At 38.1% G+C, this 144,179-nt stretch overlaps 8 protein-coding genes across 10 annotated transcripts; 4 read left to right on the top strand and 4 right to left on the bottom strand.

Annotated features, from left to right (window-relative positions):
* Positions 1 to 46,947: 46,947 nt before the first annotated feature.
* Positions 46,948 to 55,428, bottom strand: ccdc86 (coiled-coil domain containing 86). The gene is made up of 4 exons (XM_036564773.1): positions 54,940 to 55,428; positions 53,245 to 53,374; positions 48,310 to 48,384; positions 46,948 to 47,760 (listed from the first exon to the last, which is right to left on the bottom strand). The coding sequence occupies exons 1-4, from the start codon at positions 55,296 to 55,298 to the stop codon at positions 47,635 to 47,637; spliced, it is 690 nt and encodes a 229-aa protein (XP_036420666.1). The 5' UTR covers positions 55,299 to 55,428; the 3' UTR covers positions 46,948 to 47,634.
* Positions 55,429 to 55,949: 521 nt separating this feature from the next.
* Positions 55,950 to 67,422, top strand: glb1 (galactosidase, beta 1). The gene is made up of 16 exons (XM_036564772.1): positions 55,950 to 56,082; positions 57,227 to 57,399; positions 57,500 to 57,650; positions 58,631 to 58,691; positions 58,798 to 58,892; positions 59,392 to 59,572; positions 61,216 to 61,274; positions 61,433 to 61,554; positions 61,640 to 61,680; positions 61,771 to 61,883; positions 62,044 to 62,118; positions 64,025 to 64,114; positions 64,274 to 64,387; positions 64,718 to 64,849; positions 65,155 to 65,397; positions 66,410 to 67,422. Exons 1-16 carry the CDS (start codon positions 56,026 to 56,028, stop codon positions 66,662 to 66,664), a joined length of 1,962 nt encoding a protein of 653 aa, XP_036420665.1. The 5' UTR covers positions 55,950 to 56,025; the 3' UTR covers positions 66,665 to 67,422.
* A 2,539-nt stretch (positions 67,423 to 69,961) lies between these two features.
* cldnd1b (claudin domain containing 1b) lies at positions 69,962 to 77,681 on the top strand. Its single transcript, XM_036564753.1, has 5 exons — positions 69,962 to 70,054; positions 72,048 to 72,636; positions 73,437 to 73,544; positions 74,412 to 74,549; positions 74,868 to 77,681. Exons 2-5 carry the CDS (start codon positions 72,342 to 72,344, stop codon positions 75,086 to 75,088), a joined length of 762 nt encoding a protein of 253 aa, XP_036420646.1. The 5' UTR covers positions 69,962 to 70,054; positions 72,048 to 72,341; the 3' UTR covers positions 75,089 to 77,681.
* LOC118804195 (N-acyl-aromatic-L-amino acid amidohydrolase (carboxylate-forming) A-like) lies at positions 77,344 to 86,689 on the bottom strand. Its single transcript, XM_036564752.1, is given in 9 exon segments — positions 77,344 to 78,825; positions 80,443 to 80,555; positions 80,692 to 80,799; positions 80,891 to 80,984; positions 82,714 to 82,909; positions 83,943 to 83,962; positions 83,964 to 84,179; positions 85,840 to 85,902; positions 86,112 to 86,689. Coding segments are annotated over 7 exon segments (945 nt in total). The 5' UTR covers positions 85,840 to 85,902; positions 86,112 to 86,689; the 3' UTR covers positions 77,344 to 78,627.
* A 10,092-nt stretch (positions 86,690 to 96,781) lies between these two features.
* Positions 96,782 to 114,471, top strand: tacr3l (tachykinin receptor 3-like). Its single transcript, XM_036564751.1, has 5 exons — positions 96,782 to 97,181; positions 102,086 to 102,274; positions 104,424 to 104,574; positions 112,401 to 112,597; positions 114,000 to 114,471. The coding sequence occupies exons 1-5, from the start codon at positions 96,814 to 96,816 to the stop codon at positions 114,289 to 114,291; spliced, it is 1,197 nt and encodes a 398-aa protein (XP_036420644.1). The 5' UTR covers positions 96,782 to 96,813; the 3' UTR covers positions 114,292 to 114,471.
* A 3,065-nt stretch (positions 114,472 to 117,536) lies between these two features.
* On the top strand, positions 117,537 to 127,901 carry LOC118804217 (butyrophilin-like protein 8). 3 transcript variants are annotated; one of them, XM_036564782.1, is made up of 13 exons: positions 117,537 to 117,876; positions 118,556 to 118,615; positions 119,100 to 119,447; positions 119,616 to 119,774; positions 120,611 to 120,748; positions 121,523 to 121,618; positions 121,780 to 121,821; positions 122,592 to 122,639; positions 122,762 to 122,851; positions 122,993 to 123,046; positions 124,575 to 124,670; positions 126,314 to 126,340; positions 126,431 to 127,901. In XM_036564782.1, exons 1-13 carry the CDS (start codon positions 117,867 to 117,869, stop codon positions 126,958 to 126,960), a joined length of 1,698 nt encoding a protein of 565 aa, XP_036420675.1. In that variant the 5' UTR covers positions 117,537 to 117,866; the 3' UTR covers positions 126,961 to 127,901. The 3 variants fall into 3 exon arrangements, with proteins under 3 accessions (XP_036420675.1, XP_036420674.1, XP_036420676.1); XM_036564781.1 differs by having other exon boundaries at positions 126,311 to 126,340; XM_036564783.1 differs by lacking the exon at positions 122,592 to 122,639 and having other exon boundaries at positions 126,311 to 126,340.
* Positions 127,902 to 131,598: 3,697 nt separating this feature from the next.
* On the bottom strand, positions 131,599 to 135,872 carry LOC118804222 (tripartite motif-containing protein 72-like). Its single transcript, XM_036564788.1, has 7 exons — positions 135,838 to 135,872; positions 135,520 to 135,618; positions 135,205 to 135,246; positions 135,022 to 135,111; positions 134,829 to 134,882; positions 132,417 to 132,446; positions 131,599 to 132,326 (listed from the first exon to the last, which is right to left on the bottom strand). Exons 6-7 carry the CDS (start codon positions 132,430 to 132,432, stop codon positions 131,797 to 131,799), a joined length of 546 nt encoding a protein of 181 aa, XP_036420681.1. The 5' UTR covers positions 132,433 to 132,446; positions 134,829 to 134,882; positions 135,022 to 135,111; positions 135,205 to 135,246; positions 135,520 to 135,618; positions 135,838 to 135,872; the 3' UTR covers positions 131,599 to 131,796.
* LOC118804221 (butyrophilin subfamily 1 member A1-like) lies at positions 135,642 to 140,601 on the bottom strand. Its single transcript, XM_036564786.1, has 5 exons — positions 140,496 to 140,601; positions 137,505 to 137,568; positions 137,068 to 137,418; positions 136,506 to 136,664; positions 135,642 to 135,976 (listed from the first exon to the last, which is right to left on the bottom strand). The coding sequence occupies exons 2-5, from the start codon at positions 137,557 to 137,559 to the stop codon at positions 135,888 to 135,890; spliced, it is 654 nt and encodes a 217-aa protein (XP_036420679.1). The 5' UTR covers positions 137,560 to 137,568; positions 140,496 to 140,601; the 3' UTR covers positions 135,642 to 135,887.
* Between the last annotated feature and the right edge of the window lie 3,578 nt (positions 140,602 to 144,179).

The following is a 144,179-nucleotide window of genomic DNA, read 5'->3' as shown; positions in this document are numbered from 1 at the left end:
TTACATTAACCAAGGATATACTAATACCAAATATACAATTCAAGAATAGCCTAGTAGTGCCAGCCTCTGCATTAAAAACTGCTGCAGTTAGAGTTCACTGATCATGCAAAAGGTAATAGCACCACCATGTGGCCGTAGTGACACACTTTCTGTGGTTTAGTCCTCATCTTTGTGGTAATTGTGTAATTTTTTTTCAATGCCCATGTGAATGTTTTTAAAAATGCATTCACATGGGCATCGAACAATACACTTAAAGAGTGGAGCAAATAAAGTTGTCATTAATGCTGATTACATTACATGAAGTACAAGAAAAAAACAATCTAGCAACTTTACAATGAGAAAATCACTTCCTCTTTACCTCAAAATCAAAAGAAAGGAGGAAAAGCACAGTCAAAATAGCTCAGGGCTAACATTTTAGCTCAAGGCTAGCACATTATTACAAAATACTGAACTTTGATTATGTTGAATGCTCTAATAAACTGAAACATTAACATGTTCACACAATGCACATTTTCAGCCACTCCTTATTTTTGCTGTATCAGAAAATGTATTGTATTGCAATTAATTCCATATTTTGATGACTTTAAAGGTCTGTTAACCAGGCTGCTTTAAAATTTAGATTCTGTTAAATTCTGCTCTGTTTTTATTTATTTATTTTTTGATCAGGCTGTAAATCAAGTTATCTTAATGTATGATTGTCTCTCTTCATCTCCCTGCTCCCCTTATAGCACTTGAAGCCCAAGTGTGTTTACAGTGCATTATGGTGTTACAACATTGTGGCGTCGGAGCAGAAGAAAACCCGGAGTCTGACATTTTCCCTTCAAGCAAAATCCTCTTTACTGAAACAGACAACAAAGGAAACTAACACACGCTTATCTGCTCTCCCCCTTACCTGCCAAACAGTCTTTCACAGAGTGGTGAACCTCTCCTCATCTTTATTTCTGAAAGACTCAGTCTCTCTGAAAGGCTCTTTTGTACCCAATCATGTTACTGAACTGCTTCCAGTAAACCTAATTAGTTAAGATATTCCACCAGGTGTTTTTTTTAGCATTACACAACTTTACCAGTCTTTTGTTGCCCCGTCCCAACTTTTTTGGAATGTGTTGCTGTCATCAAATTCAAAATGGGCAAATATTTTTCAAAAAACAATAAAATTTCGCAGTTTCAACATTTGATAAGTTTTGCTATTTTCAATTAAACATAAGGTTTAAATGCTTATCATATCATTGCATTCTGTGATTATTTACATTTTGTCCAGCGTCCCAACGTTTTTGGAAATAGGGCTGTATGACTTTGAAAATGAACATCCTCTGCTCTGACGGGGTGTCAGGTCTCTCTTTTACAGATCCCCCAGGAACATCTTTTATATATGTGGAACTTCAAAATCAAACTACATTCACAGAGAGCTTTGGCTTGACTGAGGTAATGGCAGATAGTGGAATGGTTGCTAAGCAGTGATTGGAGGTGAAACGAAGCTGAAATTTAGAAATGGCATAGAGATCACCAGAATTTTGACTGGGTGTGGTATAAGCTTGAAAGTAGTTCTTTTTTTGCAGTGCTGTTAGCAACCATCACAAGTCAAGACAGCTGTTTTTTGTCCTAATTGCTCTTAGGGGCCCTCTAGTGGCAAGGGCCCCTAGATGCACACCCATAAAACCCACTGGATAAGCCAGGCCGGTGTGTGGACCTCTGAAAGGCCTGTCCTTCATAGCACTAAACTTCCAAAATAGTGGAAACGTTAATTTAACCCCGTGCTGGAAACTTTTACAGTTTCTTCTCCACTGGCTATAAATAAACACATGAAGGAGAGACCAGATGATACACAGTCAGTTGGGAGACTGTATTTTTATCTCTACTTTTGCAGTTTTACTGTTGGTTTTAGGAGAGTTAGCCAGCTTCCTAACTGTGATGTTAGTTCCACGGCTAATGGAAGCTGCACAAAAGTCACCCCATTGTCACCAATGTTTTTTTTTTTTAAATGGTTCTTCTGTTGTTACGACATCAAGCTTGTAACAATAGAAGAATCCTTCTGGGTGCTACATAGAACATCTACAGCACATTCTCCGTCAATCTGAAGAACCATTTCATGATGTATATCATGCAAAGAATTCTTTGAACGTTCATGGTTCTATTTAGAACCAATTTCTTTACTAAAGAATCCTTAAAGAACCATCTTTTTTAAGAGTGTGGAATGTGGGCTGTTGTATGTAAATTTTGAGGATGTAAACATTGAGTCAAGACTGTTACATAACAGTTTAGGACTTTGTAATTGGCCCGTTTTACCACTTTCTTTTGCATATCTGAGATTTGTATTTGAAGGACAAGAATACAGTGTTTGAGGTTCAGAGTATTTCAGTTCCATGTACTGAACTCTCCTTATTCAACTGTGCCAATGTAAATACAGTTTTCATGTGATCACTATAGACTGAGTAAGACTGAACTTGTGTCCACTCCTGCTGTTGTCTTCAAATATGGAGAAAAGTGCATAGACTTGTCTGCTATTAGTGCTTTGGTTATTTCTTTTTAGATGGACTGGTGACGATAAGCTTTCATTACTTTCCTGCTAAAAAAAGAAAAAAATCTTAGACCAGCATGAATTCTATGCAGGTGTAAGGTGGTTTATGCTGGTTTATCCTGCTCTGGTGCTGGTCTGATTCTGGTTTAGCTCAGAACCCAGCATGGTCATACTGGTTGACCAGCACACCAGCATCCAAAACACAACATGTATCCCTGTATCTCCATTTATGTCCATTTAATTTTTTTTTTAACATAATTTGAAATTTCCATAGCTTCTGCCAGTTGAACTGTGTCAAAATTTCATGACGACAGAACCAAGAGAAATGCTACAAATTCATTCCAACTAAAATCTTACACTGAGTGCGTTTACATGAATTTAATAATCTGATAACTGCAGAAAATCAGATTTTGTCAGTAGTCCGATCAACGCGTTTACATGCACTTGAGTCATCAGATAATGTGAAAACTCTGAGTCTACATGAATCAGGCAGTAATCAGATTTCTGCTTTGAAACCAGACAATAAACTCACAGAAGAAGACGTGACGTAAACGTAAAGTAAAATTCAAACTTCATTCAATTTAACAAAATCTTCTTCTTCTGTAAAACGTCGCACCACCTTACCTGCAAATATGAACATACATCACCTAGAAGGTAAAGAATAATGTTTTACTGCATCGCGTGACCATGCTGCTTGCTTATTTCTGGTACCGTGGTCTGTTTCACACATGTGCAGACAGAGAGTTCACGTGCACTGAGAAATCTGAATACTGAGCTAAAGTTCAGCTCTCTTTATCAGATTTCTTAATCGGATTTGTAGACCTCACTCCGATCTAAGAAATCAGAGTGTGCTGTTTACATCATCATTTGAATAATCAGATAACTGCAGAAATATAATCGGATTATTTAGTGCAGGTAAACGCACTCACTGAAAGTTAAGAATGTTACTCTTTCGGAGATGCAGGGTTTTGTTCTGATGATATGCTGCTTTTGCAAAATAAAAGAAGCTCCAGCCACCGAAGATGTTTTACTTGTAAAATGAATAAGACTATCAGTCTGTAAAGGCCAGAGTACACTGACTGTACAAACAGAAACATTTTAATGTTTGCAGTTCTCCTTAGAAAGTTCAGAAAAAGAAAAATGAACTAGAGTGAATGAGAAGAGAACATTTTAGAGTCTTTCAACAATCAAACTCTGAGTATGGCACACCAACCAAACGTCTGTGTTTGTCCTGTCTGTGTACTCCGGCCTTAAATAGACTAGTCTGGCTGCTTATCTTCTTTCCTTGGAATCTGTGAAAAAATCTGTCAAGTCAGGGGGCGTAAATAATACCAGTTTCCTCATTGCTTCAATTGACGTCTTGTTAACCATAAGAAAAATATTCATAGCTGAGAATTAAAGTGTGTTGTTTTCTTTCAAGGAAAGTACAGGAAAGCATGTGACGCTCATCAAACAACAAACTGCTGTTCTACAGGCATAATACCCGTCTCTTCTTTCAGACCTGGTGAGTTCTTGGAGATCACATGTTTAATCACTGTCTACAAAAATTGACAAAACAAAAGGGCAGAAGACAGGTAAACAGCTCCACGCAGGTTATTGTCAAGAAATTTGTTTGACTGACGGCTGGAGAGCTGTGCCAAGACAGAGCGAAAGTTTGCAGTGACCGCAGACTATTCTCACCCACAGTGCTTTCAGAACATCTGAGTCCACTACCAGGAATAGATTTTGTTTTATAACTTACAATCATTTCCTTCAAAAACTACACCAAACACGATGGCATCTGTCAGGACAGTTACCAGTAATGGTAACATGACACTGTTTCCGGCAACTCACGACAGAATGTAACATCTGGCATTTTTTATGGCCTGCTTATGTCAATGTTGTGTAGCAGAGTTCAAGTGAACCATATTTTTCCCACACACTTTAAGTAGCCCTAACGCTGTAATTAAACCATGAATTATCTCTATTGAACAATAGCTTGTTAAATATTTTATGTATTATTTTACATGTTTCTAGTAGCTCCCTGGGCCTGAGACAGCAAAACCAGCCAGTCATTAAGCAAACAAAGATGTGTGAATATGCATGATTTTGCAAACTGAGAATGCCCACATGCTCAACACTGGGAACAACGTTTTTTCAAAGAGTTTCTTAGTGAAGACAAATGGCTCTACATAGAACCATGAACACTCAAAGGACCATTTGCATGCTTGAATGTTTTTTTTGCATGGTGAAACGGTTCTTCAGATTGATGGAAAATGTATTACGACCTCATACGTCTAGAGAAGGTCATACATAAATAAAGGCCAACCCAACCGCCAGACAAAAACATCATGAACCTAGATAAAATAGCACAAATGTCAACATTTATTCCTTTCATCAGTCCGAATTGCCATTCCTTAAAGGCAACATAGCAAGATAGCAGAAAAGAGATAAAGTTGTTTACGTTAGCCATCTACTAGATGCAGTGCGCGCACACACACACACACACACACATACATTCTGGGTCATGGGGGGGTGCTGGACCCTATCCCAGCAGTCACTGGGCGGAGGGCAGGATACACCCTGGACAGGTCGCCAGTCCATCTCAGGGCCGACAGACAGACACAGATGCAATATAGTAAGATATAATAAAAGGAGATAAATGTCTTCAGTGGAAAGCTAAGGCCCAGAACCAGCTAGAAACAAAATCAAATTAACCTACCTAGGATGAAAAGAAAGATACAAACAACTAACCTGTCTCCCTGAACCAAACCAGGAGAAAATGGTAGCAAACAAAACAGGGCACTCACCCCCTACTTTAGAGAGCAAGAGTTACATGATTCATAAGAAGAAATATCAAGGCTGATTAAGACAAGCCAAACTAAAGTTTGATCTGGTCCGTGGGAGGACTGACGGCACAGACACAACAACCAAGGCAGCCAACCCACCATCTTGCTTTCCCAGGCCCGTTTATAGCTTTATAGAGCGCCCCCTGCTGCAGCAAATCAGAAGTCTCTAAGTGCAGGTCCTAGTAAAAAGATGGAACATGAAAAAAAGAGAAAGACAAGAGGGCAAGGCAGCAAAAACATGTATATGCACCCTAAGGGTCATAACAATGGCTCTATATAAAACCTTTTTGAAAAAGGTTCTATGTAGCTCCAAAAAGGGTCCTGCTGTTGTTATGATGTCAAGCTTGTAACAGAAAACAAACCCTTTTTGGTGCTATAGAACCATTTGTCTTTACTAAAGAAGCCTTGAGGAACCATCTTTTCTGCCATTTAAACCTCACCACTCTTCCAGATACACTATGCTTTCAAAGAACTATGCTATAACAAAATGGCAAGACAACAATGGCCAATGCAACCCTGTATGTACAGCACAGCCAGCAGGCTAATAGTTCTACACACCTAATGAGCTGACAGAGCAATCAGCCCCCAATTATTTCAAATACCAGTTAGAAGATCAGCATGAAGCAGTGTTGGTGTTTCTTGTGATATTTTAAAGCTTGGAAGCTTTGAAACTGCTGCATTTCTTGTCATAACTTGGTGTCAGATTCACAAACATCCAGTTGTGAGGTTGTAGTTCAGTAAATGTTGTAGGTCAGTAAATATTGCCATCTACTGGCAACATATTTCCACTGCAACTTTTAAGGTGGGCCAAAAAATGCCAACTTTAACCTACAGCCTCTTAAGCTCCTTGGAACCAGTTCCAGGCAAATAGATGGGTAATGTAATTTTAAACCCTTATAATAGAAGAAGCTGAACTCTGAAAGCATTCGGCTTGGAGATCCCGTCAGGGCTGTCCTATTTCACCCTAGTTGTTCTTGCTTCCTACTCAGCTTTTAACAAACTACTTCAAAACCAGTAACCTAAAGCGTATTTCTGTTTCAGGCAGTTAAATAACCATTAGCTAATTAGCTGATGACACCATTTTGTTTTAAAGGACTCATCTCAGATCTCCATTAGCAAATGTGAACTTATGGCGGTAAAGGATTCTTCATTATCTGCCATATGTAGCATTCCAATGATGGACCTGGAGCCCTACTTAGGGATCTCGTTTATTAAAGATGAGTTAGCCAGGTGCCCCCTGAACCCCCCAGGGGATTCAGGGAATCAACCAGTGGCTCCAAAGAGATTTATCATTGCTCACTAAGGCTGAAGGTATCTCATGGCTCACATATGCTGCTTTATTTCTTCATGTGGATAATAAAATCCTTATTCTTAAAGGAAAAAACTGTACTGGTACCATAAAAATTTACATTACCAGGAAAAATCTGTTATTATGAACACTTAAGACAGTAGAAGTCTAACTGTCCTGGATTTCTAGACCTTATATACAATGTTTAAAGAGTTTCTTTTAGAACTTCACATGACTATGGAGTTTTATTCCACAATACATCTTTTCTAGTCTGGATGGCTTAAATTTCATTTTGATATGCAATTACAGTGTAAACAAAATCCCTGTCATTTCCACAGACAAGCCCTCCTAGACATCTACTTCAAATGGAATAATAAAGACATCCTTTACAAGAACAGAACATTATTTATGGCAAGCTGGTTGGACAACAATATTGTTTGGTGAATTATTTGCTGAACTCTGAGACTTTTATTACATTATAATGCATTTCTCTTATCTTATAATGTCCCTGTAACTCCAAAAGAATTTGCAATGGTTTTTGATGCAATTTCACCTGGAATTCTGATGCTAATTCATGGTGCTAGTTGGTCCGTATGGTTACCCAGGACTGATCCACTAGCTCCCCCTACTGGAAAAATCTGTTTTATTGAACTGTCAAAAACATAATAACAGAGAAATATGTTCTCTCTTCTCCTTCTGTTTGTTCTTATTAGAATGGCATAATAGGTTATATGAAATGAAAATGCAAAGTCATTTAATGTATAATATATATAGATCTTCTCTCCCCCAGCAAGTTGTTTTTTATTTCTCATTTATCACTTTCTCCTTGTGCTTCTCTGTGTTGTTATAAAAACACCAAACATTAATTATAAATGAATAAATAAAACATGCATCCTTTTGACAAGCACAATATTTAATTAGCAAAGGACTAAATAAATCTGACAGCTGAACTGTGCAGAGCTCTTAAGCTGACAAGGGAATTCATTTTTAATAAGACTCAAATGAATATTTTTAGGCCCCAAACCAATATATTGAGGGCATGAGTTAATATACCACAAATTATTATACTAAGGATATAAGTTAATATGGTGAGGACACAAATTAATATTTTGAGGATGCAAGTTAATTTATTGAGGGTACAAGTTAATATATTGAGGTCACAAATTAATATGTTGAGGATATAAGTTAATATATTGAGGCCACAAATGAATATATTAAAGATAAAAGTTAATATATTGAGGCCACAAATTAATGTATTAAAGATACAAGTTAATATATTGAGGCCACTAATTGATATATCGAGGATACAAGTTAATGTATTGAGGTCACATATTAATATATTGAGCATACAAGTTAATTTATTGAAGCCTCAAATTCATATATTGAGTATATGAGTTAATATATTGAGGCCACAAATTAATATATTGAGGATACATGTTAATATATTGAGGCCACAAATTAAGATGTTGAAGATATGAGTTAATATATTGAGGCCACAAATTAATATATTGAGGCCCCATGGCCTCAAGAAACTTAATTTGTGGCCTCAATTTATTAATTCATGGCCACACCTTATTAAAAAATATACAAACTTGCTAAGCTAACGCACACTGCTACACTGATGCTATATATCTCACCTCTGATGGGGTATATGCCCAATTAAACGTCAAGCCACATGGTGTCGCTATTGGTCAACTAAAATGGACATCCCTGTTTACTGATACAACAATCAGTTTAACCCCTCGCAACCTTCTTTAGAGTAAAAAGAGCACAAAAATATAATCTAAAACAGAAGTTTCAGATTTTAATGCTCCAGTGAAATGAACATTTCTATTTTATGCGCACCTGTACAGTTGTACTGAACAAACACTGAGCTTATGTAGCACATAAATGTTTTAAAGTGGCTGGGGATTGTGAGTGCACACTTATAGAGAGAGGAGAAGCTTCTAAAGCAGTAATATGCAGTAGTATGCAAGTGTATTGGTGCTCCCTGGTCAAATGACAAGTTTTGTTGATTTTCTATGTGGAAATAAATAAACATGTGCACATACTTTCCAGTAGGAGTTCCCAATCTAGCACACCTGATTGAATCATTAACCAATTAGCAGGCTCACTGTGGGCTAGACAGACACATTAGTCTTAAGACTAATTATTTTGTAATTACTGTAAATGATGTGGTAAGTACTATAAAAACTGATATCATCACTGCGATATTTTTACTGTTTTTCTCACTGTAATTTTTTCTTTTGTAAACACTTTTACACTAAGTGAACACTGTGTGATGGATCAACCAATGGCAGTGTAGCTGTGAGTGTTTTTTGTCTCCTGTAAAGTTACCAAAATAAAGCAGTTTCAGCTCCGGCCAGTAGGAGGTGTGCAGTGAGTAATCATCACCTATGGAAAGCATTCTATCAACTTAAATATAAGAAGAGGCATTGTTTTTATGTCACATTTTATTACCTCACATCTTACACAAGGATTTGTGCGAAGTGTTTGATCTTAAGACTTTTGTAAATACAGTGAAAGTTATGTGGTAGCTGCTATAAAGCTAAGAGTATTCTTTTTTTTTTACATCATTTGGAAAGATCTTGTTACATTAACGTACACTAAAGCTAGGAATGTTTTTCCTTCTCCATTAAATTTACCATTTTGGAGATACTGCTTTCTTATGACACCAGCAATATGTAAGTTATGTAGTTATGAGCAAGAGGAACTGAAGTGTGGGCCCACATATTGGCTTATTGGGGTTTAAAGGGTCAACACAATAAAGCAGTTACAGCTCCGGCCAGTAGGGGGTGCAGTGTGTAAATTAAATTTGCTGTATTTAAGTGAGCGCTGCCACCAGTGAGTATCCCCTTGGCCACTTCACTTGCGTCACTTGCTCTTTTCACCAGCTAGTGACCACAATGCATTGTTAATTGCCATTTTCTAGATTAACTTTTTAATATGGAAGCCTGCAGGTGGGCCTTCACTCTCATAACTATGTAACTTAACATAATTACACAATTACAAATTTCCCAAGCCTGTAACAATAATAATAACTGAATAAACTAGGATGGTGTGGTTAAGATATGATTTTACAAAGATCTCCCTAAGTCAATTTACTCTGGATAGAACAAATAGATTTAGATTTAGAAATAGACAGACATCCATTCTCATTTAACACCCCCCGATTCAGATCATTAGTTGATAAGCAAAGCCTTCGTGGGTTGAATTAAGAGCAGCGAAAGCCCTAATCTATGCAGGGCTGTGGTTCCTAAGGACAGCCCTAATTTAACCTGCCCTCTACCCTCCTACGCATCTCTGAAAGGTCATGAAGACACCTCCAGTCTTCACACCCAGTTCAGCCATCGTCTGCAGAGCTTCCACAGGCTCTCCGTTGTAAATGAGGTTGTCTCCCAGCTCGGGCTTCTGCTCTTTCAGCATTTTCTTCAGCCCCTGAACTGTATCAGTGCTGTTCAGAATCAGAGGAACCTTTGAAGTGAGGATAACAGTAGAGTGAACAGTCAATGCTTACAATAAATGGCAAACTGGAGTGATATAATATTGTCTTCCAGCTATGCTGCAGCATCGGCTGCATATTAATTACTTGTAAGCTACATTAAGGCATTTAGCGCACTTTGACACCTTGTATTTTTGTTTTTTGACAGTAACATTAAGTATTGTACATTATCCAGAATCAGGACAAGCTCAGCTAATGGCTCATCACTCATACTTACAAATATTTCTCTATATATTACATATTTCATTCAAAAGCCCTGAGAATCATACTGGTGGATAAACACTTTATAATAGTGGGCCCCTATAAATTATCTAATAGTTTGTTGATTATATGTAATAATTTTATATCCATTACTTATGTATTAATAAGCACTTTGAATCATTAACCATTTACTTATACAAATAAAAAGGCACTACAAAAGTTTTCAGAAATGTTTTGTATTTAAGTGCAACAAGTAGTACTTAATATAGCTTCATATATGCATTATAAAATCACCCAAAAGTATAATAGAGGCCCAAATAATGAACATTCAAGTTTGAAGATGTGTTTATTAACAACTTAATACTGATTAACTAAACATTAAAGAAATGTTTATGCATCAAACAAGATTCTAATTAACTATCATTTAAAACAGGATAAACAATTCAATCCCAATTTTTATGAATTGATTTTATGCAACCAAGTTATAGAATTTTTGGGTTATGAATCTATAATCGCTAAATAATTACAACAAGCTAAAAAAAAATGATTAGGTTTCTACAATTCAAAATAATGACTGATTATTCACACCACAGTAAATGATCAGTAATGCAAGGGTGTCATTTCTTAATGCATATCGCTGCTGTCAGAACAAAACCTCATCTGTCCAAAATGGTAACTTTACAGGAGAAGAAAAAAACACACTCTACTTTTAATGTAAGTCAATGGAATAGAATTTTTGAAAAAGTAATTCGGGGTCATTTCTTTTGGTCCATTCAATGTAAAAGGCAAGAGGCATTTTCAAATCAGGTCAAAAACTGAAAAATGACAAAAATGGAGATACAAGGTTTTGTTTCCGACAGCAGTGATATGTAGCTATTATATAATTCTTGACAGGCATTAAAAGCTGGTAGTCAATGATGAATTCACTGTTTATTCGGGTATGCTATCATAAAGTTTTACCAATACTGATCTACGCATAAAACAATACAGTTGACCCTGAAATGCCATAATATGACTCTTTCTTCTAGAATGATTTAATATTTGAAGCCAGAGCTCTGAATTCTAAACTTAATTACAGAATATCTCTGAAGTCTCTATTTGCTTCTACAGAGAAAGGTCACATCTGAAAGCTTCTAAAATGTACACTGTATTCTTAACATGGTCATTAGTTATCAATGCTTTTTGACATTGCATGATGTATGATAAACAGTGCACAGAATTGTCTGATTCTGGCTTTAAAAAATGCACAGAGCAGGCAAAAAATGCAGGCAGCAGGACAAATTATCAAGTGTTTGTACAAATTTATGTAACAATTTGATGAGAAAAATGGTCCACAGCAACAGTTTTCGACAACAATTTCTAATTTCATCGACAACATGAAATTTGTCCTGCTGTTAAAGTGAAAGAAGCGTATTAATCCATCATTCTAACACTTTAAAACAGTTTACAAGACCTCCTTTGTTAGTTTAAAGCTGTTCTACAGCTCACCATGTAAGCACAAAACCCTTAAGCCCACATTAAACAGATCTACATCTCAGTTTGTAGCCCTGGTAATCACCTGTAAGCCCCTCCAGCATGTTTTTATTAGGTGCCAACATAATATAACATAAAGAACCTGCTTTCCAAAGTTAGAATAACTAGATAAACCATTCAGGACAAAGAATGTCAGCTATATGTTCATAGCTCGGTCAGACATACCTTTTTGCCTGAAAAACCATCAAAAACGGTCACTTTGATAGTTTGGGGGGAAGGAGAATGAGCGTGCACATCGAGAAAAACATGAGAGCTGCTTCTCAGAGCCGGATAATACAGTGGAACAACGGGTACAGTGGGACACTGCCTGGGTTCACTTCTTGGGCTAGGCGTACAGGGCTGAGAGAAAGACAGAAGGAGAGAGTAAGACCCCTTCCTGACCAGTAAATCAAACTTCAGCAACTTTGAAAATAACAGTATTTAAATTGTACGAAGAAAACCTCCTTACCTTCCAGTCACATTGCAGGGCTTGAGTTGCCATTATGCAGCCTCAGTTGCAAATGGTGGGCTGAATGTTTGGCTGGCCGGTACAGCTCTAAAAGTGAAAGAGAAACTGCTCATTCGGTGGAACTGGAAATTACCAAACATGACCTGGTTTATGCTCAGCAGTGATAAGATCTACAAATACCACAGCCAAAAAGCACCAGAAGGAAAGAAGGAAATGTCTGCAAGTAAACTCTCCATCCTGTTTATAAGAAATGATACCTGCCCCCCGAAACCGTTCTAGCTAAAAAAAACTAAGCTGTCTAAAAGAAAATAGGTATTAGCTGGCTAACTGTGTGGTACAAACGCCAAAGTGTGGGGGTCCTGACCGTGTCAGAACAGGGTGAAAGGGCTTAACAAAGTATGCAGAGAAATAAATGGACTACGCTCTATAATTGTAGAGCTACAAAGTGCTCATAAATGCTAGGTGGAGCTGATAAACTGGACATCGGGCCTCATTCACTAATATCTTCCCAAGTTTTTTTCCTAAATTCGTTCTTGAGAAAGGTCCTAAGAAAGAGTCTACGTCAGATTCATGGCGTGTTCTTGAACTGCAGAACTGTTCCCAACTTTATGTTCTTGAATGTGCACCTAAGAACAAATCCCACATAAGAAAACACTGGTGAATGTTAGAATCTTTGTAACAAAATGGGTTTTAAAAAGAAGTTTCTTCTTAAGAATGGTTGGTGAATGAGGCTCAATAAGTGCAGAAACAAGGAGGTGTACTTCATGAAGTGGTGGGTTGGTGTAATTTAGTCTTAGTACTTAACCCTTTTTATCACGTTCATTACACAGTACTTTAGAGTTTGCACCTCATACTTACCAGTTAATACGTAGAACCAATTAGGCACTGCAATTTAGACCATCGTGGAGCTTATTGTCATGTTATTCAAAATAATTACCTAGTACTGTGTGTATAAGCCTGTCTGTTTCATTGCTACGTTGTGAAGTATTGCCCCTGTTCCATCATTGTTATCCTGTTTGTTGCTTATCCTGTTTATGATTTTTATCGTTTTTCGGATTCTCCCATTGCCTTTGTTTTACTTTGTTTGTTAGTTCTTTTGGTCTCAACCCTTGCTTGTTTAATGGCTACAGTTTCATCTGCTCCCATGCATTGAGTTTTGCTTTACTGGTTTTCGATCTGGTCTGGTGTTAACCCTGTTTTTCGTGTCAATCCTTTGTGCCAATAAACCTCCTGGTTTATTTTATATGCGCAAGTGTCTGATTCACCAGCCCAGCATTACATACTAAGCCTTTTTATGAAAAAATGACAGAACTTAAACAATTGGAATTAACAGCTACAACAACTGAACTGTTGTGAAAGTGTTAAATGATGTTACATTTTTCAGTACATCTTTCTGTTTCTAGTAAAACGCCTTGTATATAGATGTATTTCATTTTGTTATCATTTATGTATGTTTGCAAAAAAAGTACAGGCAGACAAACAGATAAAAAGACAGACCAGTCAGACCACTTTAATTCCACCAGCACATGTGACTGCATGCCATCATATGAGATACACTAAACACCAAATTAACCGTAGTGGAAAACTACCATGTGGAAATCACCGTAGATAATCTGGCAACACAAATTTGGTTTCGATTTCTGTTTACAGCTTCAGAAGAATTTATTATAAATCTATTATGGTTTCACACCTAAGGGAACAGTATAGTGTACATTAAGAAATTTAATACATTATACAGTTACAGTGATAGACTGTTAAAGTAGTGCAGTTTCATAATGGCCATTTGATTAAAGGTCTTGAAGGTGATTGAAGGTCTAAAAGTAAGAGGGAACATTAAAGGTGAAAAGGCTACACTCTTAAAAACAAAAGTTTCCCTGGTACACTTTAACTCCCAACCCTCACACACTCGCACATCTCATTTACAAAAATGGTTCTTTGACCCCTTAAATGGTCCAAAGTTTTATCACATACCTCTATGACCTAAGAATAGCTCAGCCAGTTTGCATTAAAGTCCCTGTAGTTACTGAATAATGAGTCTTAGTATATAATAAGCCTGCGATTTGAAGGGGGGGTTAAGGAACCATTTACTGAAAAGTTCTCCTTGGCATCACTCCAAAGAACCCTTTTTTGTCCTATTTGGCACCTTCATTATTAAGAGTGTAGATTCTTCACTTCTCAAAATTTGAAATGAGTGACAGGGTTCAGAAGAAGTATAGAAAAATAAAAATGTAAACTTCTATCTAACGTTTTACAAAGTCACAAAATCCAGTGTTTACCTGCGACTAAAGAGTTCCATCTTCCCTCTTAAGCATTTAAAAAAAAATAAAATAAAATAAAACAAGACAGACCATGAGGCCCATGAATGTGATACTTGATAATGAAGACAAAGTTCTGGCACCTCAGTAAGACAATAGAGACAAGGACATCTGACCAATCCCAGAACGTCTTTAAGGATTTGGGGCAGAATCGGTTTCATAAATTAATATCATAAAACTGATAGTAAGAGTGCACTACAAAGAACTACAGAATGTCCTACTGTATTTTCTGTACTTGAATCAAGATTACTGCCATTTTCTTTTGAAATCATTGCTAAACCACAATTTTACCTTGCATTGCTATATTTAAAGCATTTATGTGGATTAAACCTGTTAAACTGCCTGTGTGCATTTGAACAAGTGGTTACAGCAATAAACAAAAAAAGAATGTAGAAAAGTAGCACAAACAGAGTTTCTGTTTCTCTTTTTCTGATTCCTTATTTCTTGAGATTTTGAATTAGTAAGGTTTTGACTTGAGAAGCTGTGTGGTTAGTTTGATATATGTAATTATTTTGAGAAAATAATACACTGTTTTGACATAATTTGAGGAAATAAATTTGACTTATTCATACCTTCTATTGGAAAATGTTTATTTTCAGCTGTTGGGATGAACTGAGCTTGAGTCTATGATGAGTGCATTTGGAAATATTGGTGATGTAAAATACCTGTTTAGCTTCAATCATCATATTCTCGCCACTTAGGAACTGTATGATTTTAAACTTGTAGTGAGCGTAACCTTTTAGCTATTTGCAGTGCATCAGCACTTTGAGAGGGAATCTCCTATGAATATGTTAAGAGGAAAAAGAGCAAGAGGGCAGTGACCAAAAGTCATGAGCTCTAAGGGACTGTTGTTTTTATTACGTCATAACAGTCACTTTTTAACACCAAAACAGGATTTGAGACTGCATAGAACATTAATAAATCTGCCCAGAATTTGCGAAGACAGCGAGCTACTAAAAGAGAAAGTGCCGTCTCCTCAATCACCACAATTTGAAAGTGAAAATTACAAATTTATAACAGGATTTATGAATTCTTTTTTTTTTTCTTGGAAACTCCTGTCCCTTATCCGCCAATGCATCTCTGAAAAGTAATGAACGTGGCCCCAGTCTTCACTCCCAGCTCACCCAGGGTCGCCTCTGAGTGAACAGGTTTGCCGTTGAAGACCAGGTTCAGGCTTCCACTCATATGAGGCCTCTTCTTCATGTAAGCCTTCTTCAGTTTCCCGATGGTGTCGGTGCTCTTCAGGATGAATGGAATCTTGGTATTGTCAGAGCCGTTGTACACCGTCACCTCAAAGGTTCCATTGCTCGGCTGAGGAGATCCTAGAGGCTCACTGACCGTCAGAGTGCTGTGAATGACTTGAAGGAAGGGGTTGTAAGGTGTGTGCTGAGGGTCCCCCTTTACTGGCTCACAGGGCTCGTATGCCGGGGTGCCAAAACACTGATAGGCAACATGGCACTGCTACAGAGAGAGTTGGGAAAAGGTGCTTTAAAATCTTTGCCCCGAACACAAATACTGTTCTTCAACATCCTCTTTATAAGAGTGAAAGAATTGCGTCTCTGAGTGATATTGATAATATTCAGCATCACAATATTTTGAGCGTATGATATTTGTATGATATTTAAGTTTCATCAATAAAGTTAATGAACTCATGCTCGCTGAGTGCTGCTACTTTCTACTCACAAAGAACGTCTTACACACATGATCTAGCTTGATAGCTTTTTCTGCTCTGCTTCTCTTAAATGACAACAAATGGAAGATCACACAGTATTTTAAACTTTATCGCAAAACATTAAATAAGCATACATTTTGAACTATTCTTTCAAAATAATCAAGCACCTAAACAACATACACTGCCCTACAGTAGAATGTTACTCTTTCAACATCAAAAAAACAAGAATCAGTGTACTGATTCACATTATATCGCCCAGCACTGATCTCTGCCTATGCCTTATTTAAAATCCATGATAATAAAAACTGATATATTGCTGCGCCAACTTAAGCACACAACACTAACACTAACAGCTGAACCCACAAACCTCAGTCTAAGCATATTTTGACTGTCAAAAAAGCATAAAATGCATTACAATAAAGAAAGCATACCAGTACAGGATACACAGTTGTAGACATATCCAGGATGTATTTGCAAAGTCTCTTTCTCTTCAACAAGCACTCTCTCCGCTCTGCTGGCGTGTGCTTCCAGCTCAGTATTTATTGATATTTTGGGGAAAGTACCTGAATAAAACTGCAATGAGAGTCATGCTTCAGACTCAAGTCCCTCCCATCATCGCTTATTCTTTCCTCCTTTGCTGCATTTACTCTCCTTGTAGTGATTTCTGGGAAGGCCACTCCTACTTAACTGGACACTCGTGCAGTGGTCAAAGATTTAAAATATGTACATAAATTGCATATGTATATGGAACTTTCCATGAATAGTCTTGAAATAGTCAATGAAATGTCTTTTGTATGGCAGAGTATTAATGAAAGCAAATGCTTAACCTTCAGAAAATGTTATTTTCATGCATCAGACTGTCAAATATTATGAACTGAGTCAGGAGAGTGCCTCAGCACTCGGCAACCCGCTCTGTAACTTTAGGTGGTCTGACATTTCGTGGCTAAGTTGCTGTGGCTCTTAAACGCTTCCTCTTTTCAATAATTGAAGATTAGTTACAATGCTCAACTGTCTTTCCGTCAGCCTACTAAAATGCCTCTTTTTTCCTCTGTAGGTGTTAAGAGACCAGAGAGAGTGGAGCCACAAGACGGCAGAGGAAGAGGTGAATCAGAGAGATGACTGAACATTTGACAGTCTTTGACAATATGTGCTATAATAAAATGCCTCTTCTGCGTCTCCACGCCTGCCTCCACTGTGCTCTTTTACCACCTACCTCGCCAGGGTATCACACACCGGTTATAACGCTTGTTCTTTCTGTGGCCCCAGAGTGGAACAACTATGTAACTGCCTGATCACCCAGAGATCATTAGTTTCAATCCCGGTAATGCCACATGCCACCATGGTTGGGCGTCTGAGAGGTGGAAGCACTCATCCTCACCCTCCCGACTTTCTTGAGTAAGCTCAACTTAAGCCATATTGTTCATTTGAAATTCAGGCTAAGAAAGCTTCTGACTAAACCCAAGTGGAGCTAACTCAAAAAAGCTGCAAAGCAATAGCAAGATTGTACCACCTACCTTGCAGGTCATCTAAAACGGTCTTTTTAGTTGACCTGAATTTTTTTTTACAGGACTTGTAAGGTAAGTGGACTTGGATGGTGTAAAGTGGCCATGGATGGTGAGTGTTTGTTTACACTTGTGGTGTTGATTTTGCAGTCATGTATTACAAAGATGTTTGTATTCCAATGAGATGTAGCAATAATGCAAGGTCCAGATAATGAAAGTAAAACTGCATGCTTGTTGACAACTGCGGGTAGATTGGGGAATTTACACTCACAGAAAGTGAAAGAAAAGACTATCAGGCAGAATAAGGTCACCAAATCTAACCACAGCGCGGTGGCTGCCAGGTCTTGACAGGAAAGCACCATCATTTCCGATAAGCCACCTTTATGGGGTTTGTTTACAGAATCGACTGAAGGAGGACTTAAGTTTATCTGCACATGTGAAGACTAAACGCCTGCACATAAACAAATCTAAAAGGCTTTAAGAAAGATCATCAAGGTTGGGCATTTTATATGGAAATGTATCTTGGTAAATGTCAAACATGCTTGTAACAGATACCTTTCATGACAAAATGTTTACAGTTACAACAACAGGTATATTTTGTTGTCCTGTTTAAATTTCAACTGTATTCCAGTTAGTAATTAACCTTCAGCTTATTGATGAGGGGCACTTGTTTTACAATTCACTGACAGCCTAAAGCAATTGTACTGGATAGAAATATCAACAAATGTGTCTGGAAAACTTTCTGGCCTATTGTGTCAACAGTTACATTCTGTTTGCATAGTTTTGCAACAGAGAAGCCATGTTAGACCAATAGTACACTTGAGTTGACAGACATGTATGTGACTACTGTACAGAATAGGGGTGTCCGATCCGATCTGCAAAGTGGTTGCAGGTGATCACCTGATGAAATACCAACTGATTAAACAAGTAGAATCAGGTGCTCCAGCTTGTTTGGGGTGAAAACCTGTAGCCACACCAGCCCATTGCAGATAAGATTGGACACAACTGGTACAGAACTTGCACTGAAACAGATAACATGAATACAAACTCACTCCAACTGCTTTTGCTTTCAGCTGAACCATATTAGCAGCTCCACCTTCAGGTACATGTCAGGTGCATATCACATTTTTTAAGGAGACTTAACTATTCAGCCATTGTTATATCAAAACTTCATGATTCCATTTTTTCCATTTTAAGTGATCTAAAATACAATTTCTTCATATTAATGTGCATTAAGACATTAATTTTTTCCACCTCCCTTAAAACTTCCATTTCGGAAATACACTGTCTTGGTTAAGGATTTATTTGAAGGATATCTACATAAGGACTTCTCCTACACTGGGACATCAGGGAGCCTTCTTTTTTGAGGCGTTTTCTCTTTTTTTGGAAGGACGTGGTTATAAATTTGCCAGAATATTGATTTTTTTAGTGCTTTTGTGATGGGTAGATGTGTGTACTGGGCCTTTCTTTCACATATTCTACCTGGCACTTTCTGGTATCTTCCTTAAGATGCGGAATCTAAAGTACGTGGACGTAAATGGTACCTAGATAGGATATTAAACAGACTCTTTGCTTTGAAAAGAATCTTAAGAAAAAAAAAGTAACACATAAAGTGCATAGCGATGTCAGTCGGTGGCTCCATCTAAATTGAAACCTTTTGTACATGGAATTCCTAAAAAATCCACTTGAAAAGTGTAATGTCATTCTCAGGTTTGTGTAGTGAGGCACTGTACACTTTAAAATATGGTTCTTCAAGGGTTCTTTAGTAAAGACAATGATGCTATATAGAACCACAAACACTCAAAGAACCCATTTACAAGCTTAAATGGCTCTTTGCATGGTCCTTACCAAAATGGTTTCTTGTAATGTTGCAAGGTCAAGATTGTAACAATAGCAGAACCCTTTTTGGTGCTTTTTCAAAAAGTTTTAAATAGAACCATATACAGCACATTCTCCATCAATCTGAAGAACCTTTACATTTAGACATGTAAATGGTTCTTTGAGAGTTCATCTTTTTAAAGAGTGTATCGTACTTTAAGAAGAAAAGCCCTCTGTTTTTTAAGGGATAAAGGGAGTGGATGTCTATTTATCAGTCTATGCTCCAGAAGCTTAGCCTGGTTCTGCCTGCCCTCTAATGGCCACTCTGCCTGTGAAACTGACTTGGATATTTTAATCAATACACTCACACACACACACGCACACACACACACATACACACACACACATCATCTAAACTGCTTATCCCTCTGGGTTGCGGTGGGGTGCTGCAGCCTATCCCAGCTGTCATTGGGTGGAAGGCAGGACACACCCTGGACAGGTCGCCAGTCCATCGCAGGGCAGACAGACAGACATACACATTCACACACACACTCACACCTAGGGGCAATTTAGCATGTTCAATGGACCTGACTGCATGTCTTTGGACTGTGGGAGGAAACCGGAGTACCCGGAGGAAACCCACGCAGACACGGGGAGAACATGCAAACTCCACACAGAAACGACCCTGGTCACCCCGGCTGGGACTCTTAATCAATACAAATTAAATAAAATTATTTTCCCTCTAACTCTGTTCTCAGATTGTTGACTCTATGTTGAGCTAGCAAGCAATGAAGAGTGAAAGAGTGAGAAAAAATGCACAGGTCCTGCAAAACTGTCAGAAATTACATTTTGTGGCTATTGTGAAAAAGTGTTAAAGCAGTGGTCACTAACCTTGGCCCTGGAGATCTACCTTCCTGCAGAGCCTAGCTCCAACCACAACCTGCAAAACCTGCTTCAGCTACTTCTTTCAAAAGTCAGTGATTGTCTATATCAGAAGCATTAGTGCTAGGTATGAGGGGAGGGGCATTGCTAGATGTAAACTAAACTCTGCTGGAAGGCAGATCTCCAGGACCAGGGTTGGTGACCACTTGGTTAAAGGTTCCATGATGTGTAGATCAAGTAATGAGGAAGACCACTGATGTTTGTTGACTTCATATTAGAGTTCATAAAATGACTTATAATAACGTCTAATTGTTCTATCCCGCATGTAAACACAGTCACTAAAGTAGCTGTCTATCATTTGAGAAGCTAATGTTCAGCCTTATCTATCTCAGAGTGACGCAGAGACACTTCATGCATTTGTTACAGCAGAGTTGATCACTGTAATGCTCTTCTTACTGGACTTCCTAAGAAAACAATACATCCTTAACAACTCGTACAAAATGCAGCAGCACACATTCTCACAAAGACAAAACAGGGAGATCACACAGGGAGTGTCTGTCTCTTTATGTTCGAGTACTTGATCTTAGTTCTGCAGATACTGACCTTCTGTAAATACCTTCCGTAAAATCCAGAAAACGTGGAGAAACTCATTCAGTTATTATGCTACTAAACTGTGGAACTCAATTCTACCTTTTATTAGACAGTCAAGCTCAGTGCTCACTTTTAAGAAGCATCTACAAAAGTCTCTCTTTAACTTAGCATTTAATTAAAACTACATCTCGTGGTATTTATCTTTTAGTTTGATCTGTGTAATTTTCTTATATAATTCTAAATGAATACATATAATTTCTTGTATTACTGTTGAACTGTATCACCTGTCTGGAAAGCACTTTGAGCTGCCACCAGCACGAAACATGCTATACAAATTAAAAATATTGTTCTTCTTCTTTTTCTTCTTCTTCTTCTTATTATTATTATTATTAGTGTAAAAGATCACTTGGACAAAGGGAAGAATGTGAGGAAAACTGGTCACACCACTGATTCTATTAAATAACCTGATGGTGGTGATTTCACTGCGGTGGTGAAATTAGTGTGGATGTGGAACAACATAGATGTGCACATATAGTCATATGCAAAAGTTTAAACAACACTGGTCAAATGGCAAATTTATTGTTTACAATATGTCAAACTCAGTAAATAACCAGAAACGGTGCACTAAAATTAGCCGGAAATGCCATATTTAAGTTCTCTGCAAACAATGCCCCATTATTACCCAAAGAACTTATAATAATACGATTTGCTTTAGCAAAACAAGCATACGCTCATCTATTAAAAAAGTTCATGTAATGTGCTATCATCTGTAGTTGTACTAGTTTCAGTCATGAACAGACTATTAGAAAACACAGTTCCCTTCAATACTGCATAACCTCTCTTTGCCACTAGTAGTCAGTACTTCCCATTCTTCCCTCAAAATATATATGAACACCACCTCCAAAGTATGCAGAGGTGTGCACTCTTTCTCACGGCATGTTTCACTTCAAAAAAATCTTTTACAAAAAAAAAAAAATCTTCACGTAGATTGCTGCTCAGCATCATTTTTATGCATGCACACCCTTCATACATACAGCCCCAGGTGTCACACCTTCAATATATCAGGTGTACCGAACACTGAATATCAGCAGTCTCAGCCACTGAACATGCTTAAGTAGATCTCTAGGAGAGGGCTGCTTGCTTGGAATATGAAAGGATCCCCATTCTGACTCAGGTACAGACTTACATTTATGTTATAATTAATGACACTAACTTTGAGAGTCATTTATTGTGAGTTATGAGTTCATACAGCCTTAATTAACAGATGTTTTGTGATGCACTCCAAACACAGCACTGCAGCACTGATATATATATACATCACTGCTGTATCTCCAAGATGATAACTTTACAGGAGAAAGAAAAAACATACTTTACATTTAATGTAAGTCAATGTAACCAGGCTCTTTACCAAGTCATTTTTGCTCCATTCATCATGAAATTTATAAACAATGTAAAGGACAACGGGCACTTTCAAATTATGTCAAAAACTGAACAATGGTAACAATGGACATACGAGGTTTCTTATAGAGCCATCAAGTCAGTTCCAACTACTGGTGACCATAAACACAGTTTTCCTCCAGAACATCCAGTCTTCTGTTTGGATTGTTAGACTTCTTAATAGCTTCTTCATGAATTCTCTGATTGTTTTCATCAATCTTGTTGCTGCTTTGTTCACTTTTACTTTCACCTTCAACTTTTGCAGCATAATTGTCTTTTCCAGTGAACAACTGGAACAAATAAGTTCCAACAGTTTCAACGAATTAGTTCTTCACATATGTTGAAAACAGGAACTTCAGTTTGGTTATCTTGGCATCATGTGCGAGATGAGGCTAGATTTGGTCAAAGATCTATTTTTTGGTTTTCTTTGCCATCCGTGGTCCTCTCAAAAGTCTTCGACAACACCAAAGTTCAAAGGCATTTTTTATTGTCCAGCTTTCACATCCATAAAGATCCACAGAAAAGACCACAGCCTGGACAATTCTGATCTTTGTTCGTAGAGACCTAGCGTTATATATGACGATCTTTTCAAGCTCCTTTGTTCTTACTCTGCTGAGTGTGTTTCTTGATTGATGGTTCCTTTGTTGTTAATAATTGATAAAAGTAGGCAAAAGCTGCCCACCATTTCTAAATTTTTATGATCAGTGGTAAAGTTAGTGGTCTTTCCAGTTCTGAGCTGAAGTCCCATCTTTTCAGTCTGTTCTTTAACCTTCCTCCTAAGAGCCTTTGGATTTTCTGCCATGAGTTTCGTGTCATCTACATATAGAAGGTTATTAAAGTTTTTCCCCCAATCTTGAATGTTCAGTCAGTCTGCTTCTCTCATTATAGGTTTATCCTAACAGTTAGCACGTATTTGCTGTAAGAAAACATTAGAATAAATACAAATAAACATACAGTAAATATATAGTAAAAAATAGTTCATTTTAAAGAAAGTTATTTATGTCTTGTTTAGAAGAATACAGTTAGGTTCACAGAGGTTTGTCTTCTGACTCCTCTGTACACTCTACCCACTGTATAGATTTGCTAAATTTGTGAAATTTACATCTGATGTAATTAATGAAGGATTGATTAGATGAGGTATTGGATGGCAGGAAAAGGAAAGGCCTGGAAATAGTTAAGCTAAAATCACAATGTAAAATGGAGGACGTGTTCAATTATTTTCACTTAGAAAATCAACAAAATATGTCATTTGACAGGGGCGCCCAAACTTTTACATATGACTGTATGCTATTATGACAAAATTTCAGACTGATGTTACACTGATTATCTTTTCATTCCTTTGTAGGTACCAAACTAATAAGACAAAATGCAAAAAGCATGGATTGTAGTGCTGGTCTGCTTAACAGGTAAGCACAACTAACATACTCAAAATACTAAAAGCTTGATTATTATTGAACAGCAATGATGTTGAACTGCACTACAGGCCAAACATCCTGGGAACATGTCTTCAAATACAAAATTGAATTGTTATGTTATTATATTATTGTTATGTTATTATGTTATGTACACATAACAGTGAATGATAATTAAAAATGACATTGAATTCCTCACAAGTTTCCCACAACTAGGCTTGGGAGGTGTACTGGTGTAAAAGCGGGCATGTGCACGAATCAAGTCTATTTTTTACCACTTGCCACTTGCAGCACCACAAAAAGGTTCACTTTGGCGATTTTCTTTTTCACTGTTTCACTTTTCTTGTTGCATTTTGTTGAACAAAGCAGATATCACTGATGGAAAAGATTTAATAAAACATGCCCTGATTAATAATCAATAAACTAAAAGTTAGTTTATAAAAGTTATAAAGTTATAGCTGAAGTGAACTCCTGAACTTATGTGGAGAAGTTGTGTAAGATGGCCCTGTAGGGATGGAACAGCCTGGTACAGCTGGAGCAGAGTGTTTTTCTCTTTTAAAAAAGGACATCATATGCGTTTGGTTTTACCAAAAAAGTGTTACCAAAAAAGGTGTAAAGTTTGGATATGATGGGAACTAAAATGGTATGGAATTGTGTAAAAAGGGGTGGGGTGATTACCTCATCACCCCAAAGGGCAATAAAAAGGAATGTCTCGAGATGGTATTTGCATTGTGGTTGTCCAGGAACCATCTTGCCACTTGATTCTCAATAAAGAGAAGGCTTTTTCCTTCCTTCCACAAGAATTCAGCAGCTGAAGTCTTTTTTGTTCCTTTTTATCCTTTTTCATTTTTTGTTGATATTCTTTGATTCTTTTAATTCTTTTTAAAGAAGTTAGATTACAGACAGTTATTAGGGCAATAGCATAGAACATATTAGAAATGCTTATAAATGTCTAGGCAAAAGCGACAGCTCTTGGTTGCGACATGACGTTTACTGTTGACAAGAAAAAAAGGAGATAAATGAGCTCATAAATCTCATTCAACCGACAGGGTAAACTGTAGAATAGCAAGCCTTTATTAGGTACAGAAAACAGTGAAATATTATATTTGAAACAGGCTTAATAAGTGCAAACTAGAACTGAGAAAGTGGGATGGGGGGGGGGTTAAAAACAAACAGGAGAAGAGGTTGTAGAAAAATGAAAAGCAAACCATCTTACGGTGTTTGCTTTTATTAAGTTAAGAAGAAAATGTTTATCATTTATTAAAGCTACATTATGCATGTTTGGGGGATTAGGACCCCTTCCCTGAGTGGATGAATCTGTTGATTGTGGAAGGGTATTCAAAGAGAACTCAGTCAACCCTTGGTAAGGGATGTGTCTTTTGAGGATGTTAGTGAACGATGTACTGTCATCATATCCTCATCAGTATAATGCTGATTTTGCATTTGAGACTTAAATATTGAGCCATACCTTCTTTCTGAGCATGAGAGATTATCACATAAAGACATACGACTAATGCGAAAAAAACAAAAGAAATCCGACCGACACCTATTTCAGGTTTTACAGGGTGACTCACATATTTAGCATGTTTTTTTTCTTCTGACGAATTGTACTTTCAATTTTCCAGCCCTAGTATCAGTTACAATAGAATCATCATCAACATCCACAACATCAACCCCATATACAGCTCAGGAAGGAATCACTGCAGGAGCAATGATAAACAACACTGTAGTTCCAACATCAACTACAGAGCAAGTACCAACACTGTGTACAACTACCTCAACTGTCTCTACCATCACTAAGCAGCTTACTTCAGCTTCAACAACAAGCACACCTGTGTTCCTCATGAGGTCTATATTAAGTCCAACTAAATCCTCAACAACATCCATTTCAGCATCACCATTTGCACCACTCCAAGTGTATACCAATTCAACTACAACAGCAAATGTTGGACCCCCAACAGAAAATGAAGGCTACCTTTACCTACGCTTCAGGCTAGATCTCAGTTTCCTCCCAGCATATACTGATCCCAACTCATTTGAGTATCAAAGACTGGCAAGCAATGTGACAGCTGAGGTACTACTATCTAAAGTACTTCACAAATTCATTTACACATTTTTTTTTTTTATATTAAAATGCAACTATTCAATCTCACTGTAACTAAAGACTAATGATGTTATCTGGGGCTATGCTTCTTTTCAGTTAAACAAAGGATTCAAACAAACATACCCAGAGACCTTCCGACGATGTGTGATCACCAGGTTTTGGTAAGTACAATTAACAAAACACCTCAAACCACCAAAGACGTGTTAGATTTAATAAAATTTCTACCATCACCTATACTTTAAGAAGTTCAAAATCAAAACAAGCATTCTATGATGCATTTAACTGTATGTATCGTAATGTAATGTAATGTAATCGTAATTGTCTCCAATCTTTATAATTAATAGGCCTGGATCTGTTGGAGTGGACAGTGTGTTGTCTTTTCAAAATGACACAGTGGTGCCCAGCAATGAAGTTACAGTGCAATCACTAGAGCAAATTATAAATGAATCACAGTTCTTTTTAGACATCCTTCCAAACAGTACTGAAGTGGGTGAGTCTAGCCTCTTTAACCTAAAACCTGTGTACATTTTTGAATGCCAAATAACAAATAATCTACCAGAAGTAGTCAAATTTCAAAACTCAACCACCTCAAGTGATGGTTCCACAGCAAATAAGCAACAAGCGGCTTCTTTTTCTTCCACAGTCACAACTGAATTGCTCACAACCGCCTTAACTTTTATACAAAGGACTTCTGAGCAAAAATCCACTTCAGCTCCAGGTGAAAGCAGAAATGAATTTGGTGCTAATTCTATAAATATCATAACTCAATATCCAGCAACTCCATTTGAGACTATAGTACCAGAAACAACCACTGCACAATCAGAGAGAAGCACCACAGATGTTTCAACATCAGTTACAGAACAATCAACAACTCTGCATGCAATCATCTCAGATGACCATCCTACAACAACTGTTTACACAGTGAATGAGCAAAAATCATCACTTCATTCAGCAACGACAACTGACTTGCTCACAACCACCATAAGTACCACACAAAAAACATCTGAGCAACAGTCGACTCTAACTGTAGATGAATTACTTACTCATTCCATGAATATTTCCACTCAATATCCAACAACAACGTTTCAGACTACAGTACCAGAAACAGCAACTGCACAATCAGTAAGAAGCACCACGGATGTTCCAACATCAACTACAGAACAATCAATAACTCTGCATGCAATCATCTCAAATAACCATCCTACAACAACTGAGCAACAATCAGCTATACAAACAACTACACCTGAACTCTTCACAAGTTCTTTGACAACTTCTACTGAATCTGTACTAAATTCAACACCTACATTTGAGATTATAGTGCAAGAAATAACCACTAGAAAATCAGCAACTGGCAGCACTGAAACTCTCGCATCAAGTACAGAACAAGTACCACCATCTCTGTATACAACAGCCTCGACCTCAGCAAAGCAAATTTTAACTACTATGCCAGAAAAATCAACTGATGCCTTCACAACACAATCAGCATCAACCCCTATAAATACTACAACTGCATTCACTTCAACTAGAGAATCTATACCAACAGCTACTGGAACACTGTCTCATACTCCTTCTGCAACACTGGAACAACTGATCTCACCTGAAACATTAGGAACTACTTTTAAAGAAAGCACAAATCCACTGGTTCCAGCTACCAGTACTAGAAGTAGTACAGTTCCAAACACAACAGCTCTGTATATAAACCCCTTAAGTGACGTCTCCACCGCAAATGAGCAACAATTGACTTCATTTCATTCAGCAACCACAACTGAATTGCTCACAACTGTAAGTGACACACAAGGAACATCTGAGCAACAGTCGACTCCAACTCTAGATGAATTCTTTACTCATTCTATAAACATTTTGAGTCAATATCCAACAACACAGTTTGCGACTACAGTACCAGAAACAACCACTGCACAATCAGTGAGAAGCACCACAGATGTTCCACCATCAACAACTCTGCATTCAATCATCTCAAATAACCATCCTACCACAACTGAGCAACAATCAGCTATACAAACAACTACACCTGAACTCTTCACAAGTTCTTTGACAACTTCTACTGAATCTGTACTGAAATCAACCCCTCTATTTGAGACTATACTGCAAGAAATAACAACTAGAAAGTCACTAAATAACAGCACTGAAACTCTCACATCAAGTACAGAACATGTACCACCATTTCTGTATACAACAGCACCTCAGCAACTTTTAATTGGTACGCCAGCAATATCAACTAATGCCTTTACAACACTATCAGTATCTACCCCTATAAAAACTACAACTGCATTCACAACTAGAGAATCTACACCAACAGCTACTGGAACACTGTCTCATACTCCTTCTGCAACACTGGAACAACTGATCTCCCATGAAACATTAGAAACTACCATTAAAGAAAGCACAAATCCACTGGTTCCAGCTACCACTACTAGAAGTAGTACAGTCCCAAACACTACAGCTCTGTACATAACCCCCTTAAGTGATGCCTCCATAGCAAATAAGCAACAATCGACAACACTTTATTCAGTACCCACAACTGAATTGCTCACAACCATCTTAAATGACCCACAAAGAACATCTGAGCAAAAGTCCCCTCCAACTGTAGATGAATTACTTACTCATTCCATAAACATTTTCAGTCAATATTCAACAACAACGTTTCAGACTACAGTACCAGAAACATCCACTGCACAATCAGTAAGAAGCACCACGGATGTTCCAACATCAACTACAGAACAATCAACAACTCTGCATTCAATCATCTCAAATGACCATCCTACAACAACTGAGCAACAATCAGCTATACAAACAACTACACCTGAACTCTTCACAAGTTCTTTGACAACTTCTACTGAATCTGTACTAAATTTAACACTACCATTTGACACTACATTGCAAGAAATAACCACTAGAAAATCAGTAACAGGCAGCACTGAAACTCTAACATCAAGTACAGAACAAGTACCACCATCTCTGTATACAACAGCCTCAACAGCACCTCAGCAACTTTTAACTGGTACCTCAGCAATATCAACTAATGCCTTTACAACACTATCAGTGACAACACCTATAAAAACTACAACTGCATTCACTTCAACTAGAGAATCTACATCAACAGCTACTGGAACAGTGTCTCATACTCTTTCTGCAACACTGGAACCACTGATCTCACCTGAAACTACAGTTAAAGAAAGCACAAACCCACTGGTTCCAGCTACCACTACTAGACATAGTACAGTCCCAAACACTACAGCTCTGTACATAACCCCCTTAAGTGATGCCTCCATAGCCAATGAGCAAGAATTGACTTCACTTCATTCAGCAACCACAACTGAATCACTCACAACCGTAAGTGACATACAAGGAACATCTGAGCAACAGTCAACTCCAACTCTAAATGAAGTCGTTACTCATTCTATAAATATTTCCACTCAATATCCAACAACACCGTTTCAGACTACAGTACCAGAAACATCAACTGCACAATCGGTGAGAAACACCACAAATGTTCCAACATCAACGACTCTGCATTCAATCATCTCAAATAACCATCCTACAACAACTGAGCAACAATCAGCTGTCCAAACAACTACACCTGAACTCTTCACAAGTTCAGTAACAACTTCTACTGAATCTGTACTAAATTCAACCCCTCAATTTGAGACTATAGCACAAGAAATAATCACTAGAAAATCAGTAACAGGCAGCACTGAAACTCTAACATCAAGTACAGAACAAGTACCACCATCTCTGTATACAACAGCCTCAACAGCACCTCAGCAACTTTTAACTGGTACCCCAGCAATATCAACTAATGCCTTTACAACACTATCAGCATCAACCCCTATAAAAACTACAACTGCATTCACTTCAACTAGAGAATCTACATCAACAGCTACTGGAACAGTGTCTCATACTCCTTCTGCAACACTGGAACAACTGATCTCACCTGAAACATTAGAAACTACTATTTAAAGAAAGCACAAATCCACTGGTTCCAGCTACCACTACTAGAAGTAGCACAGTCCCAAACACTACAGCTCTGTACATAACCCCCTTAATTGATGCCTCCACAGTGAATGAGCAACAATCGTCATCACTTCATTCAGCAACCACAACTGAATTACTCACAAACACCATAAGTCATACACAAACAACATCTGAGCAACAATCTACTCTAACTGTAGATGAATTCTTTACTCATTCTATAAATATTTTGACTCAATATCCAACAACACCGTTTCAGACTACAATACCAGAAACATCTACTGCATCAGTAGGAAGCACCACAAATGTTCCAACATCAACTACAGAACAATCAACAACTCTGCATGCAATCATCTCAAATAACCATCCTACAACAACTGAGCAACAATCAGCTATACAAACAACTACACCTGAACTCTTCACAAGTTCAGTAACAACTTCTACTGAATCTGTACTAAATTCAACCCCTCAATTTGAGACTATAGCACAAGAAATAATCACTAGAAAATCAGTAACAGGCAGCACTGAAACTCTAACATCAAGTACAGAACAAGTACCACCATCTCTGTATACAACAGCCTCAACAGCACCTCAGCAACTTTTAACTGGTACCTCAGCAATATCAACTAATGCCTTTACAACACTATCAGTGACAACACCTATAAAAACTACACCTTCTGCAACACTGTTACTACTGATCTCTCCTGAAACATTAGGAACTAATATTAAAGAAAGCACAAATTCACTGGTTCCAGCTACCACTACTAGAAGTAGTACAGTCCCGAACACAACAGCTCTGTACATAACCCCCTTAAGTGATGTTTACACAGTGAATGAGCAAAAACCATCATCACTTCATTCAGCAACGACAACTGACTTGCTCACAACCACCGTTAGTAACACACAAAAAACATCTGAGCAACAGTCGACTCTAACTGTAGATGAAGTAGTTACTCGTTCCGTAAATATTTCCACTCAATATCCAACAACACCGTTTCAGACTACAGTACCAGAAACAGCTACACCTGAACTCTTCACAAGTTCAGTGACAACTTCAACAGAATCTGTACTGAAACCAACCCAACCTTTTAAGACCACATTACAAGAAATAACCTTTAAAAAATCAAGTATGAGCAGCAGTGAAGCTCTAATATCAACTAAGGAACAAGCACCAACAACTCTGTATACAACCTCGACTGGTGTTGCTATAACCACTGAGAAACAAACCCTGTCATCTCAAAAAACTGTAACTGAATCCCTCACAATTTCTGTACCAACTAAATTATCACCAACTCTGCAAAACACAACCATTGCACAATCATTTATAAGCACCAATGTAATTCCAACATTGACTATAAAACAAGTTTCATCTCTACATACAAATACATCATCACATGCCTCTACAAAAGCTGAGCAACAACCAACGTTGCCCAGAACAACCTCCATAATTGAATTCCACACAAGTGAGTCCACTGCAACACCAACTAAACTAATTGAGACAACAGGTCAGGAAATAACCACTGTTGAATCAGCGGTAAGCCCCACTAAAATTCCCACATCAGCTACAGAACTTGTAGTAACAAATCTGTATGCAACCTTAAATGATGCTAACAAAACTGAGCAACAATCCACAGCACTCCCAGCAACAGCCACAAGTTCTGCACCACCTACAAATGAATCAGCAACAACTGCAACACTTGCACCAGCTCCGCAAAACACAACCGCTGAACAGCCATCGTTAAGCACCACCAAAATGCTGACATCCACTACAGAACAAGAAACTACACTGCGTACATCTACATCAACTGTCCTACCAATAAATGTGCAACAATCATCTTCACTTCCAACAACCACAAGCGAATTCCTCACAAGTTGGGGTGCAACCACAACTAAATCTCTAATACCAACTACACCTGAATTCTTCACAAGTTCTGTAACAGATCAGTCTGTAAAATCAACACAAGCATTTGAGACTACAATGCATGAAACTAATGCAAATTTTGCAATAAGCAGCAGTGAAACTCAAACATCAAGTAAAGAACAGGTACCAACAACTCTTCAAACAACAACCTCAACTGTTGGAACAGTGTTTCATATGGCAGTGCCATCATCAAGTAAAGCCCCCTCGACAACACCGGAACAACCAATCTCTCCTGAAGCTTTAAGAACTACTATTAAAGCTGACACGAGTCATCTGGCTCCAACTACCACTGCTACAACAGCAATTACTGTCCCAACAACAACAGCATCTACTGATCCCCCTAGGGAAGATGAAGGATACCTTTATCTACACTTCAGGATGATCCGTGTTTTCTACCTGGCATATACTGATCCATCTTCAACTGAATATCAGATACTGGCAAAGAATGTGACAACTGAGGTATTTTGCTATTATTTAACATAAAAAAAAAATCATTTTAGAGTTTTATGTCGAAACTAAAATTCATATTGAAAAACCGCTACTGAAATTATTGCAAATTATTCTTTTCCTTTTTTCCAGCTGAACAGAGGATACACATTAATGTACCCTCTGACCTTCCGAAGATGTATTATAATCAGTTTTTGGCAAGTAGTGTTTTTGAATTTCTTGCTGTGTCAAAAATATGTATTTTTTATCAGTTTCATCTTTACAATCAGTCTGCTTAAACACAAGTAAACCTACTGTCATAACTTTTGCTGTACACATAGTTCTCAACAAACTCGCATGATTTTTAAATTCTCTACTCACAGAAATACACCATTTATTGCAATTTACAACCTCTCAACATTGTCTTTGATCTCTCAGGCCGGGTTCTGTAGGAGTGACCACCCAGTTGATTTTTGAAAACCAAACAGTGGTGCCCACCCTAACAGTCACAGAGGATTCCCTAAAGAAAGCCATTCAGACGTTCACTGTCTTCTTAGACATAATTCCATCCAGTATTCACGCTGGTGGGTTTTTCTTCTTTCCACTTAAATCTTTGTGCATTTTTAGTAGTGCAAACTTGAGAATGAAGAGAAACACATAAGCAAAAGTTTGGGTGCTCCTTGATTAAAGGTCTTTTTTTTTAAAAGTGAAAATAAGTGCACAGCCTCTACAGAGAATGCATTTCTGCACAGTTTAATTGACAAGTTCTGTTTTTTTGCTGAGTTTTATATATATAAAAATTTTGCCTGTGCAAAAGTTATGGCACATTTTATATTTTATGTTGTTTTCTTTTCAAATAAGTAAAAATTGTGCAATATAATTAGCTACAACAATACATATTTAAGTTTGACTGCGTATATATATATATTTTTTTTTCTTTTCAGTTATTTACAGTTTTCATCTCACACTCATATCATGTCTTATTATATTTTTAAATATAGATCAGAATATCACTGATATAACCATCAATACTGAAACCACAACACAAACAACCACAGTGATGACTAGTCAGTCTGCTGCTGTCAGCACTACTTCCAGCAGTGCAACCTCAAGGAAGCGAACCAATGAAGTGATCACTCTTCTCCTCTCTCTCTACCTGATCTACTTCCTTTTATCAGAGCAGGGACTTTTACTATATGAAGTACTTTAATCAGTCACTTTAAAATAGCATTAATCAATCAAAAATGGAAAGAATACCAATAAGTAATCACATCATTTAGGAACTGTACTCATGATACATGATAAACCTTGTAATGATACACAAGATAAAGTGGGGATGGGCATATAAATGTAAATCTATCCAAAGCTGTTGATTTTGATGTCCAGGAGGGATGAGATTGCATCTCAGACAAAAAGGGTTCTGCAGGGCCCAAAGATTCATTACACAAGTCTATAACAAAAGTATAGCTCAGCTAGTTTGCATTGAAGTCCTTGTAGTTACTGAATAATAAGCCTGAGAATGTAATAAGCCTGGGATTTTAAGGGGTTAAAGAACCATCTTTTTTAAGTGTGTAGAGGGTTGGGGCGTAACAGAAACAAGTATCTGTATTCGGATCAATTTATACTTTGGCAGCCAATGCAGCATTTGTTATACAGTTACTTTTCTCCTGCTAATGTTGAATACTTTTATATATTTTTCTTGCTTATTTACAGGTATACATTTTCTTAATACTAGGCCAAAAAATTAGCATTTTTCTGTTTATCTTGAAGACGGACTGTCTTCCTCTGTGCAAATAAAGTCATGTGTCATCTACTATCTGCAGTCTCAATATGGCTTTGATTTGAGGTGCTAATGGCAAGATGCGGAGTGACGTACTGAGAAACTGAACAGCTGCGTAGTTGAATGTTGGTGACAGTGATCATGTCTTCAGTAAAGCAGTGGTTTTGAATTTTTGAACACTGTGCAAGGCGAGGCGCTGCATCCAGTGTGCAGTGGCATCTATTCAACCTACAGCCGTTAGGTCCACCCATTACCGCTGCAGTTAAAAGGAGCATGTCAGGTTGAACTGCTTCTGAAATGAAGCACAATATACGACAAACAAATCAAAAAAGAACTCATTGATATATCAGTCTTGAAAGTGCAGTAACAAAAACAACCTGCTTCATTTTAGGGCATAAACAGAGGTCAGAAAATGGTTATGTAAAAAAGTATCATGGCTGGTTTTGGTACATAAAACCACATAAATCCCATAATTGGACCTCAGGGAAAACAATAAAAAGCAATCACCTGGGCCCAGATTTTAAAAAATATGGTAACAGCTTCAGGAGCTACATATTTCCCTCCTTTTGTCCAAAAACCATTAGAATCAAGACATTCACCCTTGTTTATCCAGGAATCAGACCTCATAGGCAGTGGCATACACTGAGAGACCAGACACTAAAACACAGGCATCAGTCAAGGCTACAAGCTCAGTGGCTTGGGCTAAAATATCATTTGGCAGGTGACCCTGAGCCACCACCAAGTGGGGTGAACAAACAGCCCATCCAACATCCTTTCAGCCATTATGACTGTGGTGAACCGTCAGCAAACGTAATCAAATCTGGATTTTCTGACAGGACCTCAAAAATATCTGAAGAGAGTGCATGGGATAACATCACACAATATTGGTCATCACCTTTACTCTCCTCACATGTATCAGACAATGCATGCATCATTAATGATGAGGGATTGGTGATTGGTGCCCTTTGGAAGCAAATATTAGAAGCTGTGAGATCAGCAAACTAGTTTGCCCATTTCAGGGCAATGAGCTGAATAACCACAGAGCAACAACAGTATGTGGGCAACGCACTAAGAAAGCCTCACTTAGGGGCATAAGCAGTAACAGCTAAGTATGTAGCTTGAGCAGCATGCAAGCACAGACCAAAACCACTAGAAGTGACGTCTTAGCTCAAAAGAACTGAGCTGGATGCAACTGACCACCGTGGTCCTGTGTAAAGCATGCAGTCATGAAACCATCATGTTCATGCACGTACAAAGGAAAGGGCAGTTCAGGTTGTACAAACCCCAGTGCAGGGGCAGTATGAATTTGAGCTTTCTAAATGCAGCTTCAGCTGTGTCAGAGAATTGTATATTATCAGTATCTCGTGGAGATCCTTTCAACATATCATACAACAGCTGGGCAATATGAGCAGATTTCTCAATCCAGGGTTGTCAATAACTTCACATGCCCAAAAATGATGGTTTATGGTACAGGTAATACAGCAGCAGCACAGACTGGGAGAATGGACCATTGTCCTCTGTTCACTAACTGAACACTGAAGTTAGAAAGAGGTTATTTGTGCTTTAACTTTATGGCCATGTGAACTTCAATGTGTAAAGCAATTCCACTAACTCTTTGTTAGTGTACCAGCAAATTTGGTGAAGTAAGCATAACATCATCAATGTACGGCACTAAGGCTGACTCTTTAACAGGACATGCTGGTTTTGCCAACTGCCACCTTAGTGCCTCATGATGGGACTGTTATGTAGACCCTGTGAGAGGCGTGACCACTGATACTGCTCCCCATCAAAGATGAATGCTAACCAAGGCTGTCTTATCTGGATGAAGAGGCACCAACCAAAAACCATTAGCCATATCAATTACTGAAAAAGCAGTATGCGTGTTTTGGAAAACCATCAAAAATGCTACTTGGATCTGCTACCAAAGGCGTAACTTTTCATTGTGGCTGTGGAGATGTTCCTGTAAGCCCTACATGTTGGATATCCAGCAGCCCATAGTCATCTCTATTTTTAGACCACATTGGGTGACCAGAAATCAGGGACTCTAACTCCTGTGCTGCCAAAACAGAAAGCTTGGGTTTCTCAGCCTCAAAATTCAGTTGCATATCCAGCTAAGAAATAGTGTCAACTCTTAAAATTAGTGTTTTAATACAAGCAATGAATAAAAAGGAGGACATAGATTTAGGGCCAAATTGCAAACACATAGGTTTTGTTTGATACATATTATAACTTGCCCCAGTCAGCCCAGTATCGACAATAGCAGTTTTATTGAAAGGAAGGTCAAAATATTTAGCCATTGCTATAGGCATTAAAGTAACTTGTGCACCCAATCAAAAAAAAAATCGCTCATATGTCATTGTCTGTACATGTGCTCTCACAGCTGACACTTCTAGTTTAAAGCTTCCACTGGTGTAGGAGAGAGAGAGTTGAGTTGCCTATTGAATAAGCTTTAACTACTGTCCAGCCACCAACAGATAAATATGCATGGTCACTGGGTCAGAGTGGATCTTTCCCTGGATTATTTTTAGCAACATATTTCTTCCTAAGTTCCCAATGGCCCAGTTTACTACAGTAATGGCACACAGTATCACATGCTTCTTGGGGCTGCATAACATTTGATCGCTGGGACACATTTTGTAAGACTGCAGCTATATGCAGGTATGTGTCCCTTTCATATGCTGTGAGACTTTCTGACAAGTCAGCCAGTGTACAAGTACGCCAGCTTATTTTTTAACAAAGGCAATTGTTTACGCTTGTCAGGAATTAGTCTCTCAATCCACTGGGTTCAACTGCCAGCCTCTCCTACACCAGTGACTCCTTTAAACCAGAAATATCGAGTGTGAGAGCGTGCTACATACGAGCATGACAAAAAACTCCATTAATGATCGTGAAAATGATTTGTTGATTGACATTAGTGCACAGGCTACTTTAAGGCCTACAGCACTGGTTACAGATTTTGGCCTTCCTTTGGTTAAAACATCTTCCACTGATGTGCAATCAGCATGATCCCCGTGCAACATGTATATCTGAGCAAACTGCTGGAAGAATGGAATAGGACGTGCTGTCCTACAGGTTCGCCCTTCTTCTGATGATATTCAATGAACTTTTACCAACACACTGCAGATCCTAAGGTATCACATGTAACAGTAAGCAATCATGCATTAGGGAACTGTACTGACTTAAGGGATTTCACTATATCCGCATTCCTTTCATAATAGGAATCCAGCTTCTCCATTTCATCTGGCAGCAGTGTTTCAGAGCACATTAACTTCCAAATGCTCATTTCCTTGGGGTGTTCAAATTCTTTTGCCAGACGATCTGTTTGCTCTGGGCTGGTTTATGTTAAATTGTTGCCTTGACTTCCTTGACTCTCTGTGTTTTTCCCTTCTTTACTACTACTGGAGCTGCTTCTAGGACAGTAAGATCATAATTAGCATCATCAATGTCACTAGAAGAGTCTGAAGAGTCAGATTGTTCTTCTGTTTTTCTCTAAACTCCTTAATGGAAGCATAGAGTCTTGTTTTTTGCTTGTCTCTAATAACTCAACCTTAGCCTGAAAGATACTGAGGGAACGCTGGGTTCACATGTTTAGAACAACACAACCGGAAACAAACAACCGAAAAACAAAAACTGACTCTGATCCTGTTTGGTAATACAATTCTTTGTCAGGAGGTCTTCACCCACTGGTTACCATAGTCGGAAAAGGAGGTACCATCTGGGTCATGGCACCAGAAACTGTAGAGAATCTTTCTTACCCCATGAGACAGGAAAGAAAGAGGCAGATGATGGAAAGGTCCCTATTTTGGAGTGCACTGAAACATCAACCCGGTGTGGTGCAGCCAAGATGCACCACATGCAGCTGTTAACTGGCTGTCAAACATACAGATAAGGTCTATGACACTAGGTGGCCAGTCAATTACATCAACGGTTCAATTAACTACGAGTAATAACAAAATCCAGGAACAGAAATTAGGACAAAGGTCCAGATTTGAAAACCTTTGTTCTAGTCTGAAAATTTGTTTTAGTTCTGCTTTTTGTAATGAACATTTTATTTTGTGCTTGGCTCATGAAATATAATTGGCTTACCTGATGATCTGGATATCAGTTACTTTACCAGTGCAGTGAAATCACTCACTTTATAAGCTCACCAGACCAAAAATAACCAAGTATTAGAGAAGAATGATGCATGCAATAAGTTAGTTTATTGTTTATAATGTCATGAATACACTGGTTTAAAACCATAAGTGATGTGTTCAGTACCAGAACATTTCTGTAATGGTTTGTTTTGAACTACTCATGACTTACAAGTGAAAAACACGGTGAGAGTGTGTTTTGTACATGCCGCCTCTGGTGGCATACCGCTCGTGGTATACAGTCGAAATTAGACTCACACATAGCTATTCATTCTCATTTTATATGTCAGACTAAATACAAACACAGTCGTAACATTCATGCTGCAGATCTTAGATAGTCACTATGAAATCCATTCAAATACGCTCAGAACTTGGAAGCACTCAGAAAATTCCCTGCTGACACCATGGCTAACATTCGAAGCAGGAAACTATTCTTTCAATATTTTAATTTGCTGGTTTAAATAAATATTGGTTGTCAAAAATGGGTATTTAATGGGTAACAGAAACCTGCTCTGCATCCACAATGACTGTCTACTATCTGGAGTGATGTATATTTCTGTCATGAAAAACATGCCACGTTACTGTCATTTCTTTACACAAACAACCCAAGTGAATGAAAACAATATACTAGGGAAGCATAAAGAAACTATAATTTCTTTGATCATTTCTTTGGGCTCTGATATTATTTTCAAATAAGCACTTAATCAATTCAGTGACATTCTAAAATGAAAAACAGAAAAAATACAACAGAAGAGGAAATGGTCGGCTGCCAATAAATGCAGGGTGTGACAGCACGTGTAAATGACAAGAAGCTGCATCTAATCTAAACACACCATCATTCTTTACAGCAAGATAAATGGCACTTGTCACTGAAGCAGTGAAAGCCTTATCTTAAATTCGAAAGCACAGGCATGGCTACAGACAAAGTCACAAATATTTCCTCATTAGATTGAAACTAATCGCTGTGGACGCAAACTCAAAAGACGGTTGTTGTAATTAAAATTTATGTTCTGAAGTTCGACATCAGACCATTCCTTCAATTTATAGAAGATGCAGTAAAAAGATCAGCATCTGAGGCATGTTTGAAAGCCTGAGGCTGGTTTTACGTTACAAAACTTTCTCACCTTGTAATGTCTGGAGGCTAAAGCCATGTATTGTTTACTGTATTCCCTAATGGTTTTGTTTGACACTGAAAAGCACAGAACAATACAGGAAATTCTTCGTCTGATGTTGAGACAATTATTTTATCCGTTTTGTATTTTTTGATAATGTTAAATATAACAAGAGAAGAGGAAAGAACTATACATTAACAGCATAAGTCAGGCAAATATGTGAAACAATCACACTTGGATATAAAAGGAGTAAAGATACATCACGTCTCACCTCGACACACTCTATCAATAAGATCATCAAAAGATTCAGGGAATCCAGAGAAATGTATGAGTGTATAAACACCATCTGTTGCTACATCTACAGCTGCATCCCCTTGGTATTATAAGGTTCTATCTGCATTCTGAGCAGTTCTGAGATATTGAGCTTCAAACATTTTGTATTCTAAATAGCAAAACTGACATGTGGAACAAGTCTGTCATACATGAACATGACAGACCTGTTAGAACCCTCTAATCCTAAGAACTCACTTTCTGCTTGGAATTATAAGGTTCCATCTGGCAAAATATTAAAAGAAGCACTGATTTTCAAGGAACACAATCTGTTTACTTGTAATTTATTTCCAAGCATAAAATTAGTGTTTAGTGTAGCAAAACAAATTAGTTTAGCAGAGTGTCTACATTATCAGAAAGTGACATTTTTATTGATTTACAAAATTTATTTCTTGTTTTAGGGCAAATAAATCTTTTTCTTATTCAAAAAAGCATTGTTGTTTAAGTATAACGGTCAGTGCTAAATATTTGTCCAGTGCAGAGGTCAATTTTATATAGGAATTATTAGTTTAAGTCTCTTTTAGGTTTCACAGCAAACAGCTACAGTATGAGGTTTTGTTTTATATCAGAAATGACTCTAATGAGCCAAAATGTTTTATTTCTGGTGAATACAGGAAAACAAAGCTGGATGAATGAATTAAATTAACGTTTATTTTGTAATTAAGACCCCATCAATTAAAATGTTCTCTATTTAAATACCTTTGGGCTTAATAGTTTTTTTTAAAAACTGCAAGGAGACAGGCAGAGTTTCAGGAACATTTTCATATTTTACAGTTTTATAAACTTATACATACAAGTATACAAACTTAGAAATACCGTTTCATTTTAAATAATTAAAAAAATCAAAAATGTCAGATAGAACCTTATAATTCCAAGGGGACGAAATGTCACCAATGTACAGAAACGCCACCAACTTTTTTGGGCTCAAGCTCATTGGAAATGGACTGATACACAGTCGATACAGTGGAAGTGGTTTGAAAAGTCAACCTTCGTTTCTGGAAATAATGAACGTGTCCTCCAGGCCAAAAAAAGGACCACCCAGATTGCTTCCAGCATAAAGTTCAAAAGCCAGAGTCTGTCATGGTATGTATGGTGTATTATTGCCCATTTCATGGGAAAGGGTACATCTACGTAGGTCCTGACGGAATTTTGTTGCTTGCATTAATAATGTCTCTAAGAGCAGGAATCCTCTTTTTTCATTGTTAAGTTTTAGTTGGAAACAAAGAGGCTAAATTTTTTAATCTTAAGCAAGTTTCGATACTTACGGCTCCTGCCGTTTCATTCCATTATAAGAAGAAATCAGTTGTGGCACAGATAGAACACTGAACGAAAGGGAGATGAGAAAGCAAGATCCATAAAAGTCACAGCATGCAACACACAATATGCTAAAGCAGAGGCAGCACAGTACAGCAGTACGACGATGCAAAAACAATATGAAAGTTCCAACGTGTTTTTGCTGCCAGTGGCAGAGACTAAGTACCTATTGTCAGCCAAGTAAATATAACATTAGGCTACATGTTGGAAAGCAAAAGTCTTATAGAGGATTCAAACATTTCTGTGATGTTAAGTACAGTGTAGTATATTCTAAGGGAGCAATATAGTAATAATGAAATAGCGAGACTCTAGTCTAATGCTGTCCAGTCATCTTGGGTATGACAAAACTGTAAACAGATAAATGATTAACTGAGAAAACTGTAAAGGTGGTAAGTAAATAAAAATAGTAAATTCATAGAGAATTAACAACACTTTCCACTTTATTAACCGTTTAATAAACAATTAAAAACTATGTAAATTAGAAACTGAAACAGGAACTTTGTAAGATTAGTCAAATAAGTGATGCCACAACTAGTCTTGATAAAAGGATACATGCACATGAAGTACCATTCAAAGAAGGTTTAAAGAACCTTCACATAATGCAAATGTTCTTTAAATTTTTTAAATTTTCACACTTACACATATCTTTCACCAAAACGCTTCTCCAAATAACAATTCATGCAGGGGCCCCATAGGTTGTTGGAATTCTAGATAATAATTATTAAAGACTATTATTAAAGACTAGTTTTAGATAGAGTGCCAGCAGCAATGCATCTTCTGTCAACCCTCCACTTTAAATCTACAACATTTTCACAAATTCCATTCAGAAAATCAATAGTAATAGCAGCATACATTCTCTCAAAAAATGTAAAAGAAAAACTGTGAAAAGAAAGGTGAGGTAGAAAGTGGTCCAGTGTTCGCTCTGTATACTAAGAACAATCTCTAGTCTCCCTTTCTTTTTTGTGCCTGGGTAATGTATGACTTTAAAGCAGAATAATTCCATTAGTCCATGACTGAATTGGATTAATTAGTATGTTTGTGGAAATTGAATAATTTATCCTCTACTAGTATCCATAAAATATAAAATAAAAAAACATTAAAATGAAATACAAGAACCAACTTAGATAGTAAGCAATAAGAAAACTAAACTTTGGAGTTAATTATTACTTTACTGATTATTTACTAGAGCAGCAAAATAATTAATATCAAATAAAATACTTGCAATAAAATATAAAAATAAAATATATGAATAATAATAACAATAAATAAAAAGGAGAAAGGAAAGGTTAAACTCAACTAAAACAGCTACAGGCTGTCTGAGGGTGGCTAGAGACTAAAAGTTTAAAATGACTTAGTGACACCAGCGAGCTGAGTTTTCACAGACTCCTGTAGTAAATTCAAACCCACTGGTGCGCTGTAGCTAAAAGCAGATTCTCTCAGTTCAGTAAAAACTTTCAGTACCTGACAGGTAATTCAGTCCTTAGAGCAGGTCTGATAATTACTGTTATTTATAGAGATATAAGCTGGCATATGGCCAGCAATTTATAAATAAAAAAGCCAGTGTGATTCCCTTCGTGCTGCTAGTAAGGTCCAACTAACTTTATCATACAGGCCGCAGTGATGAGTGTTATAAGGGTCGCCAGTAATGAAGCGCAAGGAAGAATGATAGATTGAGTCCAGTGGTTTGAGAGTACCCGTGAACTCATGTTTATAGGTTATATCACTGTAGTCCAGTATTGATAGTAAGGCTGCCTCCATGACTCTTTTTCTGTCATGTTATTTATGTTCGAATTCACAGCTTACTGTATACTAAGTCAGAGTTTGGCATGATATAAATGTTGTGACAGGCTCGGCCAGGGGAGGTAAGGGGCCTATGTATAAAGTTTTCAGTGGGCCTTAACACCAGTAATCCATTATAAGTCTAATTAAGACTGCTAGTCTTGTGGTTCAGGCCAATACTAGCCAGACTTTTCAAGATAGATTTGAACATGTAAATGTTTAGATGCTCCACTGACTCTCTTGCAGGGTTTTAGTAACATTTTGCAGTGTCATAAAGATGTCATGCACTATAATGTGTGATGACAGCTTAAAGGCATCAAATATGACAGCTGACTAAAAAAATCCCCTTTCGGGTGAACTTCCTGTACTAACTGTAATATTCAATGTGCCTCAGAACCTGCTGGTTCAGTTCTTCAGAATAATCACAGAACCTGTCATTTTCATTTCTAGTACAGTCTGCTGCAGCATGACATTCTCAAGTTACAGTGCATGATAAAGTCTGGAAAAAACACTGCAGGTGTCATTTCAACCCTGCAGGTGTTATTTCATGCAGAATTGTGTCTAGTACTGTTTCGGGCTTTCTACTGACTTTTCCTCTTTAGTTTTTACAGATGTTGTAGCGTAAATTTTCCATATTTTTTCTGTAAATTCTCTAAAATTACACACAAAATAATTCTATTTTCTGTGAATTTACAGAGAAATCCTGTTAAAGGAAAACATGATGCCAAAAATCAAGCAAAGTAGCAGCAAGTATATAAAGTTGATTTTGAACTTTGATACAAACCAATTAACGTCTTTACTCAATGCGACGTACTATTTTATTTACACTGATTGTTAGTGCTGAGTAAGTGTGCACTGTTGGTACAGCATACCATGATCCATATGGACTATTCACATTACATTAGCACATACTTACTGTGTTTTGGGGGTTTTATTTATCATTTTATATGCATGAAGATTAGAAGTGATTGACAGACTTATGGATTTGCTGATGTGCGTGAGACTACTGCATTTCTGCCTGAGCTTGTACTAAACTCGTGTCAGTTTTCAACATCAGGTGCAGACCAAATACTTTTCCTGCTGACACGTTAACAGTTGTGAAAAAAGAATAAAAGCAGTGGAGAGCAACCCATGCAACCTAGGTACCTATGTGTTATTGGTATTTATTTTTTTTAAGCACTCCATTTTTACCATTTAATACACAGGTGGTATTTTTACAACAGCTATGTCAACATTAATGTTCAGATGATTAAAATATAGATTACAAACAATTGTGACGTGTTTAATCTGTGATACCCTGTCACTACCCAAGCATCAAATAACCGAAATATCAATTCACTCAGACACTTCTTATGGTTGTATCAGCTTCATTTTGTTGGAAATTGAGGCGCATTATAAATATAGCACCATGTAAAATCATAGGTTTAAATAATCAGTTACATGCAGAAATGTCTGAGGATTACAACAAATATTTGAAATAGGTCGACTAATACGGAAGTTATGGCCGATTTTAATAACATGCATCATATCCCAATAAATGGGTATTTGTTTACAAGCGAATCTTGACTGCTCCAACATGGCAGACACACAGCCCCAGACCAAGAACAACAGACATCTAAGTATTTATCTGTAGTGCGAGATAAGACCCTAACAGAGAACGTGTCCTATCCTCATGCTAACTGGGAGATAAAACATAAGGCCCAAACTAAAGGGCTAACCAGGAACTAATGCACTAGCTAACTTGAACTAACATGCTGTAAGCAAACTAATACGCTAGCTAGTGAATAACCTTACAGTCTATGAAACTAACGTGCTAGTTAACATGCTAAGTCACACACAGTGACAATTTTACAGCAAGGAAGTTATTCTAACTCACTATTTTAACCACAATACTCTGCTTAGTGCTCTGTCAATTAAGCTACAGTACAATAAAATTGTAATTTTGCCTCTAATTCTGTAATTCCACCTTTAGGTTACCAGAGTGTCACTAATCTGAATTATAGTCCAATACCTTTCATTACCTCCCCTGTGTAAATCTTAATCCATTGTTTATAATTTGGATGGATGAATTCGATTAGCGAGAATTAAGAGAATTAAGCCTGCAGGTTGTTTTGGTCTTTGTAAGGAGACTCTGATTATCCTGTGCCTTTTATTTTGAATATAAAGGCGTAGAAAGACATTCAGCTGTGAAATAGTCAAGTGGCTAAATAAAGCATAATAAAGACAAAGGTCATAAGTGTCTTCTGAGCAATACAGCTCAGAAAAAAGGCATTAAAAAAGATGGCACTGCGCAGAGAAAGCCAACATTTTACTAACTTTACAGACTTTGTTGAATTCAATTTACATAAAATGTTTTTACAACATAATTGCAATTAATGAATCCATAGTTGAATTAAAATGTGATTTATACTGACTGACTTCATTTTCAGTTGCACACTGTAGACACGGAAATTTGCAACATCCATGGTAACCCCTATGTAATTCACATTACAATCATTTTGAGGCAAAGACTTACTGTCACTCTTGCCCATAGCGCACTGTAGCCCACCTTGGCCCCACTTTACAAAAGAATGAGTGGAAGTGTAAAAAAAGCATTGTAATATACAGAACATACCAGTCCAGGAATCTGTGAGATATAACATCTTTAGATTTTTAGATATTCTGTCTTCTTTTTGTCATTGACACGTTGCCTAGAGTGAATGTTGCACCTTCTTGACCAGAAGCTACAAGTCATCCAGTTTGATTCTCAGCTGCTCACTCTCATAAGCCAGTTTAATACACACCGATTCCAGGGAAGTTACTCTGGAAATAAGATACTTCAGGATTTACTCTGTTTCCTGTATGTTTTGGTCATAAATGGCGGATACCTGGGCAGTCGTCTCAATAGCTCATTCCTCCATGCTCATGAGCAGGCTCTCGATGTCATCCAGGGTCAGCGGGCTGCTGCTGTTAGCAGTGAAGGAGGAAGAGGCTAGCTTGCTGCCTGTATTCGTTGCTGGATGCAACTCTAAGCAATTTCTTGATCTTGCTCATGCTGAAAGTGACAGCCTACAATAATATACATAAACAAAAAGTAGTTCTTAATGGGATACTTACAAGCAAGTTGTTAAAGAGTCCTGATGCTAAACTCCTCTAGCTACTCCACTATGTTAAAAAGGTGCTGCTTTTACTTCAAGTTCTGCAAACAGATCAAATTATAATCCTGTTTACATGTATTTTGCATGAATTAGCAATAAAATCTAGATTTTAAACAGTAAAAGCATACTAATCTGACTTATGGTACAAAAATGTAAAAGGTGCATTGCAATATACACAGCATAAACTGTTCCTTATGTCTTCTTCAATGTGCTTCTTCTTATAAACAAGCCCATCAAGTCACTACTGGTGTGTATTTGGTGATTTTCGAATGTATTTAAACCTTCTGGAAAGAACCTTAATGACACTTTAATGACAGCTGTATTTCAGACCCAAGCCCATCCTACCATCCTATACCAAAACCCCCTTTTCATCTTTGCTGCATTTAGTAACTTTGCAAACCTTGTGGGTGAACTACTACATCTAACTAATGCAGAACAATATATATATTAATGAAAATAATACGGTACTGCACCATTTTCAGCTTAGCATTGCTATAAATGCAGAGATGCTTGTGATGGAACTACATTACATTCTCAGCAGCCACTTTGTTAGAAACAGCCTTCCATGTAGGTTCACCTTTCTGGTGTATAGACTGTCACTGTAGTCCATCTGTTTGTTTTCACAGTCCTCTGGCCCTTCAGCAATGGTCTGACCACAGAGCCACTCCTGGATTGACCACTCTCTACCTAGCACTGACACTGAAGTGTGTGAAAATCATTCAGATTTCAGATCAAGTGACATTACAACAACTGCAGTGAGAGGAAGGACAAAAAGTCTCAGGCAGTATATGGGCCACTAAGTCTAACCACAGCACTGCCATTCGTCAACAGGAAAGCACCGTGGTTTCTGACGAGTCTCCTTTATGGTGCTTATTTACAAAATAAACATCGGTTCCACTTCAATTTCTCTGCACATACGAAGACAAAAAGGCCTTTACATGCATGAAACTAAAGGACTACAATGAAAGATTCTTGAATTTGGTGTTTTATAAAGAAATTTATTTTGGAAAATGTCAAATGCCTAAATACACTCAACAAGATAATCCTACTGAAAAAAGTCAGGCAAAAAAATGAATATTAAACTATGTTTTGTTTGTCTTGCATTAACTTTGGCCTGATATCCCTTTACCTATATCTCATTAGACATTTAATTTCAGTTTATTGATGACTAAGGACACTTGCTGCACTATTCATACATACTTACAGCTTTAAGGTCACCAACCTGGCTTAAAAGGAGGAGTTTCTAGCCTACTGTGTCAACAGTTAAATCCTGTTTGCTTGGCTTTCTGTGGCCTCAGAGCAGGCATGTTAGTACAGTGATAGACGTTTTTTCCCATTTTTGGAAGCTAACCTCTGTACAAAATACAGACTGAAATGAAAGAATAATTACACACCCACTCCAACTGTCTTGGCTTACAGCTGAACCATATTAGCAATGCCACCTGAATGGAGCAACAGAAATGGTCCAACATCTTTTTCTTCTCTTGTAAAAATTACCATTTTGGAAATATGCAGTTCGCACAGTTATGATACACAAAATGTACATAACTACATGATGAGTTTTAGTTGTAGAACTTCTCTGCAGCATCATGGATAAGTAGTTGCCTCCATTAACCATGTAAAAAACTGAAATGGCTTCAGCAAGCATGTGCTCTATTCACATGCTACTCTCCTTTGCCTGCTTTCTTTACAGCTGGCGGGGTCTTCTGCAGCACTGAGAGTGTGTCCCTCTTCTCAATCTTCCTCAGCTGCTTCTTCTTCATCCTCTTGAGCTTTGCTGTGTTGCGAATCTGAGGGGAAATTGAAGTGGAGAAAAGAGAGCAATGTGAAAAATGTAACATTAATAAGAACATACACAGGTTACATTATCCATAAAACATATAATACAGCAGATCCTTCAATGCTCACTCACTCTAAGTAACACAGAATGACCACAATTGTAGACTAAAAATGCAAAGCACTGTATAGCTTCAATTTACAAAGTCAGTCTACTGATCTTTGTTTTTGAATAATCTCTTATTAAGGTTAATCATGTTCTTCATTTAAAGCTTTTTTAAAGTGAGAATTTAATTCGGAGGAATTTACAGAACTCTGAAGAACTGAATTCTGAAGAAACGCTATCAATATCATCGCCACATGTTAGAATCAACTTGACAGCACTTAATAACATAATAATAATAGTTTTGAAAACTTCCAACAAATTTGCTTGTATACATCAATGTAAAGTTCAGCCTGTAATGGTGTGTGTTTTTCTCATTATTCCAAGACTTGTAGAATTGGGTGTAGACCACTCATCCAAACAATGGTGGTGTTCTATCAGAAATGTGTATGCCTCTTACCACTTGAACAATCTCTGCTTTTCTCTGGTTTTCTTCACGCCTCTTCAGATTCTCCTCCCTTCTCTTCCTTTTCTCCTGCAGTGTAGAAAACAAAGCCATGTAAATTACCTGGCTTACTTTTATATTATGTTCAGCACTGTCTAAATATTCTAAACATCCTACAAGTTCAAAACATACTGTAGCGAGATAAAGTAACGTAAATGCCAGGCAATATCTGTTCACAATAAAGAGACCCCCTGTAATGTAAATGCCAGGCAATATCTGTTCACAATAAAGAGACCCCCTGTAATGTAAATGCCAGGCAATATCTGTTCACAATAAAGAGACCCCCTTTAGCCACTGTTTCTTGTTATAGACAAGAAATTAACAGGTGCATTAATTAAGCTTTTACCATCATGAAATTGTAACTGATGATAATAATAATAACAACAACTGCAATAACAGTTTTTTGCTCAAGCTCAAAAATAAACTTTACTCACCGCTGCCACCTAAGGCTACGTTTACACAGCAGGTAAAAGTGGCCCAAATCTGATTTTCTTACCAAATGCGATTTTTTTGTTTGTCTGTTCGCATTATCTTTTAAATGTGACCTGTATGCAACATTAGTCTGAAACAGATCAGCTCCTAAACTGACCTGCATGCGCAAAAGACACACAGAGCGGTTGTGGTAAGTCTAATTTATTGGGACAGAAATATCAGCCTAAATGTTTAAGAGTCTCAGCAGCACGACATAATGACAAATGTCGAGTTAGACTGACGTAAAAGTTGCATGAATTCCGATCTGGCTGTTCAGACTGAGTCACAATGCCGCAGATTGGATACGCATTGGATTTCAGTACCACTCATGAAAGCATCTCAAATCGGAATTGAAAGTGTCAGATTCAAAGCATTTTTTGTTGTTCACACTGCCACACAGATGACACATCTGTGTCACATATGGAGAAAAAGATTGGATTTGGGCCACTTTTACCTGCTGTGTGAACAAAGCCTAAGTCACAATTTTTTCTATTTTGCCAAGACCCATGTTGTGTCTCAATAAATGTTTTCTGCTTTCTTTTATTTACGTGTATTTGCCTCAACCCAACTGATGAAAATGCACCTGATTCACATTGTGTTTGTTCCGACATAAATATGACTGTGAAAGCTAACAAATGTGGAAAATAATTGTGGTCAGCTTTACCCTGTAAGACCAAATGCTCATTCATGACACACTTTACAATCAAACTTCAAACTAAATGAGAGAAGCTGAGCATTCCGACAATATGCCATATTCTATGTACACTACATCTGCAGATCTGTCTGTGTACTGCCTGCTCAGTAGATTACACTGTATACAGGCTAAGGGTGGGGGGGGGATGATTCTTAGACGCATCGCGATGTGGACGTGGACGATTCTGAAGTCAAAAATCGATTGTCTAAATTTTAATTGATAACGTAATGTTGACAGAACGCAAAAGGTGGAACTTTGCAAAGTGCGAAAGTGCAGCGCCTGGACAGTCCTGTGGCGGCACACGACATTAAAAGCTAGTGCTGGGTTTGGCAACCCAAATGTTAATAAGCGTCAGTTTGTCCTTTCAACAAAAAATCAAACCCTTTTGGGAACCACAACACTGAGTATATTTTACCATCTTGGCTGTACATGTGTCTCAGTATGTGCTAATGTCCTAGTGTAGGCTAAAAATATAATACAAACAAAAACCCAGACTTACTTTGCTCTGCATTAAGCTTTAGCTCAGCTGTAGCCGCTTTTCTTGCATCACCAGGTGGAAATTTTTCCACAAAAGTAGAACAGTTTATTGTAAAATATCTCTCAATGTTCTACTTTTTACAAGGCTGAAGTCAGTTTCTCGTTCGAATTTTCCTGTTCCACCTTAAATGGGGCCTGAGGTGCCAGAATGTAACTGCTGCACCATCTAAGGTGGAACAGGAAAATTCTAACGAGAAGCTGGGGAACAAGAAACTGACTTCAGTTTCACATTTTTTTTTGTGTTTGACAGTTTCTCGTTGCAGATTAAATGCATCAGGAAACCAGCTGGAGTGATTATAAATGCAAATAAATCTTTTCGTCTCAAATCTTTCTCATTGCCTTTTCGTTAACTACCAGCTAGGTGAACTAGCAGTTATAGGCTACATTGATTCCAGCATTTAAGATCATTTATTGTTGAAACTGTGTTAGAACGATCAGCAGAGCTTTATTGTACTGCAAAAGAGGATTATTTTATTTTTTCCTAGAAATCTTTACTGGCCACACCAGGCCAGTAAAAGAGCCACAGGTTGCCGACCCCTGAGGTAGCGTATGGAAGCACTTTGGCTTCTGTGGAGCATATTAAATGTTTCCATTTTCCGCCCGGTTGTAGTTGCTGCCAACCAGAGGACCATCGATCAAGCGATGTCAAAACTTCCACCCAAATCGAAAAGGGCGAAGCGAATTACAAACTCTACTGCAACTTTGATTGCCAAGGATTTGCATTCGTACTCAGTAGTTGAGAACCAGGGCTTCGACCCGTCTCTAAGACATTTTACTGACACAGCGACCCCCCCCCCACTCTCTACAACAAGACCAAAACCGAAGTTATGAAATCACTGAAGAAAATGGGTAGAATAGCTGTAATCTGCTGCGTGGAAACCCATCACCACAGGATGTTATTTCACCGTAACTACGCATTTTATCACAGATGAGTGGGAGCCTGTGTCTCATGTGCTCCAAACAAGAGCAGTGAATGAGAGCCTTCCAGTTCATTTACCTCATCACTTCCATTTGATTTATTAATAAAAGATATTGGAAGTAAATTCATTATGGATCATTACAGACACTTTGCTTTAAAAGTTCCAAGTCCTCACACAGTGAGAAAATAGAAATCCTGTATAGAAAAAAAGTCTCTCCACCATGTTTAACAGAAATACCCTTTGGCTTTCCCTAAATACAAAAGTATCTCCTTGTAGAAAACCATGTCAAAGACCTCTTTTATAGTTGATATAGTTGATACATACAGCTAATTGTCATTAAACAGTGTTAGTCATTAGCTGCCTTTGTTCTGATGGTTGCTTCAAAGTGCTTTGTGTGTTTCCACCATTTTGTCCAACCCTGTATGAAAGCTGCAACACTCAATTCTGACCAGAAGCACAATATGTAGGTCATAATGACAGTAAATGCCACACTAAAAAGTAGAATGACTGTAATCCAGTTCTGACCAACCTGGAATCCACCAGTTTGATGACTTCTCCGCTCACACACAACTGATTAAACTTATCAGTTAATGCCCATGTTTAGTAGGTAATTTCAAGCAGGGAAATCACCTGTGCTGGACTCCAGGAACAGACTTGTTCACGTTTTAGTCTTTAGCCACAAGCAATTATGTTAGTGTAGAACCAAATTCCCCTAACCAGTAAACTTCTGCCTAGAGGAGCTCCAGCTTGAGCCTTTGGCTCCACCTCATGGTGTACATCATTCATGACATGCAGATGTACAAACTTACATTTTACAGATAAAATAGTAGATATGATTTGCAGTTACTCTTTGAGACAGGTTCTAAGACAGCCTAGACCTGGCCTCACTGCAGTGCCAAAGTTAATGCTACATTGGAAATGATCATTAATCCAGGACTAGGCTTTTGATAGGTCTGAAAAACCAGCACGTTTTTAATTCAGAGGGCTTATACAATGTCTACCTTAGACATTTATATAAATCTTTATATGCTGTTTAAACATACCAATGCCAGTTAATCTCAGGATGTCTGTAATGTTCATGAGCAATTCAGGCAGGATAAGAAATCTTGGTCTAAATGACAGAGATATGAGTTGCTACTCGACTTACATGCCGTCTTAACTCCAGAAAAGAGCAGAAAAGTAAGTAAAACATTAATTTTAGTCATTTTTTCCATTTACCCTAACCATATACCTTTCTGTTTTAAGTGAATGTGTCATGAGCCTCAGCATTAGCTTGGGAATTCACAACAACAGTCAACTTTTTTCACATGCTCTGAGTTGTACACATGAGACAGGACAGTAATGTTACCTATAGGCTTGATTTTAGTCACAGAGAACAATCAGGCTGAAGTCAGCTTCCTATTCACATCTCGTTCCACCTTAAACGAAGCAGCAGCACTCAGGCCTTATAATAATAACTGCCACACCACTTTAGGTGGAACAGAAAAAATTCTAACAAGGAGCTGGTGAATAAGAAGCTGACTTCAGCTTTGTCAGAGAACACAAGTAAGCGCTTCTTCAATTGTCTCCATACTTAAAAACTCCCTTTCCACAAGATATAACATTGTTTTTATTGACGATGTTGATTTGGACAGGTTTAATACAACGTGGGTTTATTTCTGCAGCTTGTTTTATAGAAGGTAGAAGGCATTGTAATCTTAACAAGTAATGAATTTAGTTTTTCCCAGGAAAAAGCCACAAATAAGCACAGGAAACACAATGTACAAACATTGCAAACCACGCTAAAACTATCCTGTTTAGCTGAATGGCTAAACCAGAGGAGCTTCAAATGAAATGAAAATGCAGAAGTCCCTCAATCACTAGTCTAGTCTAATCGTATCTGAAGTAGTCCACTCAAGGCAACAGACATAAAGGAATGGCCGTAGCCAAACATGGACACTAGAGTGATCGCTGTGCTTCTGTTTCCTCTTGCACCACCTGTGAAGCTGCCCGACTCGGTCAGCCGCTTCAGACAATGCTATGGTCGTGGCCTTGTCTGCGCAACAAGTCGCGGAGCAGCTAGTACTGAAGGGTGAACGACTAATATTTTCCATATTCCAGCGGTGTCAGACAGTTGGAGGCACGAGTCTGGTTGTTAAAAATGGCTCTTGTTAAAAAGTGAAGGAACATCCCAGAATAATGAGGCACTGCTACCCTACAAAAATAGGCTTAAGCATCTAAAAGAGGGAGTAAACAGTATTAAACATGAAGCATGCAACACACACAAACCTCTTTCTCTCTGGCCTTCTGATCTTTAAGCTGCTGGTGATACTGCTTCACCAATTCCTTCTCCCTCTTAGCCTCCATCTTCTTTTGCCAGGAGCTGCGCAGAGGCTTATCCCTCAAAAGAGCCGAGAACCTTCAAAAACACAAAGAACCCCCAGATTAGGGTCAGACCAGCTCACGTAACACATTATCTAAAGATTCACCAGTGACTATCATACAGCTGGAGAAACTGCAAATCATATCTGAGCTTAAGGGCAGCTAAGTGTGGTTCAACAGACATTTTAACAGTCCTTTAGGGATGTAGATGATTGCATTTGTCTGGTTTGACACTGATATCCTGTGTTATTCTATGTGGCCTGTACATGGAACCAACTAAAGTACAACTTTAGACTGTCTCTCAATCATTATAACCACCATGTTGTAGAAGTTTGACAATAAATGAATGCAAGCTGAAAGGGTGTGTCACTATAAGTGGTTGCATTTACTCAGTTCCATGTACTTAAAAGTGCACTAATTAAGCTTATTTGGTCAAGTCAAAGAAATAAAAAAGATGCTGAAATATTGTGTGGGTGTTGTGTGGGTCACCCTGTAAAGCCTGAAATAATCATTAAAAAGTCAAAGGTGTGTGGTCAGAGTTTTTTACACCATGTCATATGTCTTCATGTCACACGCACAGTCAGGTCTTAAATGCAAAATCAACATTACACTGAAGATATGAGGTAGAGAATTCGCTCACATCCTTGAGTTTTCTCAAACATTTTATCTTTCCCAGCTCCATTTTAGCCCAAATCATTATTTTGAAAATTATTTATCTATTCCATTTGCTACTATATTTTTTCTTGCATTCTGTTTTTCCCCTGGGGTGCACCTCTGATAAGTGTGATTTTATCAGCAAAAAACTCCCAGAATTAATTTTTACCTAACCATTCTCCAACTTCACTCTTTACAACTAAACAAACTGTTTTTGTTACTGTGCCTTTAAAAAGACATATGTTATTGAGCTTTGCTGCTCTGTATTGTGCCTCATCCAAAAAGCAGTTAAGGCTGAAACACTGCTTATAACTTCAACATGAATGGGCGGAGCCAAACTGCTGTAGGCTGAATAAGTGGATATATGAAAGTATGTTGTTTTTTGTGAGATCACAAAAACAATTAATTCAAACCCAGCTGTTTTTGCAGCTTAGCTTCCATATATGGATAGTATGAAGTTAAGAATGAAACGTCATCATTGTTTGTTTACTTACTTACATCAAACTCAAAGAATTTGTTTCACTTATTTTTGAACTGCTCTCACTCATAGCTTTTGCAATGACATTTGTTCTTCTATCATATGTTGATAGTAACTGTTACTATCTTTTTTTTGAACATGTTGATTTCATAAAGATCTCCCCTATCATGGCAGATACACACTTTATAATCAATCTTATTTGATTGCTAGCTAAATTCCATATTCATAAATATAACTATTCAAATCACAAACGCTCTTCATTTCAAAAATTAAGTCGTAGCCACAACTTAGTAAGGCGTAGAAATGTCATAACTGACTTGACCACAGCTTAATAAGGCATGATCTCTTTCCCATGCCTTACTAAGTTGTGGCCATTAGGATCTCGTTCCCACGCGTTAATACGGCGTGGCCACGCATTATTTTTATTTATACCAGATGTCACCAGCAGGACTCCTTAGTCTCCTCCTCACCTCTGCTTGTTTCGGTCTTTCCACACTCGGCCAGACTTCGGTTTGCCTACTGGTACAGTCCGACCTGCTCGTTCACACGTCTGCGCATGCGCTGCGCCCATGCTGCGTTTACAAGGGTTTGTGTCCATCGTGTTTTTTTGGTTTTCCTTCTCCCCGCTGTGGTCCGAGTTTAGCGCTCCCGTTACTGTCACCTCCTCTACCGTTAGCGTGCTCTCCTCTCCCGTTACCGGGGTCCTGTCCTCTCGCTCTGGCTCCTCCTGACGGCTCTCCGTGTCCGGCTGAGCCTCCGGAGTCTCCTCGCCTTTCCTCTTCCGGCTGTTCCCGGCAGCTTTCGCCCCTCCTCGCTTGCGCGGCGGCATTAGACTGTTTCTTTTTCTGTCTGTTTGGTTCTTTGCTGCAAAAGCAAGTAAACTGCGGCTGTGGAAGAACGCACGTGTGCACTCGTGTGTTGACTACCGCTGTCCGACACGTGAATGAATCGTTCATATGAGTGGGGTTCTTTTAATGAATCAGTCGAACCGATTCAGTCCAAATGAATCGAATTGAGTGATCTGTGGGTGTTCTGGCAACTGTGCTCTTTTGGCCATCCAAATTAGTAGAAAATTCAACTGAAAGATCACAGTCTGTAGCACAAACAATGACCAATATAAGCATTTTTTTGTTTTACATTTTTTATTCTGAACTAAAGTTGTAATCTGTTATGTGATTAATCTTAACTGAATCTGTCTTTAAAGCCAATTTGAGTGTAAATGTTCTTTAAGGCAATCTAGGCTGCTGCTACAAACACATGTCGAAGTAAAGACATCTCACTGTTTTTGAGTATAAATGTTACACTGCATGGCTCATTCTGTTCATTTTGGCAAGTAATTTTAATGATTCTAACGGACTTGAATCTTTGAATCGAATCACCGATACAGTCAGGCCGAATGATCCGGTTCAGTAAAGTGAACCGAACCCAAAGAGGAGGAGACTGAGGACTGAAGCGCGAGACCGCCCCCTCTCGGCCGGGAGCGACATCACGTGACGAAGTTCCGAGTTTTCCAAACTGACTCAGTGTTGCTTCGCTTCGCGACCCGTACAGAAACGATGGGCTTCCCGAGAGCTGCGGCAGCTGTGCTCTTACTGGCAGTTATTCCAGTTTCAGTAAGTATTTACTGACAAAGTCCCGTCGTGTTTATTCATTTATTTGTCTGTTTGTTGCAGTGCTTGATATGTTCCTGTTATCCATCGAGTCTTCGCACACAACTTCTCACTGAGACGTGGACTCAGTTCTCAAAACCTGCAGTAAAAATGAACCGAAACCTTATTTATCCAGATGCAATTGTACTCAGTTTGCCTGCTTTAATGCTCTGTGAATGTGCCAAGTTAAAATGTTCAGTCTTGAGGGACTGAACTCCAAATCACTTTCTATCTAAAACATTACAGTTGTTAACATCCTTATCTTCCTCAGTAGATGTTTTGTGTTGAAGACAAGTGTGTAGATGGATATGAGTTGAAGTGTTTTGGCACAATAAAAGATTAGTAGAAGACACAGATCCACTTATCTGATGTGGGCTTTGTCATGTTGCTATGTCATGTGGGCTACGTCTTGTGACCTGTCACACTTCAAGGTGTTGTAAAGTAATACATGCTGGTTATGCTTAAGAGACACTCAGAAAGTGCAGGAACACCAGCAAGTTTAATTTATTTGAAATACATTACGTGACTAAAACTTTGAAAATGCACTGAACCTAAAAGTGCACCGTCCTAAATGTTGTTTCATTGTTTTCCCTGAGCTCTATTTATAACATTGGTTTGTATTGAAATACCAAAAAAAGTCAGAATTCAGTGTACATGACCAGTTTCCATCCTCTATTTATCCCTCAGAATTAAACAGGCTAGCTTTAGCCATGTCGTCGGGATATTGTGTGTTTGATCCTCTGTGATGCCATCCATGGCCGGGAGTCCAAGAGAACATAATTAGCCCTCCCTCAGCTCAGTCATTCAGCACGATGCTGACCAATGCAATTATCTGTTAGCTGACGTAACAGGACAGTGAGTTAGGCCAGAAACACACTTCATGCAAGTTCACAAACTACGCAAACGCTGTGTCTTCTATCTTCTTGTTTGCGCTCTTGTGTGGAGTATGTTTCTGACCTTGGTAGTCTCTTCTAAGCATGTTAAGTCGTCCATTCACATTGCTGCAGTTTGAAGAGATCCTGAAACTGACCTTAACAGTATATCTGAAGGTTTTAGGAGTGGCCATGACCACTTTAATACAATGGCAGTTGTGTTTTCTTTCCATTAGCTTGCCACAAGTTCTTCAAATTTTACTGTGGATTACAAAAACAACTGCTTCCTTAAAGATGGCCAGCCCTTCCGCTACATTTCTGGCAGCATCCACTACAGCAGGATTCCTCGGGTCTACTGGAAGGACCGGCTACTAAAGATGTACATGGCAGGACTCAATGCCATCCAAACGTAGGGAGACCACTCACTGTGATGACTTGTGCAGGGCAGAGGTAGCTCTGCCTCTCAACAAGCTTCACATCTCATGCACCATGTGTGGTTTCACCAACAGGTACATACCATGGAACTTCCACGAGCCCACACCCGGCCGCTACGACTTTTCAGGAGATCGAAACCTGACGCACTTTCTTCAGCTGTGCAAGGACCTCGACCTGCTGGTCATCCTCCGGCCAGGCCCGTATATCTGTGGCGAGTGGGACATGGTGAGAGAGGGGACGGGGTAGACGCAAGGGTGGGGGGTAGATGAAAAGATGTCTAATGTACTGTTCAGACAGGGTTAGCTTTACATGGGAAGGTGTGGAAAAGCATGTGCTGGCAGTGCCAGGTTGCCTTATTCCACTTTTGCTGCCTGAAGGGTTCGGATTAGTTGACAAAGTTGCATCATATAACAAACGGCACGCAAGAAATCGTGATAAACTGTAAGAAGGAATGGGAAAATTTAACTGTACTTTATGAATGGGGTCCCCCACCTGGCAGCTTTTACCTACTATTAAATGAACTATAGCAATTACCTCAGGTTCTATAAGTCCATTGCAAATTGAAAATCAAGGGTATTCATAGGGGGTTGGTCCTCGCTTCGCTGCTGCAACAGCCTCTTGTCTTCTAAGGAGGGTTTGCACTAGACATTGCTGTGAGGATTTGATTGCATTCAGTCATTCCAATCACTCCAACCTGTCCCCAATATTCTGTGGTGTTCCATTACTTCAGTTTCACCAGAATAGGATGCTACTCAAAGTGGCTGAATTCGCTGATCAGAAGGAAAGTCTGGATACTTTTAGGCATTGGAGTTTTCACAGGTTTTCTTAAGTATAAGAGTTCTTGAGAACTCGTTTACAGGGTAGTTTTGATGGGTGGCTGTAAACTCCCAGCTACTAGTGATGCTAATGGCATTGCTTTCACTATGAGAAATGTTGGTAGAAACTGAGTATTACGCAGCTTTTTTTGGTGATATGACAATACATAAATCAAGCGGACTCTCCAGTCTCTCTAATTCATAGAGATTTCTTATCTTATGCAAAGCACACATAGACACTGCAGACATCTTGTGGTAACACTGCTAGTATTTTGAAGACTGGCTTATAGTAAATGACTGTCAGTGGTAATTTGATTCAGATGCGATGCAGATCTACATCTAGATTTGACTGATTTCTTTTCTATCATGTCTTCTTGTTGGTTAATCCAGGGTGGTTTACCTTCCTGGTTGTTAAAAAAGAAGGACATCGTCCTCCGCTCATCTGATGCAGGTGGGACTTTTAGAGTTACTAATTAAACCTGATGCAGCATTTGAACGTGTTTTATAATGAGCTTGTCTGTATGACCAGTAGCACTTTAGAACTCTTTTTGATTTAGACTACATTGCGGCTGTGGATAGATGGATGGGGAAGTTGTTGCCTATGATTAAGCCTTACCTCTACCAGAATGGAGGACCCATCATTACAGTACAGGTCAGTCATTTCTGCAGTCTTACTGTCCACTTTATTAAAAGGCATCTACCTTGTACACAAATGCACTGGCCACTTTATAAGCTCGACCTGCCTTATAGGTCCACTATATAAGTGTAGAATTACATATTGTAACTCATCTGGTTCTCATTTTATCAGTTACCCTCTACCCCATTCATCAATGGCCAGTTTGGGCACTCCTGGTCAAATTACATTTTGTTGGTTTTCAAAGTGAAAATATGGTAACACATCTACAGAGAGCACAATTCTGCATATTTAAATACACAATTACTGTGTATTTGCTGAATTATCATATTATTATTGCATATTTTTCCAAGAACACGGTCCATCACTACACTTCTGTGCCTTGATATCTCCTGTAAAGATGTTATCTTTAAAGGAGATATAAGCCCCAGTCTGATCTGTTTCTCTTTCTCATCAGTCACGCTACTTGTACGTCTCACATGTGTATTTAAAGTGTTTCCCAACACTTGATTAACAGGTGGAAAATGAGTACGGGAGCTACTTTGCCTGTGACTTTGATTACCTGCGACACCTTGTCAAGCTGTATCGTTCTCACTTGGGTGAGGAGGTGGTGCTGTTCAGCACAGATGGAGCAGGCGTGGGCTACCTGAAGTGTGGGTCCCTGCAGGGCGTCTATGCTACTGTAGACTTTGGGCCAGGTGAGTGGGGGTGAGGATTGTTGTCCTTGATGTAATCAGCTGCTGACTGTTGGACTCCACTGTGGCGGAAAACAGTTGTTTTTTAGGACAGTTGCTCAGCACTTCCTGTTAATTCTTAGATACACTTTTAAAATCTGCTTTTGAAAAAAATAAGAAACTGTCCATCTCACTGTTTCTGACTGATTTTTGTAGATTTTTGGGGGGAACAGGGATCACACTGAGGATGTAAATGATTAACTGATCACCTGTTCACCAACAAATAATGCTGGCTGCATGTTGGTTAAAGAAAATTAAAATTTCATTTTATTTCATTTCTAATAAACAACAGTTGCTATCTGAATTGGTGGTTTTATCAAGTTGAGCAATGTTTTTGAATTCCCAAAATGCGAAGCTATGCGCAGCTGGTTTATAACTGATATTTTTATGGATTTCCTTCACTTCAGGTTTTCTAGTTTCCAGTTCATTTAATTAATGACAGTTGGTCGGTTATCGGTCAAAAGAATTTGCTAAAATTTGCATCCCTGCATCACACATAACCCAACTTTAGTAACTTCAGTAAGTTCAGTAACATGTTGCTGAACTGAACACACCAAACACTTCCACTGCCCCAAAATCTGTAGACCACAATCAATGCAGACTCACTGTGATTGGAATTTGTAGATGTATTGTGTGTATGTAAAAGAGCCCTGGATCAAAAGTTTGGAATAATTTTTGTCATCTAGGTAATTATTATGCAATAATATCTTATGGGGTAGATAGAAGTGTTAGAAACAAGACACAAAAATGAAAACCGAAGATTTACTTATAGTGTAAAATATTTTGGGAACAATCTCAAGTTGTAATGTTAAAAAAAGTAAAAAAGTTATTAAATATAAACTGTAATTATCTGTTTATAGAAATGTTTGTCTTGCTAAATTACTATGAATAGCTGTTTGTTTAGCGAGCAACATGGTCAAACATGAATCGATCTGCATATTAATTTTATTATAAGTTAATTCTTAATGCTGTACAGCTTTCTCAGTTACAGTGAAATCAATGGAATCATCCTATAAGCTCTGTCCATCATCAGAATTATTTTGTTATAGCTTTCTTCAAATGTTTTAAAATATCTAGAATATTAGCATCATATTAGAGTATATTTTTACACCTATCTGAATTAAATTGGCCTTATTGTTGAAAACAGTGAGTCCAGATATTTGAATGCTAGTTTATAACTGTTGTGAGCATTAAGGCAACATTTAATATTGTTCAATCTTGGTCAAGATTTTTGTGGCTGTGACCAGGTGGCTCATAGTTTGGCAGAGTGCTTCTTAGTTTTTTAAAATGGCACATACTTATTACAGAGTAATAATAATTTTTCTTTCTAACGATTGCTTTATGCACTTATGTCTTATCTGCTCTTAACCACTTGAAAATGTGAAGAGAGAGAGTACCAGGCATGAATATAGGCCACAAAAAATACAAATTACTCCTTCACTATGATTCATTATCATTTGCTCCCTGTAGAAGTAAATGATTCACATAGTTTGGTAAAAATATCCTTATCAGAGAGTCATACATGACTAACTCTACAGTTATGGAATATACTGTTTAAGGAAACATCTAATGGAGTTATATATTATTATTATATTTGTTTTGAACAGGTGGAAATGTGACTGCAGCTTTTCAAGCCCAGAGACATGCAGAACCTCATGGACCTCTGGTGAGGAACATTACAGAATAGGAAAAAGCTAAAGTTGCTAATAATTTGTAAAGGAAAAAAACTGCCCATTAGCATTATGGAAGTGGCTCGTGCTGTTAATTTGGCTCTACACAACTGGTGAGACATGTACTGTTTTAATTGTTCTTGATTACTTACAGGTGAATTCGGAGTTCTATACTGGGTGGCTGGATCATTGGGGTTCGCCTCATTCTGTAACCTCCACAGCAATTGTGGTCAAGTCCCTCAATGAGATACTGGAAATAGATGCCAACGTCAACCTGTGAGTGAAGAGCATCATTGTGGTGATTCTGTATAGCATCAGTTATGAATAAATTGTATTCATTCTTTTTTTCGTCCTTCTCAAGATACATGTTTATTGGTGGAACCAATTTTGGCTATTGGAATGGTAAGTCATGCAGTGTCCCTGAACAAACTAAATGTTGCCTAGTAAAAGTGAGCCACTGTATCCTAATTGATTCTTTTGTGGATATTTTAGGTGCCAACACACCCTATGCCCCCCAGCCTACCAGTTATGACTATGATGCCCCCTTGACCGAGGCTGGGGACCTCACTGAAAAATATTTTGCCATCCGCGATGTCATTAAAAAGGTAAAGATATTTACACAGGTTCTACTTAGTATAATTTTGCTTCTATTGAGGGCAAAAGTACCCAAAGTATATATATAAACACTATAAACTATAACTAACTGAAAGCTGAAGAAGATGGCCATTTTGAATTATGTTTGTGGTTTTTGTTGTTTGTAAATAGTACAGGAAAATACCAGAAGGCGTGGTGCCCCCATCTACACCTAAATTTGCATACGGACAAGTGCCAATGAAGAAGGTAAACATTGGTTTTCAGTTGATAGTGTAATAATAGCTTTCACTTAAAGTATTAGAGCTTCAACTGTTCGTAGAGCTTCAACAAAAGGTGAATCAAATTTCTTTTGTTGTCCATGCTCTAGTGGAACTCTTTTTAGTGCTATGAGGACCCCTGGGTCAACTTTGAAAAATGCTCAAAAATGGGAGGGGCACACTGGGATTGGCACTGCAGTGATGTATGGGTTTGGAAGTGGGGCTGCGAAGGAAACCGGGTGGGCTGGGTTGCTGTGTTTTTAGAGCTGGCATACATTAGCTACCAGAAAATATGGAGAGTGACAGAATCAAATGGCACTTTTTTTACTCTACTACCATCCCCATCTTCGACAAGGGAAGGTGTTTCTGATCAGGCAGTGTGTCTTGAGCCTTAACAGTATGAGCCACTGACTCAATCCGCTGAAGAGGTAACGTTACGGAATAGGAAAAAGCTAAAAGTTGCTAATAATCTGTAAAGGAAAAAAACTGCCCATTAGCATTATGGAAGTGGCTTGTGCTGTTAATTTGGCTAGAAAAGTGCTAGAAAATGATAAGCAGCGAGCGGCAGATGCGTCTGAATAGTAGAACATTCCCTAAAACCGTGATAGCAAGCTTCTAATTATCTGTTCAGCAAGTCCATATTTGATATGACCCGAGTCCTGATTTCTTAGATGCACTGAATTCTGAATGAATAAAGTGGACTTCTTTGAACGCTGTCTAAGTTTTATTCAGTTTGACACCAAGGTTGCAGACTGCATCACCGGTCAGCCAGGGTTTGCTGCAGTGGCCCTAAATCCTTACATTCTGCAAGTTGTTCATGGCACCTTGTGAGGTGGTGCTGGGGTATTTAGCTCAGCATGTGTGTGTGGTTATCTCCTCGCTTAGGCTCCTATGCTTTTATATTTATGTTTACATCATCCGCGCATATAGCAGAGGTGAACCAGAGGGGCGCTGCAGAGGAGAACTGACCACGATAAAAATGATATTTTTACAGTCTGGAAAGATGTATTCACATTTAAAGCAAGGCTGGTATATTTTATTATTACAGAGCAGTGCATTTCAGCTGTTAATGGAAAAAAGGTATTTGGGTGTAGTTACTCTTTAATGGTTTTACATTGTTCCATTTATGTTTCCTTTGTTGACATGTAATGCCAAAGTACTCTCTGGAGAGAAGCAGCCCCATATCACGATGCTCCGACCTTCATGCTTTACTGTTCCATTGGTGTTCTTGGGATCATAGATGCAGCTGTTTATTCTCCAAACATGATGCGCTGAAATTATGCCAAAGAGTCCTATTTTGTTTCGTCTAACCACAGTGCTTTGTTCCAAAAGAGTCCTGACTTGTCCTAATGCTTGTGCAAATTTTAGACGTGCATCTCTGTGCTGCTTTTTGTCTGAGGATGATTAGTTGTGGTTCCATGAACGCCGATGATCAAATTAACTATACTTACAGGGATGTTTAAAACTTCGTTAGGGCTCTGTAGCTTCTTACATTTGAGCGTTGTTTTGTAATGTTGCCCCTGAGAACTTCAGGAAGCTCTTTCTTCACCTTTACCACAACTGCTACTTGTTGCATGGCATCTTCCCAACCAGTGGCACGTATTTTAGTATTTCAAAAAAATATGTTCATCCTCATGAATGCAGATTCTTATGTTATATTTACAAGTACAATACTGGATGTCTGTTAAATAACAAAAACAGAAGTATCTGATTACTTATTGCCCCTCACTGTATGCATTCACATGGTTCTTTGGATGTTCATGGTTCTACATATACCATTGTCTTTACTAAGGAAACATTTGAAGAACCCTTGTTTAAGGGTTCTTCAAAAAGGGTAAATTGTGAATCCCAAGTACCCTGTGCTTTATGAGCAGTGCTTGTTTGTGTTTGTGCAGTTGCGGACAGTGTCGGAATCTCTGGACATCCTATCATTCTCTGGACCTGTCAAAACCCCTTACCCACTCACCTTTGAAGACCTTAATCAGGTAAAGCATACATTTGCATAGTATCAGTTTTTTGTCTTTTTTCAGCTTTTTGCCCTCCCCTAATGATTTAAAAAAGCATGATTTGGCTATAATTTGTATTAAATCATTAAAAAGGATGCAAGTACAATATTAATCACGAACAGGTGATTTTCTCTTCAGGCTTTTGGCTTTATGCTGTATCAGACCACACTTCCGGTAGACTGTCCAAAGCCCACTCCTTTGTCTTCTCCTCTAAACGGAGTGCATGACCGTGCCTATGTGACTGTTGATGGGGTAAGCAGCATACCATTATTTTATTTTAATTCTACTTTTCTCAACCATATATTATTGTTAAAAGCATTATAAGCTTATCATCTTAACCAATTGGAGAGCATTCAGAAGACTCCACCAGTATCTATTTGTTATGGCCTGTGATGGTTTTGGAAAGCCTCTGTTAAGATATAAACTATTATATAATATTTCTAAGGCAGGGTGGGATTGGTATTCTACAGAATTGCTTTGTTAAATTGCCCTTAAATTATAGAACAAGTACAGATAACACAATAACAATAGAATAAAAAATGCGTACCATTATCATATTACTGCTCTGATCCTCTGGTTCAGGTTGTTGCTGGAGTCCTGGAGAGGGACAAGGCCATCAGCATCAGCATAACAGGCAAAACCGGCAGCCGTCTGGACATCCTGGTGGAGAACATGGGCAGGGTCAACTATGGCAAAGACATCAATGACTTCAAGGTCAGCAAGAACAACAGAGGGGGGATACGTCAAGTAGTAGATGTTTTGTAGTTGGTGTTATGGACAGGGACGTAGGGCCATGCTGTGTCTCTCTATTCACACATAGTATTTTGAAGAAATGTAGGACAAAAGTGCACTAACCATTTTTTAGCAATTTTTTTGATGCCACCGTTGATTTTATCCTTAAAAGAAAAAATGTTTAGAGTTTATTATGTGGACAAAACGATGCACAAACCGAAAAACCTACAGTGAAAAGTCACTTCTGTGTTTCTGTTTCTTGTACTTTTTGCTCCTTAACTCTGAAGGGCCTGGTCTCTAACCTGACTCTCGGTGCTGACACACTCGCTAACTGGACCGTGTACAGTCTGAGTATAGACGAGGCAGTGAAGAAAGGTCTCCTCTGGGATAGTAGCTCTATTCGGACCCCCGACACGGCACCCCCCACCACCCTCTCCCCACCAGCCTTCTATGCCGGCTCTTTCAACATTCCTGATGACATCCCTGATCTCCCCCAGGACACCTACATCCAGTTTCCGGACTGGAGGAAGGTGGGACATTCATTGAATTGGTTGCATATATGCTATTATTTATAAGCTTGAAATCAATAGTCATATTAATAGTTTTTGCTATTTTGCATAAAGTTATAACTTATACAATGCATACTTATACTCATACAATGCTTATACATTTTAGTGGCAAAGCGTGACTATTAGAGTGAGGTTAAGACAAAGACAAAAGCTTTTCTACGATATTGCTAATTTCTGCTAGTGCCCATATGAGATTCTAGTAGTATGTTAGCGCTAAGCTAATAGTGATTTAAATGAACATGCTTTGGCTGGTGTAGATTAAATATGGATATTTGAAGCTTTCTGTTTTATTTAAAGCTTCTAACATATATATTAACATATTTTACCTTGTAGCAAAGAAGAGAACATCTGACTGAATCTCACTTGTACTCACTGTAACGTTTCTAGAATATAGATGTTTTTTCCCCTCACGAAATTAGGGGCTAATGCTTAGCACACATACACACCTGAATAAAGTTGGTAATTTTTTTTAACTTATAGAACTTGAAAATATTTTCATACTGCTACTGTTATACAGCATGCCCTTTAGTATCCACCTCAAAGCACTGCAGTTACATCATCAGAAGGGGTTTTTCCTAGTCTTTAAATAGAAAAAAACTCCCTTTAGAAATAATTGTGGCACCAAATCTTTACAGCAGATGTAGCAATCGTTATATTTTTCATTTTCACCAGTGTCTCTTTAAATGAACTTAACCTTTTCCTGTACAAATGGATGATACTGTGAAGGATGAAAGCCACAGACCTTGTTCTGATTGGTCTACAGAGATGCAATTTTTGTATAGTTACAGCTTAGACATGCTTGTTTTTAAGCCATATGTTTTGCTTGATTTTACATTCTATACATTTATCTGCAATCAGTCAGTTTAAAACATTGATTCCAAACTTTTGAACACTGGCATCTCCATGTGATAAAAATCAGCACCTCTAACTTTTCATACCATTGTAACTTTGTTTGTTTTTTGCCCCCCAACAGGGCCAGGTGTGGATTAACGGATTTAATCTGGGCCGCTACTGGCCGTCCCGTGGACCCCAGATCACCCTCTTTGTGCCAGCGTATCTTCTCAGCACCAGCGCTCCCAACAACATCACGGTTTTGGAGCTGGAGGCATCTCCCTGCTCCCCTGGTCCCTGCGTAGTCGAGTTCATCAGCACTCCCATTATTAATGGCACTACCAGATACATCAAGCCACTCATGAGGGAACCGCTCAGCAAACAGGATCTCTTTTAAATCTCTGCTTTCTGCACTGTTTTCTGGGAAATGTTTAAATCTACAATTCTGCAGTTCTATTTTCATTCCACCAATTGAGCCATATGTGTGTAATACTCGTTGTAGCAGTCTGAGACTTACATAGTGCACTATAGAGCACATAAACCGATGCCTAAGTAGTGCACTTTGTCTAATTCATATTGAGTCACTGGGTTTATACATCACCAGAGGCTGTTGGCATAAAATTGAATAGGAAAGAAAAATGACAATCTATCCAGTGAGATATTTCACAAAGTGCGTTTTCTCAGTTGGCTGGAGACATTTTATTATCTTTTAATGTCTGTTCTCTTTACATTGAGATCATGTAACATCTACCTCACAGGGATATATTTGTCGTATTCTAATGACAGCCTGCAGGAAACACTGGTTTACTTAAAGGGAACTTCTACTTTTAATTCTTGACTGTCCTTAGCAGTTGTGTCTATTCCAATTACGTTGCTGCCACTTTGAATCATGGCTGAATGACTCACTGTCGCTTGTCTACAGAGGACTTGTAACTTGAATCAGGGATCTTTTTTGAAGGCTTGCCTTTGGGATGAATATAAATTTTGTTTTGCACTTATCTGTTGGGGTTTTGTATGTGAAATAATATGTTGTGCTGTTTTACATGTCAAGGTTTAAGAGTCTGTATTTTATGTTGTAATGCACTGAAATTGATTCACGGTTGTGCCAATGTTGGAGATTTTAGCAGTGAATAAAAAATCCATTTCTTACTTGAAGTGTTGATTGGGCTAGTATGTAATAATATTTCATACACTATGATAAATACATTTGAAATGCCAGAAAAAACAACAGTAAAAATACTAAACCTCTTTAAGAGATGTAATGACAATCAATCTGGGCTTAGATGTACTAAGTATACGAAGAGCAATACTATAAACAATACTATAAGTGAAAGTACCTGGGACAAGTCCTGATCAGCTGGGAACCAGATGGATACCTCTAGGAAGATAGAACATTTGGTAAAGGTTTAAAATGCTAGCTCCAACAACAGAAACAGATATAGACATATTTCTGTTGACTAACTAAACTTGTACAAGCATTTAAGCTTCTGAAAACCAATAAAGATGTAGCTTCCATGCCTAAAAAATACAAATACTTTTTTGTTCCTGACCTCTTCTGGGCTTAGATGTTCAGCATGGAGCAGCCCACACAGGCCTCCTTAACAGAAAGTATTCATCAAAATAATATAACTGCAAGTTAGTTAGCTATGTCCATGATCATATTAAACACAAAACGCTAAATTAGTTTACCATTACCTTTCATCTTCAACTGCAATGACTTTTACAAGTAAACACATCATTATAATTAAAAGATCATTTTTACTTTTACACAAGTTTAGTATTTTTGTATCTTTATGGGAACCTCTCCACCTTAGAGTATTTTCAAAGACAGAAGCACCCCATCTCACAATGTCATCTCCATCCTTAAAAGCGGGCAACAAAAGTGGGAGTCCACATTGTACTGAAACCAATTCTGAACAAAGCAGGAATCCACAGTTCTTTTATCTTTGAATTTTCCATTAAATCACCTCAAATCTTACTGTTTTCACTCCACAATTTGAGGTGGCACAGAAATATGCTTCATGAACATGTTTTTTTAAATAATAAGAAACATAAACACCATCTGTGCTACAGATAGGAGAACTTGCACATGCACTCTGCTCTCTGTTGAGTCACCCCGCCCAACAAAAACTCATCGACTCCACACGATTCATGCCAAAAGTCCACGAATTTTCATGTATGATACAAGCAGGCACCCCCAGGAGGAAACATTTTATAAAGTCAACTACAAACCTGTTCTATCTCAAAGGCCCGTGACCGCGGCAGATAACGGCGAGCTAAGAAAGCGAACTGTTAACAAGTGATGCTCATTTTCATTTTAACATACAAAGAGTTCAACGCTAACAAATCACAGAATTAGGTTTGAGCAGCTAGCTAAATGTGTAACTGAAAAGATAAACCATGCATTTAGCTACTTAACTAGCTACCAAACGCGTTTTGAAGCCTTCAGAAGTTTCCAGAAGCTGATCTAAGCGCGCGCTTCTGCGTTGGAGCGTTGGCGACGACTCGGATCTCGATACAGGTGGAATGTGCCTCAATACAGGTAGAATCTGCCTCAATATAGGTGGGATTTGCCTCAATACGGGTGAGATCTGCCCTTACATATTTTGCCGGAACATCAGTTGCCGAGCCCCACCAGAGCCCGCTTGTGAGGAGCCTGGCCTTGTCCGGTTTCCCCGTTATATCAAAAACATGACCGTGAAACGCCAGAGGGCGCCCGCGAGCGGGTCCTCAATGAATGGAGGCGAATGGAGATAAATGACTAAAAACGAACGGATAAAATAGTTTCTAATCACTTGCCCGTAAAATTTCGTTAATTTTAGAAAGTAGAAGGATGTATTTCACCAAAAAGAAAAAAAGAAAACTCACCTGTATGTTTCCTTTTTTCCTACAGCAAACTTTCGGGCAGCAGGACGCTAACATTACTGCTAATCACTGACTGTTGATTGATTAGCATTACTGATACTGAGTGCTGATTGGTTGGCGAGCGGATCAGCTCATTGGCTTTCAAGCTCACTGACGTCATGGATACACATGAGGCACCATTTTAAACTCCAACACCTGGAGTTTATATTAAAAATTAAATAACGAGTTAACTATCTTGTGGTCTCAAGATAAAGTTGTAAAGTATCTTGTGATCTCAAGATAAAGTTGTTAACTTGAGATCACAAGATAATTAACAGCAGCAAAAAAGATCTAAAATAAAGTAAAATACAAACAAATCAACAAGATAAATATATAAATAAGATAGATAGATAGATAGATAGATAGGTTGGTAGTCCGGAGAGGCCATGAGCTGTTGCTATAACAGTTAACTTTAGATAACAAGTTAATTATCTTGTGATCTCAAGATAACAACTTTGTTATCGTGAAATCACAAGATAGTTAACTTTTTATCTCAAGATAACAATCCAGAAAATTTTAACTACCTCATGGCCTCTCTGGACTTCTGTAAGATGTTGAGGAGTCATGCGTTGCAGAGCTCTAGATATTTGAAGGAGGTATTGCTCTTATCATTCATTATTATAAGGGATGTAATCCAATGCTGCATTAAGCACCGACAATTTTGGAATTGAATATATTTTTTTTAATGAATAAAATGTTTTGCACATCAAAAACATATTCGACAGCGGTATTATAATCTATGTAGTGACAAATATCTTCCACAGCAGGTCGTGTTGATGTAAATGAACAAGGCGTGTTGATTGCGCAGTCCGGACGCGCCCAACACAACCGGAAAGAGCTGATGCAGATACAGATACACAGACTGGACTGGGCGGCTAAAATGGTGAGTCTGGCTAAATTTAGCCCGCGTTAATAAATATCTGTCTCTTACATAAAAACAACCAGCATGTTCGAGTAACCGAGGGGTATTCAATGTCTCAATATATGTATGGGTCAGATACCAGTTAAGCCAAACAAATTGACGTTGAAGCCAACCTGGTGTTCTATGTGTTTGATGGCGTTTCGGCTAGAGACCGGCTAGCGGCGCTGGCTAACAGCTGTCCTTTCGTTTTCTCAGAGGTTGGTTACAGACCACAGATGCAGGTTCTGCTGTGTAGCTAGTAAAGCCACTTCCATTTGGTATTTTAACTTATCATTCATAGAAAGATATTTGAAAACATATTCACTCAGGAACTGGAGTGAAAATGTGCAGTCTGTTCTCAGCCGTTAGCCTAGCAAGTCCACAGCTATTACAAACTTAGCAGTAAAAACAACAACTGACTGTAACTACAGTGTAGCTACAGATTCCCTGAAACGTGTTTTCTATTGTTATTATATTGTGTTCGCGCTTAGTTAAAATCTCAATGGTTGGTAGAGGCTTTTGATGGCGAATCGGACCCTTATCTAGGTTTTGCGGTGGTTCAGGGGTGGGCGATACTTACAACTATTTTCACGATACACGATATGCATCACGATAGTTTCTCTGAGATTTAATACGTTGGAACAGACAAAACAAAACATGTGCCACATATAAAATAATAATACTAATAGTTAATCCTACAACTACAATGGTTTTTATTCAGCATTTTACAAACTGCATTGCACTAAATTCAATTAAACAGGCCTAAATATGTCCACTTTCTAATGAAACGTATAGTTAGTCTGTGTTTTTTAAGTACTGACAATGTTTACAATAGACTCAGAAAAGCCATAATTGGTAACACTTTATTTGGAGTGGAACTTTGTAGATGATTAATAAACTCTTTACAGATCATCAGTAACACATCAACAACGTATCAGTGAAGTAGCAGTAGTGAAGCATCTCAATACATTGAAATAAACATCTTGTAGATGTTCTGTTGATACATTGCTTACATCAAGTAGATGTATTGTTAATATAGTACTTCCATTATGCAAAATCTAACCTTACCCAAAACCTAATCCTAACCTTAACCTCAACCCAAAACCTAATCCTAACCCTTGTGTGTTTTTACTGAGAGTCTGTTGAGTGTTTCATCTAAACGGACCACTCAAAGTGTCATGATATAATTTATCACAATAACAATAAAATATTGTCATATTGCCCACCCCTAAGATGGAATTCACGTGTCAGCTCAAATTTGACTCCTTCAGAGACCTTTCTAAACAAAAATAAACAGTGGATAATGTTTTTACTCAACCAGGCGTCGTCTGGCACAACTTCACATTACTGTAACTTATTGAGGACAATGAATAACTTATCCCCTTGAACCTGACTCATAATTCAGTTAATAATTATAAGAGGATAATGTCAAAATTTTTCTTGTGCTTAATTTTTTTGAAGAGCTACACTTATGATGTTTGTGTAATCATTTTTACATTAACATTTTAACCTCTCTTTATCTGTCAGAATTAAACAGGCTGCTTTTGTTGTCTGTAAGACTTGCATGTAAAATGATCCCTGGTCTGATTGCCTGCTCTCCAGGCTGTAACCGTCCTTATAGCTTCAGTATAACTAGACAGGCTAGACTGCTGGGTGATATATGTGAATGTGTTAGGTTTCTTTGACATCACAAAAAAGAACGAGTTCAAAACAGACCACTTAGTTGCCATATATGGACTGTATGCACTGTGGAATGAGTGGCAGATTTAGTAAAATACAAAAAAAGTAGAATATGGGCCTGTAATGGGTACCTGTTCATGCAAACAAGGTTCTCTTGCTCTCATTTGCCAACGTAGCCTAAGACAACATGTGGCAGTGCAGTTATTTAGTTACTATGCAGATTGAACTCTTCACTGGACTTTGTCCACACAACTGCAGACTAAACTGAATTGCTTTTCTTCTCTCTATATTTCAGTTGAGGAGCGAAATGGGACAACTATGACTTACCTCTCCCAGAATGTGACCATCAGAATCGTCCATGTATTGAAACTAAGGCAATGTTATTGGCCCTGATGGACAGAACAGGTTGTAATGATGAAGGTTCTCCCCATATATTCTTGATTAATTCATGCCCAAGACAGTAAAGAGATGAAAACTCTTGAATTCTTCAGAATTCAGTTATAAAGGACTTCAAAACATAGGCTAAAGGAGAGCCTACAGCCTACACTACTATACACAGGACTTACAGAAGACTCCTTTTACCTCAAAAATGGTCGATAATCGTTACGCCACGGCGCTAGTGATCGGCTCTGTTTTGAGTCTGTTGGCTAGCGTGTATCTGTCGGTGGCAGTGGGCACTCAGCACTGGTACCAGTACCGGAGCCTGCCAGCTAGCAATGATGCCATGAACGGCTCGGACCTGCAGATGCTGAGGGAAACTTTTAAGTCTGAAGATGTGAGTGAGAAGACGTACAGTGAAGCCCTGTTCCGCCTCAACGGCACCCTGGGGCTGTGGTGGCGCTGCATTCTGGTGCCTCGGGAACCACACTGGTTTAAACAGCCTGGTAAGGAGAAGATTGAATAATTAGTTTAAGCTCTATTGCAAAATTGTGCTTTAAAGTAGGCCAGTTTTTTTTGGAATGATCATTTATTTATTTTCATCTAGTAAACCTTCTAAGGCTTGTTTTATCTACACACACTGGCAGAAGTTGTAAGTTTGTACAGTTTTTTAAATCATGTTGTTGTCATGTACACAGAAAAACAGACAGATGGCTCAGATAGCAGCACAAAAATTGAGGTGGGATGCACTATATGTCCTAAATTATTAGGGAATTCAGTGACCTTAAGGTGCACCCACTGCTGATACTGGTGTTCAGTTGTACACACAGGTTGTATAATGTCCTTAGAAAAGTATTGCCAATAGAACTTAATGCTCTGGAACAGCCACCCATGGGCCCAAGATCATTGTGCCTAGTGCCAGTTATTGGCAAGAGGTGTATACAACTCCCTAGCATTGTGAAGCTGTGTTCTCTAGAGTGATGGAGCTCCATTTAATACTTTAGGGATGAGTTGGAATGGGGTTTGTGATCCAAAACCAACAACTACCTGACCTGACCTCACTAATGCTTTCTTAATCGAATGCAGTAAAATCTTAACAGCAATGTTCTGAGATCTAGTTTAGAGCCTTCCCAGAAGACGAGATTTGTTTTATTTCCCTTTTCAGTATGTTACACAGAGACACTTGGGACCATCGCCGTTTTGGTTTCTAAGAAGTTGTATAAAAATGTTCAAAAGGTTTATTCTTTTTGCTAAAGTAAAGCATCTCCTTCTCTCCCTGTCTCTGATGCTTTCTTCCTTTCTTTAGAAACTAAAATGATGACTGACTGTGAGTCCTTCACTTTGCCCCAGCAGTTTGAAACCAAGTACAAGCACCCTGGCAACTCCAGTAATGATGAGGATCTACTCCGCACTTGTAAGTGGCCTGATAGCTGGGCAATATAGCAAAGAAATATGTAAAGTGTCACAAATGTACATGAAGACATTTTTATGATACGCACAATACGAGTCACAGTTATGTTTTTTTCGGCAGTGCCAATTAACACGTCTGTAGCAGGTTTTCCATCCACCAGTTTTTTGTGAATTTTGAAATGTAAAAAGCCCGAAATTTGAAAAAAATTCCCCAATATCGCAAAAAATGTTTTACGCTAGGACAAGGTGGAAAAGTAAGAATATCGCTAAAGCCGAAATGCAAAAATGGATGATGGAAAAGAGTTTTTCGAATAAACAATGACGCTGCAAGCCGTAAGCAAGAAATGATTGGCCCTACAGACGGTCCAGTCGTGTTGCATAGCTTTTTTGAAGGTTGCTTTCAACATTCTGAAAAGCCTAATCTAAAGCTTGTATGAATAACAGCTCTGCACAACATGCTTCCAGAATTGTCTGGTGCGTTTGCGTTCACATATGCAAGGTGTACGTTGTTGGTGTGGCAGATTTCAGCCCTCAATAGGTGGGCCATTGCTCATCCTGCCTGGTGTCTCTGAGCTGCAGACAATCATAAAAGATGGCAAATGGCTGTAAAGAAAATTGTACTTAGAGCAGAGTGAAATCTCTGGCCCTTGCTCTTTAAAGCAGCCCCTAATCATGGTAGCCTACGTCACCTAAAGTTTCTTTGCATAACTGTAGTGGATGGAAGCACGACTTAATTAGATTTTTTTCCGAACTAAATTTTGTAAAGGCGCATAACATTTGTGAACGTTTGAATGGAAACCCGGCTAATGCGACACTTCTGCATGATCTCAGAATGGTCTTTGAAATATTTTCTCCCTTCTGCTGCGCTAAGATCTGTGGAGGTGTCGGTTCTTGTTCCCACTGGTGTCTCTTGGGCTGGTGTTTCTGGGAGCGCTGATCGGAGTTTGTGCCTGTCTCTGTCGCAGCATCACCCCCACCCTGTTTGTCGGGTTACTCCATCTGCTGGCTGGTAAGATGTCCTAGATACACACATGCACACTTTTCAATGTCAAAGATGTTGAAAAATTTACTAGATAGACTTGAGTGGCATCTTTCAAGAAAAGACTGCTGTCAATGTCATTTTCATGTCAGTTCACAAGGAGTCATCTGCACTGTTGACAGCTTGATCTCTGGTTCCTTTCACCATCGCTGTAAAGCAGTCCAAGTCTCTATATTCCTCCATTTCATATCAAACCACTCCGAATTACTTTGTGTACATTGCTAATTGGATTACTCAGGAACAAATTTCTCTTTAAATGACCGCATGTTTGTCCGCTCCTTTCTGTAGGCCTGTGCTCTCTGGCTACAGTATGCTGTTTCCTAGCTGGAATAGACCTGCTGCACAGAGCATTAGATTGGCCTGAAGGGATGGACTACTCTCTGGGCTGGTCACTCTACCTGGCGCTCGTCTCCTCGCCGCTCCAGATGATGGCAGCTGCTCTCTTCATTTGGGCTGCCAGGAGCCACCGGAAAAACTACACCCGCATGACAGCCTACAGGGTCGCCTAGTCAGTGGTGGACCCCGCCCTCCCATGCAGCCATCTCTGTAAACCAGTGTGAACAGCTGCATGGTTTCCTAGGAGTCAGGTTTTTCTAAAAAGCTCAGCCCACGCTTTGCTTAGGCTAATGCTTGACCACTAACTGAAGGACTGCACCTACTCAAGACAACAGTTAACAGGCTTGTACTAATCATATGTTCCTTGTCCATGTATACCCACTTTTGATCCCAAGTGCTTAACTCGAAGAGGCTTTCACCTTCATTTTATTACCTCCTTGTTTACCACTCTGTTAGACCCCACAGACACCAAATGGACCCATGTTCAGAAAGTACCTAAATATTCCCGAACATGTAATGTAGTATCACCTGAGATCCACCCATTCGACTTCCAATAGATTTTGTAAGGGAAACAGATTTATTATGACAAGTGAATGGTTTTACTTTTTTAGATGGCCTGGACTTTTTTTGTAATTTTGATTTTGTGTGATCAAATTCACGGCAGGACCTGTGGTTTTTGTTTTTCATTTTATTTGCTTGTGTTGCACCTGTGTCTATTTGAAATTATGACTCACAAGCAAAATTATTTTTAGGGTACTTTGGCTCTTAATACCACCTAAATAGGCAAGAGCCTAGAAAAGAGCAAACAAACTAGAATTGTGGCCTGCTGGAGATGGTTCAGTAGCAGGAACTGGTACCAGAAATGCCAGGAAATAGATTATTTAGCATGTTTTGAAAAATAGATATGTTCTGTTAAGCAGTTTGCCACTAAAGGGAAAGGGAAATTTCCTCAGATGTTTTAAAATTTCTGCATAATTAAATTATTAAGATGATAAACAGTCATTTTAAAGTGGCCTGATGTGAAAAGCTTCATTGCAGAGTAATTTACTGCATTAGGATTGTTCACATTAGTGGTGACATCCTAAGTGTTTACCGTCTTTAAAAGCTACTTCACAAACAGTTATGTGAAATGGATATGAATACACTGCCTGATTTTTGAGACATCGTATTATGATCTGTTTGTAACCATTTTTCTGCCTGACACATTTTTTCAAAGTTTGTTCCTGGAGAGGGACAAGCAGGGTGCTGTAAGGCAAACAGACACATATGTAGCTTCATCAGTCATTTAGGATATTATCCACATCAGCCTGATAGGCCTGAGGAGTTATGTCACACGCAAGTAGCCATTGGCAACAGTAAATCTATCAATTGCAGTGTGTAGGACCGGAGCTTTCTATGTGCCCTCATGTTTTCTATCACTGTATAAAAGATGCATGAGGCTTCCTCTCTCACTGGGCACCATATTTCCCCCACAGCCCTCCATCACCACTTTTCTTTTTGGATCAACCTAAGTAGACATCACCACCCCTGGTTCCTGGCACCAAAGAAAACATGTAAAGTGTGTAGTTTCTCTACAGACAACTGTTTCACATCAAACCACTCTGAATGACTTCACAACTCAGTGACTGAATTAAGCTGAAATTTTCCCATTTAAGCCAGATAGCCAGATTTCATCTGAAGACTCACCTCAATTAATTGCCTAGATCTCACGTTTCCTGTGTTTGTGTGCATTGGTAGAAGTTTTTCGATGTAAGCAGTTTCTAGTTTTGTCCACATGAATGCAGTATGTAGCATAAGATTTATATTAGATGTGTAAATATGCATGTACAATGATAAAAAAAGAATGCCATAAATTCTTGCCTTTGTTTCTCAAACCAATAACACAGCAGCTCAGTGTGCAGCAATATTATGAGCATCAACCACTTAAGCCTTTTTACCTTTTTCTTGTATATGTTTTGGATTGTGGTCTTCACTACAGTGTGGTCTTTAAAGCTGTATTGGTTTCTCGGCTGGATTGCTGTCAGATTGGTTTCTTGGTGGTTCAGGTAACCACTGTAATACCACTAAGCATGACTGTTGTGTGCGTGTGCGTGTATATATATATATTTTATAGTTTATTTGGAATGTTTTGTTTTCATTTTGCATGTGCCTCATTACCAATGCTGTGCTTGACCTTCTTTGTAATGTTTGAATTTTTCTTGAAGATTGTCAGAAACAAGCTTCTTTCAGAAAACAGCTAGAAATGCACAAGTGAAGAACACAATCAATACATGCAATACATTAAATCTGGGTTTAAAGATTACCTCACTCTGCAGTGTATGAGGGCAGATCACTGTGACATCTCAACAGTGTCCAAAACACTCAGCATCTTTCTGCCTTTTATACATATTTTTATACGTCTTCATTCCAAGTGATCACAATAAACATCTTTTCTAGTGGAATATTTATTTGGTGACTTCATTTGGTGAAGAATTGAGTGTAAAAATGAAGTTATGTTTAAAATTGTACGTTTCAAGTGATACATTACACTTTATAGGGCATCTTATAGAAAACTGACTGATCGTACCATCTATAATAATGCCTATAATAATCACAGTATTAGAAGATTAATATACCTAAGGTTGTGGTTTGTAAGAGAACATCGGTACTGAGGATCAAATTATCAAATACATTAGGCCTCATGCACGCACCAAGTCATACTCGCTGCTTTCATAAGTACTATTGTAATTGGAATTCTTGGCAACACTATTATTTGGACAGTCCACTTTAGATGCTTTGTAGATACTTAATTTGCTTTCAAGTTACATTCAGGTAAGATCTATTAAACTGACCATAATTTAAACTCTAAACCTGGCTTACCTTAACCTCAACCCTGGTCCTAGCCCTAACCCTGGTCCAAATACAAACTCTAACCCCACCACCGTTTAGAATCAATTCAGATTTTCAACAGTTACTTCGTTAACAACTACATCAGTAGTTAATCTATGGGGGACTATCTAAAAAGAAACAGAATTTTTTTTTAGGCCGAGGATAAAAGTTTGGAGCAGTCTAATGAGTCAAATGCAAGTAGTCTGTCGTATGCAAAAGCAAGAAAAAAATAAATTGGATATAAAACTCAAACTAAAATTTTTAATTTAATTACTAGAATATTAACTTTCATATAAATTGTCTGTTAAGGCTATTATTTAAAAGGCCCATATTGGGAAGTATTTCAGCCCTTGTTTGTGAAAAATACACAGTACAGGGCAGCCAATCAGAACAGGGCTCATTTACATATAAAGCATGGTAAAAAAAAAAACAGGCTGTTTAATTCTAAGGGATAAAGAGAGGTTGGAAATTGTCATATAAAAATGAATTATGACCTCGGGGGAAGAAATACAATGTAAAAGAGTAAGATATGGGCCCTTTAACATTGCAATATTGTCAATATCCCTGCAAAATGACTTAATAAGGCCGGGTTTCTGACTTTACATGGCATTAGTAAGAGAGGGGTGTTAATTATGCAAATTCATGATTCACATGACAGCGCATAAATTACAGATTCCCAATTAACATGAGCCGATCTACAAACTGGTGACACGTTTATGCAGTTACAAGTGTTTTCTGCTGCTCAAACTCACACGATCTACTAAATTAAGACATGATTTTGGCATTTTTGTGCGTAGATCGTCTCCTGCACCCCTGTTTTCATGACCCCTCTTTAGAATCTCTCTCACTCTTTCTTTGCTTGTATGCTCGGAATAGTCCAGGTCCTCTTTTGAGCCAGATGGAAGGCAATTCCCTTTTCATAGTAAGCAGCCTCGTTTATGAAGAAAGGATGGAGTGGCTCTTCTTCTTCGTACCTCACTGTCTCTCCAGAGAAGGTGAGGAACATGGGATCTCCACGTTTGAGGAGACAGAAGTCTCGATCCTGGAGGAATGATATGAACCGCTTATTTATTCACTAGGCTCCAAGATAACGAACTGCCTCACTAGACATTTTCCAACTGTAATCTTGTAATGATAAGAGATAATAAACAGGCTGCCCACCTTGTAAAACTGAAAAAAGTCAGTGGTTAAACACTAAATAGGCTACAACACTGGCAGGAAATACTATAAGCTAATAAATGGAGGCTAACTTGGGGTAAGGTTAAAGGTTAAAAAGCCCACCTCCTTATTTTCTCTCATGAGGAAATGATGGGCAGTGCTGACACATTTATCAACAACAGTGGTCTAATTAATACTGTAATTCTGGATCACTACATTCTCCAGTAACATTTTAATGTTTCTGTTAATGCTTTAATGTTAATAGACAATAGTGGACAGAAAGTTCATTGGAGTTTCATTGGCTAGCTAGCATTAGCATTACATGCTAGCTGTAGATTGAGCTCCATCCACACCTGATCTGTTAGGTCATGTGCACTAATCATTTGCACTCATGAGTTACCAATGATGAATTCCACTGCTTTGTTTGAATTCCACTGCATTAACAACAACAAATAATTATGTAATATAATGATGATACTATGTAATTAAAAGACAATACAATATGGATATTTTAAATATTTATTTTACTGCTAATTGCCTTTATTCATAGTTTATTGAAATGCAGTAGAATCATCAAGGCATAAATCGATAGTGGCCTCATTTTTCATCTTAAAATGTGCTATTTTTAGTTGTTCTAAAAATGTTGTATTAATACAATTTCGGAAAAATACAAGGACTACATATTACTTGTCATATACATTTTATTACAGTACTGTGAAAAAATCCTTTCCTTCATTTGTTTAACTTCCAGTCAAAATGGCCATTAAGTTATTCATGTTCCAGTGTCAAGTAAAAAAAAATACAACTTTTAAAAAAAGCCTGAACAACTAAATATATTTTTTCAATATTTGGTGTGTCTATTCTTTGCCTTTATTACAGCTTCCTTTCTTTTTAGGAGACTCACTTTCAAGTTCTCAAGAGAAACCTGCAGGGATGTTTTTTCACGCCTCCAAAGTTCAGTCTTAGAAGTTGCTTTTGGATTTTCTGCTTCTCACAATCCAAGCAACCCCAAACACATTGAGTGATGTTGAGGTGTGGACGGTGGTGAGTCCACATTCTGAGAACACTAGAGGCGTATTTTCGTCCCGTTTTATCAATAATTATTTTTTTTATAGTCTAGTTATGAACACTCCTGTTTCACTTATTTTTCTTTGACATTCCTATTTCTTATGCAACTTATGTTTAATCACTTCAGAAATATCTCCTGAAAAATTAATAACTTGAGCTTAATGTTTTTTTTGACTGAAAATTAAAAACACAGATACTGTATATATTGCCCCTGTAGATAGTACTGTACTGTATATATTGTGTAAAACTGAGGTGACAAATTCATGCAAGCTTCACCAGGGGGCCTTCTTACCCCAGGCAGAGTCAAGTTGAACAGTGGGTCAAGATGACTTTTTCAGATTTTCTCTTTTAGCAGGCACTTTCCCATTTTCCCCTACTGTTAAACTTGCTAACTAGGTTATGGTATGAGTACAGACAATCCAGATGCCATTACCTGCAGTTGAGGGTGGACGGCAGCTGAGGGGGTCTTAGTCTCTGGGTCTCGGGGGTAATCTACACTCTTTTCAAACATGAAAGCTTCCACATCCCCTCCTTCAATTACTTCTCCTACAACACACAGAAAGCATTGTGTTGGCTTTTCAGGCATATCCAGACTTTTTGTAGTTGCAGTTACATATTAAACCTTTAAAAAGAGCCTTCAACCCTAATCAATAAGACAGATTTCTCAGCTCATAAGATGTACCTGAGTTGAAGTTTTTAACCCAGTCCAGAACGGCATTAACTCCCTCCTTCATGGCATTAAAGATGTCTGCCCTGACGACGCCTTGTGGCTGTGGGCCAACCTCTAAACCTGGGCAACCACAACCATAGGCCAGTTAATACTGCACACAGAACTGTATGTTGTACAAAACAGGCATGTAGCCCTAAACCAAAACACTTACTAATGCCATACTTGGACAGGGACTCCAAAGAATAAGCATCGCAGATTGGAATATTCAGCAAGACCAGTCTCACAGGCACTGTGGTTATTTTTTCCTGTTAAAAAAAAAACAAAACATCCATAAATAGGCAATGATGTTTGCCTGTGTAAAGAGTCAGCAGTCTTTTTTCAGAAAAAAAAGCTAGAAAGGTAAAGAACTGCGAGCTAATCCTACAGTCTAGTTCCCAAGCGTCAAACACAAGGCCCGTGACACTTAAAGATCCAGCCCATGACACAATCCTATCCGGCCCGCAAAAATATTTTAATTTTCTGTTAAAATTAGCTTGTTGTACAGTGCACTACACTACAGTCCCCAGCATGCACTGCAACGTAATGTGCGCTCTGACTCTCCTACCCTAACAACAATCTATGGGACAAGTTACACCTTAGTTCTACACAATTCTATACAGTTCCACACCAGTTGTATTACCAAACAACTGCAGTTCAGGAAATATATACAATTAACGTTAGCTCAGCAGCTCAGAAATTAACCCCAAGTATTAATGAACTTGCAGCAAACAAAGGATTCCAGGTGTCTAGTTCATGCAAATAGGTAGGTTTAAAAGACCTAGATCCTGGTGATGTTTAAATTTTGAGTATTTCAAGTATTCATGTAATATTTCAAGGTCTACTACAAGTTCCTACATGTTACTGCTGAAAATACTGAAGACATCATTAACGGAGGAACAAAAGGGAAACACAAAGTTTATTCCTTTATCCTTTTTCCCAACCAAAATGATTGAAATGGACAGCTAAGGAATGCCCTCAGTGGCTTAAAGTAGATAGCTGAAAGAGGGAGGTTTGTTTTTTTTATTTATTCATTTATATATATATATATATATTTTGAAGAGGAGAGGAGAGGAGAGGAGAAGGGTCTGAGCACAGCACATGCACACACCTGAGAGTAAATTCAAGAAGCCTCTGCCAAAATTACCGGCCAGGCTGCTGCCAGAACTCTGAAACAGCAGGACTGAGCAGAGTCTGTGGGTGAGCTCAGCTTAAGGAGGATCAGATACAGGTGTCACTAATTACCCTTCATTACCACAGGAATGCACTATGACTCCCTCTGGTGGCTGGCCGTGGGATCACAGAGGGCCCAGACCAAGACCTTACATGACTAAAACCAAACTTCAGCTGCAAAATCAGCTGCAAACCTCAAGAAAGTTGTTTTATATATAATTTGATGTTTTATTTATTATCAAAACTAGGGAACTTTCATATGTGGTCCTAGATCGAATACCTATCCGATTCGTGGCCATGCGACCTTAATGTGAACGCTCGGATCAGAATTCATGTGCTTTTTTCCCCACTGCGAATGCGCCATCATTCAGAGTTACCATGGCAACAGCGCCAAACAAAAGTTAAAGCCTGTAAACGGTGGAAAAGCAACACATCTCACCTTTTTTTCTCACTCTAATAACAAACAGCTGAGAGCTGATCAGAGTTAACTTTCTTTGCAGTGAAGGCTCGTTCTGCTCGTTAGTTTGTTTGCTGATGCACGTGGCGCATGTGATTCATTGTGACGTTACTGAGTAGGATGTGCGCAGCGGGTCATTTCAGGACACCAGTTCGTTCACATTAACGACAGATTTGAATCACTTACATAAAATGAGTGTGAACCATCATGTCAGAGAGATCGGATTTGAGCAAAAAAATCTGATTTGAGCAATGAGGCTTGTAATGTAAACATAGCTTTAGAGCTTTTACTAATTACAGTGCATTTGATTCACAAATAACTAATGCAAAGTTAGGATACAGCACTGTGCACTGGCGTTTTTGTCTTGCCTGCAGGTATTTGAAAATGTGCAGGCAGATCCAGTTGGTGTGTGAGTAGGAGATGACGGTGAGGCCCATGTTAGCAGTGGTGTTATGGAGGTCACAGATCAGGTCTGCGGCATCATCGGTTTGTTTAGGACCCAACAGAGAGTTCAGCTCCTGAGCTCTCCGAACTTCATAAGGAGTGGAGTCTGTGATGGGAGAACTGTGAGAGACAGTTAGTTTTCATTGCATTCTGTACCTTCGCTCTGGTAAATCATTCTGAAAGATGGAAGCCCTATTTGTACTAGCAGTAAACCCTGAAAGGCCCATATCACTTTCAAAGTTACTGCACTTTTAAAGTTTCAAAACCTACTGTTCACTCTTTTTGAATTAATCAATTCACTGTTTTTGTGATGTCACAAAAAAGCAACACATTTTGGGACTGAGCAATATGACAATTTATACAACAGTTAGTTCCGGCCACACAAGCTGATTGGTTGAGAAGCGTTCTAACTGCGCTGCTATTTCACCATAACATCATGGGTTTTTCACAAACACTGTATCACTCCGCTGAGACGCCGCTGCTAAGCAACGACTTTGACAGCTGTAGGAGACGTTCAAGCCATTTAAACGTTTTTACTTCTTACTCTGCGCACAAACAGAAAATGCATACTTTTAAGATCACATTTGACCCACAGCCGATTTGGTCAGACTCTGGATTTAGTGCAACATAGTATGCCAAATGTTGAAAAAGGTTGTGTTCACAGTTTTGATACATTTTTATTAAAATGTAGCACTAGTGTTTCTTTTTTCAGTTCCAACGGATCAGATGTCTGAAAAAATAAATATTGTGACATACTGTATATGGAGAAATTTTCTTGAAGTATTGAGATATTAGGTATTTGTCCTATAGCCCACTTCTAACACATTTACACAAATCCACCTATTTCGTCTACAGCAGTTTGGCCCCGCCCACTCATACTCAATTTATAAAGGGTGTTCCACCCTGGACTACTTTTTGTACAATACAGAGTAGTACAATACAGGACAGCCAATCAGAACAGAGCTCATTTACATATATCAGTCTTAAAGGCACAGTAACAAAAACAGCCTGATTAGTTCTTAGGCATAAAGAGAGGTTGGAAAATGGTATAAATGTTATAACTGGACATCAGAGGAAAAATTACAATATATGAAAAAAATAACAATATGGACCCTTTAAATATCCAAGAATGTAATGTAATCCCACTACTGACCTGAGGATAGTATTGGTGAAAGCAGCGGTTCAGGTCCTTATCCACATATCGCTTGCACTCTTTGGTGGCTCGAGGGTTGGACAGCACCGTGGTCAAAGGAACAGGCCATATTGCATCCCCCTTCTCTTTCCTCTGTCTCTCGAGCTCAGGGACCAGAAAAACTCCTGACATCTCATTGCCATGGGTACCACCGCAAACAGCCATGCGGCGCAGGGCCGGTAAAGTGATCAGCTCCATCTGACAACAACAGTGATGTTAATCATTTAGATCAGCTATAGCGCTATTAATTCACTTCATTCAAATTCCACATGAATATAATGTATTACATATAAAATACAATACATCACTATATGGAAATTTTGGTGATGTCATGTATTTTAGTCATATGGAACCCATGCAGACATTTGAATCAAGTCAATCCATAGCACAGTGTACGGGAACAAAGACTATCACATGCAAAACTTCTACATTTACGTATACATGTATACACAGTACAACGCAAAATTCAGAGACCTTTTATGTATTTAATTTCCAGTCAAGCTATTTCTGAGGTAAAATTAGTAAAATAAGTGAAAAACAGGTATACTTAGCCTGGGGTTCAAGCTACTGAAAAAATCGGACTCCTAACAACCATGCAAGACCTGGTAGACCACCAAAATGGCCCCCCATCAGATAAACAGTACTTATATCCACTCTTACTTCAGATCTGAAAAAATTACACTGTGAGAAGACAAACTGTGTAACTTCTAAGACTAAACTTTGGAGGTGTGGAAAAATATCCCTGCAGATTTCCTTGGAAAACTGAAAGTCTCCTGAAAAGAATGGAAGCTGTGATAAAGGCAAGAGGTGGACACACTAAACACTTAAAATATGACATATTTAGTTGTTGAAACTTCTGCGTATTTTTCTGTTAGATTCTGTTTCCTGCTTTGAATGAACAACTTGTATTGACTGGAACTTAAGTAAATGAAGAGTGGTCTCTGATTCTGCACAGTACTGTACATACAGTATGACCATTATTAAATCCTCGGTTTGCGATACTTCTTAGCATGAAGCCGTTCTTCTGCCAGCACATATATTTTTCTAAGCGTGTACCTTATTTATATTTACATTGAATCCTTGAGGCTAGGGGGAGAACAGCGAGTGCTCTACAGCAGTTTCTCAATCCTGCTCCTGGAGGCCCACCACCCTGCACATTTCAGTTCTTTTCCTGCCCCTTTAACTCAATAATGTGCTGTTAATAAGCTAATTAGTTGGATCAGGTGTGTTGGGAGCAGAGGAAAACTCTAAAAGGTGCAGGGCAGTGGGCCTCCAGGAAGAGGGATGAGAAACACTGAGAATGAACCAGACTTATTGTATTGGTAGGAGGCACCACTAGGGATGCTAGTGAATCTGGGACACTAAGCTGAATCTCAGCTTCACGCCACACCACTGTGCCACCTCAAGAGGTCTTGAGGACAACAGTTTGTTATTTATTAGCACAGCTGCTACTGTGCAGAATGCATGGTGTTATAAAGTTAATATTTCATCTCCCAAAGAAAAGATTTACTACTATATCATCATAATCAATGTTACACTCAGAAGACGTAGGTTCAGTGGTCATTTTGGATAATAAATAAACTGGCTATATTTGCATTCACTGAGATCAATGGCTTCATTCTCCACCATTGTAAAAATACACAAGCTGACAAGTTTCTCTACAATGAACGCTTTCATATCAAGCCATCTTGAAAGACTTTCGAATTTTGTAGAAATTAAAAAAAAATCTGTGCAATAATCCCTTTTGTTTGCTGTGTTGTTTGTATTTTTTATGAAATTGGCAAGGAGATAAAGGGGAAAATTAGCATTCTTTTTTTCGTCTTTATAACAGCAAATTACTTGTTCAGTCTTTACATACCGTCTCCTCTATGTCCGCCCACTCACTCTGCAAGCAACCGCTAACTGTTTGCAGCTACACAAGCTAGAATGGAACAGCAGCGAAGTTCAAAATCTCATAACCATGAAGAACAACAATACAACACTACTAACACTACTTAAAGTAACAGTGATAAAAATAATAGTGTTTGGATCCCACTTAGTTAAGTTCTATTACAGTTTGGTTATGTTTGCTTCATTTAACTTCCTATTCACAAAGTGAAAGCAGAGTAGAAAGACATATAAGATTCTTACCATGCGCTAGTAGTGAGAGACAGACTTCCCAGCCTTTGTCTTGCCGTGTTTTTGAAGTTACACAAGGCAACCGCAGACCTTTGAACCTACAGTGACTTGCGACTAAAGAGCAAGCGTGCACAAGCTACAAATTTAAATCAGCAGTGACCCACTACTGCAGCTAGCTTGCTAAATCAGACTAGACTGCTATGCGTACAAAGTCAATGCACCACGATATACGTCACCCCCCCATGCATACACACACCACGCATGCACGCCTTCAGGGTGGACACACACTCTCCGCCACCCATTCTGCTACTTGACCTCTACACCCACACACGCCAACACTAACACTAGCGCTTCACTAAGAGCTTCCTCAGGTTCCTATCTCCACCCCTTCCCTCTCCTCCAGTGTACTTCCTCATATGGCCACCACCCTGGATCATTTTTCACCCAGCTGTAACAGTAACTCTCTTCACTGGGCAGCTCTGGATAGACCTGGGGTCAGTCTTCCTTTCTCAAAAAACAACCGCAGTCATTCTAAGATGCACAGCATACTGATCTCAGAGTAGCGAGAAGGAAAAAACACACAGGACAACTGTCAACATTATGCTGAGTCATCCAAACTCAGGAGAAAAGGGGAGGAGGAGAAAGGAAGAGACAAATCAGAAGGAGGGAGGCAGAAGAAAAGGAAGTGGAGCGTTTATAGTTGCATCCAAGGAAACTTAGATGCAGTGTAGAATCTTTGGTCTGTAGGCGCTTCAAGTGGGAACCATCTAGGAAAATGTGAACAGAAAGCAAGAGGTCTCTAACGCGTTCCAACATTTGTAGACACTAAACAGCTGTTTTGTTACATTTTGCTGAGCAGTCCTGATACAATTCAGTGTTATTATTTAAAATCTATCACTGTATGACATGATATTTAAGTAAGAGGTAATAAAATTTAACAAACCTATGCTTTCTGAGTACTGGTAAGAGTTCTTTAGTAAAGGCAATGGTTCCATTTAGAACTGTGAGTTCTGGTGAAATGGATCTTCAGACTGATGGAGAATGTGTTTTATATAGTTTTATATAGAAAAGTTTTGAAAATTGTTCTATATAGCACCAAAAAAGGTTCTTCTACTGTTACAAGCTTAACATCTGAATTCTATAGAATTTTTTTATTTCTCCATAACGCCAATCCAGGAACCTTACCGCACAGTAAACGTTAATGTTAACTAAAAAAGAAACATTTCCACAAAAGAAACTTACTAATACTAAAAACCCGGTATTGATGTATAACTCCAATACTGGTTTACCAGTAGAAACAATATACTGCCCAGCACTTCTGTAGCCTATAACTTTCTATTCACTGATTAAGTTTACCTGTTTAAAATGGTTTCGTGCTATTCTATACCTTCAGGAAATATCACTTAGTATAAATGGCAAGCACTATTTATTACAGTTATTAGAGTATGTTAGGAGTTATAGTATGCATCAACATACTTGTGACAATTCACAAAATTTGTAAGCATAATAGGAGCGCTCAACATTATATAAGTACAATACTGGAGACTTTAGAATGGCACAGTGGAGCTTCCTTTAAACCATTCAGACTGGTTTCCCAGCATCAAGCAGTGCCCCAAGCTAATATATTAGCCCTGACTTAACAATACTGTTCAATGTGTTGTATTGTTACAAGCCTAATAAAGCATTGCTCCGGAGGGAGGATGTAAAAAAAGTCATTCAGAGTGGCCTCATGTGAAATTCTTTGTTCAAGACAAGCAAGTCAGACTTGTCCACAATGGTGGTGATGGGAAGTTTAATGACCCTAAAAGCTCCCTCACAGAGAGTTATTGCATGCAACAGTTATGAGTAGACTGCCTGATGTCTGAGACATTCTTTTACAAAAGTTTTACGATAAGTTTCTGGGCTACAATGTGTTTTTTTTAGGTTTATTACTATTTGACCATTATCAACAACACACCAGAATTCAGGAGACACATGCAGGTTCACTGGTGGTTTTGGATAGTAAATAAAATGTCTATATTTGTGTTGTAGACATTGCGACCCTTGGCTCCTATCACAACCAGAAATCGGAGCTGGCTGTTTCTCGGAAAAGTGTCATTTCACATCAAACCACTCTGATTGACTTCGTTTACATCTTAACCATAAATTATGCAGACATCTTGAAATTTGAAAAAAAATGGCCTTTAAGCATTTGCAACAACCACACTGCAACCGAAACTGACTGTAAACGGCAGTGAAACTTCTAGAATAAGAAAGTGCTGAAAAATGATTGGCTAACCTGTTCATCCCTCCATATCTGTTGTGCTTCTCTCATTTTCTGGGTCCTCTTCTGTCACACATTCTCCCAGTGCTGCTGTAAGAGCTGCTCAGATAAGACGTTTAATCCAATTGAGCTGATCACACACACTTACCGGACTTACAGAACACACACATGATTCACTTGGGGTGGATACTGACTAGTTTATTAGCCCATTCAATTAGAATCATATAATTGTATCAACTCAAATATTACATTATATTATAAATAAATTAGGCTTTAGCTCTGTCGCCCTCTGTTGGTTGTTAAATAGTATTATTTCACTCAAACACGCACACACCTGGCAGCTTACCAGATAAAATGATCATATCATACATAGCTGCAGGGTGGTCAGGCTTGCAATGGCCAACTTTGGGTACGAAGATGTTCTAGCCAGAGTACAAATACATCATCAAAAGGAAATTAAATCTCCCAAATAAAAATGATTTTATCACAAATAATTCCTGAGTGAGGTCCTTAATAGATGTGTGCACAGATGTTCTAGAGTTATTATCATGTTAATAAAGTCCTCCTATAAATCATGTGTTTTAGTCTCTCTGTTCTGCCTGCTTTCTTAATGACTTCTACAGTCAGCTCCATAATTACTGGCACCTTTGATAAAGATGGGTAAAAAAAAAAGGGTAATGAAAAACATTTTTTATGTCCTAAATATATTATTCAAATACACAGATTAGAGATCAGTTGAGTCTCAGGTGATGCCATCATAGGGTGTGATTTTGCTCTGTAGGCATGTTTAATAAGCTAGGTGACAAAATTTCATGGTCATTGTGAAAAAATGTGGTTCTCTCAGCTAAGTTAAGTTCAGTATTAATTTTAACTGAAGGCTTAGACAACTTTCCCTCACTTTCTTCATGATTACTCACCTCCATCAGATTCTGCTCCTTCAGTCCTGTCAGTCTCCTTCAGCTTCATTCTCTCCCTCTCTTCCTGTGTTAGTATTACATTCATGTTATTAATCTCAGATTTACAAGAAATACTAATGTGAAATAATGAGAGATTATTCAGGTTTTTTTTTGTTTTTGTTTCACTGGTAAAACAAATGGAGGTTGAAGTGAGGGATATAACATTGCGTTATAATCAACACCAACGTTATATGACCTTTTCACTGACAATAACGTACTGTAAACAATCATACATAACAAATACTGTTGTTACTGTTTCCAAATACTGAAAAGAAATATAAAAACAAAAAATATCAAAACCTGTCAATAATTATTTCTATCTCTGTCACTCGTTCACACTCTCACTGTAAACAAAAGTTTCTTCAAATTCTTAAACTAGATGGCTTGTCAGCTTGCTAGCTAACGTTAGCTTAGCCCCTTCTCTTTCTTTTCTTCCTAAAGTAAACCCAAAGTTAGCTAACAAGCAACTGAGTAAAAGGAAATTACATCCTAGTAAAAACCCGGATTGCCAGCTATACTGACCATGGTTTGCTTCAAATCCATATTGTATCTTCACTCTGTAACTACTTGGCGTTTCGCTCTGTATATTATAGATTTTGAATGAGGTGTAACGTTACATTTTAGTGAGCTTTCAGCCACAACCCTGTCTTCAGCTTCAGCGCCTGGCCGACTGAGATCACTGCGTAGAGTGCGTGAAACCAGAGACCCGCCCCCAGGTCCGATATGATTGGTTTACAACTCACAAGGCTTTATATGATTGGTCGAACGGGGGATTCCACTTTTTACATTACAATAGTAAATCTAGGGTAGCGCAGCAGCAGCGCCTCCCCCTGTCACTCCCTGCTATTGCAGTATATTGTGAATTTGAAGACGCAATAGTCCGGTTAATTAATGAAGAATAAACGAGAATGAACTACAGATGATATGAACTGGTAATATACATTTATTTGAGAAGGGGAGCTTAAAAACTAAAGCCCCCCCTAAAACTGGTGTAGTGACTTCCCTGAACCCCATTAATAGACCTCTTAAGACATGTTATACTGTTCACATTCATATTAAGTGTTTAATATCAGTTAAGTTGCTTTGTCAGTGGTAACCTACATTACGATTAGCTGATGCTGGTAGATAATAATGTAATAGTAGACTTACTTCCTTGCAATGTCATTTTAGAGTGTAGTAAGGTGTTAGCTTGTTTGTAGCGCTCAGTGACACGCAAAGGAAAATGCTCACAGGGCAGAACAAATTGGGTGTGTACGTTTTTGTTTAGCGCTGTGCTATACTGCGAAACTATATCATCACAAGCCTGCTTCAAACTGATTTGTTCAGTAATCTTAATTAGACTTGCTTATGTGGATCGTGATACTGTATGACTATAGAAATGGACAAAAGCATGTCAATTATCTAACATCTGTAGTGGCCATTTTGAAACCTGAATTTATTGTATACGTTTGTCTACTACATTAGCCTCTTAGCTTCAGTGGAAAACTAAAGAGGCACACGTCACTAAAGATGTTTTGGTGAATCAGTTACACTTGTGTTAAGGAGAAAATTGTTTGATTTTCCTTCAAACTGTTGCTTTAAGATCTGGTGTCGCAGTTTTGGAATATGTTGCAATCCGACATTAAAAACTAGGGATCGGGAATCAGCCAAGATCAGAATCGGCAGATTTTTGGTCCAAACACAAGTGGCAATTGGTCAATTTATTACCTTTTATGGTCAGTCTGTTGCAGTTTTATGACATAAATAACAGGAAGCAGGTAAGTGTACTCACTCTGTGTTTGAATGCTGCTGCTATACAGAGCTACAGCAAAATGCGGTAGCACAGTAATGCATGACTCATTGTGCTAAACAGCCAGCTTCTTCAATTCAATGTAGCACTTCATTTGATCCATGTTATTGAAATAGGTGCTTGATTTTCCATTTACGAATGTAAATGTAAATAATGTTATGTACACTGTAACTTTATCTAAGCAATGGCCCTGTTATTAGGAGACTGTCATTACGAATTTGAACCCTGGTGAAGCCATAGCCATCCATGGACAAGGAGTCCAAGAGAGTAATTAGCCTCGCTCGCTTTGGAGAGGTAGGTTGGCCCTCCCCTTTCCCCCATATCCCTCACCATTTCCTACCCCTGCCCCCCAACACAGCACGATGGAAGCCAACGCAGTGTCTGATAGATGACATAACAGAATTGACAGTTAGTGTTTTTCTCCAAGCATGTTGAGCTCCAATCCAAAACAATCAAAAAAAGAAACAAATAATTTGTCAAAAATCAGCTGGAATTGAAATCATGCACTTCTACTGAAAACTCTACAGACTTTCTTCTTCACACTGTGTATGCCTGTCATTTTTACACAGTGTTTGTTAGTGCAACTATTTTTCATCCTTGCTATTCCAGCATGCCACAGGTGTCCAAGCATGAAGCCTCAGATGGGTTTCCCAAAATACACTCACACAGTAACTCGCTTGATTTTCATGCCCCAAGCTGGCATATCCCTGAAACAGCCATTCACCTGAAATAACAACCTGTCACTGCCAGCGTGAGAAAATAGTGGTGCAGGCCTCTTCAATAACGGAAGATACAGCTTGCCTAATTTTCCCTGTCATTCTCCTTTTCTATCTCTCCGGGGAAATGACCTTGCCACTCAAACTGATGGCAGTGGCTGGTTGCTGTTATTGAAAGCAGCAATTTAGCTCACAGGGGAGGAAAAGAATGAACACTTCTGGGGATTGAACATTATGAATTATGACAGAGAAAATGGATCTCTGATGAGGGCTTGTGGAGTAATAGCTCCTCAAGATGCTGATCTCTGCGTGCATCCAACAGAGAGTTAATAAAGCCACTCGACTGCTGGTTGAATCACAGCATTCAGTATCAGTGGTTTAAAAGCTAATATTTGTTGTATAGGTGGAGCGGTAAAAAGGTATGAGAGTGATAATGCTAATAACAGGCATGTTAAAGTAGAGATCATTTTACTTTGGCAAAATGGGTCTGACTGGCTCAGGCTACATTCCATCCTTTCATGAAGTCCAGTTCAGCTTTATTGTGGCAAAACTGTGACACAGTTGGCTTTTCACTAATGTCTTCTGCCGGTGGACCGAGCTAAGAGGAAAATTGTTCTGAAAGAAAATGATGTGCTAGATTTGGGGGGTTCTTTGTTTTAAATAGCAGATAGAACCTTTAGAAAAAAAAATTAACAGCAGTAATGTAAATATCACGTAGCGGATTATTGCTGCACCACCATCTTGAATAACCCTTAAAAATACAAAAACAAAAAGGTTAAATCAGTAAATTATCCTATAACACATTCTCATATTGATAAGTACAGCTACCATACTTCAGTCCTGTAATCTCATGCACTGCACAGTTTCATGTTTGGAAATGACGCAGGAACAGAAATGAAAAATAAACAATATATTTTGCAGAATGCACTAAAAAAAAACAGGAACAAAACTAGTTTCAACTGTTCCAGAATCTTTATTTTAAAATGTGGTTACTGATTAATAATGTTATTTTAATAGGGTTAATTTTCATACAATCATGATTAACGACTAGAGAGGCACTTTTTTATACCATTCAGACATGTTGACATTGTTTGTTTACAGACAACTTTTAGAAATCCTGTTGTGCTTCTGTGTCCAGTGGGGTCCAGCCTCTGCAAGTCAGTAAATTCATGAATGTCAGCTAGTTAACTGTGGGAATTATCAGCTAACTTTACAATTGTTTCTCTGATTGAGTGAGCGTTTCTTGAATAAGTGAACATTTATTGTCATTCTGCAGTGGCAGTAACATCAAAATACTCTTCAGAGTATCAACATAGGGTGTCTTATACAACCCCAATTCCGAAAAAGTTGAGACGCTGTGTAAAATGTAAATAAATATAAATAAAAACAAAATGCAATGATTTGCATCATTTTACCATTTCATGAAAAACATTAACTCATTTAGAACTTGATGGCAGCAACGCATCTCAGAAAAGTTAGGACAGGGCCACGTCTACCATTGTGTAGCATCCCCTCTTCTTTTAACAACAGTCTGTAAATGTCTGGAAAGTGAGGAGACCAACTACTGCAGTTTTGCGAGAGGAATGTTGTCCTATTCTTGTCTGATGTAGGATTCTAGCTGCTCAACAGTTCTGGGTCTTCTTTGCTGGATTTTTTGTTTCATGATGGCCAAATGTTTTCTATTGGTGAATGGTCTGGACTGCAGGCAGGCCAGTTCAGCACCCAGATTCTTCTTCTGTGAAGACATGCTGTTGTGATGGATGCAGTATGTGGTTTAGCATTGTCTTGCTGAAATATGCAAGGCTTTCCCTGAAAGACTGCTCTCTGGATGGAAGCATATGTTGCCAAAAGCTGTATATTTCGTTCAGCATTAATGGTGCCTTCACAGATGTGCAAGACACCTATGCCATGTGCACTTATGCCCCCCCCATACCATCATGGATGCTGGCTTTTGAACTGTGTACTAATAACAAGCTGGGAGATCTTTACTCTGGAGGATGCAGTGTCCATTATTTCCAAAAAGAATTTCAAATTTTGATTCATCTGACCACAGGACACTTTTCCACTTCGCTTCAGTCCATTTCAAATGAGCTTGGGCCCAGAGAAGTTGGTGGCGTTTCTGGATCCTGTTTATATATGGTTTCTCCTTTGCATGATACAGCTTTAACTTGCATTTGTGGATTTCACAGCGAACTCTGTTCACAGACAATGATTTCTGGAAGTGTTCCTGAGCCCATGCAGTGATTTCCAGTACAGAATCATGCCTGTTTTCAATGCAGTGCTGCCTGAGGGCCCGAGTCTCTGAATCCTTTGATGATATTATGTACTGTAGATAGTAGGATATCCAAAGTCTTTGCAATTTTACATTGAGGAACATTTTTCTGAAATTGTTCCACGATTTTTAGAGGCAGTTTTTCGCAGTTTGGTGAACCTCTGCCCATCTTTGCTTCTGACAGACTCTGCCTCTCTAAAATGTTCTTTTTATACCCAGTCATGTGAGTTGGTTGCAAATTGCTCCTCCAATTGTTTTCTTATTAGTACCACTTACTTTTCCAGCCTTTTGTTGCCCCTGTACCAACTTTTTTGAGATGCGTTGCTGCCATCAAGTTCTAATTGAGTTAAGATTTTTCATGAAGTGGTAAATGTCTCACTTTCAACATCTGATATGCGTTCTATGTTCTATTGTGAATAAAATATGGGTCCATGAGATTTGCAAATCATTGCATTCTGTTTTTATTTACATTTATTTACATTTTATACAGCGTCCCAACTTTTTTGGAATTGGGGTTGTACTTTGTGTGGTCACTATGGTCCCAAAACAAAATGAAAACAGATGCATTCATGAGATCCTGCTGGTGTGAGTTCATCCGCATCATGGCATTCCTCTCTTTTAATGATGCAGATAATTGCGATTTAATAGTAGCCCCCTTGTGGAAAACCTTTATGCTGCTAAAAGTGAGAGAGGAGGTGAGGGTGTGAGTTGCACAATACCATTCAAAATTAAAAAAAAAATTACATTGCATAAGTTATTATTGAATAAAAGTTACTAATATGCCTTTTGAACTCTAGTGTAAATGAATGAATTTATTCATAAACCAAATGTTCATGTTATTGTGGTACGTTTTCTTTCAGTAAAATTTAAATAATTGAATAAATGAATAAATGAATATATAAATACAGTCGAGAAAACTGAAAATGGCTAGAAATAACAGGGAACTTGTGGAAAGTTCAACAGATTTCACAAGGCCCTGTGAGTTACAGTGAGAAAGCATGAAACTGTACAGAACTACAGGACTGCAGCCATGGAAATGCTGTGTTGTGGTCTCTAGATAAGCAATACGCTTATCTAGCTTCATAGCTGGCTTCATAGCTCCTTGTTTCTGGAACCATAACAAACTCAAGTCATTTTCAAATGTTGAATGTTTTTGTCCACATCTTCATCAAGAACCCGGAAGAACCCTTATTCAAGTGTACAATCTGACAGAGGCACACATACACGACTGTGCACCCTGTGGATACGGTGAGAGGAAGTGGCTGGGAGATCTGACTCATTAGGGGCGGCCACGGCAGTGTTTAATCCTGTTTAATTACAGCGATGCCCCAGGCAGAGGGACGGAGAGAAACGCGACCCTCCTAGTGTTCAGACACCTGCGGAAGCATCAAGAGAATTCTAAAGTGGCCGAGGATGAAAGGCACTTAGCCACCTGAACCCAGGGTGCGTAACGAGGGAGCGCATCGTGGCATTTCTGCATTCAGAGAACAGCCAAATACACAAACCCACACCCATGCAGCGGAAATACTCCTATATCCTAGCCAGCGTTCTAGTGAACAGCTAGAATTCACCAGTGGCTTCTGGAATCAGACATAAGCCCCATTTCTGAGAACATGGCGTACAAATTATGAGCCACTTCTGCTTCTTGCAGATGACCAATGCGGTTTGATACAGATGTGACTGCCGCAAAGAAATGATTAATTGGATGAGATTCATGAGCGAGATGTTTAATCACCTTTTGCAGGCTGTCTTATTATCAGCTGTATTAGTTTGTGCCACTCCCTGGCCTTTTATTAGATATTAGTTATACTTGCAAAAAGATTGTTATTATATTGTGTTTGTTTCAACTGTTTTAACTTAATGTGTACTCATTTTTCTAGCATGTAGGAGATAAAAGAAAAGTTAACACAGAATATGAAATGTCCATATGAACAAAGGAACATCTGGCTGACTGACACATATTAGAAATATACTGACAGAGATTAAGAGGAATAGCAAGATAGAGAGAAAGACAGACAGACAGATAGATAGATAGATAGGGAGACAGACAGCAAACAGACAGAGGAGTAGATAGACAAACAGATAGAAAAAGAATCAGAGAGCCAATTAATTAATTAATTAATTAATTAATTAAAAATTAAAGAGAGAGAGAAAATCAGGGAGGGAGATCAGAGAGAGAGAGAGAGACGTTTGACTTTTAAGCACCTTTATTTAACATACTATAACAAAACAAAACACAAAAAGCTTTTTTTCAAAATTAAGCCATCACCAAAACAAGAGTCATCTAAACACACCACAGACTGACAGACACAGAGAGAGAGAGAGAGTGAGGGAGAGAGAGTGAGAGACCCCCATGTATCTGTAATGTGTTTTACTGCCTCCTTCCTCTCATGCATTTCTCTCTCTCTCTCTCTCTCTCTCTCTCTCTCTCTCTCTCTCTCTCTCTCTCTCCATACACACACACCCACACACCCACAAACTAGCGCGCGCGCCAGTGACCCTAAGCCTGAATCATGAGGGACATGTGCGCGCGCGACACACCGACATCCAACTCTTAACCAAACCAGACCGAGCCGACAAAAAAAAAACGCAGCAGCTGTTCCCTCGCGCACAGTGGCGCCTGTTTTCGGGCGTTTCCTCAAAACCCAGCGGCACAACCGAGCGAGAAGGAGAGAGAGGGAGAGAGAGGGAGAGAGAAGAGAGAGCCTGGCCGTCAGCATGGCCGCGTCTCAGAGCGGCTCCAACATCACGCGCAACCTCACCAACCAATTCGTGCAGCCTCCGTGGCGCGTGGCGCTCTGGTCCGTCGCCTACAGCTCGATCCTGGCCGTAGCCGTGTTCGGCAACCTGGTGGTCATGTGGATCATCCTGGCGCACAGGAGGATGCGGACGGTCACCAACTACTTCTTGCTGAACCTGGCCTTCTCGGACGCGTCCATGGCCGCCTTCAACACGCTGGTCAACTTCGTGTACGCCGCGCACGGAGAGTGGTACTTCGGAGAGGCGTACTGCAAGTTCCACAACTTCTTCCCCGTCACGGCTGTGTTCGCCAGCATCTACTCCATGACCGCCATAGCGGTGGACAGGTGAGGGGCTCCTGCTGCTGATCTGGTGGGAATAAAGGGGACTTCCACCGAGATTTTAAAATTTAAAAAGATAAACACAGAGTCAGAGCGGTTTGTTATGGCATGATCCAGTCCAGAGTCAGAAGCATTCAGTAGTGGTGATGGGAACCAGCCGTCTGAAGAGTTTAATGCCTTTAAAAAGCTCCCTCGCGGAAGATTATGACATGAAACGGTTATGAACGCTCTGCCTGATGCTTGTGACATAGTTTTAGGACATGTTTGAGAAGGTTTTGGCCTAAAACATACACGTTTTTAAATACATTCATGGCGGAGGGTTATGTGCTGGGCGATGTAAGACAAAATAGTCCACAAAGAAAATTTTTTTTTAAGTTCTTTTAAAGACTTATTTTTCTATTTAGCACTTTCAACATTACATACACAATACATTCATAAAAGATGGTTCTTCAAGGGTTCTTTAGTAAAAAAAATGGTTCTAGGTAGAACTATGAACACTCAAAGTACCCTGTGTATGATTGAAGGGATCTTTGCACCGTGAAAAGGTTCTTCAGATTGATGGAGATTGAACCTATATAGAACCATCTACAGCACATTCTCCATCAATCTGAAGAACTCTTTCACGGTGCAAAGATCCCTTCAATCATACAAAGGGTTCTTTGAGTGTTCATGGTTCTGCATAGAACCATATTGTAACTAAGGAACGCTTGAAGAACCATTTTTTAAGAGTGTAGGTTTACTGGTGGTTTTGGATAGTAAATAAAATGGCTATATTTGTGTGCCATTTTGTAGACATGGTGACCCCTGGTTTTCATCACCACCACTGTAAAGAAATTCCAGTTGATAACGTGCATTTTGTCCTATTTCTGAATATTTAGGGGCTCTAAGCTACATCTTACTTGGTGGGCGCCACCCACCAGAATCATATTATATATGCAGGACTGAAAACTGTATTTTAAAAGCTTTAAGTCTGCAATTTTGACTTTTAAATCTGTTTTTTCAAAGTTTCAAGAAATGTACAGAATGGTTTTACTTCCAGCAAAACAAGACTTCAAAACAAAAACACTTTTTATTGAACTTTTCATTTAATGCCAGTTTCAATTAAATAAAATAGTAAGAGAGTTTTATGGTGTAGAAGGTTAAATCCCAAATGCCTGTTTAAAGTATATACCATTCTGTGCCCACCACAGTGGACTATATAGGCAGCGGGCAACCGTTTGGGACTCAGCCCAAAGATTTACCAACACTCCATTCAGTCAAATGCAAAAAAAGTTTCTTATGGGCAGAGAGGATATTTAGTGGGTATTAACTAGTTCCAAATCAAATTAAATCACCTTTATTGTCACATCACATTGACACAGAGTATTGCACCATTCCAATGTACAGTTTTTGTACAGTAATATAAGTTATGAAATAAAAGCTATGATATGTACAGTTGTACACATTTCCATATATACAAATTTGTGATTCTAAGGGAGACAAATGAGATGCAGGGTCCCCAGATTATACAAGATATGGTAGAAGATGTACAAGATGTCAATCTATATGTGCAGGTATAGGTTGGCTAGAAGTTACAGCAAGATCCAAGTGAGTCTGTTTGAGGTGTGAATGCAGTGTGGATTGTCCATGGAGATCGTCACTATGATGATCCATGTGCTTAAGCCTCCTGTTACCCTTAAATGTACTAACGTCTTTATTCTTGGGGTTAATTTTTTTTAAATTGTTGATATTTATGTTTTATACAGCTAACACAGCCTGGAGTCAAACGGACCTGTTAGAACAACGATGCGTTAAAATGTGAACAAGATATTAAAAACATATTATCCTGTTCATTTTATATTTAAGTCATTAAATAAGAAGCACAAAAAAATCTATTATTTATTTAGAGGCGTTAAACATTGAATGGGGTCAAATTGGCCCCAAAGATAATAGGAGGGTAAATTTAGAACTTGGATGGATTTGTACTACTTGAGTGTTCTCAGATGATAATAGATGATAATGGATTTACTTCCAAGCACATTTAAGAGGAAATGTGTTCATTATTTCAATGATTTTGTTTTAGTACATTCAGTTCCTGATTCTTTTTTTGTGTTTCATTTCATAAGAGCACCTAGACTGCTCTGCTGTTGCTCACTAACAAGCTTTGGCATTTCATTTTACACCAGATGGATCCCACAAGAGGAAAATAGGCTCTAATAAAACTTCCTATACTGATAGATGCTGTATAGACTTAGAAGGTTACCTGAAGTTCTGTAGGGACTGTAGGGTTCCGAGGAGTCTCTTACATCTACCTAGGTTGACTTAGTAGCTCCTTTTACTTTTACTCAAGTCACTATGTCACCGAACTTACATTGGGCCTCATTCACCAACCGTACTGAAAAATATGTTTCTTCTTAAAACCCACTTATGCAGTTTTCATGAAGATTCTGACATTCACCAGTGTTTTCTTATTTGGGATTTGTTCTTAGGTAAGAACAGAATCTACACACACTCAAGAGCACAAAGGTGTGAACAATTCTGCGGCTTAAGAACACATCATGAATCTGACAAACTTTTCTTAGGACTTTTCTCAAGGACAAATATAAGAAAAAACTTAGGAAGATACTGTTGAATGAGGTCCAATACTTTTACCTGAGGAAAAGTGTCTCCTACCTGCTTACACATCTACAAACTGAAACCACTGAGTAGGATGTTGAAGACCTACAGTACGTCCAGTCAAAACAGGCATTAAGTACTATTAGGAACTATTAATATTAGTTTTACAGTATTTATTTAATGGTATACGTCCCTTCCATCCTTCTAGTTTCTCAAAGAAGTCTGATAGGAGATTTTTCCACACCTCCAAAGTTCAGTCTTAGAAGTTGGTTGCATTTTCTGCTTCTCACCATCCAAATAATCCCAAACACATTCAGTGATATTGGGGTCTGGACTCTGGGGTGGTCAGTCCATTGTTCTGAGAACACCAGCAGTTTCTTTGTATGATGTGCCTGTTTCCTTTTCTCAGTAAGAGCTTCTTGACAGCTACACATACTTTCAGACCCATAGTGTTGAGTTTAGGTGCTGTATATCTGACAGTGACCGTTTTTCCCTTCCTTATGCAAGTGGATCATCTTCAATCTCAGAAATATCTCCTGAAAAATGAAGAGCTTGTACTTAACGACCATTTGACTGGAAACTGTATAAATGATAGCCCCTGATGTTTGCAACGGACTGTATTTTTTACCGCTCTAGCGCCTTTAAAGAAGTTTTTAACTCATACTTTGCATTCTGACAGGGTCTTTTTACTGTGTGACAGGCAAAATAGTGGACAGTACCTGAAATAACCACAATAACTGCCTGAATAAAGCATGCCAATTCAGGCTGTCAGGAACCTTTCATTTGGTCTCTTCAACTGCACATCTCTCCCTCTCTTATTCTGTCATGCAGTCAAAAAAAATATAAAAAGCTTCTTCAGAGCGATGCCATAGATGAACTACTTTAGCTTCCCTAAAGAACCTTTAAGTGGATGATTTTTTGAAGAAACATTTTTTGTAAATGGGAAGTGCGAGAGTATAAGGAACCTCTGAGTAATGTAAAGGTTCTGTACCAATTCAAAGCGTGTCCTAGAAACGTACGTTGAAGCCAAGAACTGTTTAAGAACCTTCATTTGTGGTGAAATGGTGATTGTAGAGAAACTTTCCCACTCAGATTTGTATGCAGTGGTGGTGATAGGACCCAGGATGTCTACAACACAATAGGAGTGGGAATGGATTCCAATTTGATTCACCAGATTCAGTACTTCATGACTCCACATGGTGGCGCTAAGACGCTAATCAAATGAATAGTCTAAACCTTTTACGTCCGAGAGGGCTACCAGTATTACTAAGTCTATTGCTGGCTTTATTTGCAAGGACCAAATTGAAGTCCAAAATTAAGGTTAGTGTATGTGTGTTAAAGAGGCATGAAGCTAAGCTAAGCACTTTGTTGTACATTGTTTCATGTTGGTTGTCAAATTCTGTGAAAGTGACACTAATAAATACATGCTTCCTGCTATTTGCCTATTTAGGAGTAACAGTTACACAGATCGTGATGTATCGTAGAGGATTGTCTTGCAATATATTATTGAGATTGCAATATCATTATTGTGGGCAGTGTATCGTGATATGTCGTAAGATGCCCAACCCTACAACACAAATATAGCTATTTTATTTACTATCCAAAACTAACAGTGAACCCACATGTGTCTTTAGAGACATTACATTCATATGTAATGTTGATGATGGTAAAACAGTGGTAAACTTGACAGTTTTCTTTGGGGACTATTTTGCCACAAGACACTGCATGTATCCCTCCGCCATGAAGGAACTGTAGAAGTACACTGTAGCCCAAAAGCTTGAATCAAAACTATCATAACACAACCGATCATAACTGATATCGGGCAGTCTACTTGTAACAACTTTCAATGAGGAAGCTTTTGCGTTAAGTCTTCTGGTTCCTATCACCACCACTGTGAACTATTTAGAATGCACCATTTCACATAAAGCCACTCTGAATGACTTTGTTCACATCTTATCGACTGCCTGGGAAACTTCAGAATCCCCCTTCAACTTAGCACCTATGATGTAGCTTTAAAAATCTTGAAAGGTGTAAATAGATGATGAAAGGGTTTCCTATGATGTTTTCTTGTGATATGATGTTTCCTCAACAAGGAGAAGCCCATAGACTCAGACTTAGAACATATAATATTCCTTTTCGTCTGACTTTGAAGTCTAAGAAAGGGAACCAGCTCACTCCCTCAAAACTTTACTATCTGAGGGATCAAACTAACTCATAAAGCAGATAAACATGACATTCTCCCTTATTACACCACCAACTCCTTCCACAATATCGCACAGCCACCAAATCACTAATCGCTAATTTCTCTGTGACAGGTACATGGCAATCATCCACCCCCTGAAGCCCAGGCTGTCGGCCACGGCCACCAAAGTGGTGATCGTGTGTATCTGGTGTTTTGCGGTGGTTCTGGCATTCCCCCTCTGCTTCTACTCCACCACCAGGACACTGCCTCGCAGAACCATCTGCTACGTGGCCTGGCCAAGACCGGCGGAGGATTCGTTTATGTGAGAGACTAATTACGTTTTCCTTCATTTACTTTGTTAACGATGCATGTTCAGCTACGATATCAGATTCTGAATGAGGGCGCACTTCTACATTTTGCCTCTATTTCCCCCATAGCCCCTCCAGAAGTCCACTTATTAGGGCTCCAATGAATTTTCAATAATATTTGACAAATTTGCTAATTAATATAGTAAAAAGAGTAAAGCCATTTGGATACCTGACACCTCTGCCACTTTTCTGAACACACTCACTTCTTTGGGGAAGCATATGTTTGTTTATCAAGCCAAATGTTAGCTTGTCATGAGCAGCATGCAGCTGCCAGCTCCTGTTTTAGTCAGTATAATAATAATATTGTAATTTTTCTATTTTGGCAAGTGATCTGCATTAAAATAAGAAGAAATACTAGTTTTATTATAATGTCATTCTTGATGCTATAGAGCTTTTCTAAATCATTTTACTGCTCCCTTCATCATTCTGGATGCGTCTAACGTTTTTTCATTTTGTGTTTACGGTTTTATAGTGGAATTACTGGAAAGTAGGGGTGGGCAATATGGCAAAAATATCACGATACTTGAAAATATTTTCACAATACATGATAAATATCACAATATTTTGACAGATACAATGCACCAGTAAAACCATTAAAACCCCTGCGTACAATGATTTTATTCAACATTTCACATGCTATTCTGCACTAAATCTAGTTAAACAGGCCTAATTATGCTTTCTTTTTATTTAAAAACGCAGTGGACCAGTACTGACGACATCCACAATATATTCAGAAAAGCATATTCTGTATAATCATAATAAAATGTATCATAATGATACATATATCAAAATATCTCATATTGTTCACCCATAGATAGAACCTGTGAAGCTGTTCAGGGCTAAAATATTACAATGATTTTATACACGTGTCCATAACTAAATTGGTTTAATATTATAAAAAACACTGATTCCAAACTTTGAAACACTTGTGAATTCATGAGCTGTAAAGTGCAGGAGGAAATTTATTCAGACGGCATTGAGTAATTAAGTACAATATTTCTGAGTTTAAGTGCATGATCTGGTAGATCATGCATGTTTTTTTAAGATAATAGTTTACCATTCATCACTGATATTGACAATAACTGTTTTTTACTAGCAGGTGATATTTCAATTATTTAAAGATTGACAGCAAAATTAAAAAAAGTAAACAAATTGACAGCAAAATTAAAAAAAGTAAACAAAATAAACATGGAAACTATTAATATATAATAATTACACTAATAATAAGTAATTGTGATGTCTGTAACAATAACAGAGTAATACTATTTGGAATAATAATATAAATAAAAATAAATCTGTTTCTTTTATGTTCAGTCGTTTAAACTCTAAAACGTTTTGAGCTTTTATTCTTTTCCTTATTCTTTTAGAATATTCAAGTATTTATGATAACATTGGCTAGAATATTGGAAAATAAAAACATTCAATATTTGCATCCTAACGTTTAAAGATTTTTGTGTCGATTTATGTGCCAAAAACAGCTGTAATTCTTTTTTTGCATGACCAAAATCCTAACCTCTTTAAACCTCTTTATACACGCTGTTTTTGTTACTTGGCCTATAAGTCTGATATATGCAAATGACTTCTTCTCTGATTGGCTGGACCCTTGGTCAGTACCATGTATTGTGCCTTGCTCAAACAGCACCTTTTATCACTTCAACATCAATGAGCAGGCTGTTTTTGCAGCTTACTTTTCATATAGGCTGTAAACTTTTAACACACTACATCAAAGTAGAGGTCAGTTTTTCTGGGCCCTTTAGAAAATCGGTAACCTCCGATCACAATCTATGGAGCATCCATATACTAGTGTGAATCACAATATAATACATAAAAGCTCATGGACATAATGGATAAAGGCTGTGCATCTCTAAAGGTTGGAGACACAGAGGTCTTGCTCCAAGACCATCATGCTTTGATCTCACCTCTCATTATCTTTTCTGTCCACCAGCTGCTAACTTTGATCCTGTCTTCTGCTTTCTGTGTGATACAGAGACACTTTCTGTCATGGACTCATCTGTGGCCATCTGTTGCATCATTTTTTCTTTCCCTTCAGTTCCTGGGCTGGCTGCTTCTTTGGGAAACTTGACTTTGTTCATGATTGCACAGGTACCATATCATAGTGACGGTGCTGGTGTACTTGCTGCCCTTAGTGGTGATGGGGATCACCTACACCATAGTTGGGGTGACACTGTGGGGAAGCGAAATCCCTGGAGACTCATCAGACAACTACCACGGCCAGCTACGTGCCAAGAGGAAGGTAGGCACTTCCACTGTACTTAAATAACTCCAGTGTTCAGACTGTGCCTAATGGATCGGGCTGGACCGGGTAGATAAATGGACAGATAGAACCTAAGTGTCCCAAAGCAACTCTAAAGAATTGCGTCAGTGGCTTTTAGGATTCTTTCAGTTCTTCACATGTCATTCCTTCTTCAGTTGACTCTTTTTTTGTGTGTCGCTTAGACAGAATAAGACGACTTCTAAGGAGCGAATTGGTAAAGCTGTAAGTTTTTTTTTATTAAAACTGAAAGTGTTCCAGAGTCAGGAGACAAAAAACACACTAAAATGTGGTGTGCTGCTGCAAGTCGCCCTGTAAAGTCTGAAATAATCATTTAAAAGTCAGAAGCACCATGTCATATGTCTTTATGTATTAACATCACATGCACAGATTCAAAAGAAAGGTCCAGGTCAATGTAGGTCTCAAATGCAAAATCAACATGATACTGATGAAGATATAATAACAACAGTAGATCATCCACTCACATCCTCAGAAGACATTTCCATCACCAAGTTTTGACTGATTTCTCTTTGAACACTCTTTAAACACGTTCATAATCATCAGATTCAGCACAACCAACATTACAAAATGTTCTTCTGCACCTTGTATGCAATTGCAAATCCCATATCTTAGCAAATCTGAGTTAAAGGCAGGTTTAAGGAGCTGTACTTACTTTTTAATCCTTTTCAGATAGCACTGTGATTCAGTTCTCTAGAGAGAACATTTAATGTCATTAATGTCAAACTACACATTTAATGTCACTATATTAGAAACTATTTTGGGTTATTGTCTCTAAATATAATCAGAAATTATCTGGTGAGCTTACAGCAATTTTGGGGGCCCAGTGTATGTTGCTGTGACGCAATGTGCGATTGTATGCCTCTCATTTAAATACACCTTTTAAGAAGCCCCTATCCTACATTTTTCTTGTACATCTTCCTCTGTAAATAACAAACTTAAATGCAGCATTTTTCTGCAAATTGTAGTGCAAAATTTCAATTTATACTAAAACATACAATGTAAAATGTGCCATAACTTTTGCACAGACCACATTTTATGTTTTATTTTTCCCAATTTGCTAAATTCAGAAAATAATTGTGTAATAAAATGTATAGAAGTGTGTTCTCTGTAGAAGACTATCTATTTTCACTTAGAAAGTCAACAAAACATGGAACAGGCTGCCTAAACCTTTGCACATGACTGTATGATAGAGAACATGCAACCATTATTGCTCTCAGTGGATTCCAAGGATGAGATTTCAAACTGATGGAAATCACAGGGTTGTCATGTTTATGTGAACTGTTCACGTGACTGAAAATAATGTTAAGTAATTAAATTATTGAAAGTAGTAAATACACTCATATGAAACGTATTTTATCCACTCATATAGCAAAAACAAAATGCACTGTTTTTAATCGAAAAATGTTTGCTGAGCAAATAACACAAATGCTATGAACCCCTTAAAAAGCCAGTTTTATTATAAGTGTTATTACACACTTCTATAACCTAAGAATAGCTCAGCCAGTTGCATTGGAGTCTTTGTAGTTACTGAATAATACGCCTTATTGTAATAAGCCTGGGATTTTAAGGAATTAATCATGACTAACCACACAAATTATTTTAACTGTTTAACAGTAGTAGATTGTAGACATCTAAGGTGAAATCTGATAACATTAATCCAAAGTGAGGAGCAGTTTAAAAGGGAGGGGTGATTTTCTAATCATAGCTGAGAGAGTGAACATATGAATGAGACAGTATGAATGAAAAAAAAACAATGACTTTATTGAGCATGTGAACAAATCACTCTGCATTGTGGGAAACTCACTTCAGTGTTATTGCTAGAGTTTTCCCACAGATTAAGGTCATAACTTTGAGTACATCCCTCATGCCAGCTGTGAGCTTAAAAGCATAGCTTCAACTCTTCCATATCAAATATTATTCCAGGACACAACAGATCATTTAGCATCTCCTGTCGTATCCTTCCATAATCCAGCGCTATTGTTTTAGATTCAGAGATTATGGTGGGATTGCGTCGGATTAGAGAATTTGTTAAGTCACCTTTTTACAACCCATACCTTCTGACGCGGCCCTGAAGCTGATTGGTTGGGCAGTGTTGTGGAGGTCTGAAGGTTTGTTGACAGCCGTGTGGGCCAGTGACGAACAAGAGGGGGCTGATTTGTTGGACAGTGATTTGACATCATATGAAATCCTAAATGATCTGTCAACAGAGAATGTTTGAGCTTTGCATGGCCGTAAAATCACACAGGTCCTGTGTTATGCAGGTGCAGAAGCTATATTGTGTCTTAGAAGTAGAACTGAAATTCAGTTTAGTGGCTAATTGAAATATGACTGTACCAGATGTATAACAGATGTAATGGTAACAGAATTATCAACATATTCTTAATGCAACAGATCCTGTATCGCTTGTGTACCACTGTGTCTGATCCTGTCTTCTGCTTTCTGTGTGAAAAACCAGCATTTTTCTAATATTTTTTGCAGTCATAATTCATTTTAATAAAAAAGGTGAACTATAATCATAGAACTGCTTTCAGAAAAGTGCTCATGGCCAAAAACCACTAAGAGATCCAGACTGACCAGTTTAGTTTAACAGATGAGTGATCTGCCATGTTTCAGACAGGATGGAAACCATGGCCTGAATTTGAGTTTCACATCCAAGAAAGCCATTTTCACAGCAGCTGGAATCCTGGCAGAAATCCGGAATCTGATAAGAAAATGTGGTCTTGTCAAACATGCTGATGTAATCAGTGCAGCTATGTATATACAGGCATGAACAGGCATTTGCAATTGTTGTTCTGAGCTCACAGCTAGCCTGGCAGTGACAAATGCTCTCGGCTGAAACAGATGCATTCACACTATACATTCTAGCATGCTCAGTTTACTTGAAAAATCTGGGAAACCGACTGGCTCAACCCTACCCAAATTACTCTCAATGGTGATCCCATAATTGGCGTTCAGCCCCTGTAACTCTTAATATTTAACCTTTTTTAACATTTTTGAACACTGAATCCAAGAAAATTTTACCCTTTAAAAAGTGTGTTGATTATATAGATAATGTAGTTAATAATGGTTTTAGCAGAGAATAAGCAAATTCAGAAAACATGGTTAACTAGCATCTATGCTAATAGCATGAGAATATTCTAATGATTTACTTTTTTTTTTTTAACTAATTATTTACTTTAATGTATAATTTACATAACAGGGATGAACCTTCAAAGATACCCTGTCAGTCAATATCATAGTATCCCAGAAAATAAAGTAAAAAAAATGACATTTTTTTCTTCTCCTTCTCCTGATCTTCAGGAAATTTGGATGATGTTAATTTCTGCTAAACATGTGACTTGTGGAATATTTCAGAAGGCTGAGTGAATGCGGAACTAAAACGTGCATCGTCATAACCTATGATGGATGGAAAATAAAATGTTAAATGGATTCACACATCAATATTTAAAAGATCATTGGTTTTTGATCTACTTTTGATATGATTTCTATAGTTCTCTTGGGCTGGGGTAGGCAAAAACTAGTTTCTAGGTGCTGTAGATGTCAAGGACCCATCAACTAAAATGTTTTTTAGCTTTACTTTACATCACCCACAGGACAAATTAATATTATTCATCAACAAATAGACAACCGACAGCGGTTTTGACATAAAGTACAAGATAGATTTGCAGCAGGTTCACTGGATGAGTTTAAGTCAGTTTAGTCTTGGGCCTTCAGAAAAAGTAAGGCATATATCTTCAAGCTAAAGTAAACATTCAAACATACTTCCACAACTTCAGAGCAGAATAGTGAGCAGGACACTGATATCAGTAGGGGTGGGCAATATGGCAAAAATGTAACATCCCAATACTTTAAGGCAATTATTCAATACACATTATGCATTTTGATATAATTTTTTCTAAGGTTTGGTAAGCTAGAATAGGCAAAATACGATAAAGTGGTGCCACATTTTAAAAAATACTATCAAAACTATAATTAGAGTGTTTTTTATTCAACTTTACACACTGTTTCTGAAGTGCTGGCAATATCCATTATATGTTCAGAAAAGGCTGTTGTGATTTATCATGATAACGATACATATTGCCCACCCTTAGATATGAGTGGTGAATACTGTAATGCTGACTTTAGACTGACTTGCTACTCAGATGACTTGCCATGCTCTTTGAAAAGCATTATTAACAACAGTAGGATGACCAAAACAGGGCCTCTGGTAGAACTTTCACCCTAATGATAGGTACTTTTGCTGTACTTCTTAGGTACATTTGCAAGCGCTGTGCTAGTCATGCAGCCCTGACGCTGCAAAACCTCAACCTCAAATAATCATTCTAGTAATCAACATTCTGTGCATTAAACTATAACCTTAAGGCCGTGAGAGACGTCTGTGTTGCCGCTTTGATTTGCTTGCTTTGTGTGGGGGAGAGTACCGTGTAGTAGCACAACTGCACAACTTGTTAACTTGTTAAGGACCATGATCCAGCACTACCTACATTTTTGTTAATATCAACTAAAAGGAATAAATAAATACTGTGTACATTTACAGAGCACATGCATTTCTAACTGAACTGGTAAAAGTATGTTTACTTTCGGTTTTGCTACTATATTAAAATGTAGTTACATAATTGTATAGTTAGTTATAAAACGAAATTCATTTGCATTTAATTTATTTACATTTGATTTTGCACTTGCAGTGTTTTTTTCCATTTGTTTTCAATTTAAGAAATGGCATAAATGTGGAAAGGCTGTTTATTTATACCACAAAACAAGAATGTATGCACAAGAGAAACTTTCCATCAAATTAACATCATAATAAATTATCTTCCGTTCTACTTATAAACACAAACGTTGTATTGAATTAAAGTTTAGAACCTGTGTATGACTAGAATCCTGACAGATTCTGCTGCATCCATGTCCTTCACATTCACACAAAAGAGCTTGATGTGCAGATAATACAACTTACTTCTCATCAGCCACGTTTACATGCAGCCTAATAATCCATTAACAATCCGACTAATAGCTAAATTGGAATAGAATACGTCCATGTATACACCTCAGTCGGAATAGACTAGTCTGAATGAGGCCATTCGGAATACAGTTTCTATCCGATTGAACGAGGTGAGTAATCCTGTAGATAAACCGTTGAATAGAAGAATAATAGCCATGTAAACACCTGTATCTGATTATATAGTATAATAGTATCAATCGATCAATCTAATAGTATCAAGAACGTCAGTATATTTGGTGTGAACTGACAACTCGGTTGAAAATTTTATGGAAAATGTACCAATGACACCTCAATATCTGTATCACAAATGATGATAAATTGTAGGCCATTTCAGTTAGCAACCAACAACAAATATATTTTTTCAGGAAGTGATGTCATTGGTCCATTCTTGCTTCACTTACTGACCACTCAAACACAAACAACTGAAAGATATGCCAGTTTTCTGAACTGACTTGACCTGATACGGCCGTCCAAAGGCACCATTAATCAAACATAGTATCCAGCATTTTAGCCATTAGCTACAATCAGAATGCTTTCCAACACAGTGTCTCTTAATGCAATTCCATGATCACATTCAAACCAGAGTCTTGCCTGATTTCATCCTATACCAGCTGCCAGCACACATGAGTAAGGTAATCAATAGCCATTGAGCAGCTGATTACCTGGCTCAGGTGTGCATATGTGGTCTGGCCAGGCCTCCTCAAAGGCTGGCCTGGAACCCCCTGTTGAAACACATCCGACTCGCCTAGCACAGTTCTTTCCTGTTTTGCCTGTATGTGCCTGGCAGGACATGTCTGCCTCGCCTCCTAGCTCAACTAGCGCATACCCACTGACCTAGAACCAGCATCCCCAGTCCATAGCCTAGCCTTGAGCCCTGTCAGAGCATCCAAACTGGTTTCAGAGCAGTAGGAAGGGCTGACATCCTCTACCGCCCCAACCGCCTCTGCTTCTTCACACCTGCTGTGAAGGCTGCGTCATTTCTAACCTTTCTGGGCTTTGTGTAGCTGTCAATCCCAAAGCTAAAGGGAGACTCTGCTGACCCTTCTTTCTCATTAAATTACAGAAGGCTCTCTTTAGCGCTCGGGCTCATGGCACCTCATTAAAAGGCATGTTCTAAATTAATGGGGTCCTCATTTGATGACAGACAAGATCCCATTGTCTTTGTTAGCCGCAGCTCCTTTGTCTTATTGTGAAGAAGTTAATAGGTCCGTTTAAAAAGTTTCAAATGGCCTTTAAAGGGGCTGTCAAGAACTATGGGAGAGCAGAGTTAGGTTAGATTGGATCAATGTGAATTTTTAAGTGGACATTTTTGGCAAAATTGAAGACCATTAGGTAAAAAAGTGGGAACTTATTACAGAATGGAAAGGTAATTTCGCTAACAATGAAAAGTAAAATGTAGGTCAAGAAGAAGACAAATTTTAAGCACATTCCAGACATTGACCACACGTAATTCATCAGTGTAGATGTCAGAAAACCTCTGTAGGTGTGGACAGGGATGCAAAAAGGTGCTTTAATGTTGCTGAAATTTTGAGCAACTTTTATGTGACAGACACAGTGACGTTATGCAAAATGCCATTTTTTCACTGGCCTTATTTGCATAATTAACATCAAACACTGAGGCGAAAGACAACTTTCTCTTATACTGGTTCTGTATGCAAATAAGATGAATGTCAGGAAATGAGATTGTTGATATGTGGCATGGTAACTAATGTGTAGCCTGTAGTCAAGCTACAAGCTGATACTTAGCACTCAAATGCACACCCATCAAGAATGAAAAACTAATGTATTCAGAACATTGGACATGTGTATTAGTTGATTTTTTTAAATTTTAAAATGAATATTAGGCCAATCTGGATCCCATAACCAGCTCAGATTTCTGCAGAAACCACCCCCCCCAGGTATCTAAACTTGTATTTGTTTCAACAAGCAGCTGGTAAAAGAGATTTGGCTCACCATAATGAAAAAGCAGCTTTAACTTAAACACTGCATCACTAAATCAGGTTTTCAAAATGTATAAATAAGGCAAAAAATAAAAATACAAACTTACAAATACAAACACCCACGTCTTTGCTTGGTTTGAATTATTCTAAAGTTCTGTTTTTTTAACCGTTATTTTTAGTCAAACAATCCTGAAAACTGGGAGTGCTGCAGCCTCCCTGCCGCCCCTCCCATGGACAGCTGGTCCCTGGATGTGAATATATTTTACGTTATCTAAATGACAATGACTTGGTTCTTGTGTCAGTCCACTGGCCAGGAATTCCATTTTCATTCCCTCAAACGGATTTGAACACAATCTCAGCTTTCATGATTTATGTGGAAAATACTCAGTTATCTTTTTTCCAGCCATTGTAATTTCTGGATTTGCTGCTTGCCTGCTTGTTTTTGTCAGGAAAAAAAAACAGCATTGGCTTCAGAGTGTGATTGCATTTGGGATGGAATCAACGAGATGGGGTGCCTGGTGACCAATCAGAAAATGTCTCTGCTTGAGTTTGATGCCAATCTAGTGTCATCCTGCGTCACCCCCACCCCCCCTCGTGTTAAGAATGACAGCAGGTAGCTGTGAGTGGTGGGAAGAATCAAAACTCTGGCACTGAAACGTAGCTCAAGTAGAAGTAATACTGTGCATTTTTAACATAACATTTAATCTTCATTCTGTTTTATTTGGACAGGACTGATTCTATTAGTGTCCTGAAAACAGGCTTTTCAGATTTGGGCCTTAAGTTTACTGAAGGTGCGCGTGTGATTTGATTTTGCTAAAACCATACTGACTTCACGTCTCTCTCCTCAGGTGGTAAAGATGATGATTGTGGTAGTGGTGACCTTTGCTCTCTGCTGGCTGCCTTATCACGTGTACTTCATTGTGACTGGCCTGAATAAGCGATTAAACAGGCTGAAATCCATCCAGCAAGTTTATCTAGCAGTGCTCTGGTTGGCCATGAGCTCCACCATGTACAACCCCATCATCTACTGCTGTCTCAATGGCAGGTAAATCACAGACAGAACAAACACACAAACACTCTCTTCTTCTTACGTGCACACACAAACATAACAGTGATTCGCAAGATATTTTTATAACAGACACAACTTTGTCCTTGTTTGATGGGCAAACAGCCTTTTATCATTAGTTATTATTAAAGTCTTAGTTTTACCTAGCATCATCTTTTCAACGTTTGTGGTTGAGATGGCACAACACCACCCTGTTCTTTCCTAATACTGACACCATTATTGAGTATCAGCCAATACAATCTGATATTTTTTTTCTTTAAAACTATTACGGCTTAAAATGAACTATTTTCTAATTGAAGCACGTCATTTAAGATGAGCATCTAAGATGCTCAAACTACTCAGACATTCCCCTGACCCCATAGGAAGAAATACACAGCTAACAACGCACAGTGTGAGTGCTATTTCAGGATGGAATTATTACTGGACTGGATCGGATTTATTCTTTTTTTCCCTTCTGATATCCGATTCAGCATTTTCTGCTGATATCGACCTGATATTGGTACCCATTGATACTGATATGTTATCTGTATGTGCAGTATGTGCAGACTTTTCTTGTCTTAACAGCACTTCACCTATGATGCTGAATCAAAATTACACAGTAAGCTATGTGCAGTGACTAGATAACCCATGCATGTGCAAATTACATACATGACAAAAAATCTAGAGGAAAACTAACTATAGAGGAAATTTACGACTTACCGTAAACTTAATATTGCTCTGTTTGAGACTTATAAGAAAAAATGTATTATATTTAAGTCAGTAGCTGAAATGTGAATACAAGGACTTATACTGTAAAAAAGTAATTACATTATTGTAATGTGTCACTTTGTACCATATTATCCCCAACACTGTCTATTTGTAGTGGTCTGCAAATAGGTTTATTTGCTGGGCGTTGTCAAACACAGGCCTAATTGTTGCTTTTATCTGACACAAGATAAAAAAGATAAGAGCAAAATAAAACTTCTCCATTGTGGCTGAATGGTGAATCTGTTTAGCACGATCACTGTTGGTTAAGGATGTTACAACTACCCAGGCTAACATAGTGACTGTTTTCTAGTTCTAAAGATTCAGCCTTAAGGCTCTAGTAGGTGCACAGGCATGTTACAGTAAGACATCAAAAAACACAACTTAAAGTGTTGGGCCAGGTTTAGGGTTAGTGAAAAGTAAGATGAATGTAATAGATATTTAATGAATACAAGTTAAAGGTTATTTGCTAAGCATCTAAAGTATTTGTTTATGTGTATAAAAAAGTCTTCCAGTAACTACTAAGACATTCATTTTTGACCAGATTTGGTAGGCATACCGAGCATATGTAGGAGGCCCTAAAATGCTAGTGTGCACCTACTTATAGACTACTGAACAAACTGTTGCCATCTTCCAGGTTTAGAGCAGGCTTCAAAAGAGCCTTCCGGTGGTGTCCTTTCATCCACGTATCGAGCTATGACGAGCTGGAGCTGCGCACCACCCGCCTCAACCCCCGCAACCAGAGCAGCATGTGCACTCTGTCCCGCGTCGACACCAGCGTCCATGGCGACGACCCCCGCCAGGGCAACCGGAAAAGCACTAAGTCCCAAAACAAATGTGAGGTCAATGGCGCTAAAGAGAACCCACCACCTACGACCAAAAATGGCCACTACAGCGAGCCCACCTTTGCTTCTGATCAGCTTAACTGAGGGCATGAAAAAATATGTTATCACTTTTATATGTGGTTTGCCAGTTGTTTGGTATGTTAGGTCCTTCCTTAATGGGCCCACATCATGGGAAATCAAAATGTTCTCATGAGACTTCAATGGAATATGTTAACATTTTAAAATATGCACTCTTAAAAAAGTGCTACAAAGGGTTCTCTAAGCAATGCCATAGAAGAACCACTTTTGGTCCCCTAAAGAACCATGTTTGAAAAAGATTTGTGAGTATGATGAACATTTTAATGGTTTAAAGAACCTCTAAATGTGGATGTTCTTTAAACTTAAAAACAGTTCTTCACACTCTCACATCTCAATTACAAAAGTGGTTCTCTATGGTTCATTCACTAAAAAGGTTCTTTGGGGAGCCAAAAGTGATTCATCTATGGCATCACGTGAAGAACCATTTTTGGCACCTTTATCAGGTATCGGTCCCTCGCCAGTCCATCAAAGATTTCAAAACATACCATTCACGCCCCAGTCCATGTGGTCCACATATGGAAATGAAGCCCGCTTTAGAATTCATTGCTTTTGTGATGTCACAAACAGCAATGCGCTCACATATATCAGTCTATAGCACTTTAGCTCCGCCTATTCACACTGAAGTTGTAAGGAGAGTTTCAGCCTAGATGAGTTTTTGAATACAGCAAAATACAAGGCAGCCAATAAGATCCCATCTAGGTGTTTCAGCCTATATGGGTTTTCGAATAAAGCAAAATACAAGGCAGCCAATAAGATCAGAGGTCATTTACATATATCAGCATAATAACAAAAACAACCGTTTTAAGAAGGAAGCCTTGCAAGTGTAGTCTACTGTTTCCCAGAGCTGTTTCTGGAAGTACCCCTGCTAACATTCGGCTAATTAAAGTCCTTCATGACTTTAACAGTGGTGTGTCACAGCAGGTTCAGTGGTCAGTTTAGTACAGCATATTATTAAACTAATTACAGTCAGCGGGCAGTTAAGAAATTTGTATTACATATTGTGGTCTAACTTGAGAGGTTTTCATTGTGCTATCTGACAGAATCAGAAATATTGAATGTATTAGAATACAGATGCATATCAACATTCAGTGACCCAAAAAGTATTTGGACACTTTGACTATTTATAACGTAACTTTTAAGTGCTTTGGTTCATAGAAAGAACATGATTTTGTATGGAAAAGCCTGGATAAGAAATTCCAGCCAGACTAAAGTAAGGACATTGCCATGTAAAACAGCAAAGTCTGGGGCTGTTTTTCTTACAATGGTGTCATGAGTTTGTGATCATTGAGGAAATCATAAACTCAGAAGTGTATAACAACATCTGGATACATGCATGCAAGTCTGAAACTGCTCAAACGATAGCTGTTTAAATAAAACTTAATTGGTTTGACATTTTGTTTCCTAGCACACTGAACTTTATACATTTTGAAGTAATGCACAAATGTCCAAATACTTTTTGGAGCCACGGTATATAAAATATTGATGTCTCAAATGCATGCTGTGAAGTATTTATGAAAAAGTGTGTACAGATGCTGTAACGTCTGGTGTATTGTTTCTCTGTTTGTCTTAAGGAGAAAACAGTTCCAAATATATATTCTGTATATTAATATTATAAACTTTGTAGTTAATGTAGATGCAGTATGCCTGCTTCAGTGCTTTGCAAGCCTTTTAAGTAAGGAAACCCATTTCTGCCAAGTCAAGGAGATAAAATTTAGCCTAATTTGATTATTTTCTTCTGTTTCTGGTGGCAGTGTGTCAAAGTTTTGACTTAGTATCTCGCAATTAAGACTTACTTTCTCAAAATAGCGAGTTTGTTGAAATAATGACTTTGTAGTAATAATGGCTTATTATCCTAAAATTACAAATATTTTCTTAAAATCACATAGTATCTTGGTGTACGAAACCAGCTGGACCAGCACAGCTGGTCACCTGCAAAACCAGCATGTATTATGCTTTGGATGCTGGGTGTCCAGGTAAAGCAGCACCAGACCAGCTTAACCAGATTAGACAAGCATGGCATTCATGCTGTTTTTTTCAGCAGCGTCAATACTTAAGTCAAAATTTGGAGAGCACATTATTTTGAAATTTTAAGTCTTTTAAGCTTTGACATACTGCTGCCAGAAACAGAATAGGGAAAAAGGCGGATGCTTGCTGCTCTGGTTGTTGGGAATGGGCTTCCATATATTTAGTGCCATGCTGCAAATAAAAAAAAAACAAAAAAAAAACACCATACTTGTGATGCTGTTAGCATTTGTGGCAGCTTTCCTTTGTACTGCTTATTTTAATCTGTTTCATCAATGTGATGAATAAAGGTGATTTTGAGATTGTTTTTAATGTCATTGTCACATAATAGCCTAATGGAACAGCCCGGACCAGTTGTAGTTGGAACTTCACTTTGCAAGAAGGTAGATGTCCAGGAACAGGGTTGGTGACCATTGATTTAGGCCAGTGGTTCCCAACCCGGGTCCTGAAGGAAAGGGCTTGTATACTTGGCTTTTACACAGAAACTGTCTGTAATTTAGAGTTTGGCCTTCAGGACACATAATGTGCAGTCACCCATATAGGCTGATGTGTGATATTTAGAGTGTCACAGCATGTGGTTGCTTGATCATATACAGAAAAATAGCAAGGAAGCAGTTTAAACAGCAACAGTTCAGTATATATATATATATATATATATATATATATATATATATATATATATATATATATATGTAGAGAGAGAGAGAGAGAACTACCAAACTACCAAAGAGCAGGTATTATTTGTGCAGTGGATCAGATACAGCAGTGCTGCTGGAGTTTTTAAACACCTCAGTGTCACTCCTGGACTGAGAACCAAAAATATCCAGCCAGCAGCGTCCTGTGACCACTGATCCATCTACAAGATGGACCAACAGGGTCGGAGTGTCTAACAGAGTGGACAGTGAGTGGACACAGTGTTTAAAAACTCCAGCAGCACAGCTGTGTCTGATCCATTCGTACCAGCACAACACACACTAACCCACCACCACCACATCAGTGTCACTGCAGTGCTGAGAATGATCCACCACTCAAGTAATATCTGCTCTGTGGGGGTCCTGGCCATTGAAGAGCAGGGTGAGAGGTGGTTTTAATGTTAGGTCTTATCGGTGGGTGTGTGTGTGTGTGTGTGTGTGTGTGTGTGTGTGTGTGTGTGTGTGTGTGTGTGTGTGCTCGCTGATTTCACGAATCAGGAACTATAAGAGAGCCCTCTACCGGCGAAATACCGCTACTGCGGCGTTTTAAGGTGGACTGGAAAAATTGAATAAATCGTCAAAAACGTGCCTTAAAATGCTTGTTATTCAGCAGTTACACACAGAGGCATCGTTTTCAAAATCTGCTTGAGCTTGAGGACCGAGTGAGTCTCCTCCTTTGGATTCTCCTGCAGGGGCTTATCCAAAGGAGCGAAACCGAAGTGAAAGTTTACTCCTCTCTTCCGGAATTGTGTCAGGAACAGATTCAGACGACACTCTGGCTGTGTAAATACTGATTTACACTTCGGGAAGAAGCTCGCAGGTTTATGTTTTTTCAGACAGTTACTCTCACTGTAGAGCACTGACGCCATGTTCACAGGTAAGGAGCTCATTAAGCCTCGTAAGCTTCATCTTCTACGTCGTGTTTTGACTGTTTTACCTCAGGAAACAGAAGGCTTTTCCAGCACTGGGCCCGAATTGGTTGGTCGAGCTGGAGAGAATGAAACATAAATATTGTAGAAAACTACAAATCTAAAAGTATTATATTTATAATGTTCGCCTGAACCTTAGTCTTCCTGACTGACATATCGGAACACCTGATCTAGCTGGAACAGTTGTGACCAATTGTGGTTGGAACCACAGGAACAGGGTTGGTGACCACTGATTTAGGCCAGTGGTTCCCAACCCGGGTCCTGAAGGACCCCCTGTCCTGCACACCAAGCTGTAGGCTATAGAACATATTTTTCACTTTAGCATTACGCTTTTATTATTGTCCTTACTTTTAGACACTTCAGTTTTGTAGTTCTGTGCTATTTCTTTCACATTTTTTTGCATTTTTGTCATTGCTTTTATTTGTTGTATTTTTTTTTTTACTTGTTTTACTATTTTTTACTACCTTTTGTTTCTATTTTCTTGCTGTTCTGTTTAACGTTGCACTGTTTACACTACTTTTATATGTGTGAAAATTGGTATACAGATGAAGTATATTGTTATTAGTTAGATGTCTTCGGTGACTGCATTCACATATGGAGAATATTCATGTCTACTTTTGTTAACAGCTGTAGTGCCGAGGTGGGTTTGGCTGTTTCTCCCTCTGACTCTCAGTCATGCGTCTACTAGTGAGTATAGTTGTTCATTATCTTCTATGCAGGGGTTTTCATATGAGCCAAATTCATTTACATCCTGAAACCAAATTTCTGCAGATCAAATTTGCAAACGGGTAAACAAGCTAGCAAGCAGGAAAATGTATGCAGACAACTACTTATCTATTATAGCAATAGATATGCAATGAGAGCTGTAATAGCCTTTTTAATATACTCCACATCTGCTCCCCATGAAAAAAATGACACTTCCTTAGATAGTATCCCCTGTTTGCTGTTATATATCTCATTAGGTCTTGATAGAAAGAAAGTTCAGTATTCAGTGCATGCTTCTTTTTAGAAATTCTACACAGTGTTAATATATCTAAATAAATGTGTTGGAGGATGGGTACTCTTTGACTAACAGCACATCACAACAGCTGCATAGGTAAATTCTGTCAAAAAATCAGTGTTATGTATAGCCACTTTTCCAATTGTACTGCCCAATTTCTCTCTATTCCAGATTTATTTTCCGTGGAGGTTCCTAAGGCTTCAGTCTCAGGCCTGTATGGAGGCTCAGTGTCTTTGCCCTGCACTGTCTCAAAAAATATAGACGTGAGACAGTTTGAAGTGCGCTGGTACCGTCCATCAATGTATATCACACCAGTTCTGTTGTACAAGAGTGGCCAGATTGTGGAGACTTCAGCAAATAAACAGTACCTGGGCAGAGTGTCCCTCTTAGGAGCCCTGGAAAAAGGGGATGTGTCTCTGAAACTGGACAACCTCATGATGGCAGATGAAGGACTCTACATATGTCATGTTGGCAGTGACAGCTGGTATGACAAGGGCAACATGTCCCTGAAAATACGAGGTAAAGCTGAACTCTGAGCTCTTCCTGAAGACTTTCTCTGAGTCAAACTGTTGTTGGCTTAGAGCACCATTTAAATGGTGATTCTTGACACAGTGCTAGCACTCACATTATGTACCTGGCTAAAAGGTATTGGTGAATTTCATTGTGTAACATTGTTCTCTCTCCTAGCGGTGGGCTCCACTCCCATCCTCTCTGTAGCTGATGCAGGAGAAGGTCATGTGAATGTTTCCTGTCACTCTCATGGTTGGCTACCAAAACCATCACTAAACTGGAGAGATGGAACGGGGACAGACCTGAAACACGTCAGCAAAGACATGTTCACTGAAGGTAACCCTGTTTTAATGCTCTCCCTTATATTTTCAGTGACATTCAGCCAAATAGCAAATTTACAACTTCCCTCTCACTCTAAATGTGGTCAATCAGTGTTTGAAACTCTGTAGTTTTGTCAACTGCAGCAACAGTATACACTAAAGCTTCTATTGCTTATAGCCACCAGTTAGCATTGTGCAACTTGCATGTCTAAATCATCACAAATCTCAAAATCTAGTGTTAAACAATCTCAAATAGATTTGTTTATGCATTTTCTGACCCTTTATGACATACTGTTATCTAAACAATTGGACAAAAGTACATCACATAGTTAAAAACACTAATCACAGCCAACCTAAATAAGCATGAGGAAAGTTCAGTTTTGTAAGATGGTATAGTCTCAGGGTTGTGTCTATACCAAATGTAAGCTCTGCTCTACCATACAGGAAACCACATAAACAAGAATTTTTGAGAAGCAACAACCTTGCATGGTTTGGAGAAACTACTGGTTTAAGTATGCAGTTTGCATGATGCTAATTGATGGGGTATTAACCCAGTACAAAACTAAAGAAGCAAACTAAAGACGCTAAACTTGGCTTGGTTGATTGACCACGTTTGGGGTGAGGGAGAAATTGTTTACATTTGATTTTTAGCCAAGCTATAGCTTTAAACCCTGACATAAACTCAGAAAGCTTACAATACAACAAAGATCAACAGCATTTGAATGAAAAATTCAATAGTAAACATGTTAATGTTCCTGCTTTGTCAGTTTTTCCTTTGCTCCCATACGTCTACACTGTCTTCTAAAATTACCTTTCTTCACTTCTCTCTCTCTCTGTCTGTCTCTATTTCAGATTCTGAAGGATTGCTGAGTGTGAGCTCTTGGCGGCTCGTCTCTTCCTCTGAGTCAGGGTGGCTGTCCTGCTCTGTGGCTTTGTCTGCCTCTAATCAAGAGATGAGAGAAAGCAGAGTTGTGCCACACACTCAGACAGGTGACACTCTATATTTACGCTGAAAATGTTCCCATTACTATATCAAGAAAATTTTGTCTTGCTTTTTCAAATAAAAGCATTTTATGTATTATGTTAACAATTGTAGTGCATGTATGGAAACTAAACAGTGAAACAACTCATATTAAATTCAGTATGCTTGTGATGTCACAACCAACATGATAAAACTCCACCCATCCTTTCAGGTTGATTGGAAAAGAGTGTTGTTAATGTAGACAGCCTGTAACAGAGTTATTGTAGCGTTGTGGGGGAAACGATTAAGCGTTATGCTGTTCCTAGCTGTCAGGAAGCAAATGTATCATTGCAGCCTTCCTAAGGATCCACACATCCAAATGGAGTAGGGTAAACCTAATTTTTCCCAATATACTTGTGGATTTGGTCAATCAGCACCAGGGACAAGTTGACAGGACACTTTACTAGCCAGGCAAAAACACCAAATGTGGTTTAAACTGTTTTAACTCCAACATTGTGAAAGAGGCACAGTCTTCATGGCCAAACATTTTAATGCCTTAAACCATTCAAATAGCAAATGATTGTTGCAACAAACTCATAAGTAGGCAAGAAGCATACTAAATTTGGCCCTAAATCTAAAACAACATAGTCATGTTTTGATGGTGGGAATCTCTGAATGAAAACAACACATAACAATATTTCAGAGGAACGCAAATATCACAATGAATCTCTCTAAACAAATAGAACACAGTCACAGCAGAAAAGCCTCAATTCTATGAATTTGTTGGTTTTGTATGTGTGTAGTTGCAGATTCATGGAAAGAAGCCTTCATTGTGGTCCTCCTCATCTTGCTGCTGTTCATCTTGGGGTTTGGAGTGTATTTTATGCTAAATCGAAAAGGTGCTTTACTAAAGTAGGGCTGCACTGGTACTTACACCATTATCTATTTCAGGCAACCACATTTGACTCATGAAATCCTGAAGTCAGTGAATTTTTTACGTGATACACTGTTGGCTGATAGAGTGCTGTCTCACACTGAATATGTGTCTCTTGTGTTGAAGGTTTGATTTGTTCCAAGAAACAGAAGAAAGAACATGCAGAAAGTAAGATGCTGGGATAAAACTTTTATTGACAAGCTAAATGAATGAATGTCTATTAAGATCAAAAACAGAAAAGACAGGTCACATACAAAGCAGCAATAGCTTAATATGTTGCCATCAGAAACTCAACCACTATTGCAGCCTTAAAATATTGATTATGCTGATACGCAAGTCAGAGGGACATGATTTAAATGATGAGCTGCTGTCTCAATTACAACAGAATTATTAGTGATATTATATGAAAGTGGAATTCCTGTAAAATTAAGTGGTTAAGATGTAAACAAAGTCATTCAGAGTGTTTTGACATGAAGGTTGTAGACCTGCTGTGTCAGAATTGTTCACAGTGGTGGTGAAAGTTACATGAAAAGGTTACACTGCCTGTGCCTGAGACATTCTTTAACATATTTTTAATTAAAATTCATGGTTATCACTATTTTATCATTATCAACATTACATATAAAACTCAGAAGACTTGTGTAGGTTCACAGGTGGTTTTGGATGGTAAATAAAATGGCTATATTTGTATTGTAGGCCTTGTGACCCCTGGTTCCTATCACCACCACTGTAAAGAGATCAGTAAATTTCTCTATAATGAACCATTTCAGACCAATGGCATTTCATGTCATTTTGTGAAGCCAGATTCAGTTAATGAATTTTGCAATGACTTGTAAAAAAAAAAAGAATTGTCTGTTTACACTAATATTGCTACGTTGGTTAATTGTTGCTACATTTTCCCTAAATACTACCTGTACTTCCTTTTTTACAATCTGTAGATCTGATTCAGAAATGTTGGGTTTTCTTTGACACAGCATTTCATTTTGGTACGTAAATCAAATGTGATTTACTTAGATCACATGTAAAAATCTCATAATCATAAGGAGGAACGGGTACATAATCACCACCACAATGAGTAGTGCAGTTACTGAGTTTTATGAATCCTTAGTATCAGAAATTCAACCACTGAACTCCAGTGTGGAGAAGGAGCAGCATGAAGCTCCCACTGCAGATGCACCTCATCAGTCTGTGTTAAAAGGTTGGTTAAAACTCTCACCATCTATTCATGTTTGTTCATATTGATTTAGACCTTCATACAAATGTCAGACCAAGAGTTCTGCACTTTTCACCTCAGGGAATATTCTAAAAACAGTGTCTGTTCTTGTTGTTGTGTTCATAGGAGTAGATGACCATCAGGTTCCTGAACCAAAGGTTGACGGAGCATTCACTGCAGGTAAGTATAATTTAGAGCAGATTAAAGAAGATCTAACATTGAAATCTGCACATGCTGATCTGAGCAAATGGAAACAACACTACAATAGATGTTAAAGATTTAATGTGAAATACATTTCAGTAAAAAGGTTAAGTATTACTGGATGAAATGTAAGGCTAGGTAATAATAGGTGTATATATAGATGTTAAGGTGTGGGGATAAAGGAGACTTCATTGATAACATCCTGCTGAAGAAATGATAATATATATTAATATCAGATGTTTCAATGAAAAGTTAGTAAACAGGCATAAGCCTTGTGTATTATTATTAAGAAACAAAACTACTGAATTCATCTCCTATGGATAAAGATCAGCAAAAACAGACCATACAGCTACACCTAAAGCACCTAACTGCTACTAGCCGAGATTGTAGGTTGCCGGAGAGCAGCAGTAAAACACTTTGTATAAACATTTGTGTACACTTGTTGGAAGTTTTACATCATACAAGTTTGGGTAAATACTTCAAATCGAGAACATTTTACAATACAACACACAAAACATTAAAAATGTCTGTAGAGTTGAAAGTGGTCTCTGTAATTTTTTTTTTAATATAAAGTTTTAAAGCTACTTTCATTAATGTAATTGTGTTATGGTTGTGTAAACATACATTCATCAGCCACTTTATTAAGAATGCTTGTACGGCTTCTCTATCCTGCAGTTTTCCAATCAGCCAGTTATGGGGCAGCATTGCAGTGCATTATCAAAATCATGCAGACATGGTTCAAGGGCTTAAGTTAATGTTCACATTAAAATGTATGCAGAAAAAATGTGATCTAAGTCACTTTGGCATAGCTGTTGGTACCAGAGTATTAAGTATTTCAAAAACTGCTGATCTTTGGGATTTTCATGCACAACAGTCACAATAGTTTACACAGAATGGTGTGGAAAAACAGGAGACAGTCCTGTGGGCAGAAGACTACAGTAACTCAAACAACTACTCTGAACCACATTGGTTTACAATACATTGACCCTTGAGGTGGATGGGCTACAGCAGCATAAGACCATGTCGGCTTCCACTTCTGTCAACCAAGAAGAGGAATCTAAGGCTAGAGTGGGCAATGGCTCACTAAAACTGGACAGTTGAAGCACCTTTTAAATCTGTCCTGAAGAACTGAGGCTGAGAGCTCTCACCAACAATATTTGCTGTTAAAATGTTAATTACAGAATATTTCATAGAACATCCAAGAAAGTTTGAGTATTTCAATGAAATCTATCCAAAAATGAACATTTCAAAATGAATTCCTTTTTCACTTAAATAAGTATGCACATGATATTATGAAGTAATAAGTGATTATAGACAGATTCATACAGTTTAAGGTGTATATTATCTGTATTAAGGAAACGTATTCAGACTCCCGACTGGAATAGCGTGTGCAGTGATGGGATACAGTCCTCTTCATTGTCTTGATTGTCAGTGTTGCAATCAAATGTTTCAATAATCAAACTGAACTTGTACCAATAGTAGTATCTCCTGTATCTTCTGTTCTCAGAAACTGACTCAGTGAACCCACCCCATGTGGATAAAAAGCATCAGGAGCAGAATAAACTTCAAACTGTACTTACAGATTCTCAGACTGCATTAAAAGGTGGGTCAAAACATTACATCATCACATGGACTTCACACACTTGGTTTAACACAAGAGCCTGAATATAACTTAATGGAATCCTATATAAGTATATATAAGTACCCTTTATAAATTTAATGTGCTGAAAAGGGTGCTTTAATCTATTTCAGAAACTGCCGATCTCCTGGTATTTTCGTGCACTGCAGTCATTATAGTATGTAAAGAGTGGGGCGAAAAACAGAAAACATTTAGTGAATGGCAGTTCTGTGGGTAAAAGGACTGTTTTTTTACAACAGTGTTTTACAACACGCTGAACCCTTAAGTGGATGGGATCTCGAAGAATCCAAACTGTTCTGAGATCAGTGGGGGGTCCTACCCAGTATTAGAATGGTTTTCCTAATAATGTGGTCTATAAATATGGAGTCTCACCACAATATTTGACCAATTTGTTAAAATGTTCACCATTTGTACCATGCTGGTTATCTCGGGAAGATACTTTTAGGCATGGACCATTTTGGATTCTTAACTGGCTTGAGACTATGTTCTATTCTATGACGTTGAGAGAGCATTTCATCTGTATAAAATCTATCCCAAAGTTAACACTTCAAAAGGAATTCACTTATTATTATTTACTTCTATTAATACACACATGATATAATGAAGGAACAAGTGTAACAAGACAGAAAGGGCCAGACGCTCACAGTAAAAACCAAAAAATGAGGCTTGAATATCAAAGGGTTTGACAAGAATTGTGGTCAGTAAACAGACGTGGGTCAAATCCAAAACAGCAAATAGGTACAAAAGGGCAACCATAACCAGAGGGCAAAGACAAAAGGGAAAAAACAGAAATCCAGAAAAAACAGTCCAAACACAAAAAGGCAATCACAAAAACACAGGAGAAATGCTCAGTAGCTCTACAGGAGAAGCAATACCTCGCAATCTGGCTACATTAGTGAACCTATATGTAAAAGCCATATACAAATTCTCCTGCAGACATATTAGGCTTTCAATATTGAACAGTTGCTGCAATCTAGCAAATGTACATAATTATACCTTTTTTATTTAAAATATTGATTTATATTTTATTTATATAATTTGTAATTATTTAATCATAGCTCATTACTGGTGAAGACTAACAGGTCTTCCTTAGTGAAGTGGTGGAACAAACCAATCTGGTATAAAGAAGGACTGCAAGTAATTTGTCCTAATTATTAAATAGTAAAAAATTATAACTATTGCCCACAGTTAAACTCCTCATCACTTGAAATATTTACACTGAACTGCTGCCCTAGCCTTAGTTTTTTAGAAAGTGCACGTCTATTAAACTGACTTTACACTTTGAAAAGTGCAACTATTATTTTTATTTGATTTGTTTCAATCAAAGTATTTACCACATGAAATAAAGTGTACCACTTTTCTGCATTGTACTACCATTCACCAAAAGTTTTTGAAAAACTCCTATAACGCATAATTTTAATAATCAGACTTACATATGCACACTATTGTAATTTAGGTGAGTCATACAGCTTGTCAGTTTATTTTGAAGTTGGTTCATATTCTTAACTCCAGCCTAAGATATTGAGTAGTCTAAAACCTAGTCTACTGCTGTTGTGATTGACACAACTACTGTATTGGTAATGTGTTTGATATTTTTATTTAAGCAGAGTGGGACCAGATGAAAAGGTTTAAAGGTAAGAAATGACCTCACTTTAACACAACATTACTGCACTCTTGTGACTATGTATTGTAAGTTAATAAAATATTCTCCTCTGTTTCTGCAGTGAACCTCACCATAGACCCAGAAGAAACTCCACAGTTCCTCATGATAACAAACCAGGGAAAGTCAGTATGCTGCCCTGATTTAGAAGAGGTAGATAATGATGATAAAATCTTCACTTTGTGTAAAGAGAAGTTCAGCTCTGGAAAACATTACTGGGAGGTGAAGGTGATGGAGAGAAATGAAGATAAACTCTCGTGGTATGTTGGAGTGGCGAGTGATGAGGCTGAGAGAATGTACAGGGTCCCTTTAACTCCAGCTAATGGATTCTGGGTTCTCTGTTATGACAAAGAATCTGAAGAGGACTGTGGAGTTTACAGTGTAAATTTATTAATGCCACAACAGTTAAAAACAGTTACTAAAAAGTCTTCAACACTAGGAGTGTTTTTAGACTGTGATGAACACACTGTGTCCTTTTATGATGCTGATAGAAAATCACTGATGTACACTTTCACCAACATGAAACCTGGTAGATCACTGTATCCTCTGATCAGCCCCGGAATAAGAGACAGATTTCGCATAACAGTCTGTTAAAAATAAGATGCAAGGAGAGAACTGAAGGACAGCTTTGTAGTATTATTATCTTATAAAGTTGGTGATCTTATCCTCTTTGATTATATGGCACGAAGTTGTGTGTGTAGCAGGTGTGTATTTGTTGGGTGGATTATAAGTCTGCACAGCATATCTAAGTAGAATTGTCATTACAGCCAAATCAGTGTTGGACCTTTTGCATCACTGTAATCACAGCATCATGTTTTCTATTTGAAAGTACAGTAATACGTAATGTTAAGATAAAACACTGTTGTGATTGAATTATGACTTTGACATTTCAACACACTTCTTTTTGTAATTTCTTTTGCAATCATACACCGTGTTTAAATATATCACTGTCACATTAAAGCTCTAAAAAACTTGGGAACAAAAAAAAACACTTATTACATTAATTTCCATGATAAGAATGTTTTTCCTCCTCCTGTAAAATTACCATTTTGGAGAGACAAGTTTTTTTTTCTGACAGCTGGAATTTCTGTCTTTTTTCCATTATAACAAAGTGAAATTTAAAGGTTTGGAATGACTTGCCGTATTTACAGTTTTTGTTATTTGTTAGTAAATAATAAATAATGTATGGTAGTTATCCATTTATATACATTCGTGAAGTTATCTGCCTTGAGATTTGATCTTTTCAAGATTGCTACACAGCTTTCTCTGTCATTATGGAATATATTTTATTATTTTTAAGGCTCTGCTCACTATTCTGGACACATTATTTACAGCTTCCTAGTGTCTTACTAATTACCTGAAACCTATTAAGATGCAGGACTCTCATTTACACACTTGTCCCCAACTAGTTTGGTTTTATATTATTGAAAACACTGATTCTATGTTTATATTCAAAGAACTTTTGATCTATGTATATACTCACATAAAATGTGTGACTGACATTTATTTGCATTAATACATGACTTTATACAGAACGTATTGAGTGAATTTTATTTTAAAATATTTTTTATCTAAGCTTTTCACATACACATGCTCTGTGCTTATTCCAATATCATTATTAATCAGATAAGATGAAGTATGGAGTGTCTGAACTGTATGGAAGACCATCAGATATCCATAATATTTTAAGTGGCAATGTACTTCTATTGTGTTGTCTTGAAAATAACTGTGGCTTACTTAAGGACCACTGGTGCCTTTTCCCATCCAGTAAACTGCTCTGGTGAGGTTTTTACTGGTTATTGATTAGTGTTTCACTCCCCACAGTATTCATGAAGAAAATAATCACAGTAATGTTGATGTTGATAAAGAATGGTATGACAACAGCATGTGTTGGTTAACAATTAAATTTTATAGAAATAACTGACAGTTACAATTCATTCTTCCTTTAAAGCAAATGATGTTTTCAGGTTTTGCATCTGAACTTGCATTAGGAATGGAGGACTTTTTGTGATTGCAGGTCATGAAAATGTCACCATGGTGGTAATAATTAATTACTCCTTTCTTTTAAATCATGGTGAAGACAGTAATACAGTGTATTCTGTAATACAGGTTTCTGGTCTACTTCATCTGGTGCTCTGTGTTATCTCCATTTTCTTCTCTTTCTAATATTTACTGATCAAATAGTTTCCCTGTGCACTTTGATATAAATTTTTGGGGCCTCAGTACATTTAAAATGTATAACATTTTCTGCAATTAACTATTGTGCTTCTACTATCATCTCAGTGTGTTTAAAACATGTGTAGCCTAATAGTAACTGACACATCTTAATAATTGTAATAGCTGTAAATGAGAGCTATAAATAAAGTAGAAAAGCTACCACAGAATAAAACCAAATCAAAAAGTACTGTGCCTACAGAAAATCTGCAGTCACTTTTTGTCTTACAGCCGGAAATCAAAACTCACTAAAAATCTTTCTCCAGCTTTATTTACACATTTTGCCTAACATTCAAGTAATAAGGAAAAAGCAAATGGTTCTGAAAATGAATAAAAAATGAAAAACTAGAATAACAGGGTTGGAAAAGTGATCAGTCCCTTGACTCAGTACTTTGTTGAGCCACCTTTTAATTACAGCCATCAGTCTGTTGAACATGTTCCTACCAGCTTTGGGAAATAGGTTGGGGAATATTTGTGCATTCATCCATGCAGAATTGTTAGAGTTCAATCAAATATCGTGGTGACCAGCCATGCTCTGTTCTCAGGTTTTCCATTGGATTTAGGACAGGGCTCTGCCTTGGCTGCTGAAGGACATTCACCTTCCTGTCCTTAAGCCACTGCTTTGTTTTTTGGCAATGTGTTTAGGGTCGTTATGCTGGAAGGTGAACCTCCTGACCATCTTCACCTGTCTAGCAGAGGGCTGCATGTTTTCCCCAAGAATTTGGATGTACTTGGCAGCATCCATTTTCCCTTCAATCCTGACTAATTGCCCAATTCCTGCTGAAAAGAAACACTCCAACACAATATGTCCACCACCGTACTTCACGGTAGATATGGTATATTTTCAGTGGTGTGCTGTGTTTGGGTTTTCACCGCTTGGAGTTCAGTCCCAAAAGTTTAATCTTGGTCTCATCTGACCGTTCTTTGCAAGACATTGGTGGTGCCATACACTTTCCACTTATCGACTGTGCTCTGAACAGTACGCAAAGGGATAGTTAAAGCTACTGATTTTTTTGTATCCTTCTATTAACTTGTGCCTTTCCACAACTTTATCACAGAGCCCTTTTGAAAGCACCTTTCCAACCGTGCTGAATGTTTGTGTTACCTTACACTGCTAGTAGTGGAATCCTCAAGGAGCAGCTGGTTTGGTTCTGAAGTAATCAAAACGTCTACAATTGATGTGAGCCAGTTAACCTGGTGTGTGATCTGGAAGGTGATTGGTTGTGGCTCATTAGCCTGAGGTAGGTTGTACCTGAGCAAGTTTATTTTGGTTAAAGTCCATTGCATGGCTATTAAGTGATACATTTAGCCTTAATTAAAAATCCAAATTAGTTAGCCATATTAAATTAGTTTAGGTTTGGGAGTACATACTGTTTTTGTTTATAATTAAAGTTAATGTGAGTTTTTACTGTTAACTGTTTAATATTTAAGTTAATAAAATCTTAAGTCAATAAACATAAATCTTTAAAAAAGCTATAAACAAATAAAAACGTGAATACATCATAATTCTTGTTTTTTGGGAAAGTTAATATGTAAACCAATTTTGATCAAATATAGTAGTTTTCAATGAAATATAGCTCTGACGTAATTTTAGACACATAGTGTAGTTTTACGAATTGCCTGCACAAATGAATAATTTTTAGGTGTGAAAAAATATGGATGCACCACATAAAAAGAAAATAAAAAAATACTTGATCAGAGCGGTCAGAAAAAAAAAACTTGTATATCCAAAATTTTACAGGAGAGAGAAAAATTTTCTTGTACTAGAAGGTAATATTAAGCTGTAGTTTTTATAAGTAATATGAGAAATTGAAAATTTTCTGTTGGTCCATTCATCATGACATTCAAATACAATGCAAAGGGTAACTGGAGCTTTCAAAATATGATAATATAAAAAAATACAAAAATAGAGATGAGTTTTTTTGCATGACATTGATGATTAGTTGTCTGCCTACAGTACTGTGCAAAAGTCGGAGACCACTCTTTAATTTGCAGCCAAAACAACCATTATGTCACACATTCTTCTAACCTCGACTTGCACAGGGACTCCACTTCCCAGAATCCCTTGGGAGATCATGTGACTGTTCAACCTCATTGTTCAACCAATCATCCCTCCAACTCTCCTGAACACTGATCTGTTTCACCTGTCTTATGACTTTCCTAGTTTAGTATATAAGCCCAGGCTTTAGTGTAGGATAGTTGTGAGGTATTGTTTCTCCTGTAGAAATACTAAGTGTTTACTTTGTGTTATCAGGTTCCCTTTTCATGTATTAGACTGTTTTTCTGCATTTCTGATCATTGCCTTATGTCTTTGCCCTTCTGTTTATGTTTTCTCTGTTTTGTCATTTTGCTCTTTTTGGCCCACGCCTGTACTACGACTACGATTCTTGCTGATCCCCTTTCTATTAAAGCTGCATCTCTTGGACTTTACCATGAGCGTCTGTCACATTACGTGTTAGTGTTTGTTTTCATCTTCATCTTTCATCTTAGCATTAGGGGGCAAAAAAGCTGAAACAGAATTACACAGAAGCCTCAACAACCAAATCTAGTTCAAAACTCTTTGCCTTTATTACAGATTCCATTCTTTTCAGGAGACCTGCTTTCAGTTTCTCAAAGAAATCTACAGGGATATTTTTCCACACTTACACAGAGTTCAGTCTTAGAACTTGATTGCTTGTTCTGCCTCTCACGATTCAAGTAACCCCAAACACATTCAGTGATGATGAGTTCTGGACTCTGGGCTGGGCTGGTCAGTCATCTTAGTATTTCCATTAAAGCTGACAGATATGAAGCAGGATAATTACACAATTAACATGTCTCCCTCCTTAAAGTGTATGTTTTGTTGTTTTTGGTTAAAGCGTAAATAAGTTCCTCTACACAAACATAAAAATGACACTTTCCTGTCCTTTTTTTTTAAACAAAAAGCTATGTGTGAATAGTGCCTCTAAATATTACACACACGTTTTACAACTGAGTAAACAAGATTTTTATTATAGCCAAAAAAGCATCAGACGACACAACATATTATCAAAACAATGTCAAAGTGTAAAATGCCAAAGCAAAGGAGAAGGATTACAATGACATACTACAGTGTTACAGTATTCAGTTCGGTTTTATACAGTACAGTGTTTTGTCATAATGTTACATATTACTGTTCTTTCAAATAATAATATTAAGGTTATGATGACTAAAATCTGTTCTTGAGGTCTGTGTTTTCTAACAGACTGTTATGCGAAATCTGTCTCTTATTCCGGGGCTGATCAGAGGATACAGTGATCTACCAGGTTTCATGTTGGTGAAAGTGTACATCAGTGATTTTCTATCAGCATCATAAAAGGACACAGTGTGTTCATCACAGTCTAAAAACACTCCTAGTGTTGAAGACTTTTTAGTAACTGTTTTTAACTGTTGTGGCATTAATAAATTTACACTGTAAACTCCACAGTCCTCTTCAGATTCTTTGTCATAACAGAGAACCCAGAATCCATTAGCTGGAGTTAAAGGGACCCTGTACATTCTCTCAGCCTCATCACTCGCCACTCCAACATACCACGAGAGTTTATCTTCATTTCTCTCCATCACCTTCACCTCCCAGTAATGTTTTCCAGAGCTGAACTTCTCTTTACACAAAGTGAAGATTTTATCATCATTATCTACCTCTTCTAAATCAGGGCAGCATACTGACTTTCCCTGGTTTGTTATCATGAGGAACTGTGGAGTTTCTTCTGGGTCTATGGAGAGGTTCACTGCAGAAACAGAGGAGAATATTTTATTAACTTACAATACATAGTCACAAGAGTGCAGTAATGTTGTGTTAAAGTGAGGTCATTTCTTACCTTTAAACCTTTTCATCTGGTCCCACTCTGCTTAAATAAAAATAATCACATTATTAACACAGTATTATGTTCAAGTCATGTTAATCAAAACAGCAACAAATACAAAAGACTTTTCACTGCATATCCTAAAATAAATATCACAGATCCAACATTTCATTAGTTGGTTATTTTAGTTTTGTGGTTGTTGATTTTCTCTCTTTTGTAGATAGAATTTATTCATATACAGAGTTGTAGTTGATCTTTATCCACATGGTGTGGGTTCACTGAGTCAGTTTCTGACAGCAGAAAAAAACAAGACTCATGTTCAGTGCATGTTCAGTTTAGGTGACTCATTTTAATGTTAATCAAATTCATAAATACTCATTAAATGTATCTAATGTTTTTATTTTACAGTGTCTTCACATTGAAACGTGCAGAAGTGTGTTCCCTGTAGAAGGTGTATTAACTTATTTACAGAAAATCAACAAAAAATGGTGCCTAAATCTTTGCACATTACTACCACAACAACAACAACAACAACAACATCAGTGACAACAACAACCACACACACACGCAGAGGAGTTTTGACCAATCTGCTGATACAATCAGGTTATGTGTAGCTGTATTTTCTGTTTCTTCTATTCAGATTTACTAATGTAAAAAACGGTTTGTCAGTTCAACGTAAAAAAAATTACTTCATGTGGTAACAAGTAAATAAACTAGTTTTATTGGAGCTAAATAAATACTTTGAATGAACGTTACTACATTAATAGTAATTTAATTTTAGGTTGATCTGGAGAGCCATTTTTCACAGCGCAAACTCATTTTGGTGCTCAAAAGTTGCTGTTGTGATTTACTAATTAGGTGCAGTGGAGCTTCAGCATAGTAATTAGGTTGAAGATGTGGTTGCTGCACTTTTGCACCATTGGATATGCATTTATAAGAGAGTTTCCCTCTCAAAGTGCAGAATACTTGGAGCAGATTATTAAATAAAGCACCTACCCGAATTTATCAAGACTCATAGTGAATACTTACCGTGTACTGTTTAACCTGTGAAAAAAAGCTCATTTTATTTTTGTTGGCATTAACAGAGCTGCCATTGGTTGGGTTTAGAGAGAAAAGAGAAAGTTTTATTCATTTATTTACATATATGTTTTTGAATAAAAAAGCTCCACTCTTAAATGCCTGCTATGTCACTTTATTCTTAATGTCATGGAGATGAATGAATGAATAAATAAATAAATAAATAAATAAAACCATATAGATTTATAATATTTAGAAAAATGTTTTTTTCCTTGTTTTTTTTTCCTAAATCTTTGGGTATATTTTTACAACAGAAACGGAAAATCAAAAAATAATCACTTGATTTTCTCAAATTTCTGCCAAATTCATGAATTATATATAATTACATGAGTCAGAAGTTTGAACCTGTAACATTAAAAACCTTATTTTCTCCTGTCTGGTGGAGGCGTTCGTAAAAAACGCATGTGAGGCAAACACCTGGGCATATCGCGCTGCTCATATGCTAATATGTTGATTTGCAGAAGGTCTTTGTAGACGAGCCACTAAACTTACCACTCCCGCCAGCACAAGGTGTCAGTAGACTGTTGGTAATTTAGTGTCTCTCTTAGTACATCTGCCCCACAGTGATTACCAGCTTCTCATTTAAAGACTTTTAACAGTTACTATAATTAATTCAGCATTTACTCAATCAAGTCTGCTTTATTCCCACATCTTAACCTCTATACATCCATCCATACTTACTCCAGAGTTTCAGTTTAATACATCATTTAAACATTACTTCAATCAGTTTCACAACTTATTTCAAAATAATCTTTAAATCTTTAAAATCTGTATTTATTGTTTAATAAACTGAGATTTAAATTTGTTCATGTGTTCTAACTAATGGTGTCTAACTGATGGTTTGACACTTTTTTAATTCCAGTCTGAAGCCCAGCTGCTCCTGTGCTGTATGTTGCTATGACTGCAGCCTTACAAACACAAACTGTGCAGCAACAGATGAGCTATTGTCTCTGACTTATGTCTGTGTAGAACTACAAAGTGCTCCTATGTGGTAAGTGGAGCTGATAAAACGAATAACGAGTGTAGATACAAGGTAGTTTAACCTAAAAAAGTGGTCAGTGAGTGTACATGATCAGGGATGAAAACTGGAAACTGCTCATTCATTGGAAAATCACATGATTTCCATGTTCATGTTTGAAAACAATATTACTGAATTCTTAAAAGTAAAAAATGCATTATGATTAATCTAATTTTGTAATGAACTAGTTGTTAAATAGAAAAAAAACTACTTAGGGACAAATTAGATAATATTCTAAAAGACAAACACAATTAATTGCAATTATCTACACAAAAGAATGCAATTAATCATGAATTAAATTTTTGACGGCTCTAATTTCAACACACATTTACCTGCAGCGAGTGCTCTGTCCACCTTTGGTTCAGGAAACTGATGGTCATCTACTCCTACAAACACAACGACAAGAACAGACACTGCTTTGAATATTTCCTGAGGTTGAAAGTGCAGATCTATTGGTCTGACATTTGTATGAAGGTTTAAATCGATGTGAACAAACATGAATAGATGGTGAGAGTTTTAACCAACCTTTTAACACAGACTGATGAGGTGCATCTGCAGTGGGAGCTTCATTCTGCTGCTTCTCCACACTGGAGTTCAGTGGTTGAATTTCTGATACTAAGAAACAGAGTTAGTGCTGTTTTGTATGTAATCAGTTTTGTGTAACTGATTTGAAAAAGATGTTATTATTCATTCAGCAGAACATCTCACTTTCTCCATCTTCTCTCTTCTTTTTCTTGGAGCCAGTAAGACCTACAATACAGAGACAGACACTCGTGTTTATCATTCTGGTTCATCCATAAAGACCATGATTAAAATAAATTACTGATGCCATTCGCAATATCAAAAAGTGACAAGCAGTTATTAATTATTAAGTTTATTGATAATTATGTTGCATAACTTTCTAATGGAAATGGCAGCTCATCATTGAGTGAGAGTCTGCTAAACAGCACACAGGTTCCTGTGACTTTGGCTTGAATATCAGAGTATTTTAACTCAATATTGATAGTAATATAAGGAATGCACCTTTTCGATGCACAACATACACTGCAAGTCCAGCAACACACAGCAGCAAGAAGATGAGGGTCGTGATGAAGGCTCCTTTCCACGACTCTGCATACAGCACTACAGTACAGGAATTAGTTCTTATTTAAAGGTAAATATGCTCTGAATCTTATGGTTTACTGTTGACGTTGTAGCGTTGGTTGCTGTGTGTATGTATTCTTTGTATTCTTTGCACTCTTTATGTAATTGTCTGCAGTACAGAATTAGGCTTCCTGGTGTAAGAGGCCGTATTGTGTCAGTTCTATTTGTCTGTATATAATAAGCACTGTGGTGTGTCACCTGTACAGTTATTTGGCTGCACTCTGCACTCTTTCCTCTCTGGATCAGAATCAGAAAAAACCCACAGAGCAGGAGAGCCACTCAGACTCAGAGGAAGAGACCAGCAGCCAAGAGCTCACACTCACCAGCCATTCAGAATCTGAGACAGAGGGGGACAGTTAAGTTAGTTCTCTTTTTAACATGAGTAAACATTAATTTGCCAAATTCTGAGACAATCATTAATCATTTTTCAGGAGACATTTGTAATGAGATTAAATATAATATAATCCACTTGCATAAAGAAGGGGAAAGTCAAAGAAAAATAACAGGAGTTTCCAAACAGGTTTGGCCTGGTAGACCAACAAAACTGTCCTCAGTTAAACAACACTTAAAGCTTTCATCTTTGAGAGAGAGGAGAAAGACCTCAGCATCACTGAATGGGTTTGATTACTTTGATTGTGAGAAGCAGAAAGTGCAACTAACTAAGACTGAACTTTGGAGGTGTTAAAAATATCCCTGCAGATTTCTTTGAAAAATTAAAAGCAAGTCTCCTGAAAACATGGATGCTGCATTAAAGGCAAAGAGCAGACCCAAATAAAATGATGCATTTAGTTGTTGAGGCTTCTGTGTAATTTTCTGTTAAATATGTTTTCTGTTGAAAAATAACTTTTGTACATAAGTAATATTACCTTTGATGAACTTTGATTTGCTGAGGTATTTGAGGTCCTGCCCTTCTCTGTCTGTCCAGCTAAGTGATGGTTCTGGTGACCAGCCATCTGAGTGACAGGAAACATTCATCTGACCTTCACCTGCATCAGCTACAGAGAGGACAGGAGGGGAACCTGTAACTGAGAGAGAAAGAGAGAGAGAAGGAAGAAAAAGAATAAATAACATATATACCCTCATATATATGAGATATGGGTATATAGCAACCGTACACAGCATAGCAACCTTGGGCCACTACTGCTAATAAAATATAAACAAAAAATCAAATAATTAAACATAAAGTGTCTATTGTGAAGAACAACCACATACAACACATACAATAACCACAACAAGAGATGTTAATCATTTGGTACCAGTTTTTGTTATTGGACAAACAGGAACAAGACTGGTTTGATGGTCTGAGGTCGTTAGCTGTTCCTCTAATGCCTTTTTAAAAGCCCGCAGCCTGAAAGACCAAATACTAATTTAGCCGACTAAATCCAAGTGATTCCTGAAAGGTCATGAATAGCTGGGCTTGACACTCACCTTTCTCCTGGAGTGACACTGTGGCCTCATCATACCATTCTTCTGTCTTCTCCACTCTGCATATGTAGTATCCTTTATCTGCTAGTGTGAAGTTCTCCAGTTTCAGAGACACATTTCCTTTCTCCAGTCCCCCTGACAGGGACACTCTGCCCCAGTACCGAGGATCTCTGGGGTTCTCTTGGATCTTCTGGTTCTTATAAGAGAGTACTGGGGTGCCAATCTCATTAGGACGATACCAGAGCACTTCAAAGGTTACTGCATTTAAGGTTGGAGAGAGAGTGCAGGGCAGAGACACAGAACTTCCAAGCAGGCCTGCGACTGGAGCCTGAGGAGCCACCACTGAGAACAATCCTGGAAGAAATAGTGAAATGGAGATGGCTAAACATCAGTTAAACTGTGTGCTTAAAGATTTTTGGCATATGCTTTTTAGCTCTTACCTTTTCCATCACAGGAGGACAGAAAAACAACTAGCCAGGTCCACCTCACCAACATGGCTACCAACTAGAAGAGATAAACAGTTAGACTTACATTAAAACATGAAGGGCTATGACTGCATTATTACACGGGCAGTAGTTCTGATACATCTACAGACCATGTGCACAGTTTGTGCTGGCTATCTAGCCCAGTGGTCACCAGCCCTGTTTTTTTGAGATAGCTTCTTGTTACAGCCACAATCTGCCACAACTGCTCCAGCTAATTAACTTCTTCACCAGTCTCTGATTGGCTTGATCAGATGTGTTAGTAATAGATAAAGGGTAACTTATGTTATATGCAAGTTGGTACTAAAGTGTGCAGAACAGTAGATGCCCAAGAGGAGGGGTAATAACCACTTCTAGCTTTTTTTCAGTGGTCAAGGAATTATTTTCTCAACTTACATTCTCAACTATTATTGTAGTACTCAAGTCCAGTCTCAGGCTCCAGACTATAAAATAGCAGTCTCAGTCTTGGTCTCATCCTCATTTGGACTCTATCTTGTTTCGGTCTCAGGGTAAGGTGGACTCGAAAATTGTTGTGAAGACTGGACCAGACCAGAGTCTGATGTCTCCATCTGAGGTAACTGGAAGAGGAGTCATTTATGAATATCAACAAACCCAGAACAAACACAACAGTCCTTCTGTGCATCAGGGGTTTCCAAACTTTTGCAGCTTGTGACCCAAATGACCACAAAAGCTTCCAGTCAGATTTTTTTTTCTGCCTCATCTAAGGAGAAGGCTAACTTGAAAGCTACTGAGCGCTGGATGTCAGGCTGAGGGAAAACTGCAAATAGAGCTCTGGTTCTATTTTGATATATATTCACAATGTTTACTCTCCAAGTGATGGTGTAAGTTCTTGTGTTTCAAAGTTTCATTTGAAAAGATCACTGAGCCAACAGCATAGAGCTGTAGCTACTTGTTTTCTGTTCTCACACATGTAAAGCAGCACTAAGTATTCATTGCCATATTTCCTTCATTTCAGTTATGCTTACACTCAAAATATACGTATAACTAGGTAACTTTTTGCCAGAACAATCAATGAGCTATATATGTTTTATTTTTGCAAATAATCAATAACTTTATTATTATAGTCATATTTAAAATTTCCTTTGGTTAAATGTCTGTATTGTAAGGATTTTCTGCATTCAAATATAAAAACTGCAGTACCACCACTGCCCACAGGTTGAAAACCACTGTTGTATATGTTTGAGTAAAATCTGCTGGTTAAGGATTTTATTGATCTTTCCATGATGGTTTAACTGTTTTATCTGGTTGTTAACGATTATAGGTTCAATCATCATCCACTCAGGGCAGATTGGAATGTTATTATTTTTTATTACTATTAATATTATTTCCCTCAAAAATAGAATAGTTTGTTGTAAAATCTCTCTCCACATTTTTTTTTCAGAGGCTTAAGACAGCTTTTCATTTGCCAGCTTCTTGTTTGGATATTCCCCTTACACTTTAAACGGTGCCTGAGACGCCAAAATGAAACTGCTGCACCATTTAAGGTGGAACGGGAGAATTCTAACGAGGAGCTGACTTCAGCTTTACAACTTTTTAGTGTTTGACAGTTTCCCATTGCAGATTAAACATATCAGGAAATGAGCCGGAGTGATTAGAAGTGCAAATAAGTCCATTCGTCTCCAAATTATCCATGTTCATCTTAAATCTTTCTAGTTGTGTGACCAGCAGTCTGCACGCCAACCTTCAGGGTCAGCGGTTGGTGAATTAGCAGTTACACATTAACTCCACCGTTTACGACCATTTACTGTTAAAACTGTGTTAGAAGATCAGCCAAGCTTTATTTTACTGCAAAATAGGGTCATTTTATTTTTACCTAAAAATCTAATTTTGCTGTGGAGTGCAGCTTAGTTTCTCATTTGACTTTCGGTGTTGATTCTGAATATGTTTTAAAGGAGAAAGGAACAGAGAAAAACCTCACCACTGCTTCTAATTACAGTGCAGCTTTTAAATAAAAGCTATAGTATAAAAATACATAATGTTTTAGGGTATACATTATATTATTTTCGATTTTACAAAATATAAAATATCATATGCATTAAGTACATAAGGTATTTTACATATATTTAAACTGCATATTTCTGAAATACTGTTCCAAAGTGTAAACCTGTTAGTCAGCTTTATGGTGCAAAGATTATCAATAAAGGTCTGTTGGGTCAAATAACTCAAATACCCTGTTTGTACACACGGTAAGGGGGATAGAGCTGTATAACCCAAACAAACACACAGAACTCTACAGAAGAACACACAGATGTTTCTACAAATCAGATAATGCCTAAAGTTAATATAGGTTTTCTTTCTGTACTGTTCATATATGAAATTAAACTCCAAAGCAGTGAGCCTGTTTCTCACTTCCCCATGAATGACTGACAGACAAAAAAAGGACTGTTTGTATCAGCCTGGCTGATTTGAGCCTCTCTATCAACTTTATAGGTTAAGTTGAAAGCAGTGAAGTGTCCTGGTCCAGCAGAGCTGTAGGGGAATCAAATACACTCAGCTCCATTTGTGGAAACTTTCACAAATCCAGCTCTGCTAAATCAAACACATCATTATAGACTTTGATTCTTAGAGTCTTACTTGCTTTCACTTTCTGTTCTCGTGGTCTACGTAGACGATAGACAGACGAAGTCAAAACTGTGAAATATCACAAAGCAGCTGGTAAGTTTGAACCTGGTTTCATTCATCTGATGGTCAACTGTTGAAGTTTAAGCTTTAGGATATAAAACCCTGAAGTGTAACGTAGGCAAATGAACTATTTGCAGGTGTGCGTTACTGCATTACTCAACACACTCATAAATAAATAAATAAATACATGTAAACCACAACCACATCAGCTGAAATCAAATGCATGTAATATAAAAAGTGAAAAATCACTATTTTCATGTTGTGTATTTTAATACAAGGACCTACAGGCTGTAATGTGGCTCTTACCTGTGAACCTGTTTAGGGTGAAGACAGAGAGCCTCGTTTAGTCCATCCTTCTGTTCTGTTACTGATAAAGTTAAACTTTCACTTTCTCAACAGCTGAGCTGAGACACCAGTCAGCACACAGAGGTGTGTCCGAAACTGAGGGCAGCTGTCTGGCAGCTGTCTCATTGGTCATTACTTTAGAAGACAGTGTTGTCCACAGAGCTGGCATTTCCTGCTGTTTTTCCTTATCGCATAGTCTCAGACACAAAGGATTATGAAGGCAGAAAAAAAGGGGTGAACAGCTCTGGGCTGGTGTCCAGCACAGTTTGGAGGCACGCGCTAGGAACTGGATATAAGCTTGAATCAGAGCCGGTTTATGAGGAGTCTGGCCACTTCATATTCCCCCCGTTATATCAGAAACAGCAGAGGGCGCCCGCGAGTGAGTCCTCAATGAATGGGAGTGAATGGAGCTCAACGGCTAAAAACGAACAGTTAAAATAGTTTCTGATCACTTGTCCAGAATATTTCTTTAATTTTAGAAAGTAGAAGGATGTATTTCACTAAAAAAGCAAAGAAATCTTACCCATATATTTCACTTTTTCTACAGCAAACGGGTTTTGGGCAGCAGAAGGCGGGCATTAGTGCTAGAGCGTGATGATTGATTGGCAAGCGGAGCAGCTCATTGGCTGTTCGCGCTCACTGACGTCATGGACATACAGGAGGCGCTGTTTTAAACGCCTATAACTCGAGTTTAAAAGCTCTTAAAAATATAACAGCAGTGTTAAAATGTTTTATGCTGTTCTGTGTTCAGGAAATGGTTGAATTCTTTTACGTTAAAAAATGTTTAAGCATTTATAAACTATGATTTTGCTCAAATGCTCCATATCAACCCATTCATTTTGGACTCACTGGGGAGCGCCCTCTAGCGTCTGAGAAACCCGGAGACAGTGGTAATTCTCCTCTCTGCTTGAATCCTCTATGGCTAAAGTGAATGAGGTGAATGAAACAAACCTCTCCTTATTGCGCCTTGTGGTAAATAAAAAGGTTCAGGACCTGATGTGTTTCGTTCTGTGTACATTTTTCTCCCGTATTTGACTAAATACTCTGAATTACGAGGTCGTTTAAGAGTCGTAACACTGATATTGCCACTATTGCAATTAAATGTCAGTAGGCTACAGGTTTTGCAAAGTGTGAACAATAATGGTTGTGCGGTGTACAATTATTTACATACAAACATAGCACAGTCAGCAAATTCAAGTACTAAAAATAAGATAAATAAATCAGTAAATGGGGGGCTCCTGGTGGAACGTGTCGAATGATCATGTAGTTTTCATATACCTCACTGTATGTATAAAAAAAGTTGCCGACAATAAAGTAACATTTACAACCATTTCAGAATCCATGCCTTGGAAAGGCATTGTATGCATCCAATGCAAAATCATTGGGTATAACCAATAATGCAAATCATCCTAAAAGGTTGCTACGTTTGTGCTTTCTTTACAGAAAGCACAAACTTTTCATCCAAATTAAACCTTTGTCTCAAAAAAACTCCTTAGATGGGTGTATTCCATTCATTATCTTGAAATGAAATGGGGGGAAGCTATATTAAAGTAAAGCAGCTGTTCAGATGTATTGTGCTTCCGTAATGCATATTTATAGGTAGCTCTGTACATAAAACCTCTGGGTTGGATAATCTAGATCACCTTATCAAAAAAAGCACCATCAGCATTAAAACTACGAAGCTGCAGTCCACTTCTTATTTGCCAGCTTCTTGTTCAAATTTCCCCATTTCACCTTAAGTGGTGCCACAGTTCAGGCACCAGAATGTAACTGTAGTGCCATTTAAGGAAGTACAAGAAAATTCAAACAAGAACCTGGTGAATATCCTTATCAGAAAAAGTTACCAGCATTAAAAGAATGATCAGGATATTTCGACAGGCTAAATCAGCCTATTAGGGGTAAGCAGTAATGTGAGACTGTGCTGAGTCAACTTTAAAAGCACATTAAAATGTTGGAAACACTGAGTTATTACACTGTACTGATATGTGCACACTTGGTAGCACCACTTGATGGCGGTCATATAACTTTGTGGTTTGTTCAATGCTGATATAGTCGATATCTACTGAAGTTAACATGCTAACCAGCTAGCCCTGGCCCGTCCTGTCTCATAATACCACTTTGTAATTCAACAGGTGATAGTGAGTCACTCTGGTGATGTTGCCCACTTGTTTGCAGTGAGGAGTATGAATTTGACAGGTTGAGTAATCTTACATATTATCCTTTAAGCAGACAGCAGAGACTCAAGCCCCCATTAACACCTGCGGGAAATTCTGCCCATTTCACCAACGTAGCAATTGTTTTCCCCCTTTAAGATTACAGTGAAGTTGTGGAACATTTTGTAAGTGTGAGGGTCTTGTGAGCATTTTGAGCCTAATCACAGTTTCTGATGAGCTGATTTGAATAAAAACAGGTTTGTTTCAGGCCTGCTGCCCTGCCTTTCAGATCAAAGTGCCCAAATTACAGGATTTACAGGAAACCAAATTTTAAAACAGTTTAAACGGGTCAAAGTTTTGTGGTTCCCTAAAGTTAAGCTGTGTCATATTTGGGTAAGTTACCTGCTGACCTCCAATCAGTTTAGTTTCATTAAAAACGTATTTAAACAACACTTTGCTGATTGGCTCTCGGTCAGGGATCAAGTTTTGATGACCTGACCTGTTACTGTCCCACCAGTATGTATTATTCATAAATTAAAACCTCCCCAGCTGTACATGCACTGTACAACACCCAGTTCAACACATAACTTACATTCACAAATTGATTTCATAAAGAACATAATATTTATGATTTATACTCCCATGAAAAAAAAAATATTTGTATACAGAATAAGATGAGCATGATAAAGAGGAAAAAACACAGTGCAGTGTTTTTTATATTAGGGCCTACATCATGTAGACAAAGTCGTCAGCCTATGATAATAATAAAAAGATGATTAAAACATATGGTAATGAATTTGGCTTTCGTGATGCATGTACACAAATCTGACCAGCAGGTGGCGCCAGCCTGCGGTATTTCGAGCGTTTCGAAACAATGAATCATTTTTGAATCAATTCAAAACTTCAGAAAGACTCGTTTCTTCCATGACTAGAGTTTATTTCTTTGATTTTTTTCCCAACTTAATTGACTGCAAAAGACAACCATGGAAAACCCAGGGATTCTCCTACTGGCTCAAAGGAGAGTCTAAGGAGAGGAGAGACAGATAGAAGAGAGGTCTGAGCACAGCACGCGCAAACAAGAAAGACCCAGGACTAAACCCAAAAAGCCTCTACCGAAATTACCAGCCAGTCTGCTGCCAGAACTCTGAAACAGCAGGACTGAGCAGGAGTCTGTGGGTGAGCTCGGCTTAAGAAGGGTGAACACAGGTGGCACTAATCACCCTTCATTACCGCAGGGCCGCACTGTGCCTCCCTCTGGTGGCTGGTCGTGGTATTGCAGATGGTCCTTTACAACCCTGCTGAAAATAAACAGCACATAAAGCCATATAAATGACAATGCTGGGTGACCAGCTAAACCAGCACAAACAAAAATTAGCTTTATATCCTGTTTTTTATACCAGCTTCCAAAACACAAATCTGCTGTTTTTTGGTGACCAGCCATAGTGGTCCATACTGGTTTTTCTAGCAGGGAACAGCTGGCTAGGTAGTCAGT

This window comes from Colossoma macropomum, unplaced genomic scaffold (genome assembly GCF_904425465.1).
Source record: "Colossoma macropomum unplaced genomic scaffold, Colossoma_macropomum, whole genome shotgun sequence".
NCBI classification, from domain to species: Eukaryota; Metazoa; Chordata; class Actinopteri; order Characiformes; family Serrasalmidae; genus Colossoma; species Colossoma macropomum.
This window is presented reverse-complemented; position numbering and strand designations above follow the sequence as displayed.

Excerpts from the sequence above, each read along its gene's own strand:
- ccdc86 (XM_036564773.1), bottom strand. The coding sequence starts at position 55,298 with ATGCCGCCGCGCAAGCGAGGAGGGGCGAAAGCTGCCGGGAACAGCCGG. Across the intron at positions 48,385-53,244 it reads AGAAGGCCAGAGAGAAAGAG|GAGAAAAGGAAGAGAAGGGA; the intron begins GTTTGTGTGTGT and ends TCTACACTGCAG. Across the intron at positions 47,761-48,309 it reads AAGCAGAGATTGTTCAAGTG|ATTCGCAACACAGCAAAGCT; the intron begins GTAAGAGGCATA and ends ATTTCCCCTCAG.
- glb1 (XM_036564772.1), top strand. The coding sequence starts at position 56,026 with ATGGGCTTCCCGAGAGCTGCGGCAGCTGTGCTCTTACTGGCAGTTATT. Across the intron at positions 58,692-58,797 it reads CCTCCGCTCATCTGATGCAG|ACTACATTGCGGCTGTGGAT; the intron begins GTGGGACTTTTA and ends TTTTTGATTTAG. Across the intron at positions 64,388-64,717 it reads CCTATGTGACTGTTGATGGG|GTTGTTGCTGGAGTCCTGGA; the intron begins GTAAGCAGCATA and ends CCTCTGGTTCAG.
- cldnd1b (XM_036564753.1), top strand. The coding sequence starts at position 72,342 with ATGGTCGATAATCGTTACGCCACGGCGCTAGTGATCGGCTCTGTTTTG. Across the intron at positions 72,637-73,436 it reads ACACTGGTTTAAACAGCCTG|AAACTAAAATGATGACTGAC; the intron begins GTAAGGAGAAGA and ends TCCTTTCTTTAG. Across the intron at positions 73,545-74,411 it reads TGAGGATCTACTCCGCACTT|ATCTGTGGAGGTGTCGGTTC; the intron begins GTAAGTGGCCTG and ends TGCTGCGCTAAG.
- tacr3l (XM_036564751.1), top strand. The coding sequence starts at position 96,814 with ATGGCCGCGTCTCAGAGCGGCTCCAACATCACGCGCAACCTCACCAAC. Across the intron at positions 97,182-102,085 it reads ACCGCCATAGCGGTGGACAG|GTACATGGCAATCATCCACC; the intron begins GTGAGGGGCTCC and ends TCTCTGTGACAG. Across the intron at positions 112,598-113,999 it reads TACTGCTGTCTCAATGGCAG|GTTTAGAGCAGGCTTCAAAA; the intron begins GTAAATCACAGA and ends GCCATCTTCCAG.
- LOC118804217 (XM_036564781.1), top strand. Across the intron at positions 121,822-122,591 it reads GAAGAAAGAACATGCAGAAA|ATCTGATTCAGAAATGTTGG; the intron begins GTAAGATGCTGG and ends TACAATCTGTAG. Across the intron at positions 122,640-122,761 it reads TGACACAGCATTTCATTTTG|TATCAGAAATTCAACCACTG; the intron begins GTACGTAAATCA and ends ATGAATCCTTAG.
- LOC118804221 (XM_036564786.1), bottom strand. The coding sequence starts at position 137,559 with ATGTTGGTGAGGTGGACCTGGCTAGTTGTTTTTCTGTCCTCCTGTGAT. Across the intron at positions 137,419-137,504 it reads GTCCTCCTGTGATGGAAAAG|GATTGTTCTCAGTGGTGGCT; the intron begins GTAAGAGCTAAA and ends TATTTCTTCCAG. Across the intron at positions 136,665-137,067 it reads AGTGTCACTCCAGGAGAAAG|TTACAGGTTCCCCTCCTGTC; the intron begins GTGAGTGTCAAG and ends TTTCTCTCTCAG.